At 39.0% G+C, this 144,179-nt stretch overlaps 11 protein-coding genes and 1 pseudogene across 12 annotated transcripts; 3 read left to right on the forward strand and 9 right to left on the reverse strand.

Moving 5' to 3' along the window:
• Positions 1–7,887: 7,887 nt before the first annotated feature.
• LOC106657603 lies at positions 7,888–8,504 on the forward strand. The gene is made up of 2 exons (XM_014379202.2): positions 7,888–8,087; positions 8,208–8,504. Exons 1-2 carry the CDS (start codon positions 8,037–8,039, stop codon positions 8,502–8,504), a joined length of 348 nt encoding a protein of 115 aa, XP_014234688.1. The 5' UTR covers positions 7,888–8,036.
• Positions 8,505–11,236: 2,732 nt separating this feature from the next.
• LOC106657604 (hairy/enhancer-of-split related with YRPW motif protein 1-like) lies at positions 11,237–15,311 on the reverse strand. Its single transcript, XM_023458052.1, has 5 exons — positions 15,225–15,311; positions 14,857–15,191; positions 14,547–14,767; positions 11,519–11,787; positions 11,237–11,467 (listed from the first exon to the last, which is right to left on the reverse strand). The coding sequence occupies exons 1-5, from the start codon at positions 15,309–15,311 to the stop codon at positions 11,237–11,239; spliced, it is 1,143 nt and encodes a 380-aa protein (XP_023313820.1).
• A 7,404-nt stretch (positions 15,312–22,715) lies between these two features.
• Positions 22,716–30,241, reverse strand: LOC106657639 (probable phospholipid-transporting ATPase IF). The gene is made up of 16 exons (XM_023458053.1): positions 30,217–30,241; positions 29,726–29,805; positions 29,277–29,390; positions 28,959–29,213; positions 27,630–28,135; positions 27,344–27,558; positions 25,825–26,291; positions 25,604–25,760; positions 25,377–25,522; positions 24,439–24,824; positions 24,211–24,370; positions 23,827–24,135; positions 23,573–23,759; positions 23,246–23,495; positions 22,929–23,166; positions 22,716–22,846 (listed from the first exon to the last, which is right to left on the reverse strand). Exons 1-16 carry the CDS (start codon positions 30,239–30,241, stop codon positions 22,775–22,777), a joined length of 3,567 nt encoding a protein of 1,188 aa, XP_023313821.1. The 3' UTR covers positions 22,716–22,774.
• A 1,070-nt stretch (positions 30,242–31,311) lies between these two features.
• On the reverse strand, positions 31,312–34,354 carry LOC106657642 (regulator of nonsense transcripts 3A). The gene is made up of 6 exons (XM_014379252.2): positions 33,942–34,354; positions 33,309–33,735; positions 33,003–33,223; positions 32,199–32,634; positions 31,817–32,118; positions 31,312–31,711 (listed from the first exon to the last, which is right to left on the reverse strand). Exons 1-6 carry the CDS (start codon positions 34,074–34,076, stop codon positions 31,505–31,507), a joined length of 1,728 nt encoding a protein of 575 aa, XP_014234738.1. The 5' UTR covers positions 34,077–34,354; the 3' UTR covers positions 31,312–31,504.
• A 186-nt stretch (positions 34,355–34,540) lies between these two features.
• On the forward strand, positions 34,541–58,632 carry LOC106657641 (RING-box protein 2). Its single transcript, XM_014379251.2, has 2 exons — positions 34,541–34,865; positions 58,206–58,632. Exons 1-2 carry the CDS (start codon positions 34,694–34,696, stop codon positions 58,385–58,387), a joined length of 354 nt encoding a protein of 117 aa, XP_014234737.1. The 5' UTR covers positions 34,541–34,693; the 3' UTR covers positions 58,388–58,632.
• On the reverse strand, positions 35,305–52,940 carry LOC106657640 (facilitated trehalose transporter Tret1-like). 2 transcript variants are annotated; one of them, XM_014379249.2, is made up of 6 exons: positions 52,022–52,940; positions 45,535–46,038; positions 41,290–41,415; positions 39,006–39,129; positions 37,353–37,912; positions 35,305–37,266 (listed from the first exon to the last, which is right to left on the reverse strand). In XM_014379249.2, the coding sequence occupies exons 1-6, from the start codon at positions 52,097–52,099 to the stop codon at positions 36,685–36,687; spliced, it is 1,974 nt and encodes a 657-aa protein (XP_014234735.1). In that variant the 5' UTR covers positions 52,100–52,940; the 3' UTR covers positions 35,305–36,684. The 2 variants fall into 2 exon arrangements, with proteins under 2 accessions (XP_014234735.1, XP_014234736.1); XM_014379250.2 differs by lacking the exons at positions 45,535–46,038; positions 52,022–52,940 and adding an exon at positions 41,576–44,597.
• An 11,214-nt stretch (positions 58,633–69,846) lies between the features above and the next one.
• LOC111693445 lies at positions 69,847–71,234 on the reverse strand. Its single transcript, XM_023458046.1, has 2 exons — positions 70,419–71,234; positions 69,847–70,343 (listed from the first exon to the last, which is right to left on the reverse strand). Exons 1-2 carry the CDS (start codon positions 71,197–71,199, stop codon positions 69,856–69,858), a joined length of 1,269 nt encoding a protein of 422 aa, XP_023313814.1. The 5' UTR covers positions 71,200–71,234; the 3' UTR covers positions 69,847–69,855.
• Positions 71,235–88,088: 16,854 nt separating this feature from the next.
• Positions 88,089–89,225, reverse strand: LOC111693444. Its single transcript, XM_023458045.1, has 4 exons — positions 89,009–89,225; positions 88,727–88,925; positions 88,534–88,643; positions 88,089–88,459 (listed from the first exon to the last, which is right to left on the reverse strand). Exons 1-4 carry the CDS (start codon positions 89,222–89,224, stop codon positions 88,109–88,111), a joined length of 876 nt encoding a protein of 291 aa, XP_023313813.1. The 5' UTR covers position 89,225; the 3' UTR covers positions 88,089–88,108.
• Positions 89,226–102,618: 13,393 nt separating this feature from the next.
• On the forward strand, positions 102,619–103,700 carry LOC111693446 (annotated as a pseudogene).
• A 7,445-nt stretch (positions 103,701–111,145) lies between these two features.
• On the reverse strand, positions 111,146–114,128 carry LOC111693447. Its single transcript, XM_023458054.1, has 4 exons — positions 114,069–114,128; positions 112,187–112,301; positions 111,558–112,116; positions 111,146–111,231 (listed from the first exon to the last, which is right to left on the reverse strand). Coding segments are annotated over exons 1-4 (762 nt in total). The 5' UTR covers positions 114,071–114,128.
• Positions 114,129–115,570: 1,442 nt separating this feature from the next.
• LOC106659237 (ankyrin-1-like) lies at positions 115,571–118,225 on the reverse strand. The gene has a single exon (XM_014381665.2). The coding sequence runs from the start codon at positions 118,223–118,225 to the stop codon at positions 115,571–115,573; it is 2,655 nt and encodes an 884-aa protein (XP_014237151.2).
• A 4,896-nt stretch (positions 118,226–123,121) lies between these two features.
• On the reverse strand, positions 123,122–126,975 carry LOC106659239 (MAP kinase phosphatase with leucine-rich repeats protein 3). The gene is made up of 5 exons (XM_014381668.2): positions 126,768–126,975; positions 125,677–125,837; positions 125,145–125,350; positions 124,778–125,056; positions 123,122–124,666 (listed from the first exon to the last, which is right to left on the reverse strand). The coding sequence occupies exons 1-5, from the start codon at positions 126,900–126,902 to the stop codon at positions 124,470–124,472; spliced, it is 978 nt and encodes a 325-aa protein (XP_014237154.1). The 5' UTR covers positions 126,903–126,975; the 3' UTR covers positions 123,122–124,469.
• Positions 126,976–144,179: the final 17,204 nt, after the last annotated feature.

The raw sequence follows: 144,179 nt of genomic DNA on the forward strand, positions 1-144,179 counted from the left end.
TTTGTTGTTTTATTTACACGGCAAACATTCGAATGCACACTGTAACACTTGAAAAATATCATTGAGTCGACGCGGCACACATACGAAGAGTCTCTTTTTCTTTCTATATTACTTACCTCGTCTACGCATTATATTATGTATAGCAAATACAAACAAACTTTTTATACGTGATGATTTTTGTTCGAACGTGTTTCGCTTCAATTTCCCACGCACGAGCGCGTAGTGCGTAATTTTCGTACGTTTTTTTGATTATTCACAACGAGTAGCCCATTCGTGACGATCGGATCTCGCGTAATCAAGTTGAAAAATCAACGATATCCGCGCGTACACGATCGAATTAAAAGTCTTAGCTTTAGCAGTTACTTTTCATGTAAATATATTCAAATCGGGTGCTCTTCGCAACGCGATTGCTAATTAATCGAGATTAATTTAGATCTAGCTGCGTAATGTCGAAATTTTCCATGGCAATAGCCCGCGAGATCCGAATTCTAATTAATAATTCGTTTACACGATTGATACACACTGATCGATGCATATACTCGGCTTGTTTACTAATAATCGAACATAATGCGCGCTTATTTTTACGATTAAGCGCGAAAATAGAAACGATAAATGGAAACGATAAGTACGTATTGATTTCGTGGATAATTCACTTGCGGCACACTCGAAGCTTTCGGAGAAGAAGGCGCTTAGCGAGAAAACTTGCGTGCACTTATCGAATAATAACTATACCCCATGGATACGGATTATGTGTGTTCTAGCTATAAATATAACACGTTAGCGCGACGTCGAGCGCGTGCCATTTCTCGGTTTTCGACGCCTACCCTTGCTCAAAGCTCTTGTCTATCGGTGACATATCTAAAAATACCACCCACCATTTAATTCATGCGATTATGAGTAATAATAATTAAAAAAAAAAAGGAGTCGCGACAGATGTCTTCTTTTTTTGTAAACGAAGAGATATCAGCAGGAGATCGAGGGTGTGATTCTCGTTAACGAGGAACATTGGAAAAATTATAAAATTACGCCGAATCGAAAAGCGACTAGACGAATAAAAAATAGCAACTTTGCTTGCGCCGTTGAAATGGTTACGATTGCGGAATAGACATTGCACGGCGGGCGATGATCAGTAATGAAAATGCGAACGAAATTGCAGGTTGATAAAACTAGATCAATTTTTATCAATCGAGTTTATGATAGTGCAGTTTATAAGATGCAAGGGGTCAAGTCGTGAATGTAAATAACACGAGTACAAGATGTAAGTAAGGTATAAGAAGAACAAGAAGAAGAAGAAGCGGAGCGACACGCGTGACGCGCGGCCACGTGTTGAGCGACGCATGCCGGCGCGGAGTTTTGGCGCGCGCAAAAAGTATACTACATGTATCACAACAAAGGCTGCTAAAATAGCATATATATATAAATATAGGTATAGCCGAAAGCGGAAGAATCGCGAGTAGTAGTAGTAATACGAAGGAGCTGCGCCAAGGTAAGCCCAGGTAGCACACACATTCATAATATCTCGAAGCAGCAAAAGATAAGCTATATGGGCATTGTGTGTTATATAGCTATATCGAGCGCAAGCCGTGTCGTGTGTTGTGTGCGTGCATCGCAGCGCTCGAGCTGGCTCGCAAGGTGGCAGGCCTCGACCATATAGCGTATATATACGCAGTGCGTGTTGGTCGCGTGTGAGAGGCGCAAGTTTCGGCGATTCCCACGCAAGGGAGCCCCGGCACAGCCGGCAGCCGGTGGCCCCAGCTGTCCCCCACCTCTCGTATATATACAGCACTGTAGTAGTATTTGTGTACTGACGCACTCTTTATATACGAGTCGTGGCGTACACACGCACACGTACACACACAAACACATGAGGCTCGTATTCTCTCGATTTCTACCACTGCTCCTTTCTTGCCGAGCACATATATACATATGCACACGACTCGTTTTGGTGTTGGTGTCGCGTATACACATGCGTATACAAACTCCGCAGACCATACAGAGATACAGTTACCGTATATACAGGCAAATGCGCGTAAAAGTGTGCACGAAATTCTAAGGAGACCTCTTCTACACGAGCCCTATAAGTATAAGCGAGACTCGAGCAAGAGCCAAGAGCTGCATGACAATTGATCGGCAGCAAAAACACGGGGATTAGTCCCATATTGAACTAAACATCTCGGCGCGCGAGGCCTCATTCGAGGGGGCTCGCCTATAACTATAATTCGCACATATCGCGCAGAAAGACCACAGCTCGCGACCTTTTAAAGCGAATATACACGCGTTCGTTAATTCGGCTCAAAGTCGCACGATCATTCTGGGTCATTTAAAAAAAAAGCTGCGTCCAATGTGCACGAGTAATAAAGTCGCGCAGCTGCTGCGAGGACTCGAGATAATTGCATTGGCTCGTCGGCGAGCGAATCATCGTTATACTGCGGTCATTCGTCGAGAGGAAAAATGGAGAAAATTACGAGTTCGAGACGACGACTCCAAAAACGACGATGATCCTGGCTCGCGTAATTGATAATTGGGCCTCGCTGTACACTTACTATACTTACGCCCATTACACGGAGCGATGCGTGATATTAATCGCGCTAATGGCTTTCGTTACGGGGGCCCTGGTTTAAATGATCATAAACGTAAATAAAGCGGCGCTCGCACGCGCGATCATCGGCCATTCGATATATATAATACGCACGAGTGAAAGACGATCCGCGGGACGCGCGCGACTTTTGTAAAACGAGGTATACATAATAAACGTCAAATCGAACGAAAAATAGCGCGAGTATAAATGTACATATGTAATGCAGCACGTACACAGCTCGAATATCGACGACTATCTTTAGCTGCTGCAGCCTCGATCGAACCTCATGAGAAAATTATCGTGTTTTTTAGGACTGCGCGGAGTGTGTGTGTGTGTGTGTATTACAAGTGGCGTAGCGGGGGACATATATGTATATGATGCGCTCGCATCGACATTTAACACGCGCTCGATCGTTTATACAACATGACGTTTTCATTAAACGAGTGTCGTCGAGCTGCGGTGTCGAGTATCCTTTTCTTGGGAAAATAAAAGAAGAAGAAGAGGTCGATAGGAGAGAATCGATAAAGATTCGATGATGCGCGTAAGTATACTTGTACTCGAGCACCCGCGCCTGTTTACATCGCAAAGCTTTTGGCGCTGCGCGAAACAAATTGCGCGTTTCTTACAATTTTCGTCTTGCGGACCAAAGTACCTTTAATATAGGATGATAGCCTCTCGACTCGTCGTCAACTTTGTTATATACAAACCGCGCGAGATGTATCAAACGCGTGCGAAAAAAGACAACAAAAAAAACAGACAGGGTATATATCGTGTGCTTGGATTAAAGCGCCACATATATATATATATATACCTACACGAGGCTCGTGGGGCGCATTGGACGCGACCGAAAATTCATACGTGCACGCGTGCAGGCGGCAGCATTATTATGGGCGCGTGCTAAACTTACTACTATATATGTAGCCAAAGTACGCGCGGCACACGCGTGAGAACGAGTTGTGCGAGCCCCGCGTGCAACTGCAGCGTATATAGTAGTAAACACGTGCTCGAGTTTGCATCGTTGCCCCCCGCTTCCTTCTCCATATCGTACTTATATATGTATCGAACGAACCTCGCGCACCATTCATGCTTCGCGCGTTGCAAAATTCACATGCGCGCTTTAACTCGATGCACTTCAACTTACTCCATAATATTCCACATAACGATTGAAAGGTTTATTGCATATTTTGCTTCTTGCGCTTATCGTAAAGCAGCTTTGAACGTGATCAATCAATGCTATCTTCGTTCACTATCTTATGAGATTCATTCATCGGCGCGTAATTCTCTACTTGACACTCGCGACTTTTTTCCAGAGAATCGGACAAACCAAAACTGTGACCACTGGGTCAAGATGTATGTACTCTCGTAAACTCTCTATACTCCTACGCAAAGCGATTCTTACCTGTCCTGTTCGAGCTTGTCCACGTACACATAGGCAGCGTCTATTTTATAAGCAGTCTATTTGTGCCACAACAATAACAACCGACCAAAACTCGAAAGCCAATTCAATTGCATCAATCCGTCAGTAATTTTTTTTTCTTTTCTTTTCTATTATACAACGACGAAAAAAAATGAAAAGATGAGCTTTGGTTGAGCCGCCGTTTTTCACGCTAAGCCTCCACTGTGTTTCCCCTTTTCTTCTTCTTCTTCATCTTCGCATTACGTATATATCACGGGTGCTATATGTATTGCTATATACTTGCCTATTTAGTCGCGTTTACGCTTTTTCCGGTACAGCACGGCACACAACTTCGGCGAAATATTGAATGGGCCACGGTTATACGGCATATACCTGTTAAAACGCGCTCGAATTTCTCTAAGTAGCGGCCCACCCTATTGTTGTTGCTTCTTTACACGGATTCGACCAAATCTCTTTCTCTCTCTGCGCGTCGATTATGTATCGCCTACCTTGCTTTGATACATTACTATTACAACAGAGGCTACAAGGGAAACCTTTGCTTACGCGTAACTGCATCTCGAGGCGATCACTCAATGACGAAATTTCGTTTCCAGGATTTTTTTTTCTCTCCTTGCTTTTTAGCACTTTCTCAAAAGCTCCTTATTAAAACGTAACAAGAAAGCATCCAAGAGATCGCTAAAGTTTTCTTTACAAGTGTATACATCCGATACTTTGTTTTTCTTTAAAAGAAATAGATGCTCCGAGGCGTTCTTGAACGAGGCGATGAGTATTCAAACGTGCTTCACTTGTAATCTCTCTTGAATAAACACGTGTATAACACTATATAAGCCGGTGATAAGAGTTACTTTGCTCTATTTTCTTTACGAAATATTAATTTCCAAAATATTGAAGAAAAAAAAACGTTTATTATCTCTGTGTCGATCGTACTCAAAGCTTAGGCCGCAATATTATAAATGCTAACGAGCAGATCAAACAGACTTGAAAAGTAAGTATACTATGGTCCATTTCGAGGTAAAGAGCTAAAGAAACGAGAAAAGTATATTTGAATGTTTGAACGCGCGGCTAATATTGTCTCGAGGTAAATTTATAACAAAGGCGTGTTCGTGAGGTATGTGTACTTGTAGCAATCATTAGTGCAACATCCAACCTGTTGTTTAGCCTATGATAAATTTTCTAGCACTACACATTTTCAAGTTATTTAAATTTTATTACTTCTTTTTGTGTGTTTTTCGTCTCAACATTTGGATTCTTACGCATCGATAAAGCATATAGGAAAAATCAAAAGGAATCGGTGTCGCGCCAAGCGAACAGGTATTAATATCGGTATTTATTAGTTGACCAATTTGAGACGAATAAATCCAGGTTAGCATCTGCCTGCAAAGAATTCGATTGGCGCCAGGTAGTCTGTCTGCGTCAACAAATCTTAACTTCGATCGTTCAAAAGTCAATTATTGCGCGGTGTCTTGGCGTCTTGACTCGAACGCTCGTTTCTTTCTTATTCAAATTTACGGAAAAATATGATCGCGCAATATCGGCTGTTAAAATTTATGCCTGCGCAATAAAATAAGCTCTTTGATCCTTCTGGACTCGATAAAAGGAAAAAAAAGCCAAGTGTAAAATCGTCGACGCTGGTGCGCGCCGCGCGTCTTGCAGAATTATGCAAATAATCGTTTTTTTTCACAATGTCGACGTGAATAGAAATTGATAATTAGACCGCGTGAAAGATGAATAAATCAATGGGTAATATAATTTTTGTAACGTGCACAGGTATAAATGCCCACATGTATATAAAGGTATATATACTTAAGACCGGAAAACGACTATGGGATTTCATTTGAAAATCAATCAATAGCAAGTCGCAAGAGTGAAATTCAACTAGTACACACAGACGAATGGGCCATTATGTATAGGTATATATAGGAGCGGCGTAAAATAGACCCGGCGATATATATTGTGTACACTTGCCGGTTCATACCTGCCTCGACAAGAGACGGTTTTAAGGTGCACACGTGCGCGTCACTTAAGGACGGCTTTCCATACTATAAATCCAAACTTACCAGCTATATATAGGCATACAATAATAATAACAACAGAAGGAAAAAAGCGGAGCGTGCGCGAAACAATGCAAATCATCTGTAATGCCTTGGCGGGCCTGTTTTACTCGTATATACATTGGCTTTCGTATACGTTGTTTTGACAGGCAGAACGTGATGACATGAAAAGGGGTTGACTTCTTTTCCTTCCGTTTTTCATGGAAGCGGCCACAAATTGTGATGAGCGCGTGGTTATCAGCGTCTTGCATTCCGGCCACGACATTGGTGAGCTGCCTGCGGTTTGTGCGCGATCACGTCCCAAAGCACAATGGAATGCGGCTTTTCCTTAATAATGTATATACCAAACGCACGCAGAGATCTAATTCGATCGAGAATTCATCCGAGCGTGTCCGAGCCGAGGAATTTGGCTTCGCTCATTTTTAAGACAAAAGAGAGAAAAAAAAGCCAGCGGCAGCGACGACGCGCCGAATATAAATTGGCCTTATATTACATGTATTATATAGGTAGTCGGAGTATAGTGGCCAGTGCCGCTGCTGAGCGAGGCAGCATGAGTCACGTAATCGCGCACACGTGTGCGGAGCTCGCAGCTATATAATATAACTCTCGGAGAGAAAGAGATTAAAGGAGCAAAAGATAATGAGAGAAGAAGAAAAAAAAGGTCTCGAGCCGGCCGGGAGTCGTAACAGGATCGAACGAGTCCGGCGAGCTCGAAGAATACTCGAAGAAAGTATATAGATATATAGGTACCGATGTGGTAAAGGAGCAAGAGCGAGCTCGAGATTCGAGAGGCGAGAGAGGAATATCTGTGCAGGTCCGAGCCTGTCTGCGCCGAAAAGTAAAATAAAAGTATAGTACGTCGAGAAAAGAAAAAAAAAATAAACGTTGGGCCGCTCGCTGTCGTTATAATAACAGCGAATAATAAAGGCAGCCTTTGGAAGGAGCATATAGGAAAGGTATTGCGAAGGAAGCATGCTCTTATTGGCATATATTCTATCGATGGCGTGTCGAGGTTCCTAGGCAAAAGCTCTCGCGTATACAAAGGAATCGCGAAGACACCCTCTCTTATATGTGCTGGTCTTCGGGCGATCGCGGCGGGGCCCGTACATAATACCCTCAGCTCCACGCGGTATATATATGCGATTATTATGTGTGAATAAGAGAAGCCCCTCGTATGTACCTATATACGCATACCATAGCATATATATATTGGCCAAGACGCGACGAAGAAGCAGAAGAAGAAGAAGAAGAATATGTGCAAGAAAAGGAGAGGAGGACCAAGACGCGCATTATGTATACACGAGACACGCCAACCCCAAGCTGCGCTCGAGAAAAAGTTCCCATGGCATCGCGGCATCTGCGGGCATCTTGCACGCACGTATTATATTATACACACTCTCGGCCAAAGCCAAGAAAAATGGGGGTGGCTCGTCCTCGCGTCTTCAAGAAGAAGAAGAAGAAGAAGAAGCAGAGAGCAAAGAGAGAGAGAGAGAGAGAGAGAGAGAAGCAGCTGCAGCTGCTCACTTGCGACCGTGGGAGAAAGAAAGCGGCAGGTAGTTGTTGCGTGCAGCGAGAGTAGTAGTAGAGAGCCCCTTTGGGAGAAGGGGGAACTACTATACGCGCTATACGCAGTCAGGCGCGCAGACGGATGCCTCGTATACAGTCTCTGCTGCTGCTGTGTATAGCGTATTTAATATACAGGAGCGACGGTGGCGGGGGTGATTCAATGGGTCCGCCACCGCCGCCGCCGCTTCTCGCTTCGATTATAAAAGCGGAGTAGACACCGAGTGGAGAATCATTGCGCTACCAAACGCCCTACACCAAGCATCCATACACTTTTCGTGTGCTTTGTGTCCATACACTACGTTCAGTAAAAATCGTGCAGTGTGTTGTGTTCACAAATTGTTGTTATCTGTGAATATATATTCAAGTGTGTTTGTGCGAGTTTCGTTCCAAAAACAACTACCAAACAACAAATCAATCATCGACAATGGTTACCATTAAGAAAATCTTGGCTAAATCCGGAAAGAGCATCCTCAAGGTAGGCATCGTTTTGACACTCGATTAAATTTTATATCGCACACATGGAGGCACGATGAATGCAAAGATAAATAGAAAAGTAACGATTGATCTAACGAACGGTTATCATTTCTAATTGCAGGCTTTGAGGAAGATGTCGAGAGCTCGCTTGGACAAAAAGTTGGCGGCAGCGGCGCAAGAGCAGCAAAAAGCCCAGCCACAACAACAGCAGGCCAATCTGAGCCTGCAGACGATGCTTTACGAGTTCGACTACGACACGCGATCGTTCCAGTTCGAGGACGAGGCGAAGAGCGTCGACACCTACGTGACTTACGTGCAGGCCGAGGCCGAGTACTCGAGCTGCTGCTGCTGCTACTGCTGCGACGAGCGCGACGAGAATCAGCTAAATGAGAATTTGGAGAACGAGATGATGCGCTGAGAGTGCAGCATTTGCGAATCCAGCCGATTGATCGTCGGCCCTTTGATTTTCGTGCCCAGTGATGATGACTGCAACCGAGTGGCAGGCCCAGTGATTTATCGTGCACAGTATGTGTGTCATTGTGTCCGTCCCGCAGCTATATACACGAAGCAGCAGCAGCACTATACAAGTTCCGATTGATCTCGAGTCTCGACGACGACTATTTTCGGATATTTGGGCCCCGAGGAGCGGCTCAACGACATCGACCACCAACGTCCACCAGGAGGGTCGGTGTGAAAAGCAAAAAAGGAGAAAAAACGTCGAGCGACCGACTACTACGATAATTATAATCTCGTCTCTGTGATAGTAGATACGTAACATTGCGCGCGTCGACTACAACAAGCCACCACCGCCAAACTATAACTACGGTTGTGTGTAGACTAGCCGAGTGTGTCTCGTTTTTGCACGAGCCACCCGGCGAAATACCACTACTACCCTACATGATGTTACGTCGTAGTGATTATATCGATATATGATTTGACCTCGCGTCGATTATTGTCTTCCATTAATTTTAGTTTGATTACTCTTAAGTTTTCCAATGTTTTTTTTTTTTTTATAAAAGTATTCGAGAAAAAATTTATTTTTTTCGTGTGCCACCGACTATGTATAAACCAAGCCATGTGATTTCAAACTTCGATGTTTAGCTTTAAGCACCTGTGCGTGCACGAACGAATGTTGTACATATTATATCGATGTAACAGTTTCGAATGCCTCTATAGCGAGAGAGACATTACTTACCAAGCTAATGTGCAAACTATCGCTTTGAGAGCCGAGTGTATTTCGTATAAACGAAATTGAGAAAAAAAATATCTGTGATATTATCATGAATAAGAATAAAAAACGATCTAATAATCAAACTTACTCACTGTCTACTTAATCATGACCACCTATACCCGTTCTTTGTGAAAAAATAAAACATGAATACATAACAAAAAATGCAGCACGCGTATGAAAGAAATGTATAATGCACGCGTAAAAGTACAGTAAAGGGGAGTTGCTTTGAGCGTTACAAAGACATCATTGCTATTAATGGCACAAACTGTCGCGTCTGTTTGGATTATAAAAAGAAACAATATTTTGCAAATGTACCGGTTCTTGTCCGATTTTATTTTTTTTTTTAATGGCACTCGATAATTAGGTAAAAAATGAATTATCGTTCGATAATATGCATAGAACAAAAGACCGTAGAATCGCTTATGTGTATATTTACGCGAGGGAAAAGAAACGAAGCGAGCAAAGATGAACATTATGGCAGAGTACTTAATGAGGCACACGTGCGCGCGACAACGAGACGGCCTATAGCTTTTACATTTATTTTTCAACAATTGCGGTGTCAAAGCACTCGATGTCCGTGGTGAAAGAGAGACGCGTGCGCGCCACCCAAGGCCCTTTGTCTTTCGCCTATTGTTTTTTTTTCTTTCTTTTTCATCTTTTTTTTTCGCAGATACTGACCAAAAGCTTCGAGAGAGGATCGTCACTGGACGGGGGGTGCGGTAAAACAATGAAGTAGCAAATACTTGGTTTATCGAAACGCGTAATCCCTCTTCATTCTTGTGTCTCTCGTTTTGTTTGGTTTTGTAGAATCCACGCGCGTTAGGAAAAAAAGGAAAAAATCATTGTAAGAAAAGATGAGATTATATATATTTGGAAGGGGGAAAAGGGGGGGAAAAGAATTTTCGTACTTTTTTGAAGTGGTTTTTTTATTAATTCTCGAAAACTCACGTTTTATCAAAAATACTCGAAAGAATCTCGTAATCAATCGTGTTGATGCTCCTTGTGTATAGATGCATTTTAATTAATAATATACGACTACTACGTGTTTTGGCATACATCTTTGCATCAGTCAAGCGTCGGCTTCTAATACAATCTTTCATCGATAAAAGCGCAAAAAAATTGGTAAATTATCATTGGTCATTCGCGCCTGTGGTCATTAGCATAATCTTGACTACAGACGAATCCTTCAAAATTGTCCCCGTTTTGTACAAAAATATGTCTTTGAGTTGTGGGTCTAAACGGCTTCTCAGTCTCGTTCGAGATTCCCTTGTAATATAACTTACAAAAAATATACGTAAAATATGTACAAAGATCGTCGTCGAGTGCTGTCGTTAATTTTTTGTCAAGCACATCTCGATCGATGCGTTCATTTCTTTTTCTTTTCTTTTCTTTTTTTTTCATTTGCACCCCGAAAAAACAAAAAGTATTATTTACACTATACAGATTAAAGCACTAAGGTAAAAATATAAATATATGCCGCACTAGTTTACAGTTTTAAAAATTACGGTAGATAATAATATCACACTCTGAAAAAAGTACAAGGTACACAAGTTAATGACTATCGATTGTGCGTCGAGCGTTCACAATCCAACGTTTCTCTTTACTTTCGTTCGCTCGACTTTTTTTCACTTACATAATGAAGATTAATTTTAACAATAATCGGTAATATCAGGCAAAGCTGATCTAATCTGGTCGAGCCATACATATAGACGGATTCGCGCGACCCTCGATCATGCTCGTTGAAAATTGTTTCGTTCTCTAAACTACTTGCGCGCGCAGACTTTGCGTTAAAATCTCGTTAATCGTGTGTTGCTCTTCGGCAATTTGGTTCGGTTGGACTGGGCCATTTGGTATAGAGTTTGTTTAACTTATTCGTGATATCGTGGCGAGGGAGAAGCTACTAGAGCAGCAAAGGGAGCTCAGTAAGCGAGCTCGGCACCCCAGGGCCGATAGGGCTTGCCGTGCTGCTGCTGACTGTACTGACTCGCGGCCGCCGCGGCTGCTGCTGCTGCGGCTGCGGCCGCCGCCGCCGAGGACTGGTACTGGCCCACCGGGCCGGAATACTGGGCCGCGAGCGGAGGTGGCCAGACGGCCGCGGCTTGAAGCTGCAAGCTCGACGCCGTCGTCGCCGCGCTCGGATGCTGATGATGCTGTTGCTCGTAGCTCGACTGATGTTGTTGTTGTTGTTGTTGCTGCTGCTGATGTTGTTGTTGCTGTTGTTGTTGTTGTTGTTGTTGTTGCTGCTGTTGCTGCTGTTGCTGCTGCTGCTGATGCGGAGTCGTCTGACCGTTGGGTTGGGGCTGCTCGCGATGGAAGCTCTGCAGATGCGACAGAAGCCGCAGCCTCAGTGGGTCCCTCTCGTCGAGGCCCTCCATGGTGACGAGGTAGCGGCCGACCTCGGCCACGCACTCCCCCCAGCCGACCGCGTGATAATCCATAGCGAGTTTCGTGCTGTCGTAACCATCACCGCCTGCAAAAATAATAATTTTTACAATTATTAACGCGTATTTTTTAATACAAGAAAAAGCGGTAGACTAACGAGGCATTCTGACATTTTCGATGCACGAGGTAAAAAAGAAGAAGAAGAAGAAGGAGGAGGAGGAGGAGTGATGGTGTTTTTTTTCGCTCTCTCGATCTCTCGCGCCGCGGCGAAGCCGAAATTCTCAGGCCGGCAGATGGTCGATCGGCGCTCACAGGTAATACACATATACACACACGCAGCATAGTGTATATAATAACAGCAGCAGCAACGGCCCGTGGGAAAGTGATTTAGCCCTTGCCTCGATTATTACACGTATAATACGATACTCTCCGCTATACACTCGACTATGTTTATTAAAAAAGTGTTGTGTGTGTACACATAATAAACGCGTCATTGAGAGATTTCGGCGACACATCTTCGATCGATTCGAATTAAATGAATATGCATATATAAGAGAGCCGGACTCTTCCGGTCGAGCTTTTATTATTTTATATATATGCGTGTCTCGCATCGCAAACCTGAACCGAATGAATTTTATTCCGTGGCTAAACGTAATTCGCACCCGATGACTCATCATTTTCAAATTATTTCGCTTAGAAAATACCGTAATATTCTTATCGCGATGAACACGAGTAGTGAAGATAGCGGCTCGCCGCATCATAGACACAAGTAAACATATAATAAGCCATTGAATCTCGAGAGGATTTATATTTTGGGATTTATAATCTCCTCAAAAAAATTTGAAAGCCCACATCAAAATATTTACATTTTGAGAAAAAAAATCGAGTTGGATTAACGCGAAGACATACATCGCGACGTCAATCACGATGATCGTACAATTTTTCTATGACGCGGTGAAACTCTTCAAGAAATATAATTAGCCGCGGCATTTTTATAGCGCGACAGGTCCCTCGGTGTATCGTTATATGCGTGATCTTTCGCGCTATATCGAGTGCAAAAATCATATATTAACACCACGAGGAAAGACAATCGCAAGGAAGGGAAGAGCAATTAGAGCTGGCTTTGGCCTTGCGATGTATATAAGACGCATGATGTAACTGCAGCCAAGCCGGAGCGCGTCGATATATGTATACACACAACGAACCGCTACTACGGATATTTGTACAAAAGTGAGTTTACAGCACGATACACACGTGCGGTTTTCGAAAAGTGGAGGTTTGCGCGCACGAGGAAGAGAGAAGGAGGAGGTTCGCAGTCCGCAATAAGTACATCGGTACTTTGGAAAATGTGTAACATTTGCGCGTCGTCGATATATATTGGTATGGGTCTGTGTGTGTGTGTGTGTGTGTGTATGTATATGTAGGTAAAGCGGTCGAGATAGATCGCGGGAGACGAAGCCGAGTCTGGGTTCCCACAGTGGTGGCACATCTGTCTGTCGAGACACCTTGCTCGCGTGTATAACATATATAGCAGCTCTTTCACTCGTCTCCTCTCCTCCTTTAAGGCTGCTGCTGCTGCTGCTGCTGCTCTTGAATCCGTATTATATACAGGCCCTATATTCTCTCCCCTCTCCGCAGCGAGCTGCTCTCGCAGGAAGCTCCAAGCGCCAAAAACGATCGAACGCGGAGGGGGTAGTATACACGCATGTGCGTAGTCGGATTTTACGCGGTAGCGAGTAGAGTAGGGGCAGCACACACACACACACATTATATTACGAGTAGTATCACGTGGCTATAGTAGTTTTACTTTTGCGCGTAAAAATCGTGGGAACGAACTCGGAACTCGTGAGTCTCGTCGTTGACTTCCTGCGTGCTTATAATATAGCCGGAGCCGCCCGCCCGCCGCCGCCGCCGTTGGGGATTATAATCGGCGATGAACGACGCGGCCAGCAGCTTGCACCTGCTCGACTCTCTCACGACCTCTCGTAGTACTACCCCCTTCTTCTCGTTGGCTCTCTTGGCAGCTCGCTTACCGATCGCTTCACCTTCATCCATAGATGATGTCTTGTCTTGCTTCTATCTGTGTGTGTATGTGTGTGCGAGTGTAAGAGATGGAAAAAGTGTCAGAATCGATTCGAGCCAATGACAATCGATCTGTCATCGGGTGCTCGATCATGACGTTTTACAATCGGTCCAGATGCCGATCGAGAAGCCGATAAGAATTGAATTCGACTCCCTCGGGGGGATGATTGCTCCGATTCTCTCTCTCTCTCTCTCTCTCTCTCTCTGTCTTTCTCTCTCTCCATTTTTAATCTTATCAATGGAAGAGACAAATTCGGCAAATGCCACGAGCTGGCGCGTTAATGTATACGACATAATAGATAAGAGCATCTATAGCCCTCGCGATCGAGACGTGTCTCACGCGTGTGCAGCAAGAAAGAGAGAGAGAGAGAGAGAGAGAGAGGCCGTGACCACCAACAGGTGTCTCGCATGCACGGTATACTGCAAGCAGTACGCTGGCTCCCTCCCTGATCGCTCCCTCCCTGCTGCGCTTCGAGTCGAGCTTTCGGTCATGCGCGCAACTACCTATACCTATACCTCTATATACACGCTTTCACACGATCCGCGCGCACATGTTGTGTTTGTAAACAGAGCTGTTTGTAAACGCTGCGCTTCGCGAGCTGCGCCTCCTCTCTGTGTGATATGTAACCGCGAACCCACAATACATAGAAAAAATGCATCGAAGCTATCGTTTATGTATACGTAATTATCGGTACGTGCCCTTCGAGAGGATGCCAAATGATAAAAAAAAAAAAAAATGACAAATCATTATTATTGTTGGCCTACCTTTGCTACGAAGCGTCCTCAGATGCTCGACCGTCAGCTGGAGAATCTCGGCCTTCTCGAGCTTTCCGCTGTGGGGATCGCGCGCCGCCGCAGGCACCAGTCGGCGAAGCTCGCCCAGCGACGCGTTGATGCGGTCACGGCGCTTCTTCTCGATCATGCCCCTGCGCCGCTTCCGCGACGTGTGATGACAGCCCGAAGAGTCGCCACCCGGTGAATTGCATCTTTTTTTTTTGCGTGCGTTGAAAAGAGATTGAAATTTTTCCAGCTCGACAGGCTGTTGTTCGGTATAATGAACGATTAGCGCACTTACGGTTCTTTGCCGCTCTCCTCGGAGAAGACGTCGTCGCAGTCCGAGTCGCTCAGGGCTCGCTTGAGATGATGATGACTCTGGCGGGCCTCGTGGGAGCCCGCCGTCTGAGCGACGATCGGCTGCTCGGCCGTCGACGGCTCCAAGTGCGCGGGATAGCTCGTGGGTGGGCTCCTCTGGTGCAGATGGGCCAGGCTCGACGGAGGAAGAGGAGGAGGCGGTGGTGGCGGTGGCGGAGGGGGTGGAGGGTAATGATGATGCGCGGCCCAATGGTGCTGCTGGTGATGCTGCTGGTGATGCGGTTGGATGTTGGATGGCGCGTGCGGATGTTGCTGCTGCTGTTGGTTGACGGGATGATGCACCGAGCCGACAGAGGCACTACCGGCTGGAAACTCGGAGGAGAGTAGGGTGGCCCCGGAGCTGCTCTCCTCGGGCCGAGCCACGACGACTCGCCACATGAGAGCGAGCTCGAGTAAGCTTTATTAACGCACAGGCACGTGGAGGCGCGCACGTGTGGCGCGCGACGTTATCGGTCAGTCAGCAGCGATGATGCACCGCGATCGCGCACTAACTGGTGTCGCAGTTATAAACACACAGAGAGACACAGTGACACAAGAGAGAGCGAGGCGAAAGCTCGACCTAAAGCCTAAAGCTCCGTAGAAGAAGAACGTGGTGGTCGTGTGCGCGCGCGTGTGGTGTGTGTGTGTGCTTTGAGCGCGACGTGCGCTCCGGTCGCGTGCCGGCCAACGTGTGGCGTGTGTGCACGCGCTCGGCCGCCGTTCGAGTCGCGCGATCGGCGCACACACGAGCCAGCGAGCGAGCGAGCGAGCCCCTTCCACCACCCCGGATACTCTCCTGTGCTTGCTGAGCTTGCTACACGTAGCTTTCGAGCCAAGGGGGTGCAGGATCATCGACTATACCAGCAGCAGCCCCCACCCCACACAGCCCCCCGACTCGAACTCGCGAGAGCACCCCCCGACTCCGTGTACAGCAGCAGCACACCGTGGGAACTATACATATGAACTCGCGCGAATATCGCCCGTTTCTTCTCTTTGCTAATTCCACCTCTGTGCACACACACGCACACATACATACATCCGACTCGAACCGATGATGATCTTTGCTGCGCAGCTATAGCTTGTTTGTCTCCGCGAGACTATATATATATACACAATTGGCGTTGGCGTAACGAGCTCCCCGAGCGAGCGTGAGAGCTGCAGTGCAGCTTCTGCGAGACGCCCACCCCCGATTTTTCGATGACTCGGCACGCGACCAGCCCGACCAGAGAGAGAGAGAGAGAACTACGAGCGCAATCAGCTATCAGCCTGTGTACTTTCGCACGCGTCACGCATCGGCTGGCCACGCGCCTTTCCCATGTATATATGTACATACAAAGCTCATCGATCACTCGTTTGCCGATCGACGCGCGCGGTTTACAATGAAAAACATTCGACGTCGCGAGCATATCTGTCTTTGCTCCCGAATGTCGCGCGAATTATTTTAAAAGCCATCCTCGCTGCGTCGACTTTATCAATCCATTGGACGGCTTTTTTCGAGCTCGCGAGCTTTCTTCGCGAGTGAAAAAAAAAAAAAATGATCGAGCGGTATATTGCCGTCGAGAAAAGACGAAAGAGCAATAACGCGCGCAGCACGTGTCGCGCGGAGCTTTCGGGAGCTTTGTTGGGTACATAATAAGCCACGCGAGCGACGAGAGATATCGATACCTATTACTGGGCCGCGATCGATTACTACCCGCAACTGGCCAGTAGTGCACGTAAGCGATATTATGCGCGTGCACTTTGGTATACGACAGTTGGGCCGCAAAAGTCACCGCTAGTATATATAGGCACACGCGCGCGCACGCACTTGTCGATAATTGCACGCACGTACATGATCATGTACCGCTTGTTCTTTCTGCCAGCAGCAGCAGCAGCAGCCTTTCTGTTATTCTCCGTACTTATTCGGACGCATCGGTTGTTATTGTGCCTCTGTACGTATCGCCACGCACCCCACGCAACCTATATGCCGTGTCGTTGTGTTTGTATACGCGTCCGCGAGACATCTTCCTCCGCAGTCGCATCTACGTGGACGATTCCACTCGAGTTCGCCTTATTTCTTCTTCGCTCCTCGTCCTGTCGTTGCAATATTATACCTGCGCGTTTTTGACACTATTTTCTTATTCCGCTTCCTATAGTCAAATGGCATATCGAAATTCATTTTTTTTTCTAACTGCAACGATAGCTCGAGTTGCCAGCAACAAGCAAATTCGCGGCGAAAGGAGACTTTCGAGATTTCGTCATCTTTTGCCACAAATTATCAAACTCGTTCGAGCGTAGAAACTTATTTCTTCGAGTTCATCCGAGTAAACTTACAAAGCCAACTCTAGGCAGATTCCGTCATATATATTTTCTATTCACGCCCCATGGAAGCTTGTACTATAACAATACCACCCCTGCTGCCGACTGGCCACTGTCCACTTTTTCGCGACATTACGTACATCGGTGTCGATTGTTTCTCTATGGTCATCTATATAGGCTCGTGCACCCTCGAGTCCACTACTCTCCTCGCGTCTCTCTCTATCTTTCTCTCGGGGGATCTGCGATCTGCTGTAAGCATGATATTTTCAAAAATTTATCACTGACCATTATTGCTTTTTCATATCCATAGATCGGTATCGAATCGGCCAATATGTATCTCATATGTATACCGTGAATGATTAATCGACCGGCGAAATGGACCATTCAAAAGTCATTTTTGATCAAAATCTAATATACGACCCATAGAAAAAGAGAGAAAGATTCTCGACAAATTTCATCGATACGTATTTCATCGTTCGTGGCATATGTGTTTAAAATCAACTATTCAACTTGTAATCTCGAGGAGTGAATTTCGTGTTCCGAATAGGGTCGAACGAGCTCTGCTACATAATAATCATCATTCATAACTCTTTGTCCTTGTTCAAGTTCTGTGATAGATTGATTGCATATTATAAAGATCTTCGTAATTTTTATTGTTTTTCAACTGATGCTTATGATGTCAAATACTATACCAAATTAAAAAGTTTACCATACAGTAATTTAAAATTGTGTTAATACTTTTTTCAAAAGATTAAATGAGTGCAAGTATGACACTCTTATCCCAATTCAAATCTAACTCACCAATCTTTTATTTTTCTAATTTTGGAATAGTTGAATATCAATCTACTATTGAACAATTATTTAATGAGCTATGATAGTAATGATATAAAACACATTCTGACAACTATTCACACGCAAAATGAAATTTTCTTTTTCAAACTCTAAATATACTAAAAGTCTGAAAAATAATTCAGTACGTGATTTTTAACACCTATTTTGTATAAAAAAAACCCTATTTATGATTCTACTTGCCCGGCCGTCTCAATCGAAATCAAGACGTTCGCCTTCGTCATGAATTTAATAAGAAAAGGCAATTTATACTGAAAATTTAATATCAGTTATTATTGCTATAAATGATTCTTTAACATCTAAAAAAATTTTTTATTCCAATATTTTTGGATAGCATGTGGAATATTTTTTCCTTTTGATAAGAAAAGCTTATTGGAGGACATGAGTTTATAAATTGATAAAGAGTTAGTGCATGATGTAATTAATGTAATGAATACACTGCATAAAAAATGAATCGTCTTCAAACATTATGTTATAAGAATAAAAAAAATTGAAAAAAAGACTGAAATATTTGGTTCTGTAATAAAATAAATTATTTTATACTTCAAACGATCGTGTACTTGTCAATAAAAAAATCGTAACTTATTCTTTCAAATTTATTTATTTGTATAACATGTAAACAAAGCAGCATTTAATTACAAACAATAAAAAAAATTCTGCAAAAAAGCTTATGTCGACATCACGAGCTTTGTACTTTAGCTGCCAAGCAAATATTGCATAAATCTTCGTTCGATAGGTGTTCGATGATCATCTTACAGCAGAGAATCGGTAGTCGATCGCGTATCAACTCCATGAAAATATGCAGTGCCCAGCTCTGGAAAAATCCTCTCGACAGTTTCTGGCACAGATGTAATACACTAAGTTTTTCATATTCTTTCTCGCATCTGTACCAATAGGGTATCGAATTAGACGAGCAAGCAAATTTCCAGTAATCCTCGTATGTGAGTAGTTTTGCCGCATCTTCAGGTCGCAATCGAACCACTTCATCGAGCGATAGATCCGGACTTATCCGTATCTCTTTTGCTTTAGTTATGAACTTCTCGTCGTCTTACCAACATTTTGTAAGATCAGCTGAATTCTCGAACAATTTGTACTCGGCGAAAAATGTCATGATCGTCAAAGCGTCACTTTGCTTCAGTTGATATCCTCTTTCCTCAATTTTTTCGACGACAGCCAAAGCACCGGACGCTAGTCTCAGTCTGCCCAAGAACTTAACTGAAAAGGGCCACGATTTATATCTTTCGGCGAAATAACTGTCAGTGGGAAAAATGAAATTTGACAGATCAGCGCCACGTTCGAAAAGAATATCAATGCAATCTGGCCAGAGATTCGCCACAGCCAACTGCAGTGGTGTCCGGCCCAATTTGTCCTTTGCATCTACCTGAATCGTATGATTTAATTCGTCGCATATCTTGAAAAATAGCTTCAATAAACCCATGCCTTCATAAATAATCTTTCTCATGTAAAATAGGTGCAAAGATGTGGATCCCTCGTCGTTGGCCGAGTTCGGATCCGCGCCTCTTCTCAGCAACATTTCAGTAACACGATTGTTGTTGTCGAGCATAGCCAAGTGCAATGGTGTGTTACCGAGCTTATCACGAGCATCGACCTGCAACGGTTGTTGTTTTTCCTCGGCGATCTCGAATAACGGCTTCAACATATTGTAATCATATTTCTTGCTTATCAACAAGTGCAAAAATGTCAATCCATCCTTGTTGACCATATTAAGATTGACACTTTTTCTCATCAGTGGTTTGGTCATTCTCCTATTGCAAAAGTGTTGGTACTTACCAATCAGATACAAGTGTAGTGGCGAATCTCCTGTTTCTGGCCAGAGGCAATTAGGATCATGCCCTGACTCGAGGAATTTCTCGATTTCGTCGTCCAAGCCATACATGCAGGCCACATGGAAATGCGACAGTCCAGATTCGTCGGTGTAATTGACGTCGTAACGGTTGTAAATCTCAAATAGTAGGAGGATCATATTTTTCATTATATTACAATTTTGTTTGGCCACACGATGCAATGGTGTTGTGCGACGCGACGATGGCCTACCGTCTGTATCGAGTTTGGGCTTGTCTTTGTAGCCGCTGCAAGTCACGAAGAAGATGAACACTTCAAGTTCAAGTCTATACTTTTTGTCTTCGGCCACAAAGTTGATGTAATCCATGGCAAGACGTTCGATGTCTTCGGTACGAAAAACGTCTTGGATGTTTGGAGGTGAGAATCGAGCGTAGTACGCCAGTTTAATTGAAGGATAAATCTTACGAATAAACCTGCGTCGCTCATCTACAATCTCCCAATTCATATTTTCTTGCAAGTTCTTCAGTAATGTTTCTAAGTTTTTTAGTCTACCAAAATCTTTCATTGACATATCCATCGTTGGACTCACTCAAACACAACTCACAATCGCTTAAAACTTGAGATATTTTTTATTCTTTTTTTTAAGACAATCACTAGCTGCAATTGCTGCTGCTTCGGTTTGATGTTCACGATGCGACGTCGTAACGTGTACTAACTATACAGCCAGTATATGACCTATAATTTCTCCAAAAAACTAAAATAGTAGCTATGCAATGTATCAGTACTTTTTGGAAACAATTAGAAAACTTGAATCCATCTTAGTGGGGGGCCACTTGTGCATAAGACATTAAGCTTTAAAAGAAGCCTAGGAGAAAGTAGAAATTATTCAGAGACACTGCAACTAGGCTGCTTCCATACATAACTCGGCGCATAGATCATCGAATGAGTTTTTGTTTTTTTTTCTTAATTGAGGAACTCGAAAAGAAACTTGATTCAGCCGTTTTTTTTTTGGGTAATGGCACACTCCTACTATGGATCATGGTCGGTCAATCTAGTTATTCTACACAGTTGTAGATCTTTAAATTGAAAAAGATTAAAGAAAGCGAGTGTTTGACTACCAGCTATCCGTAAAAAGAAATGAATTTCGTTCCAATTTAAATTATTCGAAAACGTAACCCGTGACATTATAACACAATTATTGACGCGATGATCGTGCGAGCGAGAAATTATAGAAGAGGGTATTAAAGGAAAAGTATATGATAATATGATATGAATGAAATCAACTATATTCTAACAATTATTCAGCATACCTGAAATTTTTATTTGGCAAATACTATACCAAATTAAAAAGTTTACCATGCAGTAATTTAAAATTGTGTTAATACTTTTTTCAAAAGATTAAATGAGTGCAAGTATGACACTCTTATCCCAATTCAAATCTAACTCACGAATCTTTTATTTTTCTAATTTTGGAATAGTTGAATATCAATCTACTATTGAACAATTGTTTAATGAGCTATGATAGGTTGGTTTTTTGTTTTGACTATTACTTGTTTGATAAAACATCGGTTCATTGAAATAAATCGAGAATAGCTTCTGGGACATGAGCCGTTGTGAAGTGTTTGAAAAAAAGAGGATACAAATTGAATCAACGTGATATCAAAACAATCAGGTAATTGATCGATTGTTCGCGAACAAGTCGAAGCATTTGATGATTACTTCGAGTCTGTCGCACTACGACCTGATCCGTTTACCACCCGAGAAGGCAGGAAAATTACTTGAAAGCAAAGACTATCACTATGAGCTTGTGCTCTCGGATAAATGGTTGGTGCTTCCCCCAAAAATTTCGCGACGCCAGTGTTAGGCAGCTGTGCGCAAGAAAGCAAGTGATCTCGTTAATTATATTCGCGAATTTTTTCTAATTTTTATCATTGTTTAATTTAATTTATCAAAGTCTTCTCAATTTTTTGTTGTTACCTACTTGATTGATTTGTCAATTGATTTGTAAGATGATTTAATTTTTGTATTTTTTTATTTATTCTAGATAAATTTTGAACCATAGTATTTTAAAGGGTTTTTAAAATTATTTATTGACGAATTAAAATATTAACATAATGCATCGAGCATTCACATAAAGTCGATTTCTTTAAGAAGACACACACTCATAGGCGCGTATACATACATGCATTGATCCACATCGGATTTTGGAAAAAATGTTTTAAAAAGCGAAGTCGTTGCAGAGACGTAAAATATAATATAACGCGCGAGTATGTGTGTATATAATTTTTGTCGGTGCGCGACACGGTCGTAAAACACAACGTCGAAAACAAACCGTATTATGTCGGCGGCGTGCGTGCGCGCGTGCCCAATATACACGAAGCTTTTTTCTCTAATACAATGCGACGGTCGCACTAACGGTAATTGTGCATCAATGCGAATTTCGTGTAGAGTAGCTCGCACGGCATACACAACACTCAAAAGCCGAACGAGAAAAGTACATGGGCGAGCTTACATGGACCAATTGTAAATGCGTATATACACGGCCGTGCATTCGTCGCCCCGCGTATAAAGCAAGACGAGACGGCCGAACGAGAAGAAAGAGGGGCTCGGCTCGCTCGCTCGCACCCCAAAGGTATACATACATACCGTATAGCATGCGGTCATTTACGCGAGGCGCGTGCAGCAAGTGACTATATGTATGTATATACAACGAGCGTAACGGCACCCACTCGGGCTTTCTAAATTTCAATCGTGTATGTGCCGTGTGAGAAACACAAAAAAAATAATCATCAAAATAATAAAGCTGGATATAATGCAGGAGCGAGATTAAATGACTGCAGTGCTACTACTCGGTCGAATTGAAATAATGATTGTTTTATTGAACGTTGGTATATCGATGTTGGTATGCTGTATCAAAAAGCCAAGTTGTCGTAGAAGGTGAAATCGCCTCTCCACGGGATCAAGCTGCTCCGCCTCTCGCGGTTCTGTCGCGGCAATGAAAAATTAAAACGATCGCGGTTAATAAAAAGCTCGCAAGAACGTCAGTATCGGGACTCGATGTCTTACAGGCAAATCGGGCGAGCTCGGATCGATCGGCGAGTAAGCCATCGCAGCAGCGTCGTCGGACGACGACGAGTACGACGATCGGCGGCTGCGCAACAATCTCGAGGCTCGGGCGGCTCGACAGATCCCGAGTATCGAGACGGGCGCCAAACAGGCGACGACGATCAGCAACGACAGCAGCCAGAAGCTCGGCGAGAGCAGCAGCTTCGGGTACACCCAGAACATGCTGCCGTCGTACTCTCTGCGAAACAGAAAAATCGACGAATTGAGATCATCTATATCTATATTGGCGTATCAAAGGCGGCGATATTTATATATACAAGTTCCAGAACGAGTAGACGAAGGTGCAGAAGAAAAAGAGGATCTCGGTGAGGGCGATGCTCGCGAGGAGCGGCACGGTCCAGTAGGAGCTCTGGATCAGCAGCTGCAGATTGATGACAAGCGTGACCAGATGAAATATGCAGGTGCTGAAGCACCAGTGGTCCGCGGCGGTGCCGTCGTACAGGTTCACCGGATTCGCCTGCCAGAACGCGTGGCTGGCAAAGTAGATGACGCTCGTTTGCCACAAGGCTGCCCCGCGCAGACAAAATCAACCATTTTTAACGACTACATCTCGTCTTTGGGCTTGTGCTAACAATATAATTTACCTACGAGCGTCCACTCGACGAACTGCCTCCAAGCGAGCAGGTAATTTTTCCGGTGCAATCGGTAGAGCTCGGGAGCGGCGAGCAGCCGTCGCTCCGAAAAGTCTTGCTCGGAACAGCCGAACACGAGAATCGGAGCCGACGAGAATACCATGTTGAAGCCCATGAGGAATATACTGTCGTACAATGCCTATGTACAATTACAATTACAATTGATATTACTGTATATAATCTTTACTCTCTTTCTCTCGACTCACTTGTCCGGAGAAGCCATTGTAAGCGGCGAAAAACAGCTGGGGCGTGATGAAGACCAAATTTTTGTAAAAGAAGTACTGAGCCAGCTGGGCTATTCGCAGGTAGTACCAGTGGCCGTGGACCAGCAGAGCCCGCTCGAGATGCTGAAATTTGTGGATGGCGAAGTCGGCGCTCATGGCGGCCTGGCGGCCCTCCCTGCCGATGATGCCGATGCCGACTTGGGCCTCCTTGATCATGGAGACGTCGTTGCCGCCGTCGCCCACCGCGGCCGTCAGTGGCGAGTCTCGGGCTCGTTTTACCAGCTGCACCATCTGTCGGGCACGGTTTAGGATCGAGCAAAATGACGCACTAGCAAAGCGACGAGAAAAAGACAAAAAAAGTCAAACCTGACTCTTTTGCAGGGGCGACATGCGACAGCCGACGACGGCATCGCAGGCCATCGAGACGCTCCGAAGTAGCCTCGGATGATTCTTCAGGGCTATACCGATGCTCGTACCGTCCATGAGCAAGCCGTAAGAGCCAACTGGATCGAGCTTCATTTTGCGTCTGCAAAATAAGTCGTTGAGTATTTTCAATAAAGATAAATTTAAAGCGTAATAAGCTGCCGCGTATACTCGAAGCTCGTGAGATAGTTGCGACACTGGCGCGAATCCGTGAGATTTATCAGCCTCAAGACGTCGATGCCGGGGCGAAAGTGTCCGCAGAACGAGGCGATGTTCTCGGCCGTCTCGGCCTGGTCGCCGGTCAGTACCCAGACCTTGAGGCCGGCCCTGCGCAACTTTTCCAGGGTCTCGGGCACGGCTTCCTGGAGACGATCCTCGACCGCGCTGACCCCCAGCAGCGTCAAGCCGCTCTCCAGCTGGCTCGCGGCCTCCTGGACGGAGCCGAGCCGATCGTCGTCGCCGAGCTTCTCTCGGGCCCGCTTCAGCTTCGCGCTCAGCTCCGCGTACTCGGATCGGCTGTACTTGCGGAATCCGAGCACGAGCGTCCTCAAGCCTCGCTGAAAACAGAACATAGTAAAAAAAAAATAATAATAATAATAGCAACTGTGCGCGTTACGACTGCCCCGACGAAAATTTTTCTTATGAGAAAGTGTTATAAAGTCTAGAAAAGACTTAAAAAGTCTTACGAATGTGCGGAGTTCGTACACCTGATTAATGATTTTAAAAAGCTAATAAGAGTTTTTAAAAATTCATAAAACCTTGTGGAGACTCGATTTTTTTTTCATGTTTTCTAAATTGTTCATATGGCCACTCGTAAAGTTTTTTCACCATGACTTTTGGCAAGCGTGGATACCGATCAAAAAAGTTTTTATAAATATTAAAAACTTTTATCAACACTTGGTAACTCATTTTTTAAATTAAATAAGCGATTGCCTTACCCGTCTGAATATTTCGGAAACCAAATTTTATATAAATTAAAACTCTCATAAAGTTTTGTTAACTCTGAAAAATCATGGTACGAAATCCGAACATTTATAAGAATTTCTTAAGACTTATTTAGAATTAGAGCGGTGATGAATTTCCGTCGGGGAGAAAAGCGTCGCACGAACCCTAGAAAAGTCAGCCACGCGATGCATCGCCTGCTGGCGCTCGTCGGCGCTGCTGAGGAGCGGCAGCAGGGCCGAGTCGGCGCCTTTGCAGTAGAGCCATATGTCGCCGGCGGCGTCCTCCACGAGCACCGACATGCGCTTTCTATCTGCAACTCGAATACGCTCGATTACAAACGGCTCTATAGCCTACCATATATATATACCCGACTTGACAACTATATATATACCCGAAGTGAATTCCAGAGTGTCGAGGCGTCGATATCGGAGATCGGTCCCCTGCGCGTCGATGTCAATGACGTCGTTGTCGACGTCGTTCTCGCCGAGGAACACGACGCCGCAACGAGCGGCCGCCTCGACCAGTGCCTTCTCGTCCGCCGAAGCTGCCTGCACCCCAGAATATTGCAATTGTCGTTTGGCTTTGTTTTACCTCTATTGAATTTTGTTCTACCTCGTACTCGGGCAGCTTGGGATCCATCATCAGCGAGCTGTTCAATCTGGTTATCCTCTTGGTGCGGAAGCTCTCGCGGTACTCGCTGCGCTTGAGCTGGGCTTTGGCCCTCTGGGGCGCCGAGGCCAGCTGCACCGTGTGGCAGATCGACACGCCGAGAAAGAAGTGCCAGACCGAGGCCGTCCACGGGCTCGTTCTCTCGGCTCGGCTCTCGTCGCCGTCCGCGGGCAACAGGTAGAGATAGCCGTCGCAGTCACGCTCCGAGTAGGTGGCGCCGTCGACGTAGCAGCGCCGAAATATCATGAGGTTGTCGGTCAGCGTGCCCGTCTTGTCGCTGAACAGATACTCGATCTGGCCCAGGTCCTCGTTGAGGTCCGACGTGTTGGCCAGGGCCGGCTGTTCCGTGGCCGCGTCGTACATCGCCGCATCCCATCCGAAGAACAGAGCACCTAAAAACTTTTGCATCTCTGCGGGAAAAAAATATTGTTATATTTGGTAGGACTACCGATGTATACCCGGGTGAAAATAGTATGCAAGATCTGACTCTGGTATAAGATCTGACAAATGTACGCCAGATATTGTAATCGATAATCGATATCAGCCCAGGTAAAAATAGTATATCAGATCTAACTCCAGATCTGATGTCAGATCTGGTATAAGTTCTGGTGAATGCACATCAGATCTTATGCCAAATCTTATATCAGAATTTGAATACGATAATCGACATCAGAACTCACATAAGATCTGATATCAAATCTAATGTCAGATCTGAAGTGACCATGACACCTTTAATTTAGTTTATTAATAATTAAAATTAAATAACAAATCTTAAATAATAAAAGTTACTAAATCAATTTAAATTCGCTTTATCAAAAACCCAAACATTGGAGGAATTATTCTTAAAGATATTATCAATAAGATTATTAAAATAAAACTTAATTTATTATTAAATTTTATTCATTAATAAATTTATTGTTTAAACAATTAGGGGCGATACAGTCGTTTCAGATCTGACATTAGATCTGATGTAAGTTCTGATGTCGATTATCGTATACAAATTCTGATATAAGATCTGGCATAAGATCTGATGTGTTTTCACCAAAACTTAGATCAGATCTGCGGTCAGACCTAACATACCATTTTCACCAGGGAGAACTTAATAATAAAACAAGAAGAAGAAAAAGAATAACAACAATAAATCTTAATAATAAAAGTTGTTGAATCAATTTAAATTCACATTATCAGAAACCTAAATATTGTAGGAATTTTTCTTAAAGTTATTATCGATGTGATTATAAATATAACTAAATTTGTTATAAAATTTTAATCATTAATAAACTTATTGTTTAATTAATTAGAGGCAATACAATCACTTCAGATCTGACATTAGATCTAAAGTCAGATCTTACATACTATTTTCACCTGGGTACATAAGCTAAGCTCAGAAGATTGAGCTGGTCTCGTGACTCCAATTTTTGTACTCGAGGCAACGAAACTTATATAATAGGTTGATTATTACCGATGGTCACGTAGAGAGAGATGGGCACGACGTAGTTGAAGAGGATGGCGAAGGACAGCACGTCGTTGGCCAGGCCCCCGATGTGGAACGAGCTCGAGCCGCCCAGATAAAAGTCCCACTTTTCTTTTTTCTCCTTGACGGCTTTCATGGCCGTGCAAGCGAGCACTTCCAGCAGCAAAAAGATCACAAACACCAAGAGGTACTTGTTGATCGATCTGAGAATAAGTCAATTATATCATCAATCAAATAATGCTAAACAATAGCTGCTTATTTGGCCGCATTTTACTTCTCGACGGTGGAGAATTTGTTGACGCTGAGCTTGGAGTTGAGCGAGAGTTTGGTGTCGTCGCCGGTGTAGACGGCGCATCCGATCACGAAATCCGTGTCCTTCAGCCTAGAGCCCCTGAGCAGAAGATTGTCGATGCCGAGGCTTTCGCTACTGCTGCTGCTGCTGCTGCTCGGCGAAATAATGCCGCCATCCTCCTCGTCGTCGTCTCGTTGGTCTTCAGCGCTGTCGATGAGCCTGATGCGACCCTCGAAGCTGTAGAGGCCGGCCACGGGCGCTTGGCACTCGATCGTGGCTCTCGCGGAGACGAGCCTCGGCAGGTCGAGCTCGCGCACGACTCGCGGCACCCGCAGGCACTTGAGATTGGACTCGCCGTCGAGGTTCGACGTGGTCACGTAGCATTTACCGGCCTCGCTGCTGTGCAGCAGCAGCAGGTCGCACGGCACGTCCTCGTCTCGATTCACCTTGACCAGATCGCCGACCATGATTTGCTGGCAGCTTATCTCCTAAAATATAAGGCCGCGTATTCCATGATTCGAAGTCGAGTTGGAATTGGCTAACGATAAATGAATTAACCCATTGTGTTCCAAGATGACATTTTTTCGACACTTCATTCGGCCGCTGTATTTTTGGTGAAAATGAGGTCGAAAAAAATATGCAAGTACCCAATTCTAATGTAAAATTTAATGCCCTTTCGGAATCTGATCTCGGATTTTCAAAAATATGATCAGGTCAAAAGTTAAACGTGATTTTATCCGAAAAAACGTGATTTTGAAAAAAAATTTTCTTATTTTTTTAATTTCCAAAATGGAAACCATTAGAAATCTTAGGGGTTTCGTGCAAATATCGCGTACTCGATACCTAAACTAAAAGTTAGTGGGGTTTAGATTGGAGAAAATAAAGTTAGAAAATACATTTTTTTCTGGGGCCCTTTAATGTCGGGTAAAAATTCTAGAATTTTTCGTTCATTTTTTCGCGTTTTTACCTCCATTTAGTGTGTTTGAACATTAATATTTCTACTCGAAAACCCGCTAACTTTTAGTTTAGACATTGAGGACGCGATATACAAAAACCCTGAGATTTCAAATAATTTCTTTTCTTTATTTTTCATTTTTCATTTGAAAAATCGGAAAATAAAAAATCACGTCTTTTTGGATCAAATTAAGTTTAACTTTTCACTCGAACATTTTTTCGAAACTCCGAGATCAGATTCTGAAAGGGTCATTAAATTTTACATTGGACTTCATGGTTACTCGCATATTATTTTCACCCCCATTTTCACCAAAAAAACGTCCTCTTGGGACTCAATGGTTCATAATACGAATCAACCTGGCAGCATTTGCGACGAATGACGGTGCAGGGCTTGTTGTTGACGCGACGATCGGCCCGATAGCGCAGCAGATCCTCGTAGCCCTGCTTGCAGGCCGTGACCAGGATGACGAAGACCAGGGGCAGCCAGGTGGTCAGTGGCGAGATCGGCGACTCGATGCTGACTGCAACCAGCGCCGAGACCAGGAAGTAAAAGTTGCCTAGTCGCCGGAACTGCTCGAACAGATTTTTCGGCGCAAAGTTCCACAGGGTGTACTGCAGCAATGATTATCAATTACGTCGCAGCTAATTCAGCTGCCAATTGCCGCATCGACTTACTTTGCTCGTGACGATGCGATTTCGGGCAAAAGAGGCTGAATTGATCGGCACCTCGGAGCTGGCATCGAGCTCGATTATCCTGTATCCTGTACTGGATCTCGAATTTCTCGCGCCCTACGCAACAAGTAGTAATAGGTACTCGCTAATAATAATCGTGGTCGAGCCTCTCGAGCACGCGAGCGAATAATTGATAAACGATCGAGGCCGCCGCTGCTGGCCTTGCGGGACGAATAATAATAAAAGGTCTCGCCGATAACAGGCGCTCGATTAGAACAATTGTCGGCTCCGAGCTCGACCACACGATTATCATTGACAAAAAAAAAGAGCCAAGTTAGAGCTTTCTTATCGCTGAATTACGCGCTCGATAGCGCATAAGCAAGCAAGCGCGTGTATTATGTCATCGATCCGCGCGGCTGGAAAATACATCGGTAATTTTGTAATTTACTCACCGAAAGGCACGAGTAGCGTTTTCGTCGACATCCGAGGCGTGACCAATTTTTCACTTTTAACGCGTCCACGTAGCCGATTTCTTTTTACTTTTTTTCTCTTTACTTCTGCTGTTGCAGTTATAAACAACACCGATGCAACCGATTCACCAAACGGATCGATTACGATCGGACGTGTATTCGTGCTGCGACTCGCGCCTCGCCCACTATACGATAATCCGTTCTCTCGCCAGTCGATTAGCGAGGATCGATCGACATGCATCTATATATAATATATATGTAACACAGTTTGCGCGTCTGTCTCGCGAGCACAGACGACTCGATTGTTGCGTACGCGCAGCTATTCTCTATTGACTATATAATATACGCATGCGGACTCGAGTTAGCGCTCGCTCGACTTCCGCCGAATGCCGATCTGACAAAAATCACGTGGGCAATTTACCATGTTTTCTGGCGCACGGCTCACAGTTGCCTTTGAACGAGTTTGCGAGTACGAGCTTCGACGGTCCGTCTTGGCATCTTGATTCTCGACGTTGAGGAGCTGCCGCCGAACGACGACTACTTCGCCGCATCGTCAAGGATCTACTGTGAAACAATCGCGCGGCTTAGAAGAACAAAAAAAAATCACAAAGCAGCGCGTGCAGTTGCCGCTATTGCGCCTTATTGTACTTATCTATTTAATGTCGTCCGATAAACGATGCTCGCGACTGCGGCTCAACTTTTGGTTTATTCCTGCTTCTTGCTCTATGTGGCGCTATTTTTTCCGTGTTTTGAAAAACTCGTCGAGCAATTAAGAAATAAAAATGAAAACATCGGCTTAAAGTGGAACTTTGATCAAATTCCACACAAATTAATAAATCTCATTTTAAAACCTTAAAATTTTGAAGTATTGAACCTTACGATTTCAATTCAATATCGGAAACAAATAAAATAGAGCTTGAAAAATTTCCCAATAGCTACCTCAGATTTTACATACTAAGGATTCTAGTTTTTTTACTTTTTATGGATATTCGTGAAATGATAATTTTATGAGTCTTTGTTCGTTTTTCGTGGTACATCCCAAAAAAATAATTATTGTTTTTTGTAAATGATTAAGGGATAATAATTAAGTCGAGTGACTTTATACGTGAAAGTGCTGGAAGAGTGACTTCGTTCATACGTAGAATCAATGTTAAACTTTTGAATCTTTCATTGGCTCGTCTGCTGAATGTTGATTTTCTTTAGCAACAGTTGAGCGTTAATGCCAAGAGCGGAAAGCAAATCCTGATCTTCGGTACAAAAAGCAATTGATTGGTCTTGTCACTTCACCCACTGCTCTATCTATAAAAATTTCGATGAAATAACAAACAAGTAACTTACCTCCGCAGGGTAATTTCTTTTTAAAGTATCGAACCTGCTCTTTTCATCGGCCAGGCAACGCATGCTCCACAAACCATTGATATACGCTTTGGAATGTGTAGTTTTAAATTATTCGGTTTATGGGTTTCCAAGGTTGATCTTAAAATTTAAAGTTATCCACCATACCTCTACTATACACTTTTGCTGCTGGTTTGTTTTTGTATCATGCGAAAGAATCATACATAGACAAATAGTCGTGCATTTTTAAATTTATTCATCACATTTACATCGTAACTTTTCCAATTATAATTATATCTAGGCGTTATTGACATCGTTTATGTACCGTATAAAATCGAATTACAGTTTGATAAAGCTTATAAAAACTTTCTTACTTTCTAACAACATTTTCTTAATGTCGATATTAATTAACTTTAACTTACTAATTCACTCTCGATGTACACTCCTTTTGAAAGTCATCGAGCGAACTTCGACGCTGTTAGATCTATTCGATTTGAAGCCGCTAGAGGAGCTCGACGACGTGGGAGTTGGACTCTGTGACGGCGTCACTCGTTCTTCACCTTTTTCCCGCTCTATGCGCTGTTTGCTAAATTTACCCATGCCGGGACGATATATTTCCATAGCTGGACGATCCTACAAAAAAAAGCCGAAAATAAGCTCCAAGTTTCAAAACTTAAAAGCAATTAAAGGCGAATGCTTATTCATAGCATGCCTCATATTCATTTTATTAAAACTAACTTTATTGCGAATTCGTCGTTCTAAACGCGGATCTTTCTTCTCTTTATCTCCATCCCCTTCGACTTCTGTTTTTTGTAAATTTCCTTTGTTAGAACCGTCCAGTGATTTGTGCCTTCTCAACCTATCTTCTGAGTTATTATCTTTTGCATTGCCACTACTACTAGATTTAAGGCTCGAACATGAATCTCCACCACTTTCCAGTGAACTACGCCTCTTAGATATTCTATGACTAGCATTTTCTATTGCTTTTTCGTCTTTATCACTATCGCTCATAGATTGTTTTATTTTATTGCAGGCAGAATCTGGAATAATTTCAAATTTATTACACATTCAATTATCAACATAAGCTTACTACACAAATTATTTTTATATAAATACAAACCATCTGTTGTTTCCAAATTTTTATCCTGAACATTTGGTCGCTTCAGAATTTTTTTTGTCTGCTCCTCACTTGAAATACTCGAGCTTTCCACATCAGTTGTTTTCTTTTCATCCGCCGTAATTTTTTCCGCAGCTTTTGAAGTAGATTCATTTGCGTTCTTTTTTTCAGCCAACTTCATTTTTTCTTGCCTCATTCTCAAGTAGCTTTTACCACGTTTTTCTTCTGTTTTCCGTTCAGTAGGTTCATTTTGTTCTTTGGGTACCTCAGTTTTTTTTGCTCTGTCCTCTCGAATTTTTTGTTGTTTTGACGTGTTTTTAACATCTTTGTCTTTGTTACTTTTATTTGGCCTATCTTCTTTTTTCGATTTACCTTTGGTGTCTTTTTGATAAGTTTTTTCCTTTTCATGTTTAGATTCTGTATTCTTTTTCGTTTCATCCTGTGAACAATACAATAAGAAATTCAACAAGGATGAATATTATAATACATTCATGAAAAATATTGTAGTCATTTTACAAATAAATTAGTTTTAAATTCACATTGAATTTAAATTGCATTTTTTCTAAATATTACAGTATCCAAGCTAATAAATGGATGGAAAACCAGTGGATAGACAATTAGTTATTCTAATTTTATTTAAATATACAGCTAGTATCATTGAAAATTATAAAATAATTTTATTAATCATTAATTAAATCAAGCAATTGTCTATCCATTGGTTGCCTATCCAGCTATTAGCTCACTCACCTTATTATCTTTCACAATACTGTTAATTAAAATATAGATACAATTATCATCAAAACTCACCTTTTGCAAAGAATTTTGGGCTAATGAATCTTGAACTAATATTGTACGATAATTATTTGTGTCTGTAGAGTGCATTTTTTCTGTTTCCTTTTTACGTTCTAGATCAACTTTTTTGCGTTCAATATCTCGTCTTTTTTTGTCTTCTTTTTTCATTTGTTTTTCAAGATTCATTTGCCTAACATATCCCACAAGAGGAGTGATGATTTTATTTTTGGACTCCACTGTAATAAAATTATTTAATTTAATTTATTGCGATGAATTTTATGAAGGATTATAGATGTATAGAATTAGAAATTTGATACTCACCACTAGGAACTTGATACGAGTATTCTGCTTTTTTTGCAGGTTTTTCATTTTGAATATTTTGACTTTGCAAGTTCTCCACATAATTTATATAATCCAGATCTAGCTCTATTGTACCTATCTGTGAAACAACATCTTTATTTTTTTGCAATACACGGTACTTTGGTATTTTTTGACTTGGAGCAAATTCTACAACTGCAGGATACTCGACGCCTCTTGAATCCACAAATACATAATCGTCAAACTTATCTTTGAAGTCAAAAACATCTTGTGGATTGATGAAATTGATGTACGCCCTACAAAACTGATATGTGTGACCCAAAGTTTTATCAGGTTTTTCGTAAGAGAAATAATCATTTTCTGCAATGGGTGATATCTGTTCTTTAAATTCTTCTTCTGTCATCGATGGTGGAAGTTTCCTTATAACAACCTAAACAGATTGTAATAAGTTTGTAATTATTAATAAAATTATATACTTTTTTACCTAAAAATACAACTATTAAATTTATAAAAATATATAATTGAAGCACTATAAAATGTTCTTTGTTCAGCGTACTGGATATTCATAATGTTATTCCAACAATCATATGTGTAAAGAAATCAGTTGAACAATGATGTATATATAAAAAGACTTACTTTTGTCATTGGCTTATTCTGTTTATCCTTTTTATCTCTATGTTTCACTGGTTCCGAACTAGCATCACTGACAGAACGCCTCTCATTTTCGACCTCGTGGGAGGCAAATTTTTCTTTCACCTCGTCCTTGGTCATTTTATTGAATTTTACTATTATTTAACACAAATGATATAGCCAACACTCGGTTTGTTTTGGAGGATGAATTGAGGTTAGGACACGCCGGTAGCACAGATTGAATAGTATCGACTTTATACACAGGCCGACAAAACGTCAGCAGTTCCAATGACACTCCGTTTTAACTTTTGATCTTATTAATCGAGTATTTCGCGTAGTTCAAAACCATTACCAGCTCGAGGTCGATAGTTTCTTCATTGATCATTGAACTTTGATAAATCTATCTATTTCGAATAGACGACTATTAATTGGAAGCTGGAGCTGGAGCACGCCCGGGAATTAAAATTCTTTTGAACGAGGCAGATGAGAGTAGTGACATCTGTATCTGTTAACAGCTCACTATGTATTTGAATGAACTCTTATTACCGAGTGTGTATACATGAGACTGTAAACATTGGCAAGTGTTATATGGGTTATGATTCGTCAGTCAGCTACTGTCAGTGGTCGTGTTTGATTGTTTGTGCATTATTGTTTTCTGTCAATTAGTTTGCTGTCAATCAGTTTTTCTGTCGCTTTTTCGTGTCAAGCAAGTGTGATTACAACTCGTTCCATTTTTTTCATTAAAAATAACAATCGACATGTCAGAAGTCGAGAAACAAAAGTCTCAAAGCCAAGAAGATGCCAGTAGTACAGATGTAGACGGAAACAAATCCGAAAAAATGTTTACATTAAAGAAATGGAACGCCGTGGCTATGTGGAGTTGGGACGTTGAATGCGATACGTGTGCGATCTGTAGGGTGCAAGTTATGGGTAGGTACAACAAAAAAATAGTAATCTTCATTTGGAACCTCGAGTTTCTTAATATTTCAAGCAATGATACTGACTTTAAACGATTATTATTTACAAATACGTTGTGTGCGAAATTTCTTTGATAGAACTCAATATCATATTTTGATACAACAAGTAGTAAACATTGGTAATGTTTATGTACAAACTGGTTGAAATTTTATGATGAGTAGTTTTCAATTGATTCTTTTCACTGGACTCATTATATTTTTGATGTTTTAGAAATTATAAATGTTAAGAAAAAATTTAATTTTTAACAATTTGCACATTTCAAGTGTGCACGTTATTTAGAGACACTATTTTAAAGATTGTATCAAGTTCAAAAGGGCATTTTATTGTTTCAATTAATTACTGTATAGACATGCAGCCCGTTTGGACGACAAGTAAGATAAGAAAAGCAATATATATTTAAAAAATGTTTCATTTTTTTATTCAAGGAATATTTTTGGTAGCATGAATACAAATTTATTGCAATTTATTAAAAGACGCATGAAGGTATCAAAATCATATTAATAATTGATGATTTTACATAACATTTGAGATAACACTATAAGTATAGCATTACTTTTTAATCAGCTACTACGTTTAAATCATACAGTCATAAATTAATCAAGTTCTTAACCTTTTTAGAGTTTTTCGTTGATGATTTCATCTTGCACATGTAAAAACATTTTTTATATGTTACACAGAGGTGAATCTTTTCTTTCTTTACAGTACTTTTCAAAATATTATTATTTATTATCCAAGTCTTTATGAGTATTAAAGTACAATTGTACTTTATGAAAAGACATGAAAATTGTTTTTATCAAATTGATTTCGTAATCTTGGATAGTATAAGTACTGTTGAAGAATCAATGAAAATGAATGGACACTTGTTTAATAATAGATGCATAAAATTGAACATTATTATATAAATACAATAAAATCTATCTAAACATAGGTATACTTATACACATATATATAAGATATACATGCATATAAACAAGAATCAATGGTTTTTGATAGAAAAATATAGGTGATTGCTTTTTCTTGCAAAGTTTCATTAAAAATATAGATTTTCAACATGTATAGTAATTCTATGCTATTCATATAATCAACTACATAAGGAATAGAAAACCTCTATTTTGGTTTTTTTCTTTAATGTACTAAAAATATTAATAAAAGTATTGTTTCAAATAAATGGATTTCGTTGAGTAAACAATACTTGTTGGAATCATTGAAATATATCACTTTGTTTAAATAGTTTAGGATGGATTTGGACTCGTGCAAAATTCATCCTTTGAGCTGTACAAGTCGAGCATTCCTCGATGCTAAAATTTCTATTCGCTAAGGAAAAATGTTAACTTTGATTTTCTCTATTTTAAAAAACTATACTAATCGCTTGCATGACAAATGCAAAGTTCTGCTAAGATGTATTTACATAAAAATCTATCTATCTACACTGAGAATATTCTAAAAGGATAAAAATAAACGCGTCAACGTGGTAGTCGTGCAGATTATCCGAACTATAGCGTAAGCTTAATATTGCTTGACTATATACAATTTGAAAGTAAGAAGAAAAGATGGATCAATTATTTTGATTATAATCCACAGCCCCGCAGATTCCAGATCAGCCATAGGCGTACATTTTTTTCGTTAATATACATAGTAGCGAACGTGATAATAGGTAGGTGACCTACGTCTATTACACATGTAGTCAACAATCAACAATCGTCGCGCGCGCAACGAACAAAAACGTAAACGTAAAATCGTGAAATTTGGGAATTTCGATCCGCACGCATTACTAACAAGCCATGGGCGTCGGCTTGATGTTGGCCACGGCGCTCATACGCCTGACGGGTCCGGTGAGTCCGCGCTCGATCTCCTCCAGCGATCTGCCGCTCGTCTCGGGCACGAAGCCGATCACGAAGATCAGGCCCAGCAGGCAGATGATCATGAACAGCCAGAAGGTGCCCTCCTGGCCGATCAGCGCCACGATGTTCATGAAGCACTTGGTCACGACGAACGTGCAGGTCCAGTTGAAGCTCGTCGCGACGCTCGCTGCGCTGCCGCGTATCTTGGCCGGCAGTATCTCGCCCATCATGAGCCAGGGTATCGGCCCGAAGCCCAGCGAGAAGCCGATCACGTAGACGACGAAGGAGGTCAGCGGCAGCCAGCCGATGGCCGACACGTCCATGTGGTGGTTCTTCATGAAGAAGAAGGCGCCGAGGCTCGCCAGCGAGACGATCATCGAGACGCTGCTCGTGTAGAGGAGGATCTTGCGGCCCAGCCGATCGATGAGGGTCGTCGCGACGAAGGTCGAGCCGAAGTTCACGATGCCGACGATGATGGTGCTGATGTTCGGGTCGAGCTTGCTGCCCGCGTCCTGCACAATTCACCCAATTTGCGTTTCAATCGCGGTCCGAACGAGATAACGAATATAATAGGAGATGTTATATGAGTTTTGTATACCTCAAAGATTTGCACGGTGTAAAAGATGACGGCGTTTATGCCGGACATCTGCTGGAAGAACATGAGGCCGAGCGAGATGAGCAGCGGCTTGAGATTCGTGTCCTTGAAGAGCTCGCCGAAGGGCCCCTGCTGCGAGCTCACCTGTCGCTCGGCCTCCACGTGCATCTTCTCCACGGTGGTCAGCTCCTCGCTCACGTCGGCCTGCTTGCCCCTGAGCCACTGCAGCGACTTGCGCGCGCGCTTCGTCTTGCCCTTGGATATGTACCAGCGCGGCGTCTCGGGGATGATGATCATGCAGAGGGCGAAGGGCACCGGCAGCAGAGCTCCCAGCAGCGCGAGCCGCCACCAGTCGAGATACATGCCAGCCGTGAAGCAGAGCAGTATGCCGATGTTGCCGAAGGCCGTGGGCAGCAGGCCGAGCGAGCCGCGCACCTCCGGCTGGATCGTCTCGCCGAGGTAGACGGGCAGCGAGAGCGAGATGACGCCCACGGCGAAGCCGCTGATCATGCGGCCGAGCAGGATCATCACGACGTTCACCGCCAGGCCGATCAGTAGCCAAGCTGTAGACGATAAAAAATGAATGATTAAATATATACAGATGCGTGCGGACTTGCGAAAGTCGGAAAAAAATCCCGAGTCACGAGTCGCGTGTATGGTGCATTATTTCAAAAGTGCGATATTTCTTACTTTTTATCGGCCATCGCTTAATGCGTTTATTTTCTTGTTGCGAACATGAAAATTTGTCACAGAGGGGACAAATCGCACTTTTATCAAGTTTTATGATGACAGCAAAGTTGAAAATTTTTTTCCGATCACGCACAAAAATTGTTTGTAAAGACGAACGTTTTTACGCCACCAGATTCAAAAATAAAAAGTGCTAGCTCAAAAACTCGTCGTTCACGGAGGGGACACTTTATTTTATTATTACAATTTTCGTGTGCAACTATTGTTATAGCGAAGATGCAATTAAGATTCGAATATTCTACGGGTAAAAATCGAGTACCTTAGTTCTGAATGATGACCCTCGTATAGTTAGAAAGGTCAAAATGACTGTCTAGCACGTTTATTACTGGTCCTTTATTTAAAATGATGTGAAATTTCACATAATTTAAGGACACATTTGTTATTTATGTACAATTGTTTTTAAACTATATAAGATGATGAGTGACGTAAAAAAACTTAAGAGCCTATGTACCACAATATTGCTGGATATTTGTAAAAATGTGTTTAATGAGTGAAAACAATCGATTCTGAATTCAGGACAGGTCACGGAGGGGACATTTTGCATGTTTATCCGGCTGGCAAATCAACGTGGTCGTGATTTATGCAAATTTTATAGTTCCGGAAGATAGAATTCTGTTAAATGAAACTTCTACCGACTTAGTTTTCATTTTTTCAAAGTTTTCTAATAGCTACGACAACAAGACATGTCATATCGCGCTTTTGAAATAATGCACCATATAATATACGAGTAACGAGTGCGAGCGTGTGCGATCGGCGAGCGTCTTGCTTACGTAAAAAAAAAAATACCTAAGAGACAATTGAGAAGAAGCGCGAGTTCTCACTCTCGTGATTTATGCGATGCGCCGCGCGGTTGCCTTCCGCAGTGGCCGAGCCGCCGTTAATTGAAAAAAGATCGAGTGATATACTTACAGAAAATGAAGGGAAAGGCCGTGAAGAGTATGGTGTTCCTTCGACCGATGTACTCGATGAGGGGTCCACCAGCGATGCCGCCGAATAGGGCGCTCAGTGGCATGAGCGAGCCGATCCATGAACCCTATAAGTTGTGTGTAACAATGCCAAAGGTCAATGTTGTTTTCCATTCGATAGATTCGATATAGTGCGCGAGGATGCACGTATTTTTTTTTTATTGCCAATGACAAGTACGCGACGATCGCAAAACCTTGGATGCGTCACCCACCGAGGCGACGTCGTCCCTGAAATTACGCGACTCGCGACCAAAACTCTCGTCCCTCGTATATAATATACGAAAACTTTCGCGGCTATCTCGCCGCTTCTTATTCGCGTTATCCTCTTCCGCTACGTATATCTGCGGATCCGCGGCGTTTAGAGTTTCTTTGGCACGCGTAGCGCGCGAAGACTTATGTACACACACAGTGGCACTATAGTAGTATAGTATCGCATGTTTACGACAATTGCGCAATAACTATTGACAGCTCGTCGATCTTTTGTCATATTTTATTCTATACGACTATAGTCTTTTTTCATAAATATCTATACAGACGATTTATCGATGATTTATGTTATTATTGCCCCGCGCGCCAAGTAAAAACACAACAACAAGCTCGGTACAAGCGCCGTGTATAATTGCATTATTGACTCGACATTCCACCGTCTCGGCCGCGCGTCTTTTAAGTTTTTTTTTTCGTAACCGTTTAATAATCCTCACGGGAGATCTCTAATCGCGTTGACCCGTATTATAACACACACGCGATCGCTATTTAATTAAAAACGCACACGGATAATTATGCCCGCGCGCGCGGCTGATAAGACGAGACGAGCCTCTCTCTCTACGCGAGACTAGCGTATATTACAATTATTTCGTTTATTAATGAAAATATGTCGTCTTGTACATGTCGTAAGCGTAAGCGTCGGAGATGGAGCCAGAGAGAGAGAGAGAGAGAAAAAAAAATCTCTCGCCAGCAACGATCGAGAGCAACAGTGTGTATTTTTCCAAACGAACTCGCGGCAGCAGTATTTTCCTGATTTTTTTTTTCTTTTATCCATCTCTGCCTCTATACGTAGCCGCGCGGTTCGGTAAATAAAGCAATAAATGAAAAAGAAAAAAAAATCAAAGATGCATATAACTAGCGCAGAAGTACACAGGCGCGGACGACGAGGCTGACGATGTTGCGCACGTACCACGTCGTGTGCGCGTACGTGCATATGTACGCGTGACATTCGATACGATTCAATATATAAAAGAGAGAGAGAGAGAGAGAGTGAGAAAAAAGACGCGTGTCGAATGTCAAAAAGTTGCTTCTCATATAGATTTTGTCGCGATCGGTCAAGAGACAAAGCCGGAAACGATGATTGCCTCGACAGGTACACGCGTTGTACTCGCGACTATATATTGTTTCGCTTACGCATGGATATACGATTTAATTCGAACGAACCCAATGAGCTCGAAAGCTGCCACAGTGGACAATTGAAACGCGTGACGCGTTTGTTACTCGCCGCAAGTTTTTTTTTTATACGTATATGTAGGGACACGCGGGGGGATCGGCTATTTTATTTATGCGCGCGAATCTCAGCGCCGAGCCTGCGCGGCTGGAGTGACGCGAATCGCTCTCTGCTCCATCTAATCAGCAGCAGCAGCAGCTTCTTCGTCTGCCTTCTCGTCTATATATACGTAATCTAAATCAATCGGCCGCGCGCGACATGTGCGCGTCCCATCGACAAACTATTGGCGTCGTCGACGTCGTCGTCGAAAAAGATCGATTCATCATTGCCAGCCAATTTTCTATGATTTAAATGGATATTTATCCTACGCGGACGCGAAAAGAGAAAGATACTACGCGCGTCTATTTCTGCAGATATATGCGGCAGCGAAAAAAAATACCAAACACGATCGCCGCGGTGCATAATTAATTATCGGTCAATGTGTATGTGCCCGCGCCGATCGTAAAGCTTCGGGACACGCAATTTTCCAACTTGTCACCGTAAATTCTTTCGCCTCTTTTTTCCTTCGTTCGCGGGCCGATTTATCGGCGCTCCACCGCGACTCGTAACGTTCGTCGCTGCTGCTGCTGCTGCTGCTGACTCAATCGAGCCGCGCTCGGCAATGAAAAAAATCCAGAAAAGATGCGTGCGTCGCATCGGTAATAATTTTTCGTCCACGTATAGTCGCGCGACTCGATTCGAAGCGATACAATTTAAAGCTAAATAAATATATGTAATAATGCGAGTTACTTACGGTTTCCTCGTCGACGCGGAAGCTGGTGATGTTTTCGTTCTTCATGGTCGTCAAAGCCGGCGACGTGTAGGACGAGGCGAAGCCAACCACCATGGAGCCCAGCGAGACCGAGAAAGCCGCTAGTACCTGTAAAAAGTAGAAACAAGCCAAAATTGAAATTCGCCCACTTTTTATTTCACGAGCCGCTAAGTATATCAAGAGCGTCGCAACGAGTCCAATCGAATTTTTATTACTATTAGCCTCGATACCGTGTGCTTTCGTGCGATTTTACGTGTTTGCGTAGTACCTGCGAAAAGGTGCACTTGGCTACCGGTGCATTTCCCGGCACTTCGATGTTCACGTGGGTATCGGCTCGCATCAAAATCTTCATGTTGGCTGATTTTTATTATCTTCTAACACTTGTGAAAAGACGACGCACTCGATAGGGGTGTTCGAGAAATCAAAAATAACAAAAGCGGATACGATATGCAGCGCAGGCTAGGTCGAGATGCGTGCTTGCGAGAGGTCGAGCGTGCACAGCATCGGTGACTCGTTGACGTCGCGCGCGCGCACACACACGCACTACTAACTGTGGCTCAGAGAGCACACGAGAGCTGACGCGCGAAACGGGGGGGTCGTGGGTTGGGAGCCGATCGATCGATCCTCGATATATACTCGACGATACGCGTGCGTGCGGGATGGAAAAGTTACGGATGCGCGCGTGTGTAAAGATGCACGCGAGCGGCACGTCGTTGCTTTGGCGCGAGCTCCTCGAGCGACGGTGTCTTTTATACACAGGATTCTCGAAAAATCCCACTCCACCACTGCTAGTGCCACTGCTTGCAAGTTGGCCTTTTCTCGCCCGTGTTGCTGGCTACTCCTACTCTGGGCCAAGATGGATGTACGCGTTAACTTGTGTTATTATATACGAGCAACGCGGAGAACGGTAGCTAAGTTCGACGGTTACGCGCAGACAACACACATATTATACGTGCGAGACGAGCAAACATCGGCGCGTAATATAATGTGCAGCACAATTGCACAGTGGCCCGATCCTCCTCCTCCTCCTGTTTTCTCCTTCCTATACTTGTGTGTCCAGAGAGCGCATGTCTAATTCGAGATTGTGTGCGTGTCCTGTATCGCACGCACATACACATACGCAAACGTATACGAGAGTTTGTTTTTCAGCCGGGCGATGTTGCGCTTTTCTTCTCGCGCCCACGCGCGGCAAACTATATAGCTATATACACACGCGGTTGGTATATAGACGGAAAAGCAACCCGCTCCTCCGTCGGGCGAGACTAGAGCCGATACGACGTGTCTCGAGGGCAAGCGCGATCCACGTGATGATGCTGCTGCTGCTGCTGCTTCTCGCGCCACTTCCGAACCCGCATCTTATATCGACTATTGCATGGATTGAAATATTGCTACTACCGAGAGCGAGAGAGAGAGAAAAGAAAAGAAAATTCGCCGATGCATGCATTGTGCAGCTCGACGATATAACTCACTTTCTCTCTCACTCTCGCTCTTTCTTTTCACGACCTTGAATCTTTCAGAAGCTCTTGCGGCCAATGCTATATAGCGTAGTAGTGGTTGCTGTTTTTGTCGTCGTCGTCGTCGCTCGTTGGGTGCTCGTCGGGGTCAACTTTGGAAATTCCGTGCAAGGTCGTCCGCCCGCCCACATGCCCGATCTCGCGCGCGCGGCGACAAATTCATAACGATACGCGCGCGCGCGCGATCATTATCAATGCTATTGATCGACGCAGATGATGTCTGAATGTGCCGCAATTGTATCGATAATTTTTTTTTTCTTTTTTTTTTCATTTCTATTGTCGCGCTCTCGGCACCTAATTTGCACTATCGATAGATATAACTCTCACAGAACACTAGTGGTACACGGAGCTCACCTGTGCTTTCAAGTTTAGCAGACGCCTTGGCCAAAACGATGACGATAGTCGCATTGTGGTGGTGGCCTGTATACATGTATACAATTGTGCCAGATCGGAAACTGGCTCCGAGCATAATTATATTCGCGCGTTTAGCCCGAGGCATCGATGTTACCGATATTGTGTAAGAGATCGGAGAAATTATATCAAACGACAACAACAAAAAAAACGAGGCAGCTAATTTTACAGCTGCCTTTGAATCAACACATGTGCCGACCAGACCGAATCGATGCGCTATCGATTGCGCGAGACCTCTATCGAGATCTCATCATTATCTCTGCAGTTTTTTTTTTCTATTGCGTAAACGAGAGTGCGACGCCTCGCGAACACGAAAATTTTTATCAATTCGCTCGATCGAGGTGAAAAGCGACGTTTCGCACACGTCTGGCTCTATCCCACTCTTCGATTCATATATCTCGTTTCTAAATTGCAACCTTGATACATTTTTCATTCGTTCGCGGATCATCGGTATATAATAATGTATACGATACGCGACGTATTACGACGAGAGCAGCCGCGCGCGAGTACTTTTCCGCCCGAGAATTCATTTTTCTTCTTTTTATTTATCAAATTTCATAACAATGCGGTTACGCATTGACTCGGTTCGCGCGCTATGCACAAACGAACGTATTTTATATATGTAACGTACGTGTGTGTATTGAGATAATAATTACGAATGTGACCGTTTCCGAGAGCTTCTTTGAGAACGAGAGACGCGTATCTCTTTTTGCAAATATCATTTGCACGCGGTGCATATGCATTTTTGCGCGGAACTCGCGTGACCGCCGTCGCACACGTATGTAACGAGATTCGAAAATTTGACAATGTATATTGTCAAAAACAATGTATATTGTACAAAAACCACTACTTATCATTGAAAAGAAACTACGCAAAATAATTGGCATTCAACAAGAAGACAGTGACAGCCCTTTGGGAATTAGAAAGTTGTTTATGTGGAAATCATTAATCAGGCAATATGGTCACCTACAATCTGAGTATAGTATGAGTTCTTCGAATACCAGAAATAGGAGTCTGCAGCTACCGCTGCATTCAACGGAGATGGGCCACAGAACGTACAAATACGTCGCTATCAAGTGCTTCAATGAGCTACCTGTGATGCTTAAGAATGAAGATTGTGTGAAATCGCTCAAAGTAAAGTTAAAAAGAGAAATACATAAACTTACTTCGTGGCTTTGAATTTGAATTGTAATATATCTATGATCTAGTCACATATTTGTTATTGTTCAATGTTGATATATTGATTGATTATTAGTTGTAAGTGCCGTCCTGCGCACGGGCGTTTGCCCCCTGCAGGCCTTTGTAAAAAAAAGGAAGGTAAATAAATAAATAAATAAATATTTTATAACGAATCTGATCGAAGAAAAAAAAATTGCACAGGTAGTAGCTTGCGCAATCGTTAACGTTATTAATACATATATACCATTTATAAAGAGAGGTAAACAAAAATCAATTAATGGCGATCCACGTACTGCAGGCATTCCAATTACGATACGATTTTATACGAAAATCCGGATCCGCGCGCTGCAGAGTCGAGGCATCGTGTCACGTCGCGCGGCGAGCCACAAAACGACGACGACGACGAGCATATTATAATTGAAAAGGAGCGCGAGACGAGGAGCGCGAGAAAGAAAAAAATAACACCGGAGTGCCATCTATCTTATCTGGCCTATTACACAAAAGAAGTGTGATATAAGCGTCATTGTCCGGTTAATATTCGTCGAAATTACGCAACGGCGACCGTCTTCTCTCAGCCTTTATGATAAGTTAATTTTGCGGATACGAGTATATGCATTCTTAAATTAGACATTGGCCTCTATGCATCTCATAATAATAGAAGTGGATCAGCTGTAAAGGAGGAATCGCGCGAGAAAGACACACAAGTGGCATAAAAGAGAAGAAGAAGAAGGGAGGGGAGTCGCGAGTGGAGCGAATCGAGTCCGATCGCACGTACGTCTGCTCTACTGCTGCTGCTGTGGTGGAGATGAGCAGCTGAGCCGAGCTCGCGGCAGCTACTCGTGTACTTATCGATGAATCGTTCGTCATTTTGAAAAATGGTATTGCACTATTTGCATCAGTTTCTTTCGCGTATACTTTGCCGTGCAATTTTCGCTACGCGATCGCGCCAAATCTCATCCTTGAACGCGATAAAATCAGCACAATTAGTTCAATGACGGTCGTAATGCATGGCTTAACTATGCTGGTAATTTAGAAATCTGCGTTGGGACTCGGCGACTGCGTATGCAACGCGCCCGATATACTTTTTTTTTTTTTTTTTGTACTCGGCACCGCGCGCGCTTACCTGCGTCCAAAAGTACGAGGTCCGTTTCTCCTTCTCGAACTGCGTTATGCCCTTGGTCAGCCTCATGGCCGCCTTCGGGTCCTTAAAGTCCTGCGACTCCATGAGTATTCTCGTGTCGGAGCTCGCGACCTCGTCTCGCCTCAGCAGCGGATCGACGACCTGCTTGTAATCGATCTCGCGATGATGATCCTTCCTCAGCGGATCGTAAATTTTCGAGCCATCGATCAGCACCGCCAGCTGCTGATGATTGTTTCGCAGATTTTCCGCGTAATAGTGTGGCTTATCGGCCGCGATCTCATCGGTTGTTCCTTCGACTGGTGCGATCGAGTTCAGGACGTCCAAGTCGTCGTCGACGTAACTCAAGCCCGCTTGGCTCGTGAAGGGGCTGACGTTCGTCAAAAGAGTCGAGTTCGAGGCGCAGTCTTGGACCAGGCTCGAGCTACCCCCTTGGCTCCTCGTGATCTGCGGTACCCTCGTGTAGTACTTCGGAAGTATGGATCGCTCCTGTAAAACATTGCAACATTTCACGTTTTATCAATTTCGTTTTCATCTTATAGACCGTATACGTAAAACATCGTTCAGTTTTGCTACGTATATAATACACATATAAAACACATCGAAATTCTAAATGAGAACCGAAATTCGGCAAAATCTCAAAGCTACGTAAATGAAAAACGATAAGCGACCTAATTTTTCAGTCTTGCGATTCGGATTATCTCGGGTAATACATCATCGTCGATGCGTCATTGAGAGATGCTGGATCGAGCTAGCGATTTCCGGACGAGACGCGATAACAATCCGATTGCTCGTCTCACATGTTTCTATTGTGAAAGCAACGAGTTCGGTCAATTTTTGTGCAATGCTATCGATTCTTTAGCGGAAAACCCGATTTGACTTTTCAGTTCAATAAAATTAAACTCTTTGAAGAAAAAAATATTACCTTCGAAGGTGCTTGAGATTTTGAATTAAACATGGCAATATTAAACGAAAATACAAAAGTTGAAGTTTAAAATGATTTATAACATTTTTTAATCAGCATAAAACATTTACATTTTCAAAGGCGATTGAATATTTATAGAAGTAAATTTTGATAAGCCGTCATTATACATTCAGAAAATTACATTTCATAAAATTGCACGATTTTCAAAACTTTACTTAAAATAACTGCTCGAAACTATGATTGAACCATTATTACACTGTGTTTGTACATTAAGGTGATGCTTTGACCACAATTTTTACCGACCAAGCACAGAAAATGTTTTTCCAGGCTGATTTTCGAAAAACGACTCTGTGTAGCCGTCCGTATTGTTGCTGAGAACAACTGCGACAAATTTTAGCCAATTTCATCGGATAGTTTTCCCGGAAAACAGGATCAAAATTTTTTATCCTGCAAACAGTAATCAAAAATTTCGATCCAGTTTTCCAGAAAAACTACCAGATAAAATTGGCTGAAATTTGGTGCAGTTATTCACAACTGGAGGGCTCCACAGAGCCGTTTTTCGAAAATCGGTCTAGTAAAAAAGTTATCTAAATGTACACTTTTAATGCTCGGTAGGTCAAAATCGAGGCTTGGGCATCAACTTAAGCTTAAGTGTAATTTTAAAAATAATTAATTTCATACCTTTGAAATCGAATAGGCCACAATATCACTATGTTAGAAAAAAACAATAACTTACACAAAAAAATCGAAATTCGCGCAAAAAAGCTCGAGCAATCTCAAGTTTTTTTCGTAAAACCAATCGAACGATCGACGGAGGTAAGGAAATTGCAAAACAAAACCAACGGGAAAGAAAAAAAAGGGTTAACGTCACTCACCCACACACATGTCCAGTAGAATCGAACGAGATTTTAGAGACTTGCAGGCGAAAGTTATACTATTTATACGAAACAATTTATCAGTTTTGTGTTTACCGAAAGGGGCAGAATATGCCAACCAATGAGCGATTGAGACTTTGTGGCGCGCAAAAGCACAGCATCTCATTAATTTAGTCTCTCAAGATTCTCAAGTCATCTCGCCTTTTTCTCGCGTATAATGCGCGATAACCCCTTGGCCCCTTTTTGCCAAGCGAGCGTTGTTATTTAATCGTTCGGCTTCTATCTCTATCTCTCTTCCTCTCTAGTAAAAACTATAATCTTAGAAAAATTGCGGAATATATTTTGATTCTCACGTAGAATAAAAGAAAAAGAAAGGGATTTTTAATATTCCGCAATATTCAATAATTTGAGAATGACTTTGTTTACATCGTGTATTTCGGGAAAAACCGTATCGATAGATGCGCGAAAAAAAAGCACCATCTTTTTTGCATGGATTTTGTACGTATCTTTGGCTGAGCGCAACAAAATTGATCATTCTAAACTCAGAGATAAAAACGCACCATTAAGTTTTTGCGCTGGGGCGACGATGCATTCAATGATTCAAGTTCCCTCCACGGACATGTATAAAGCACAACATTGTACATCATGCGTTGAAAGCATGCAAATTTAATGACGTATTTGTTTACATGCGAACATCCCTCTCATTAGCATTTATTTGTGCATAAAACAATATCATGCACAGTGCAATCAATGCAAGCACATATGTTCTATCTACGAGCGATATTCTAAGTTAAAAGTGACGGTGCTCTAAAAAAACAATTGTCAAATACGGACAATTTCGATAACATATTGTAGAAAATTTTCATGCTAATCGGTACACGAGAACTATCGGATAAATCTGAAAAGTTCAAGTTTGAATTTTGATATTGTTCGATCGTTACGCACATGCTCATCATAATAATAACAGTGCGGATACTGCCCGAGTAGGTATAGCAAACCGCTCGACACGCGAGTCAGTCGCGTTGCTCGTCCGCCAGGCACGATGCTCGTCGAATAGTGATATTATACTCGAGCGTCGCTCGCGATTGTTTTTTTATATACTCAACTGTGGCCGATTGTATTCAAACGAGACTGCACACACGTTTTTTCGCGCTTTTTAAACGCATTTTTGAGGCTCGTTTTATGACGTAGAAAAATTTGCAATCAAAGTAACGTGCATTATACGGTTCGATTGTGTCGTGAATTTGAAAGATTTTACTCATTGGCAATGACATCCTGGATAATTTTGACTATCTTATAGACACACACCCTTTCTAAGCATCGCGCCAGCATATTTAGGGTATACAAGTTCAACGGCGAAAAACAAAAGTAAAACAACAACAAAAAAGCTGTTAGGTGTACACAAGGTAGACAACGTCGATAGGATATAGATCCCTTCCACCCTCCTCTCTGTAGTACTCATCATACATGCCAGTAAACGAGCCTATATACAGGAGAGCTTTGGCGACGACGCGCGCGAGTTCTAAAATTAACTCCGCGCGGGCTGATGAAGTGCGTTCGTTCGTAGCACAGGCGCATTCTCAGTGGCGCTCGCACGCGACCGACTCGCTTTCGGTTATTTTCCATTGATACGTATATATATGCGGATTTTACGCTGGCTACATTACGTATACCTGCCTATATATTACAGCCAATCGATATATAGCATGCGTGTGCGTGCGCGCCTCTCGGAACGTTGAACTTAATCATTGTCTCAACGTGCATCGCTACTGCATGCTCATTTTCAGAACATTCAAAGTGTCTCGTGTGCTATACACCGAGTAAAGGAAAAATAAAATTCAACTGCATGCGCCTAATTGTACGTGCGATGTGGATCTTTTAGTCTATACCTATTATTGCGCGCGTCGATCGTGATAATTCTTCGAGAGATGTCCCGTTGTCGAATCCATGGTGCCCAGGTGGTGGTAGCGTTACTTTGCTCGAGAGCTGCGTACGCGCGCAACCGCGCCATCACCTATGTATCATCGTAAAACACGAGACAAAAAAGAAAGCATGATAAGCCAACGAGTCGTTTCCTCTGTAGGCCCGTAAAAGCTCCTGTTGTAGTTCATACTCGGTACACATACTACGATTCCGACCGATCGATCGATGCGTATCGAGCGATAAAGCTCCACTAATCTCTCTCGCGTAATCGCCGTGCGAACAGTAAAAAAAACCACAACAAACAAAAAATCACAGCGGAAATCTAATTGCGTTGTCACCGAGCGATAGAGAGACCTTTTAGCTCGCCTCACACGTGTTTATTTTTATATGCATTTTCGCTCGAAAAGTCAAGTTCCGGCTGTGCGTAGTAGTAGCTCCGACTCAGGTGATCCGGTACGATGATTTATACCTTCTGTCGCGTAATGGATCATAATAATAATTATAATAATAATAAGATAATACGCGCGCGTAGCTCTGGAGAGACTTGGTTCACGGCCATCGACTCGTCAGTGCAGCCACTATGTATACGTTGTTCATCGGGTTGGCGAACGATTTCGCAGTTTTTATTTTTAACCAGCTCGAGAGCTATCTGGTGCAGAGAGGAAAAGAAAAGAAAAAAAAGGAAAGACGGCGTAGAGGAAAGAATTTACACACGCTATATCGCACATTTTTCAAATTGTCTTCAGGAGGATACGCACCGACTTTTACCGACTCTGTCGGAGTATGGGAATTTTCCAACCGTTTACAGTTAATACACCGCATATATATGAGTTTCCACGTTGAGTTTGTAATTTTAAATCTTATTTTTTTTTCTTAAGCAGCAGCCGCCGCTAAAAACCTGTTCACGCTGTCTTTTCGATCGCGACTCGACGAGCCGGCTCGTGTATCGTACACGATCCCTTCGACCAATCCACGCGCCTTTTGTTTCTTCCTGGTTGGACTTGTAGCCTTTATTTTCCATGAGTTTTTTTTTGTTAGTACCTTATACACACAATTGCCAACGAGTGCTGTATATCGCACAAAGTCTCGGCTCGTCCAAAACCGCTGGAAAAATTTCAATTCGCGAACTTTGAAATTGACCTTCATCCAAGTCGGATAGAACAGCTGCCAAACGAATCCAGCCTGTATAGCCTATTCCTATCGATTGTATCTCTTTCGCGAGGCGCCAAAGTTCGGCTACTTTAACTTCCATTGAAACGAGAAGAAGACGTTACGGAAAAAGAAAGGAGGTCCGAGACTCGCTGATCGTGTTATATACAGAACTTTCCAGAAGTCGAATGTCAGACCCGCGTGTATTTATATTAACACGTATAGGCATCGTCGTTGCGAGCTGACGGTGCGAGAAAAAAATGTGCGCCATTCGCGTTCGTTGTTGACGCTTCCGAAATTTGGCCGCGCGCTTTAATAATAATAATAATAATAATAAATTCGATGCGGCTCGATCGAATGGAAACAACCGATTCAGCGGCTTTGCGCGCGCGAGGCAATTGGCCGGCTCGCGTTTCGATAATTGACAAACCGCATACGTACCGTGGCCCTTTTTATTGAAATTAAAAAAAAAAAAACATAAAGGAGCTGCGGATCGCAACGTAGCGAATGCAGAAAATATAAGCCGTGAAACGAGTTCGAGTCGGGATCGGTGCATCCGCAGTCGATCGATCGATAATGTTCTAGACCCATCTAGAAGCGTTCGCTCTTGTCCGTTCATCGAAATGGATGGTTAAGGAAGGTTTGATTTTGCTCCGCAAATCGTTTACCCGAACGGGATGAATCTTCGAATCGACAGTCGGTGGCGCTAACCAAATTATAAAGTAATAAACTCAACTGACGCAATCGATAATGGCTTCGTGAAAAAAAGCCAAAAGAGTATGATAGAAAGCGTTAGATGCACGTAGGAGGGCCATGTCCGATCGTTTCAAAGGCTGAGCGATCCAAAAAATCCGTTGAAACTACTTTTTAAATAATTTTTTAGTAAAAGAAACTTCTTGCGGGACTCTTATTTTTTTTTTATTGGACACAAATCAAAGATGCAATTTATAGGTGCAATTGTATCATGCCAATTTCTTATCAATTATCTCTCGCAACCGGTGGCAATGTATAAGCTCCGCTAATAGCTTGGCTCATAAGCTAATCACTCATATTATTTGCCGGCATTTGAATTTTCGATTAGACCGCAAGTTCTATGTTTTGAATTATGCAATGTAAATATACAAGCTCGAATCTCTTTGCCGCGTGCCAATCACAATTTAGTATTATTCGGGCGCTATTTCGATCAATCGCGTAATACACCATCGAACTCGAGCGTCATAGCCTACGGAGGAAAAAAAATATTCCTCTCGTCGATTTGAAGTTCAATGCGATACCTCTGCGTTTTGCTGTTGTTTATTGTACATCGTTCGAAAATATTGATTGCACTCGTTACACACATGAAATGTATAGTTCGATGACGGAGGCGTGATTTATCGTGAGCTTTTTATTGAAAATGAAAAATAAGAAGGAAACGAGAGAACTGGAAATTTTTTCGAAAAAATCGCACTCTGTAGTTATTGAATGACACTTATCCTATCGATCGTTAAAAACGAAACGAGACAACCTCGTGACATTGCGAACATTCATATCGATATGTCTCGTAATATTATCAAGCATAAAAAGAATAGAAAATTATACTTATATGTCGATTGATAATTACCTTTGATTTGCCCATCGAAGCAAGGCACAGAGGCCACGGCTGCATGATTTGCCGCCTGTTCTGGTTCGAGTTAGCCATGGCTTATATTATTTGTATAACGAATAAATGCGAGAGCGTGTGTAAATGTCAGTCGATCCGAGCGAACGGCGACGATCCCCCGGACAATAAAGGGCTGTCTCTGTTTTGGCCGATGATGACTCGAGGTATTTAAATGGATCGTGGCTCAACACGTGTGCTCTCTCTCAGCTGCTGCAAGGGCTGCCGTCTTTATCGGCCTGGAATTGCATATAACGTGCACACGGCTGTGTGCTGCTCGTGTCGTGCAGCGCGCAGCGACGTTGGTGTTGTTGCCTTCTGGAGGTTCGAGCGCCAACTGCCGGCGTCCGGCCTGCAACCGAGTCGTTCGTATACACTTTCTCACTCTCTCTCTCTTTCTGTTTCCGTCTTGTGCTTTTATTTGCGATTAGCGACGTCTGCTATATATATATATGTTGTATATACACAAGCGATGATGACCGCCGGTGCGAATATCGAGATAGCGCAGCAGCAGCAGCTTTATTTCTGGACTGTTTGCATCGGACACCTCGTGTACGTCGGAGGACGCGCACACGCGAGAGAGACACTCGCGATTGCGATAATAATCGTCGGCCTACGTTTGTGTATATCCCGATTACGTATATATTGTAATATGCCGGTAACTAGCGGATCGATTTGGCAGATTCTCGGACTGCTCTTGTGTGCAGTTGTCACTACGAAAAAACAGCAATAAAAACCGATCGCGCAGAAAAAATGTCGATAAATGTCAATCGATGTTGCACTGTCTTGTTTCGGAAATCGGAGGCGCGCGTGCGGGCGTGCTTTCGACGCTTCCAAGTCTCGATCGTTAATCGGTTCGTGCGCGGCCCGGCTCTTGACTTTTATAATATTGCAAGGCGCGTGGCTGCGTCGTCGCTTTATATATAAAGGAAAGAGAGAGAGAGAGAGAGAGACGTCGAGGGGAGGGTACACTGCCCACGGCGTGCACTGTGTTGGGGCGACGACGACGACGACGACAGCGACGGCGGAGACGTCTTTCTCTCTCTCTCTCAAGCTCATTCACTCACTCGATCAATGTCTCGCTGTCTGCGTCTGTTGATACTGCGACGATGTACCTATTAGTTATACGCGCGAATTTCTATATACGAAGGTAGTAGGGATCGATGCTACTGCTGCTGCTGCGGGATAAAATCTCGCCATCGCGACCCGTTTCCTCTTTTGCCGCAATCACTATATATTCCGTACTTCACTGTATACCATAGTCGAAGCTTTTCATCGGGGTCGCTGCATACTGCATCTAGGAAGTCGTGTCCTTCGAAGAAGCTGGAGCCTGCACCTGCACTTTCTGCACACTGCCTCCTCTAGCACGGAGATTCGCGCGAGCACTCGCGCGCATACGTGGGACACGAAATTAATCGATCCCGCAGGTCCTACCTGCGCGATATAGGCTGCAAATACTGCGCGCGTATACGTGCAATGTGGAAGAGGGGTAGAAGGGCAACAAGTGCTCTCGCGCCAACAGCTGGGCTGGATCGAGACTCGCATGCGCCGACTCGACAGCTCCTCTTTACTTCCCCTTTTTGCCTTTTTTCGGTTCAAGTTCAGACCATGGAAAGTTTCTGTTTATCTCTTTCTCTTTCGTTTCGCATAGGCGTACGAGTCTAAAGACGTATCGCAAACCAAATTGCGCGCGCGCGCGCTCAAGTAGATAATATACGACTCTCGTGCATTTCACCGGGCTGCTCTCTTATCCGCATCAATTGGCAATTGTCCCCCCGGACGCCGCGCCTGAAAAAAAAGTAAAGTCGTTCATGGTGTGAAACGATGACTTGATACAACGACACGTTTGAATCGGATCTAATGATGCAATTGCTAAATATAGAATTAATCGAGATCTTATACCGAGCTCTCGGTTTCCGCCGCTCCTTATGCACGCCAAGTGTAATCACGCCCGAGATGAATTGAAAAAGTATATCGGAATCACGTTGAATTCGTCCGTGTACCACTGCTCTGCGTCGCGCGCTCGACATCGATGCAAAACGTGAGAGCGGCGTGCTTTTTGTTGATCGGTTTGTGCATTCGATGCAACACTTTTACGATGCCTCTCTCTAATCGAGGGATTACGATTTTCTCGCTACTGCTCCAGAAAGATCATCGCGCGCGCACGCGACGAATCGCGTGAGCTTTATGGCAGGTGCGAATGTGACACTAGCGTTGTGCGCACTAAACTTAATCTTTCTTATCTGTATACGAGTATTACGCATTAGCGAGTCCTAGCCTTACTGCGACAATTCTGCGATTCTCCAAAACACTCGGGCGTGTCCGCAAAGGCCACGTGCATACAGAATCGTATTCCCATGATCTCGTGACCAGTTTTTTGCCTTTCAGTATTTATGTCATTTAAAAAAAAAAAAAAGATGAGAAAAATAACGATTCCATGACGACCCGATAAGGTGGCAGAGACCCACAATGTCTCAATTGTGGGCAAAAACTATAATCTCGAGCGCGCGCGCAAGTGCGTTAAACGTGTGCGCCAATGCTAGTGCTGCTATAGTATATAGTGGCCGATGAAAAACGGGCTTTCAGAGTCAAGGTCTCTCTCTGCATCGGAAAAGAAGGAGGGTGTATACGCGAGCACGTGAGTGTCGCGCTTACATTAATTAGCGCACTCGACGTTAACGAGCCAATGTACTTTGCTTTTTACGCATCCGAATGATTTTTTTTCGGAATAGATGCGCAATCCTACATACGTGACCAAGTTTCAATGCCCGCGGAGAAAACTTGTGTAGAGTTTCGATCGCACCAAGCCCATTTCTTATCGATATTTTACTCCTATAATATGTAAAATTGACTGGTTAAAGACAAAAATTCTTGTGAGAATTTTTTTTTATTTTGGATCGAACACAAATTGAAGAATAAAAACCAATCTAGATGCCACTTGTAAGTGCAATTGTATCATGTAAATTCTTATCAGTAGTTATCTTCTCGCAATCGATGTAATATAAGACTCACTGGTAGCTTGACTTACGAGCTATGTCTCATAATCGCAGATTTACTCGTTACATTATTTGCCGGCATTTAAATTTTACGATTAGAGAACAAGATTGATGCTACTCTGAATTACGCAATGCAAATACACACACTTGATCCTTTGCAGAGCAAGTTGCAAATCTGAATAATTGGTTCGTAACGCTAATGGCCTATATGGCTTAGTACACGGTTGAACTCAAATATAGCGGGAGAGAAAAAATTCCTTTCATTAACAAATTGGTTATAATGGGGAGTCGAAGTTGATGCAAATTTTTTTTAAAAAAATTTCATATATTTTCCTTACAAAATTCAATGAACAAAGTGGAGCCATTCAAAAATTACTATTACGTTAAACGTACGCACGCACGTTATACGTACGCGAGGTGCAAAGGCGCAGAATGTAGACGTAATAAAGTAAATGCGCCAATAACTGCCATCTTGGATTGTTTAAGCTGAAAAATGTTAATACTGAAATAGAACTTTTCGTGTATGAGTTTTTCTAATAAACGTAATAATAGTCAATATGAAATTTGACATTTTCCACTATTGCGATCTTGATGTCTCCATGAACTTGGCATACGTTTTCCTGTCTATAAGTTTCATCTTTGAAATGAGGGTCAATTAATTGAACAAAATACAAAAGTCAATGATTTTTTTCAGAATAATTTTATTTATAATTGTGCTTAGTTCAATTTAATTATAAACGTATAAAAAAAGTATAATTCAAACATGTACGAAGTAATGATTAACTTTCGAGGCATTTGTAATCGTAAAATTAATTTAAATGAACATTTTAACAACTACAACAATAATAGTAATAACAGTGATAATAATGATAATAATAAATAATAATTGCACGATTTTGCTGGTGCGAGGCACAATCGGAGCGAAACATGTACAGCTTAACTCTAGTATGCAGTAAACGTATCGAATTTTTGCCGAAGGTCCTATACCATGAGACACTTCATTGGCAACTTCATGACAATATTTATAATTTAATATTTGTACAAATTTTCATTGGTGCTAGTACTAGGCTCGTATATATGGAAGACCGAGAAATTTCTGAACCTTCGCTCGATCTACAGTTCAAAGGCGCGCGCGCGAGTCCATTGTCCACTGTGACAATCGCACACAATAATGTCGTACATGTGCACTTGTATACATATACACACTTTCCAACGAATCAAAATACATAACAATTAAGTTAGTTGAGGAATACGAGAAGAAAAGAAGCTTCTCGAGGGAAAGATTCGATGAGGCGCGTTACAACGCGTTTATGCGTACATAGTATTAATTAAGGCCATTAACATTTTTATTGCCTCGGTGCATTTCCATTCGTCTTATAGTGGGGTTTAATCGGATCGAATCGCGATTTTTCAATCGATCGCAAGCGCCGTGTGCGCCTTCTCTTTTGTATTATACGCATATATTCTATATCAAACTGCTGCGCTCGGGCGGAACAATTGAGAAGAATCTCGAAATGGAAAGATCCCATGTTACTTCGAGGCGCATTGATGGATCTCGAAGAGACAATAAATCATTCATCAGCGACAATTGACAATGACAGTCCTTAGGGGGGGCATATACAATAGAGCCGAGATATATATACACAAGACGATTGTCCGGGACACGCGCTAAGATCGGTTGAAAGGATCCTCGTGCGCAATAGATTAGTATACAAGCGCGATGTGTGTTGAGCGCCAAATTGGCGCTAATAGCGCGATTACTAATTTACAGGCCGTTTACGTACGCAAACCATTGATACCCATATACGCAGACGTATTTTGAGGAATAGGAGATAGCGGATAATGGAAATGTACCGGCTACAAACGCGAGTTTCGATACAATCATAATGTGCTACTTAGCCCTATCCTTCGACCGGTTGGTGTAATCGATCTTTTCGACACGAATTATATTGCTAATATATTTCAAAGCACAGTCCGGATAGTCTATGCATTTCGATGCTCTAAGATTCGACTATGAAAACAGGCAAAAATCCGTATTCGCGGTTTCCGTATTCGCGATTTTTCGTATTCGCGGTTCGCTCATTTGATACCCAATTTCAGTATTCGCGGTTTTAAAGGTTATTTATTTTCGCGTGTGTAATATTTTCGGAAAATTTTTTTAAATTTGTTTTAAAAAATGGCTCCACAATTGCGAAACGTGCCCGAGAAGAAACGTGGTAAAAAAGTATTAAATTTTGCCGAAAAAATCAAAATCCTACATGCATTGGCCACTGGCTAGAAAATTGCTTTTGTCGCAAGAAGAAAAAGAGCTGTTCGATTTAATAACGTCGAGTCAAGCTTTTAGGGTCGAAGAATTCGAGAGTATAGTGCAAAATTCAGCAGATGAGGAAATGGTTGAAGATGTAGATCCAGAACCCGTACTTACTTCCAAAATGATCAGGAATATTTTAGCAGACGCAGAATGTCTTATTGAAAAAGCATTAACTTATGATCCTACCATGTCTCGGAGTCTTCAGTTTAAACAAGATATTGAAAAATCATTACAGTGCTATAAGAATTTGTACAAAGATTTATTGCGCAGAGCAAAGCAACAAAGCTTAACTCAATATTATTCTAAATTACATCATAAATTTGATTTTCAAAGAAAAAATTTTTTTTCTAATATGCATACATGAAAATTTTAGTTGAGCAAGGAACCGAACCCCCCTTTTTCCATAAGAGCAATGTTTCCGTATTCGCGGTACTTTTTTGGAACAGAACCCCCGCGAATACGGAGGTTAGCCTGTATTAATGTCTCGTTCAACAAATTTTCTCTTTTTTTTCTTCTATCTTTCATATTAATTGACATTTTTCTATACGCTTTTAACTATTTTTAGACTCTTTCGTTGCCAATGCTCACGAGCAGCAACGCGGACGAGTCAATGTCAATCATGCACCGCTTCGATCCGAAGATATAACTATACTCTGCGGATTATTACATACGATTTTCTTCTCGTTTTTCCACCTAAGAAAAATAATTAGCCGATAATTCCTAGACATTAGAATAGCGCGTGATTGTTACACGCGCTAGCTGCTGCGATTAGAATACAATATATATGTTGGCGTGATTTAATTTTTCTCACACGTTTTTTCCTTATTTCTCTCTGTTTCAGACGCTTGCTTGAGATGTCAAGCTGACAGCAAAAAAGATTTTTACGGCAAGCAGGACTGCGTGGTCGTCTGGGGCGAGTGCAATCATTCGTTCCATTATTGCTGCATGTCGCTCTGGGTCAAGCAAAACAATAGGTGTCCACTCTGCCAGCAGGAGTGGTCCATTCAGAGAATGGGCAAGTGAATGGGCTACGACGACGACGACGATGCAGCACTCCCATCGTCGATCTTGACGTACCACGACTACTGTTACCACCGCGGGCCCAATATCGATTGCCTGAATTTGTGTAAACGATCTCCCGTAAATTTTAATAAGAACTGACAAAGTGTACGAATCCGCTATAGATTCAATTTTTAAGTAAAGATCTATGCCCTTGTGATCTACTATTTTCACCGATAAATTAATGAAATAAATTTTTTATAACGCTATCGTTAATCTATTTATTCCTTTCCCTTTCTTACTTGCTGGTATTCGCGAGGTTGCATCATGCTCCCCTTCGCGCCAAGATTTTTTCGTTTCTTAAAAAAAGACGCGCCGAGTCTCGATGCATATTACGCGTCTGGGTTAAACCGCATTGTCTTGCCATGTATATCGGCGCCAATATAGAAGGATTAAAAGCTTAATAATTGATTATACGAGTTAAATATTGCCCATACACCGTTGCAAAGCAGGTATATATAATATTGATTGCATACATGTATGATACTTGACGAGCAAGAAAAAAAAGGGGGAAGGAGAGAGAGAGAGAGAGAGAGAAGGCGGAACAGCGCCGTGTTAACGTCTTAAGCCCGATCGTGTACGTAGGCGATTTTATATATACGTATATATGTATAATACGATATATTTACGTCACTTGGAGGCTCGACTCGACGCTTAGCCAATCGTGTGGCGTCGTCGAAGGCACTTTTCCTCGTCGTCTCACTGTGACTTATTCTTTCACACACACACGCTCGCGCATACACACGCGTATACACACACTACATACGCGTAAGTCGATTTGTTTGCTTTTTTCTTGCTTTTTTTTTTTATTATCATCAGCCGCGTTCGAGTCGTCGAGCATTCGAAGAATGCTGAAAACGAATCGGCTCGTTGCGTCAGCCCAAAACTGTATACACGTTCACGCATGGGTATCCTGACTTTGCTTTTATTTTTACATTTTTTGACAAAATGGCTTTTTAGCCTTTTTTTCGTTGAAAAAAAAGCTGCGCTGTTTGCATCAACTGCTTACAGGTTTGTACTCGCTTTTGGACTGAATTACTTTTGGATGAAAAAAAAAAAAAACAAAACGAATTTACTTGAATTTTATGCAACGAATGATTATTAAAGCCCATTTTGATCCTATTAAGTTTAGCAAGTGTGTGTGTGTGTGTGTGTGTGTGTGTACTGCGTGCGAGAGACACGTCAACGTGTTGCAATTTGCACTTTCACCGTGTGGATCGTTGCCGCGCGCATTTACTAAAATGGTGCAACGAACTGTCCTCGCCCGATACGCGCGCGAGCCGCTTTTTTCGTAGCTATTTTTGGCGCAAAGGCATTATTTACAACAATGTTCATTGTGTGTTCATCGACGATGGCTCATTGCGTTGCATCATTTGATCCGAGTTGCGCGCGGGGGTGTATAACGCGCGTCTGCGAGCGCGGAATGAACGTGTGAACGAAAAAATCACGAGATCGGGAGGAAATATCTTGAGTCCTTTTTTTCTCTCTGCCTGCAGTAAGTGATAGTTACTTATATTATACTCCAATCCAGATGGAAATTTGGGTTCATTTTAATCTTCAATACTCCTTTCAAACTTATTGAATAACTTTTCATACTTTTATGTTTATTAGGGAGATACAGATGCTATTAGCCGATCTCTGATATCCCTTAACATTATTTCTCGGTTTTGCATGCTATATTTTTTACACGCTCTCTAATGTATCAGTTGTGTGAGCATTACTAGTTCTGGGGGCACGGCTTTGTGTATATATATTCGTTTCACGATGACGATGTCAATTATTCCACGCTCGAGTTGCATCACGTTAAAAAACGCAAAAAAAACGTGCACTGTCACGCGAGAAGCCGCGAACAACTCTTTCGACGAACTAAATTGAGCATTGCACCGACAGCAAATCTATCAATTCCTTAATGAACGAACGTATCGTGCGTGTTTGCGACCGATCGAATGAATTAGGAAGTGCGATGAAATGTGCATTCTAGCTGAAAATCCATGCACGCAAGTCTTAAAGATTAAATTGTCTTAGCTCGAGCTTCGATGGTAGAAAATAATCCAAGATAGGCGCCTTGGCGTCACTCGGATATAATAAACGATTTGTCATGTACCAATTGGCTCTCGTGACTTGTTTCTATCATGAGTTTACAATTTCGAACGTGTATTATGTGTATATATGGTGCATTATTTCAAAAGCGTGATATGACATGTCTTGTTATTGTAGCTATTAGAAAACTTTGAAAAAATGAAAACTAAGACGGTAGAACCTTTCATTTTACCGAATTTTACCTTCCGCAACTATAAAATTTCTATAAAAAAAGACCACATCGATTTGCCAGCCGGATAAACACACCAAATGTCCCCTCCGTGACCTGTCCTGAACTCAGAATCGATTGTTTTCACTCATTAAAAATATTTTTACAAGTATCCAGCAATATTGTGATACATGGGCCTTATTCTATACATCCTAAAGAAAGTTTTTTTGTATGACTCGTCATCTTAAATAGTCTCAAAACAATTGTACATAAGTTACAAATGTGTCCTTAAATTATGTGAAATTTTACATCATTACAAATATAGTGCCAGTAAACGTGCTAGACAATAATTTTGACCTCTCTAACTATACGAGGGTCATCTTTCAGAACTAAAGTACTCGATTTTTACCCGTAGAATATTCAAATCTTAGTTGCAGCTTCACTATAACAATACTTGCACACGAAAATCGTACTAGTAAAATAAAGTGTCCCCTCCGTGATCGACGAGTTTTTGAGCTAGCACTTTTTATTTTTGAATCTGCTGGCGTAAAAACGTTCGTCTTTACAAACAATTTTTGTGCGTGATCGGAAAAAAAATTTTCAACTTTGTTGTCGTCGTGAAATTTGATGAAAGTGCGATTTGTCCCCTCCGTGAGTGTCCCCTCCGTGACAAATTTTCATGTTTGCAATAAGAAAATAAACGGATTAGATGATGGCCGGTAAAAAGTGAATATTCCATGAATAAACAAAGAATCAAGTGTCAGAAACTACGGGGGTCCGGAAAAATTAAACTCAAAATAGAAGAAAATAAGTTTTTCAATTTTTCCAATATTGCCCATTTTACCCACTCCAAATATCACACTTTTGAAATAATGCACCATATACGCAAATTTCAACTACTATTACAGCGTCGTACATAGCATATTCTTTATGAAAAATGTATATCCGCACGAATCGACGAGATAATTTTGTGATAATGATGTATTTCGAAATATTTACGCCTATCAAAATTAATATATGAAAATGCTTTTAACCCGCGACGAACAAAACTTTTAATCTATAAATGTCTGACCACACGAAGAGAATGAGAAATACGAGAAGGTCAATGTAAGAGGCTCGACTTTCAACTGACCAATAGCAGAACTGGCTCAATGATGTATGAAAAAAAAGAATGAGTACGCTCTAGATCTCATCTATACTATACAATAATTGTACTCTCTAGGTAACTTTTTGATTACAAATAATTTTTATTATCTTGAAAGCAAATTAACCCATTCAAGCACACAGTGACGAAATTCGTACGTTATCGATCGATGCGATTTTTTCCGATTTTTTGGACCTAAAAACTTCACACATACATACTTTTATGTAAAATAATAAGATAAATAGTTAAATTTATTGATTCTTGCGCATAACATAAAATTTTCATCGATTTAAATCCAGTTTAATTCAAAAATTAACTTGAACACGATTTTTTCTTATCCCTTTCTGCTAGTACCATGTCTCAATCAATTTGAGATAAATTATGAAAACTACCGTCTTATGTTTTTAAAGATGCTCTTTTCAATTGCGACGTTTAAAATTGTCCAGATTAACAATTTACCATGAAAAATAAAAAATTCGCCAAATGATAATAGAGCGAGGGTGGATTCCATCAGCGACTATCAAGACAGGCACGCGTTGAAAAAGAAAAAACGTTGGTTGCCATAAATTCGTGAAGAGGCGGCGTAAACTATAGTTCAAGCAGCTCAATTGGCTCGGTGAACTCGCAAAACCCACGTAGAAATAGGACATGGTCGGGCAAAATTTCACGAGAAAAAAGCTCGAGATGCAACTCGTTCAAATACGAGAGCAGCTAGCGGCAACTTATCGGCAGGTAATAGAGAGCGCGACATTGCCGCTACTCCGAGGAGCAATCGTCCAAAAAGGACACGTTCGAGAATCCAAGTCGAGAGAAGCGCGTGTCGAATCAATTGCCTCAGACGAAGACGATCGTGCTGCTGCGGCTACGTGGGAAAATTGATGAAACTGTTGCGAGACTCCCGAGGAAATACATGTATTTTTATAGGAACTAAATGTCATTTATTGAAATAATCAACGTGCAATTAATTACATCAGCTGTTGGTAATTAGTTGTAAATAAACTGTTGGAAACGACTAGCAGCCTTACCAACCAAGTTGTAGTTGCTCTCGCCACCACCTAAATGCGCCCGTACTTGTCTCACTCGAAATGATCACGCGCTGCCGCGAGTATGAATGGATCATAGCTGAGAAAAGCTATAAAACTATATGGGGATCGCGACTTCACCGATTTCGGAAAATAGGGCGTGCAAGACACGTGCCTAATCCTTGATCCATACATCGACCTCTTTATGTACGCAGCAAACGCCTAGGCGGGGTCAAAGTTAGGGGCTTACAAAACCTCCGGTAAAAGAGGATCGTTCGCTCTGTGTGTTTCGTCAATTTTGTAAAGCACGTATCGATTCATTATTCTCAAGCTTTGTAATTTCATTAATGATTTGATTTATATAGTAAATATTTATATACAAATTTTATTATTTTTATCCGATTTTATTTTTATTTTTGCGAGGATTACATTTTTAATTGAATATCGAGCAGTATTGAAAGCAGTTGCAATTAACGAATCGATTTTCACGCGTTAAAAGTGAAACGAGTATGTTTTTCACCGATCACATCTTCCAGTACGGTGGACCTCACAGACCGATCGTATGCGCAAGAGTGACGAAGATACAGTAGATTAACTCCGTCTTCGTCACAAAGAAAAAGCTCTCTCATTGCATTGGTGTTATTTTTTCTTGTTTTAATTGTGCGTGCTTCTCATATCCGAGAAGCTGTCATTGCCACCGTTTGGCCGTTCATCCTCTTTCCTCTCGTATCTATCGGTTTAAGTGTTGTACGGTGGGTGTATGCGCTTATCCGATCGCCGTTTGGAAATACTAAAAACATAAGTAATTAATTTAGAGATTTTCAAGTTCATTATTATAATAATTTATCTTTATTAATTTTTCGTGGTGACCACTGACTATGTTTATATCGTGTCAAAAATTTCACGTTTGTTTTTAGTTCAAATAGCTATAATGTTGTGCGAAAAATCCAAATTTTGAGCTCAGATACTGAAAGGGCATTAAATGTTACATTGAAATAGGTGAATGCGAAATGTTTGAGGAGCCTAAAACTACGGAACAAATCTCTTCGAAAGCTCACGAAAAATCAAGCCTTTTCGTCGTTAAAAGGCAGTGTTGTCCTCATTTTTTAAAAATTCAAATGATTTCATTTTACACACTCTTCGGCTATTTTAGACCACCGTTTATTTTTATTTATGTTTTCACTATACACAAAAATCCGTTTGCTTATCTGAGGTAACAATGAAAATACGAACTGCATGAATAATTTTTTTTATTCTTAAAATACTTGCAATCAAACAAGTTTATTAACTTATATCATTTTCTTATCATGTTTTGTAAAAATATATTTTTGAGAAGTTCGTACCTGGGTAATTCTTGAACTACGTGAACACGAATAAAAAAATGTAAGCTTATAAATAAACATGTCTGGAATTATACTCAATAGTTGCGTAAGTAAATTAATATAAAATATTATTCGAATAAAGAATCGAAAAATTTAAATTTAAATTCTGCAATAATAATGCACTTAGCAAAAAAATAAAATAGACCTTTTATAAATTTCAAAAAAGCTACATGTTTTATAAGTTTCTTTATCTTATAGCTTTTTTTATTGCAAACTCGTGTATAATTGAAAAAACCGCAATTTTTTTCTTTTTTTAGAGTTATCAGAAAAGCAAATTTATCGATTTTCAAAGTTAAATGTACACTAAAAATATAATTCCAATATTTTCTTTTTTCATTTAAATGAATGGTCTATTAGAAAAAATGAATCATTTATCACTAGTTTGGCTTGGGGGAGCGGATATATTTTGTCCATTGCAACATGGATTTGTCGATATTGGGAAATAAACGATATCGCACCGCTTCTCGGTTTACCAGCACTAAATTTTTCTAGCAAATACACTCAATCAGCAGTACAAAAATACATAGCAAACGTTCTGTTGAGGCTGCAATTCGAACCGTTAGCCGCCGATCTGTTCATGATGGATCGTTGTAAACTGAATCTGTCGTGTACAGACTGCGGAATGATTGCTGGGCACATGAAAGACAAAGACCTGTTTCGCTTGTGCGAGTGGCAACAGCCCCTGCCAATGGAATAAACGATTTTTTTAGTCGAGGGTTCTGATAAATATGAACTTTTATGTAAATAAGTACACTTGTATCAACCGTGCCATTTCACGGCGCTGCCGCCAGAAACTTCTCTCGGTGTGCGTTTTTTCAATTAAATGTGAATCATAGAAAACTCCCTGTAAATTCGTTTTAATTATATTTCTTCAAGTCTAGCGAAGGGAGAAATTAAAACATGCAAAAATATGGCAATACGTTTTAAACGGTCAAATCTCATTTCGTCATATGCGAATCTTGTCTCAACTGGTCTCGAGTATCGAGCGGACGGCTTTAGGCAGTTACGCGCCGCACATCGAGTCGCTCGCAGTTCAGTACACGTTACGACGCCGCAGCGTCGACAACGATGGAAGATTGCGTTGACTACAACCAGTGCGATTCGTAGCTAAAAAAGTGAATATCTTTAATCGCTTACAGTTGTGTTGTTTGTGTGAAGTGTGAGTGCCCGAATAACTATGACCGACAACCAATTCGAGGTTAATTCCAGCGATGGCCCAGGCCCGGACGATTTAGGTTCGAAAGATGCGGATCGCCTTAACAAAGACGAATTGGAAAAATTGAAAAGTTTACCCAAAAAATTCAAGTGGGAGACCGTGAACGAGCGGCATGAATTTTTTCGTCAACTGGACCCTGTAATCAGTAATTGGAAGGGCCAACTTCCCAATCTACGAGACATTTTTGGGAAAGAAGAAATCGATTGTCTCCTAATGCAGTCGACGATCGACATAGATGAAGATGAAGATACTCCAGGACAACGATTCATTGAATTCGTTGTTCGTAGCGGCTACAAGGACGAGCCCGACCTCGACGAATACGGCAAGCCAATTTTGCGTCGCACCACTGCTGTGCATTGGGCAGCCAGAAATAATCATTACTTCGAAGTCATCGAGAATCTATTCAAAATTTACCACAGATTTGATACGAACTACGTCGACGAGCTCGGCTGCACGCATTTTCACGTAGCGTGCGCGTGCGGTTGTGACGACGTCGTGGAGAAATTTCTCGAGCTCGGCCAGGATCCCAATTTCATCTCTCAAGAATCCGACTGGTGCTCGATCGATTTGCTGGATTCGATGGGGAAATTGATAGAAGTGTTATGGAATTGTGCCGCAAAGAAAGTATACAGTGAATTAGATAGTATACTAATCAAATCGCAAGCGAGCTCAGATGATTCGTCGCTGTATTTAGCTGCAGAATTGCTGGCCCTGATATACTCAAAAAGCGACGACGATGAGTTAGCGAGGATGTTATTCAAATGCAGCGGTGGCGAATTAGACACGAACTCAGTCGACTGGATTTGTGAATTGGTGCGCATCTTACGCAAGAACAACGACGACGAAGACATCGCGAGGAAGATATTCAAAATCAGCGGCGGCATTCGGCAGCCGGTTTGGGTCCGGGAAAATTCACGTAGCACACCATTAAACCTCGCTTTAAAGATGGGCCACAAAGGGACTGTCGAATTACTGTTGAGAAGAAACGCCGGTCCGAATATAGCTGACAAGAACGGATTGACTCCTTTGCACACAATTTGCCAAAGAAACGACGACGAAGATGACGACTTGTTGAAGCTATTCCTCGAGATCAACGACGAATTAAATCAGCTGGTGGATGTCGACGTCAAGGACAAGAAGGGAAACACACCATTGCACTTGGCTCTAGCCAAAAGACGCAAATATAAAGACTTGATCGAAGTGCTGCTGAGAAGAGGCGCCGATCCCAATTGCGTCAACGAGGAAAGATTTTCAGCTCTGCACACAATTAGTCAAACAAGGTATATGAATGACAACTACGTGGAGGTATTCTTCAGAATCAACGACGAAATCCAGCAGACCGTGCAAGTCGATGTTAAAGACAAGTTGGGCCATACACCATTGCAATTAGCCGTGGCGAGTCTCTTGCCAGATACGGTCGATGTTCTCTTGGATCGTGGGGCGGATCTGTCCAGCTTCGTTTTTCTCACCGAGGAAGACTTCGACGGGTTAATGGGCTCGATAAAGGACGTGGATGAACATGAACGGTTTGAGGTCAAATTAAAATTCGCTTCGGACGCCGTTTCAATCGTCGAGAGACTCGAGCAAAAAGGATACGAGCTGGGCCGTAGCGACGCCCTGCTGATCATGAAGTGGTTCACTGCGTACGAATTATTCGCCAAGTCGACGGATCTTGACAAATGTTGGTGTGACGACGAGGAATTTGGGAGCAAGTCAAAAGAGATAATGATAAAACCAGATCTGTCTCTTCACGAGCTGGTTCAGTTACGAACTAAAGAGGCAGCAAAATTACTCAAACGCGAGAACTGGGACGAGTTAGCGCGTTCGGAGAAATTGTCGGATCTTCCCGTACGGCCTAGTGCGACTTGTGCAGTCTATCTGTGCGAAATAATGTCGAGAAGATTTTTCCGTCGATGGTCGCTGGATTCTCTGTTGGAGCTAATACGTTATGAACTGCCCATTCTCTGCTGTGAAAAGATCATCGAGCAGCTGATGAACGAAGACTTACATCGCATTTGCTTGGCTGCTGCACAACAAAGCCAGTGATGACTCGTTCATTTTTTCGTAAAATTACTTTGAATAATACAAAATTTTAATCGTTGGAAAAACTGCGGCAAGACACGCTCATTATACGTTACGTAAAATTAAATTTTTTTATTCACAACCTTATGTACTGACTCATGTGTTCAATATTATTATAATAAACAAATGAATAAAAATAAGTTTCAGTTCTATCATTAAAAATCCTACGGTCGACTAAGTAATAACATTAGCGTATTATGTCGATGAGAGAAATTGTTACTAAATACATCCTCTTCAAGAACCCATTGGAAATGAAAATTCTGAAAATTTCAGTTCATTAGATCCCTCCTTCGTGGACTTTACAAAGGCTCAAAATTTTATTCCATTTTATTTATATTCTGGGTTAAACACGGAAAAAATATAAGGAATAATAATTTTTCAAAATAAAATTTGAGGAGTAATCAAAATTATCATCAATCAAATCTCAAATATATAGCATAAGGGTTCAAAAAAGGATTTGTTCCACTTCGAATAGACCAAAATCGACTCATGTTCTATCGAACATGTTGAAGCAGAGACCGGGCCGAGACGTGCTCGACGCTAAGAACGAGAGCGGACAGACGCCCCTGGACCTGGCCCGGGAGAAGCCGGAGTTGGCGATCGTTTACCGCCCAATAATGAGTACGAGTCGAGTTGGGGATGTAGTTATGTGTTTTAGGTGTCGCAGTGATAGTCGGGTGTGTTTTTAAAAGAGATAATTGTACAGTTATTGAATGTATGTATACTACCTGTAGCATGTGTAAAAAGTAAAATATTTCATTATTTTCGACGATAAAATAGTGTCTGCTGATGTCTTATCGATGAATTCATGTAAAAAATGGAGGTTATGCCCTGCATCTCCGATTTCATAATAGGCACTCTCTTATAATAATATTAAAGATAAATTAGTGATCGACGACGCGTCAATTTTGAAATCGCTTTTCGAGCAGAATTGTGTGTGTCCGCGTAACAATAACAATAACATTAATCCGTTGATCGTTACGTGTATCTTTCATGTATTAAGAGGTTAAAATTTGGCGATCTCGAATATTTCATTTAAATTAATGTATTATGAATTATACTATAAATTAAAAAAAATCTTCTAAATTTGCTTAGAAAACCGCTGCTAATTTATTGGCAGCTCTTAGACAGCTCTTTCCCATAAAACTAGCATTGACTTTTTGGATAAATTTGAAAAAAAATTCTTAATGCATAATGAAAACCATAATACACTAATTTGAATTCAATTTTCGAAGACATACAACATTTCTTTCTTTTCTAGATAAGCTTAGCTCGTCCACGAGAATAGTTCGTAATAAAAATTGTACCATCCGAACATGAACGTTTGAAAAAGAAATAATTCGTTTGGACGGCAACTGTCGATTGTTGACAGCCGTTACTAAAGGCGTCTTGTTCTTCGCGATGTAGCATAAAATCTTTTTTTTCCAAATCAGCGAAAAAAATTTATTATCGACCAATTTTGCGATTTTTTATTGATTTCTATTATCAAAACACCGTCGAAAAAAAGTAACTTAATGTATGATTAATTTTGAACCTAAATTCGAAAAAAAAATTTAACTTCATATTCCTCACCTTTACGATTTCAAATTTTCATGTTTTATCGTTTTTAAGGTAAACAACACTGATTAAAATATGTTAACAAGAACTTTCTTTATAATGGTTTAAACGCTAGTGTTCCGCAAATTAGCACCATTGTAAAATTTATACATTTTTCTTTGATTTAGTGTATATTACATACATTTTATGTGCCGCTAAGTATTTTTAATTTGATTTGCGTAAATATCCACTTTATCGTGAACATACAACAAAACTAGTATTATTGAAGTAACGAAATTGCAATTAAAATTATGCATTTTCCTAAAGTAATATATTAGCATCCTTTATCTGAGCGCCTTCAGCAGGCAGCTATTGATAAATTTACCTTATATCGCTGTGCTGTTTCGACAGCTTGAATCGGCTTGACAGCGTGAATCGTAAATTTGTCTAAAATACTATTTAGAAAAATTTATTAAAAAAAATTTCTCGTTTTTGTTTACGAAAATTATATTTTTTCAGGGAAAACTAATCTTTTTTGGGGTTATTTTGAATTTCGTTTACCAATTTTAAAAATTCGTACGCAAAAGTACATTTGAAATTAAGTACATGATTATTGCCAGTTAATAAGATTTTTTGGAATTTATTCCAGGAGGTGATCAAGTAAATTTAGTAAAAGTAGAGAATTTTTTTAACTTATTTTTTTTATTTTTAATTCAACAATACAATAGTCAATAGAACAATCGAATTATATAAGAATTGCTAACAAATGAAAGGATTGTTTTCCAGCTTTTATCTCTCATTTCTAAATATCTGTGAAATCATTCGGTGCGAAGCACTTCGATTGGAACTTCGTAACAAATCGATCTTCAAATTCAACTTTCTGTTCGCATTCGAAGCTCACGCAATAATTGCCTTGACCATCTTTGAAAATTTTTTCATACATCTCCGATCGTCTTTCGCACCCCATATTAGTATTCACATACTGTTTAGCTTTCCCATCCAAACCGATTTTAACGAGTTTCTTGCCAGATGGGGTGACGTGTTTATCGTCGATATCGAACGGAGTGAAAATCAAAAATCCTTCGCCCCTCGGCAAATTGTACATGGAGTGTAGTGTGTACGGTTCGGCGATCAAACTGGTGGCAAACCAGTTGATCTCTTCGTCGTCGGGCTTGAACTGGGTGCATTTCAGGGTTGTGTAGTTTTTGGTGCATACTCCGATCAATCCATTGTCCAAGGACAATTTCGAGAAATTCGGAGTTATATAATGAGTTAAATTTCGTCTTTGACCTGGAAGAGTGTAAAATGTCTCATTAGTATTGATTTAAATCACTGAAAGTCACAACTAGTATCTTCGTTAATTACCATTTGGCTGAATAAGAGCCATTGTCACTCCTACATCGTTACTGATCTCGTGAGCAATTTCCATGAACAAATAGCCCTTGTCCTCTGACAATGGAAACATAAGCATCCCTGTCCCTTCTTTTACCGGAAAATCAAGTGGATAAGTGAGCCGCGAATTATCAACCTTCGAAACGATTCCTTCAGTATTGATCGAATATTTATCAATGCTCATTGAGTTGAAGAAAAAGACATCTAAATCATCTGTTTCTTCGAGGTATATGCCGTTGCTTAACTCATTATGACTGTATGAAGTAGCATAATATGGAATGATATTTTTCAAATCCAAACCCCTCGGAAGACTGGCAGTTTTCACATTACAATTGGAAAAATTGACGATACTGAATCTCAAGTCATACTCGTATTCCCAATGGTCGTTGTCAGTTAGTTCCATCCAAGAAAGGATCGCTCGATCCTCGCCCATTCGAGCGATATTAACGTAAAACGTATCGATCGAGCCACCGGACTGAGGGTGCAGCTTGACGTTGCACCTATCCTCCTTTGGACTGGTTCCCGAGAAATCATTCTGCAATCGATTCACAATACATTCCTTCGGTTCGGCGTCCCTTTGGAAGTTCCATTCGCACAAGCTGTAATAGACAAAAGTGGAATTTTCCGAGGACCACTCTGAAAACGTTGGATTGTAGGTTTCAGTGTCGACTTCGAACGATAAACTTCTGTAGGCGTTGGCAGTCGAAACTGAACCGAGTAAGGCGACCACCCAAAACATCGCGAATTTCGACATCGTAATTGTTAAATAATCTGTGCGCTGCTCTTGGCTTGTCGCTAGATAAAACGATACTGAGCTTCTAATCTTATTCGTCTTGTATTTATATTCGTAGCGACGTAAATAAAAACCGCGTGTTCGATTATACAAAAGTGATTCACTAACGGAATAATTATCGTACTTGATAGTTGATCTTTATTATCAAACCAATTTTTCCCATTCAACTTTTTTAAGTGACGACCCATTTTTATTGCAAATCGACTTTTATCAATTTTTGTGTCTGGTAAATTCTGATTACATATTTGTAAAGAAAACAGAATTAGTGACTGATGCCTGCATATGTGCGTGTGCGTGTGTGTGTATATGTGTATGAGATTGACAGTAAGAATGACAATTATTTTTTGGACGGAAAAGTGATTCTTACCCTGAAAAAATGAGCTGTGTAAAATTTGGGGGCTGACAAATCATTTTAACCCGTGCCTCCACGAGACTTTATGATCGCAATTTTAATCGATTTTTTTCAAATCCCTATAGATTTGAGGGGTTCTAAACTCTAAATAACCCACTATTTTAAAGGGAGGCTATCATGAGACTCGATCAAAAAATCGATTTTTTTTTGCTTGCTTAGTTAGCAAATGTCTCGTAGAATACACCCTCGAACCCCTCTTTACGAAAATCGATTTGGTAAAAAAGTTATAGGCAAAAAACCGAAGCTGTTTTTTATGAGGGAACGATGTATGTAGTTATGTACATTCACTTTCTAAGATATTTTTATAAATTGAATAAATTGTCTAGAGGTTAAACCTATAAAATTTTAAATATTTTCATTATTATTATTTTTTGGAGCCCTTAAAAGAGCCAAAAAAGACAAAAAAAATTTCTGAAGTCCGCCATTTTGTCATTTTTTAATTTGAATTGAGATTTTGAATGATAAGTAGACAAGCTTGAATTCCAGATAGAAAACTCCAGCATTCATCGATTATTTTATGAATTACATTGCGAGAAAGAAATTATAGTTTTTTCTCAGGTTTTGAGTTTGAATAATTGTTTTGTTAGCTCTTATCAATAAAATAGGAACAATAATTTTTTGTCAAAAACAAGACGTTTTCTTACGTATTTTTATGTGTAGAATCGAATTCCGCAGTCATTTTTAACGTAGGTGGACGATTTCATTTAAAAATGCACTTTTTTGATATCTTTATGCTGCGTATAGAACAATAAATCAGCTTGTAAATGTTTAAAAATGACCAGAAAAAATTTAAAAAATTTTTTTACACTGCTCAAATTAAGGATTTTTCGCGAAGATTCCAACAGTATATATTCTAACATTATGTGATTCTAATAGTATGTGATTTAAGATTATTTTCATACAAAAATTTTATCACGAAAAACGACATTATAAAAGATTAAAAAATCGAAAAGCATATTCGTTTCTTCAAAAAATAGCTGAGTATAATCACTATTTTTGTACTATTTTTTAGCTTAAAATTCAATAATTCTGTGCTAACTGCATTCATTGAAAAATAAGTTTTTCTGATTGTTGAATCTTTCGAACAAAATTTCGATGAAATTTTTTGTTGCGATAATTTTGTTGAGTAGTGTATGAAAGTTTTGTCTGTCTTGATGCATAAAGAAACATAACATTATATGCTTTTTAGTCTTTAAAGCAGATTTCACATCAATTACATATTATGCACATGGGTTTTCTCAAAATTTAAAAGCAGTGTTGCAATCATTAGAATCGGTAATTTTCATTGCTAACACATGTATACATGAAAAATGAAGAATTCCAGCTTATTCATTTGATTCTTTTCTATTCATTTGATCATCATCGAAATCGAAAGACCTATTTTTAGGTGGAAACATTTGATAAAGTGCAAATTTGACACTGAATTTTATTTTTTCCTGTAAAACCTATGACGACATTACAAACGTCTACTCATATTTTTTGTCGAGTTGACAGAGAATCGACCATATATACATTTCTTACTTTTATCTTTTGTTCTCTGTTTATCACAGACGTTCGTTACCGTTGTCTACGTCAATTGTATCATAAAGTAAGATTATGCCTGTAATTAAACAAATTCCAATTGGATTTGGTTATATAGTTAAATTTTACTTCCTCATGGAGAAATCTCTGACGTACTTTAAACCAGACGTCGTTGAAAAATTTGGGTTAAAGTTTTGTAAACTAGATCGAATTCCCAACAAATCTTTGTGTGTATGAGTGTGCGTGCATGTATGTACGCGACAAAATCTCGAGAACGGACGGTGAATCGTGTTGAATTAAATTGTATTTATTGTTGATTGTACCAACTATGCAGTTGGTAAAGCTAATGTAGTAATGTTCGTCGGAAAAAATTTTTTTTATGATTTTTATTTTTATATTTTTTATTAGAAATGTTGAAAAAAATTATTTTATCGATTTTCACTGTATAAATGAAATATTTTCAGATTTTTTCCGTAGTTATAAAAACAGAGCAATCAATCTGTAATTCGAGACAACAAACGTGAAGATTCGTCAAATATTATGAATGTTACAGACTCAAATTGAAAAGTTGTATTTTTGTTTTGTCATATAGAGTTACATAAGGATGAGAGAACATAAGGTATGTATTATCATCTTCAATTGAAGATTTATTATTTACTCATCAATAACAAAACTTTAGTTAGTTTATATCAGTGGTTATACCCAAGAAAATCATATTTCTATGATGAAGCTCTTTACCTATGAATTGGCAGCGTATTTTCAGATTATTAAAATAATCGGGCCATTACAAGTATAGCTATAAGTAAAAAGTGTGACAAATCTTCTTCGCACCGTCGCACACGCCCACTCACACTGGAAGACGAGATACATGTATAGAGAAAAAAAGAAAGAGAGTAGCGAAAGAGAGAGAGAGAGAGAGAGAGAGAGAGAGAGAGAGAGAGAGAGAGAGACATCACGCGATGGCAACGCTGACAAGTAGTGAAGTTTTCATAGTGGCAAAGAATTGCAGTCGAACACTTTGATCCCTCACACTATCCCTGGTTTCGAATGGTCAAATTGGGAAATAAGTTTACCGCTTGCAAATCTTTAAATAACCCGACGAAGTAATGCTATGTAAATGTGACGTATGAGTATACGAGTTTTTTCTTATCTTTTAACTTTTTTCCTTGTTTCCTGCAATTTTTGTTGTTCTCACCGATTTAAACACGGGTCAAACCCATAAATTTCGTGTGTCATTACCTTGATCATGGAGTCCACGGCTAGGCAACAGCACTAGGGAAGTGACGTAGAAATTGCTTAAGGGGACATTCCCATTGAAAATGAAAAAAAAATCGATACATTTTTTTTACGTTAAAACGTTCTTTGACATCATAAAAATATCCTGTTAAAATTTTAGAACGAAATTCATAAAGGAAAAAAAGTTATGCCCGATTTCACGAAGTGTCTAGCATGCTCGATATGTACAGAACAAAACTTCAGACGAGTTTGTTTTTCTTATAACTACATTTTTTCAGCTCTTAGCAGCGATTGAGAAAAAACTATTGGTCCGATCTTTACGTTTAACGTCTCGTTTTAATCGTTACAACTTTTTTTAGAAGACAAACCCCTAAAAAGTTGAAAAAACCATTCCCAATTCTTTTTATAGGGGTGAATTCACCCCCATAACCACCGAAAAGAGCATTTTTTAAGGAAAAATTCGTGCAAAAATCGTAAAAATTGAAAATATCAATTTTTTAGAGGTTTGTCTTCTAGAGAAAGTTGTAATGATTAAAACTAGACGTTAAACGTAAAGATCGGACCAGTAGTTTTTTCTCAATCGCTGCTAAGAGCCGAAACACGGATTTCAGCAAATTCCGTCTACAGCCAACAAAATGGGTCTTGAGTCCCATAAAAAAAATTTTTTTGTAGTTTAATATGTAAGAAACAATACCCAAAAAGTTCTAATGAATAAAAATGATAGTTCTCAAAAAAAAAAAATTTAAAAAGTGATTTTTTTTACAATTTGCAATAGAAATGTCCCCTTAAGTACGGCTTTGCTTTCCAAGCCATACTTCAAACTCACGTATACATGTGTGTGTGTGTGTGTGTGTGTGTGTGTGTGTGTGTGTGTGTGCGCGCGTGAGCGATCGTACGTTAAGAAAGAAGTATATATGAAGAGATAATTTCAAATTTAAGTATCTAAATTTAACGTGACCGATTAGATTACTGATTTGATGAATGTAATAAGAGTTCGTTCAACACACTCGGCGATTAATTGTGAATTCATTTATTCGAGAAACGTCAATTTTCACTCTGATAAATTTCGCTCGTTTATTTTCGCAAACGTGGTCCATTTTCAAATATGTAATAGTCGTAATTCTTTTTTCGATGAAACTCGCGAGAGTGAGACTATTCGAAGATCTTTTTTTGTTAATACCGGTAGTGTATTGCATCTATTTGAATTTCAGATCTAATTCCCTTGAAGTCGTGTTAAAATTTGTTGTTGATAGTTCTCACCCTTGTAAGCTCATAATTTGGCTTACAATGAAAGAAAATCACTGTTCGATCTCGATAAGTTCACTCTAGATTGCGACACTACGGATCAACGACTTTGTTTATTTACGGAACAGCGGATGCCCTACCACTGCCATCAGCTGATTGTATCCCTACTGTGACAGATCAGCTGATGGTTACCGGAGAAGGAAGATTTTTGCCCGAGTTTTGCGCTATAAAAGAGCCAGCACGGACGATCGGAGAATCGAAGATCGGCTCACTTGTGATATAATAGTGTTTCGTAATAGATTTTGTAAACAGTGTACATAGTTTTATTGTTAAATAAATTGTTATTGTTGAGTTAAACAAAACTCTTCGTGTTATAAATTACACCACTTTCTCCTCTTTTCAGGACGCGAAGTCGAGTCTGCATTGTAACGTAAATTTAGCTTGATCTAGTAAAAATAATCTTTTCTTATTTTTTTTGTTGAAATAACATGGGAAATTTAAAATAAAATGTAAATAAGAGTTTTAAGCTACTTAAAAGCGCCAAACCTTGGGTTTAGCCACAGTTTTCACTTTCTGGTAGACCTATTATGAGTAGACAATACTTATGAGAACCCTCCGAACGGAATTTTGATTTTGTACGCACGATATACTCAAAAAATCGAGAAAAACAGCATATTAGCGTTGTTTTTTGATATTTTACAACAAAAATAAGCGTAAACGATCATCTTAGATATGTTAACATCAAAGTTGAGATCAAAACCTTTGATTTGATAGTAATAAAATTCTAATAATAAAATTTCAAGTAAATTTTAAACATATAAAGTATTTTTTTCAAAAATAAGCTTTTTACTTTTATCATCTGTGCTATAACTTAATAATCTCAATTTCGCGCTCACCGTGGGTTTTTTCGAACATTCTCGGGAAAGTTTCATTTTCATGCGCGTTGGTGCTTACTTGGCGGTTTATGAGACGAGCATCGATCACGCCATGTGCTTGATGTCATACAGTTTCACGCCGGACGTTTAGAGTGAAAGGTCAAAAAAAGTAATATTTTAAAGTTCAAGCAGTTTTTGTGAGTAAAATGGCCATGTCCTTGAACCCATCCGGCAAAAGTTTCCATGAAGAAAACGACACACAATTAGAAAAACTACAAAGATTAAAGTGTATGTCCGGCAAAGTCAACAACTTTCATTGTCAACTTTATTCTTTAATAAAGAATTGGAAGGGCCAACTTCCATATATCCTAGTCATTTTCTCTAAAGAAGCAATTGATGGGCTTCTCTTGGATTCCATTCGTTATTCTGGAGTCGAAAATGATAAACAAGGAGATTTGCTTAGAAAATCGCTGCTAATTTATTGGCAGCTCTTAGACAGCTCTTTCCCATTAAACTAGCATTGACTTTTTAGATAAATTTAAAAAATTCTTAATGCATAATGAAAGCAATAGGGCACTAATTTGAATTCAATTTTCAAAGACAAACAACATTTATTTTTGTTTCTACATAAGCTCATGCTCGTCCACGAGTAGAGTTGTAACAGCGCTAACCATCATTACAGGCTCGAAATGGCTTATGCGCTTTTACTTTGACTCGTAGGGGACAGAAATTTTATTTATCTCGTCTATTCGACAGCAGATAAATTTAAGAGTTGGTGGATTTATGAATTATCTCCATCAACGGCGATTTAATTCATCTAGTCAGGTGAATCGCTCGAAACCATCATCGACGTTGGTAGATAAACTTAAGGATTTATTGTGGATTTAGCTTGTGGATTTATTCAAAAATTTAATCAACGGCAAATTGATCTACCGATTGTGCTGAATTTCGCGAATTCCTAATGAAAATTGTACTATCCGAACATAAACGGGTGAAAACAAAGTAATTCGTTCGGACGGCAAGTAGTCAACTGTTGGTAGCCGTTGCGAAGGACGTCTTGTTCTTCGCACTGTAGCATAAAATCTTTTTTTCTGCAATCCATATCAGTGCACCATTGTAAAGTTCATATTTTTTTCTTTGATTTAGTGTATTTTACATACATTTTATGTGCCACTAATTATTTTTAATTTGATTCGCAAAAGTGTCCGCTGTATCGTGAACATACAATACAACCAGTATAATTGATGTAAAGAAATTTCAATTACAATTTTGCATTTGACTAAAGTAATATATTAGCATCTTTTATCTAAGTACCTTCAGCAGTCAGCTATTGGTAAATTTATCTCATAATATATATAGCGCTGTGTTTTTTGTGTAAGCTTTCAGTTCATACTACTTTACAAAATTTAAAAAAAACCGCATGAATCGTAAATTTTTCTAAATTCCTATTTAGGAAAACTTGTTAGACAAAATTTCTTATTTTTGTATACAAAAATTAGATTTTTTTAGGGAAAACTAATATTATTTAGGGTTATTTTGAATTTCGTTTACCAATTTTAAAAATTTGCATGCAAAAGTGAATTTGAAATCAATTACATGATTATTGCCATTTACTTTGACATGCATTTTTTGGAATTTATTCCAGGAGACGATCAAGTAAATTTAGTAAAAGTAAAGGATTTTTTTTTATTTTTTTTTATTTTTAATTAAGCAATATAATAATCAATAACAATCGAATCATAAAAGAATTGCTAACAAATAAAAGGTTTGTTTTCCAGCTTTTATCTCTCATTTCTCAATATCTGTGAAATCATTCGGTCCGAAGCACTTCGATTGGAACTTCGTAATAGACCGATCTTCAAATGCAACTTTCTGTTCGCATTCGAAGCTCACGCAATAATTGCCTTGACCATCTTTGAAAATTTTTTCATACATCTCCGGTTGTCTTTGGCACCCCATACCAGTATTCACATACTGTTTAGCTTTCCCATCCAGACCGATTTTAACGAGTTTCTTGCCAGACGGGGTGACGTGTTTATCGTCGATATCGAACGGAGAGAAAATCAAAAATCCTTCGCCCCTCGGCAAATTGTACATGGAGTGTAGTGTGTACGGTTCGGCGATCAAATTGGTTGAAAACCAGTTGATCTCTATGTCGTCGGGCCCGAACTGGGTGCATTTCAGGGTTGTGTAGTTTTTGGTGCATACTCCGATCAATCCATTGTCCAAGGAGAACTTTGAGAAATCCGGATTTATATAATGAGTTAAATTTCGTCTTTGACCTGGAAGAGTGTAAAATGTCTCATTAGCATTGATTTAAATCACTGAAAATCACAACTAGTATCTTTATTAATTACCATTTGGCTGAATAAGAGCCATTGTCACTCCTACATCGTTACGAATCTCGTGAGCAATTTCCATAAACAAATAGCCCTTGTCCTCTGACAATGGAAACATAAGCCTCCCTGTTCCTCCTTCGCTCGGGAAATCAAGTGGATAAGTGAGCCGCGAATTATCAACCTTCGAAACGATTCCTTCAGTATTGATCGAATATTTATCAATGCTCATCGAGTTGAAGAAAAAGACATCTAAATCATCTGTTTCTTCGAGGTGTATGCCGTTGCTGAACACATTATTAATGAATGAAGTAGCATAATATGGATTAATCTTTTCCAAATCAATATCCCTCGGAAGACTGGCAGTTTTCACATTACAATTGGAAAAATTGACGATACTGAATCTCAAGTAATGCTCGTTTTCTCCATGGTTGTTAGTTACTTCCATCCAAGAAAAGATCGCTCGATCCTCGCCCATTCGAGCGATATCAGCGTAAAACGTATCGATCCAGCCACCGGACTGGGGGTGCAACTTGACGTTGCACCTATCCTCCTTTGGACTGGTTCCCGAGAAATCATCCTGCAATCGATTCACAATACATTCCTTCGGTTCGCCGTCCTTTTCGAAGTTTATTTCGCACGAGCTGTAATAGATAAAAGTGGAATTTTCCGAGGACCACTCTGCAAACGTTAGTTTGTGGGTGTAGCTATCAGCGTCGACTTCGAACGATAAACTCCTGTAGGCGTTGGCAGTCGAAACTGAACCGAGTAAGGCGACCGCCCAAAACGTCGCGAATGTCGATATCATTGTTAAATAATCTGTGCGCTGCTCTTGGCTCGTCGCTACACAAAACGATACTGAGCTTCTAATCTTATTCGTCTTGTATTTATATTCATAGCGGCGTACATAAAAACCGCGTGTTTGATTATATAAAAGTGATTTACGATTATCGTACTGGATAGTTGGAATTTTTTGTCAAACCAATTTTTTTCATTTATTTTAGGTGACGAAAAATTTTTTTTTCTTTCTCGAGTATTGACTTGCACCGGCCTGTATTTGTCGTGGCAGAGCGCAAATATCATCTTCGCTAAGAACCAGTCGTAGCTTGGATGAGCGTTGCCCTGCCACGTTTCTGGATTTATCTTGCAAACGAAGTGCAGCGGAGTCCTGCCCTCGGCATCGGCAAAATTTGGATCGGCCCCGCTCTTCAGCAGTAACCTAAACAATTCTCTGCGTTGTGGAAATTTATCATACCTTGCCTCCAACGCCAAGTGCAGCGTCGAGTAGCTCCAGACGCCATTGGGATCCGCGCCGTGATCCAAGAATTTCTTGGCGATCTCTACGTGGCCAAACTTGCAGGCCACGTGGAGATGCGTCAGTCCGTCTTCGCCGGTGTAATTTACATCGAAGCGATCGTAAATGGTAAAAAGATGATACTGCAGATACTGTTTATAGGCAAATTTTTTCTCACACCTGTCGCATACGAAGTCTGAAAGGGTCAATTTCAATGACAATTCTGTGTGGGCTCATTTTAGTTCTGTTTAGGCGCATATAAGATCTACATATTTTATAGTGGTCGATGCTCGGGACGGCAAGGGCAGCACACCGTTGCACTTATGGCTCTGCGACAAAGGACACAGAGACTTGATCGAAGTGCCTCTGAGAAACTGCGCCGACCTAGATTCGGCCAACAAGGATGAAAAGAATCCGTTGCACACTATTATTCGCAAGAGCGACGAACTTTATGACGAGGAATTTGTTGAAATATTCTTCAAAAGCATCGACGACGAACAGCAGACTGCGCAGATCGTACGCAAAGGATAATCTGGGCCGGACGCCGCTTCAATGTGCTGTGGCAAATCTGCTGTCGAATGTAGTGGATGTTCTCTTGGATCGTGGTGCTGATCTGTCCAGTTTCGCTTTTTGCCAGCGAGAGTTATTTCGGTCAGGAATTTAGAAAATGTCTAAAATTGAAATTGACACTGACCCTTGATGCTCTGGCTGTCGTCGAACAATTGTAAAAAGAGAATACGAACTATGTACCAAAGCGATGCCCTAACGATTATAACATTTTTCGCTGATTACGATTTATTTGGAAAATCGGTGGATCTTGAAAAAAGTTGTTACGATGACATGGATTTCGCAAGCAAAGCAAAGCTCATAACGATAAAGCCGAACCTGTAGCTTCACGATTTGATCCAGTTGCGACTTAAAACGGCGACTAAACTACTCTCATACGAAGACTATTTATATTTAACGGTCTCGGGAGAATTGCTGAAGCTCGCTACAGATCTAGCGAGACTCGCACTGTGCATCTTTGCGAGATAATATCGAGAAGATTTTTCCTGCGATGGTCCAGCTGGGTGAAATGATCATCGAGAATCTGAAAGACGAAAATTTATGGCGTATTTGTCTGTCTACTGGAGGCAAAAGTTCGTAATTGCTTGTTATTTTTGTTAAAGTTACTTTGAATGATAAAAAATTCTAAATGTCACAGAAAAACTGCAGCATGATACATTCACAAACGAATGTAACAATCTATCTACAAAAAATATTTCTTTTCTGTTATAATGAAAAACTTTTCAAAAAAACTTTGGAAAATAAATATGAACCTTTAAATATTGAACAAAAATTTTATTTATAAATAATGGAAACTTGGAACTCGTGGCAGTACTTACTTACATTATCTATTGATACTTGAGTTCTTTACTGATTTGTAAATCCAAGAGCGTCGATCAACACATTACAATCGGTCACATCTCTTTTTATTTTGTGCAACAGTCAACATATGATAAAAATCAATATACCACTCCTTCCACTACTATTGGATTAGAATAGTCAATGAATTATACAAACCTTGCCCATTAGAAATGTAAATCATAATTTTTTATTTTCTTAGTCAATTTTACAATTCATTTATTTTGCTAAATAAATTGAGAGAGATTATAATGAAGGATGATGAGAATAAACTTCATCCATCCAAGTACTCCTCAGTAGACCTGAAAAATCACTTGATGTTAATTTATTTTCAAAGGCCCTTGCAAGTAAAGGAAAAAAATATATTTTATTATATTAACCATAAATAAATGAAGAAAGCAAAAGGGTCAGATGGGGCTTGATTTTTTTTTAATTTTAATTTATATATTTATTTTCCTTTTTTTTTGTTAGGTCATATGAAATTGCCAAGTGCAGTTAGTTACACAAAAGCAGTAAAATACATAGTTCTAAGACTTGAGACCTTTGACGCTGAGTATTTGATACTTTTAAGCTAACTGTAGTCAGATTTTAAATGATTTTATTTGTCAACTTAATTTTATAAAGTTTAATTTTTTTGTTAGACCATTGGCTGCATTCATAATCTCAAGCTGAGTATCAGATCAACTTTAACTACTTGTACATACAATTAAATAGAATTTATTAACAATTTTTCATTATTTTTAATAAATCAATTGTACTTTTTGGTATATGTGAGTAGATATAATTGATCGAATGCTTGGTTTAAGGATGAGACTTTAGCTCATCATTAAATGAAGCAAATGGAACCTCAAAACTAAATTAACTGATGTTAACACTTGAAATTTGACGATAGCTAGTTTGAAAATGTTTGATGCTCAACACCAAAGATTTAAAATGTTATAAAAATGTGTTCAACCGTTTGTATGTAACTACCTGAGCCAAAACTTTTCAATGGCAAATTAAAAAAAACTCTTATTCATTTAAGTTTATTATTTATTATTTAATCCTTAGGAAAGCTAATGAAAATTGAAAAATTAGAAAAACAAGCTAAACACTCAACCAAAGCACTCAAGGGCACTTGTAATACTGCAAAAACTAATTAACAAAAACTTCACACTTCATGAAGTAAAACTGGTTGCTTGTTTTAACAATATAGCATACTTTCAAAACGCATATTCAATCTGGTGACAGCTATAATACAAAATTAACTCAAAAATGGATGCAGCACCTGAAACATGAATTAAACAACAAAGTATCACTTTCTAGCAAATATATATCCATATATTTGAGAATTTAATGTAATAGCATCAGTGGGAATGAATTTTTTTTATTTAGTAAGTAAATTACTTATCTGACAAAGTTTCTATAAAGTACTTCTGCTCTGCTGCTGTTCTGCTGCTACATATCTGTCACTTTCTGTTTGAGTGCGAGAGACAAGCTTAGACGAGTCTACACATGTACTTTTTCAACGACTATCACTCATAGATTAAAATTATTATTAAAATTATTCAAATGTTTGTACGTCAACAAATGTAGCCAAAAGTAATAAATTGAGCACATATTGGAATATATAAAAAGATGGATATTAAAATTCCAGAAAATTCAGCTCATTATATAAGGTATTTTATTAGAGATTTTTGTACATACCAAAGGTATGTCTACATACATATTTCAAAAACATTGGTGTAAACCTTGCGCACCATGAGTAAATGCTAGCACAACCAAAATAAGCTATTTTCAGAAACAGAGGCCTATTTGAAAATTTTTTATACATTTTTCAGCGCTATAAGATGTCAAATACATGCTGGAAATGTAGATCAATATTAAACTGTATCTTGTATTACAAAATAGCCAAAGGAGAGTGAATTGGTACATAACTCCCTTTAAATAGACTTATTGATAAATTTATCTCTTTATAGAAATTGTAGAAATTTAAGTATTTTCTCAAACATAAAGCGTTTTTACTTAATAATACATCTTTTATAGTCTTCATTATAACTTGAGAATACCAAACTGATATACATGCCATTCCCACGGATACCTAAAATCTACTAGATAATTTTCCAAGCATTACGGTTTAATCCAAGGCTTTACTATAAAAAAATTTTAATTATTTTTTTCGGATTTGCCGACACAATACTAGATTTTTCATAATATTTTTAAGTTAATAAATGCAGAAAAAAATTTTTAAAATAAATATTTTTGTTTACAACTTTACACAAATTTGAATTTAGTGCTCACTGTGGGTGCGACTTTTTAGAGCACTAGTGTTTGTAGACTTTCCAATGGTCATACATTTCATATACAGTTCATGCGCGTAGGTATACTCATAGCTTAATTCATTTGAAATGAGGCAAGCCATGATGTCGCCATGTGAAAAGTGAAATCAGTTCTTCGCTACTTGCCGAGTATAGTTCAATTCAGTTATGATACGCATATGTATTGCCACGCCCGCAATCTGAAAAGAGAAATCATCGCGACAACAACACGCGTTTTTAATGTGGAAAAAATCAATATTTTAAAGTTGAAGTGATTGTGTTTGTGAGTGCGCGGAAAAATGTCTATGTCCTCGAACCAATCTGGCGAAAATTTTCATGGAGAGGGCGACGTACGTGTGGAAGAATTGAAAAAATTAAAATTTGTGTATGGCAACGGAAACCGGGCAATCGAAGCACTGCGACATGGCTTTCTCCGTCAACTCGATAAGTTAATCCTTAATTGGAAAGGCCGACTTCCAAATCTCCGAAACATTTTCCGGAAAGACGAAATTAATTGTTTATTAGTGGATTCTCTTAGTTGTTGCGGAGTGGATAATAATTATCAAGGAGAACGATTCATTGACTTCGTGGCTCGCAGCGGCTATAAATACGAGCCCGACGTAGATAAAGACGGTAAGCCACTGTTGCGCCTCGACACAGCAGTTCATTGCGCGGCTAGACTAAATTGTAGTAAAGATCTCGTTGGCAAACTTTTTCAAATATACAATTATGGGATCGACTTCGACTACATCGACAAGTCGGGCCTTACCCACTTCGATGTAGCGTGTAAGTATGGCTTTATCGTGGAAAAATTGCACGAACTCCTGCAGGATCCCAATAACCTCGTGAAACAACGTAAGGTGGCCGATTTTCTTCTAAGATGCGACAGTTCAAATTTAGTCGATGCTAAGGGTTCGACACCTCTGCACAATATTTGTCAGAGACAAGATGACGACGTTGACTTGATGCAGGCATTTCTCGCCCTTACAGACGAAGCCAATCTGTCAGTTCACGTCGACGCCCAAAACAGTCAAGGAAATACACCGTTGCACTTGGCTTTGTATCGCGGTAACAAAAAATTGGCTGAATTGCTGCTAAAGCGAGGCGCGAATCCAAATCTAACCAACGAGGATGGAGAGACTCCTCTGCATAGTATTTGCAGCAGAGACGACGACGATATCTTTGATGCGGTAAAGATGTTATTCGATATCAGTGACGAAAAACAGAAAACGATATTTATCGATGCCCAAGGCAAACGGGGCTGGACACCACTGCACAACGCCGTGGACCGGGAAGACGTACGCTTGATCAAATTGCTGTTGGAAAGAGGCGCCAATCCGAACATAACCAATGCGAAAGGAGAGACTCCTCTGAATCGCGTTTGCAACAGAGACTGCGATCCAGTAGATGATTTCGCCTACGATTACCTCTTTGATTTGGCCGCATTACTGCTAAGACACGGCGCCAATCCGAACATAGCCAATGCGAGTGGAGAGACTCCTCTGCACACTGAAACGGCGAACGAGCACTAGTCACGCGACGATCAGCGCGCAGATACTCGAGCACTCTCGAGTTTCGGAACATCGATATCGAGTGTTGTCTCGTCATAATTCGAGTATAGGTCACTCGGACTGGTGGCGGGACTGTTCCCTCGTTGCGTCGTGTGCTGTACACACGATGAATCGAGTACCAAACGGTGTATACAAGGAGGATGCGATATTACCGGAGAGCCTTGAGTTTGCTCTTTTAAATACTTAAAATTTATTATGTTAGACGCATATTGTTTAAGTATTTATATGTAGTTCATCGGCTAATACATTATGAATATTAATATTACATAAATATGTATTTATGCATAAATTTTAGTTGTAAATAAACAAACCCCTTTTTTCAATCTTACTGTAGAATTTTAGATCTTTATTTCGAAATCTTACATTTAGTCATACATAGAAAAATTAATTTAAATAGCAGATGGGAAACATAGTAATTTTTCATACTTTTCACCGCAGTATTTTTTAAATAATATTCCGGTAGTTTCGGAACATATTTTCTTGGAAAAAATTGACAGATCTTCGTTCACTCTCCGCACCACGTACGCATAGTAGTGCGAATCAAAATCTTTTTCCTCGTAAGTTTCCATAGTAAAATAACATTTTTTATTGATTCTTACGATATTTATGATTTTACCAAATAATTTATTATGCTGTTGTATATTAATTGGTAAAAACATTCCTACTTCATAGTTAATGCCTTCTAACTCAATTTTTAGCATATTGAAGCAATCTTCTCTATCTGATTCATTTTCTATAAAAATCTGATTATTTATGATTTGGCACAGACGCAATTGCTCTTTTACTCCAATTGTGTACAACAGATTTTTTTTGCAGCTTGTAGAAGTTACTACGGATTTGATCGGTCGATGACGTGACTCGAAACGCATGGTCGAGTAATTGACACATGGTCCTAATAGTGTCAATAATCGAGGATAGTGTATTAAAAAATGATGTTTGGGCTTTAAAGGACCGAATAATTTAATGTAAAGCTCATGATGTTCTTCGATCAATGATTGCAAATAACTTTCATTATCTCGTCGAACAAAATGGCATGCTAAAATATCAAAAATTCGGCGAAGTAAAATAAATAATTGCCAATGCTCATCTTCCTCTTCCACGAAATGTCCAATAAATAAAGGTAAGTATCGTGTGAGGCATGAAATTTCGGAAGCGGACATTTTTAAATTGAACCGTTGTTTTAGATGATTCTCTTTTATTGGTGGTGGTTTGTTACAACCAGTGTGTTTATATTCAAAACATTCTATTTGTTCATTGAGGTCGTTCAATTTAAAAATTTTTTTATCGAAGATAAAAACTTTTAAAATTTGATGTATATCATAAGAGCACACGCCCTCCAAGAAATCGTGCAAAATGTCTATGCTTGTATTTTCCGTGATGTGAAAGTTTTGAATTTCGTGGAAAATACAAGCTTCTCTTATTCCGGATTCATTGACATTTTTTATTTTAGCGTCTAAATCATAATCATCACGTTTTCGAATTTTTGATTTTACTTCAATAGTTGCGAGGCTAGCTTCTTCATTAGTGAGTTTACAAATTCTGCAGTAAAAATCGGTTGTGAATGATTTCGTAAAACCAAAAATATCATTCAAGCCTAAATTATCACCTAACACCAATAGCAATTCAAATTTAACTACGAACGATTTAGAATCAACACAGATTTTCACTCCATTTTGCCTGAGGTCATTAGCCTCATCGACCAATTTATGGAAGGTCTCCCTGTTCGAAAGCTTTTTCTGCTGTTTAGAATGCATTAATAAGCTAAGAAAAATCGCACATAGACGAGAAGCAATACTAGGAGGTAGACACGCTATTTGAGAGTAGACCGCTGACATTTTATTTTTACCTGCACAGCTGCCCAGTGCATTTCCGCATTCACATTCATCAAAATAAATGAAATATGGAATCACAATATCTTGACAATGTTTTGGGATATATTTTTGCCTGAATAAATCAGCTTGAATAATATTTTTTATAATAAGGGGATTATTTTCCTCAAGTAATTTGGATCTATATTCCATTATGGAATTAAAAACATTTGGAATTTCCAGAAAATGTTTTAAAGTGATCTTTAAAGGCATCACAAGAGCAAATACTGGGTCGAAACTAACATAAGTGTGATTCCCTTCCGATTTTTTTTCTAATACATTTCCTATCTCAGGAACCTGCGGATTACGATAATTGATTTTACGTAATAAATTGAATCTATTATCCTCTGTATTAAGTGGAACAAACAACGTTTTATAATCGTCAAAAACGGAATTTAACTTCATTTTAGTTCTCTCTGACAATTGTTCATTTTCTAATGCTTCTAAAATATCTGCTCGAAGAGATGGTATGAAATGATTTTGATTAAATTTATCAAAAAAATCAATCACGGTATCAACAACCGATCTAGGCAAGTTAGAATCTGCATAAATATTTAAAATAAAAATTAAAAGTTCTTTGATTAAGAAAAAAAGATCCATGATAATAAAGATTCAAAGATAGGGCTATAAATAATAACAATAGAATACAAATTTGTATTATTTTTGTATTGTATTTAACAAATACGTGATTTTTACTTAAAAATGAAATTTACATCTGATAAAATACAAATCTGTATTATTATATCTGTACATATGTTTCAAAAGGATGTGATGTTTAATTTAAAAATTAATTAACATTTGAAAAAAAACCTTATTTCTTATTTATTTGCAATTTTTCAATTAAGTTTTTTGTCACAGCATGAGTCTTATAGACAAAAAATAAGCTCTTATTCATCGGTATCTTATAGATAATAAATTGAAAAAAAGCATGAATTGGCTCACAGGCAATGGGCCATGAACGCAGAGCTGCTTGACACTTAATGCAAGTTAAAATAGCTTTGAACGGATTAGAATAACTTATAATAGTTCCATTAAATACAAGATAAGATTTTGAAATTGATTCAATCGTTCCACATAAAATTACATACAAAGGTATCCTAATAGAAAGTTTTTCTAGAGTTTTTTCGTGATTCTCCCTATCTACAGCTAAATTTGAATCATCCTGTAAAAAAGTATTTGTGTAATTAAAAATAAGAATGAAGAAAATTAGAATAAAGTATGGGTAGAGAAGCTTACCTTAAGATGTAGAAAAAAAGCATCTGCAGCTTGCTTTCTAGTGATCCCTTCGTGAGTGTTGTTCAAGTACCATGGCAAAGCGAAAAGAGCCAATAGATTGTCATGTTTACCTGTACAAATGAAGCAAACAGATATAATTATAAAGATGCACTGACATCGATTATCAAATATTTACATGAAATAAATTAATTACCTGCATCTATTAAAGGTTGGTGCTTTTTCTTGAAATTTTTTATGTTTTGGCCAGAGGCAACTTTCACAATTGCCATAAATTTTTCAGCGATGATTGGCCATTGAGTTTCAAAAAAAGTTTCACTTCTTGCATAAAACTCGGTAGTTATTTTAGTAGAAATATAAAATTCGTTAATTATAGTCTCAAAATCAGATACCAACTGCAAGAGACCATGTAACATAATAATAATTATAATATTTGTAAACAATTCAAAGATCTATATTTTATAAAGTGGTAGATTACCAATGATATTGACGAGTGATCTAGAAGGCATTTAAACGAATGAACATAAAGTGTCGGTGTTAATAGGAAATTTTTTCCTTCTTTTTTACACAACAAATCGATCCTCTGCTTGAAAGTGTCTGTCCACCTTGCTGAAACTATAACGTCGTTATACTTTTCTCGATCGGCATCAATCAAGCAGTCGTAAAATGAAGCAAAAAGCTCTGTAAAATACATAATAAAATATTAATTNATCATTTTAACAAAATTTTGCGGTGAAAAGTTGTATTTTGATATTAACATTCATATTATAAAGTTTCAAAGCAATTAAACGTGTTTTAAAAATATGGCTGCATTTCGCTGAGACTCCCGAACCTCCTTAAAATATATGAATAATTAAGAAAAACAGTTTCGGTTTATTATTAAACGCACTTATTTGAAAACATAGATGATATTTTATTAATTTTTTTAAATCTCGTTAATTTACAAAAATCAATAATTAGGGCTCTTGAAAGTGATATGTTCATTTGAGAAAGTAGTTATAAATAATATTATTATTTGAAATTCATCAACATTTTTTTTACATTTCATGTATGTTTATATAATGGACAGTGTCAGTAAAATAAAATATATCCTTATTACTCATGTTCAATTCATTCAGTGTATAATATTAGAACCTGCAAACACTTTATTTTTTTATGTATTTTTCGGAGCCTCTACACTTTCCACAAGACCTTTCAATATACTATCAAAGTAAAAATGTGTACATTTAGGTATAAGTATAAGTAGGCATATTATTAGAATTGCCTTGGTCATTTCAATTAATCTTAAAATACGGCTATAAACTTAATCAGGATAGATATGTGAAAGTAAGCTAGTAGAAAACTATGTTTTCGGAAGAGGCAAGTTTATTAGGATCCGTAGAATCATATAATGATGATATTGCCTTGAATAAATCTAGCATTATCGGTATTAAGGAGAGTATTTTTTTTAATAATATCAATGCCTATCATGCCATTAAAAATAGTACTATCGAAATAATGAATGATATTTTGGAAGGCTGTGGTAAAATACTCAAGTTAAATCTTTGTCATAATTATACTATGAAAGAAAATATTTTTCTCTCGATTACCTAAATAATCAGTTTGAGATCGTACAATGCACATTGTAAAATATAAGCAACACAATTCCAAAAATAAAAGAAGATAATTTATAAAATAATAAATTGAAAATGTCTGCTGCTGAGACTTTAAAATTTATTCGCTTATTCGGAGTAACAGAGGGAAAAAAATCTCAGAAGAGAATGAAAGTTGGCATTTATTCATCCTTTTTTCGTAAAATAATAAATACAGTCATGGCACCTTCAATCAATAGAGGACAGTTACTATGAATTAACTATTATAAACTAACAGATTCTTTTACATATGATGAAGTATTTAATCGTGCCACAATAAAATTACAAAATTTGCTACATTTATTCAAAATTATTAATCAAAATGCTCCTAATATATTATTCGGCGTTTAAATTTGAATCTAAGCATTGCGAATTAAAAGCATACGCTTTAGCCAATAGTAATTATGTAAATGTTTCTTGTATCTTGTCAAAGCGTTACTTATTAAAACTGGCTCATACGAAAATCAATGAGAGTTTACTTTTAGATGATTTAGATGTTAATAAGTATACTCCAATCAATGTATATGATGGAGCAATTTTCCTTCGTCATATGATGTAAATTCAACGAAAATTATTATTCACGAAGAATTTGAGTATACAGTTGAAATGGTTATGCCGCTAGAAAATGAAGGTTTAGGATCGTTCGGTAAAATCGAAAAAAATTTTATATATAATAAAGATATATAATTTATTGTTGAAATCTTGCAAGTTATTAAATTTGATGATCTCTGTTATGCGTATAAAGTTCGCAAAAGTTCTGTGCGCATGAAAAAAAATCGATGAATTCTTATTTTGTGAATTTTTTTAAATGATTTAAACCTCAGTAAGTTCGAATTCATTGTACTGCATAATAACCTTTAAGTTTCAAACTTTTAGTAATAATAATAATCTTATCAATAATAGTTTAATATTTTAACTAATGAAACAGAATAAAAAAAACTTAGAATTATACGTAATCCGATTCATACACTTTGTATATCAGTATACCCATCCTGTTTGAACTAGTCACCGCTAGGTGACGTCGACGCAGATCGTCGCTCGCGCATTAGAATAAGACTAGTTCTAGGCATATAAGAGAGGCGATCTCTCGGCATAGAAAATTTTAGCGAAAGTGCACTGCTCGCTCAAGTTTCGCAGTTGAAGAAGACTTGTCTTTCTAACCCGCTGCGAAGCTCGAGAAGTTGTCGGTAGAAAAAGACTTGTCCTCCTTGTATAATTTTATTTTAACAATGAGTTACGATGAGTTACGATGAGTTACAAAACATTAAAACTTTACGGTGACGCTTACTATAATAAATTCAACGTTGTTTCACTTGTGCATATATTTTAAAGCAATTTGTGAGAGTAGAGGAAAAGCTTCTTTTTTGAGACCAGAATTTCACTGGATTCTCTGACCGATCAATTTTTGGCAAACTCAAGTACTGCCCAAGCTCAAGATAATTTTTGAAATAATCAGTGTTGTATCATTCGAATCTGTAATTTCCACTTCTTGATCGAAATCAGCCCACGAAACTGAGCTGGAATTTGTATTTGCTATTTTAGGAGTCCATCTTTTATTTTGTGACACTGATCTGTTTTGACTTGCCATTTTTATGAGCATTGAATTAACTTTTATTGGAGCTTCCAAGGCTGTCATACGATTCTTAAATCATTTTTTTAATATCTTGGATCTAACAGAGTCGCGATTGGAATTAAAAAAGATCGCTCCATGTACTCAAATCTATTTTATTTTTGAAAGTCTCTCACGCTTCTGTCTGATTTACAATTTTTCCAGAAGCATTTAAAGAGCTGATTTACCGACAGAATTATAGAGCTGTAAGTTTGATCTTTATTATCACTAATTTGATTGATAGCTTCTTCAATTGGCATTAATAATGTCAGTACATCTTTAAGATTTATTACTTCGTCTCGGCTCAAAATATCTATAGGCTTAGCACACTAACGCATAGAAAAACAAATATATTCTTCAACTTTGATGTATCGACGAATCATGGAAATAGTTGATGTCAACCTTGTAGTATTATCTAAAACTAGCGTCGATACTCTGTCTTCACTCCTGACTGCTCCAATTTGCTGATTTTTCAATTTTTCTAATACACGTGTACTTCTTTTAATTAATGAAGTAATATCACGTACCTTTGAAAAATTCTTATATTGATGTGTTCATCGTGTGAGGTTAGCAGAAACTTATTTGATTTTTGCCTTTTTTTTGTTCTCTTCGACCGATTTCAGAAGATTAAGAGCATCTCCAATAACACGCTTATGCATACCTATTTCTTTGCAAGCTTTTTAATTGCTGCCTCTCCATCTGATACAAGAGCTCCTAGATCATCTACCTTCAATTCAAAATCTTGAAATACATTCAATAATGCTGTTTTGTGAAATTCCGCCGTATGACGTTCGTAGATAGGTATGCAACCAAGTATTACAATTTGCCGTTCCTCGTCCAAAATATAATGGAATGTGCCACCAAAATAGCTTTGATCAGTATTATCAGTTGCAACGGCTTCAGCGTTGGCTTGAGGGCGACTACAAGTCGTGTGCTCGTCACTGTTTTATCGACATAGCGTGCGCTGCCAACGTAACTTATGAAAGTACAAAAAGTTACAAAAACTTTTCAAAATAACTAAGTAAAAAACACGTCAATTATAATTGGCTGGTATATTAATAATTTATTATACACGTTCATACACAAGACAATAAACATTTCTTTGAATTTCTTCCGAATTAAAGATATCTTCGTCACTGCAGACATTAAATGCTGTATCATTCACGTGATACCAAGTATTATTATTATTAATAAAGGAAGAATAATGTCCATGTTCGATGGATTCTCCGTGATGGCATATAAAACTTTTAATTTTGTACCTTGTTTCTATTCTAGGCAGCGGTGGTTCTATAACTCTAAATAGAGAAATAATTAATAATCTAATTTTTGATAGTTATAAATTAAAAACTTACCTAAAATCGTCCAGATCCATGTCATCAAAAATTTGTATGCGATCGCGAATTTTGTTGGTGTTGAAGTCAAATCTCATTAATGCCAGAACAATATATTTCGGAAATTTTGTTATACCAATTTCCACGTAGTGCTTCGAATTTATTCTGCAATTGGAACATTTTTGTTCTCTATCATAATTTTCTAATTTCATAACAAGATCTCGTAAACTTATCACGTTATGTTTTCTTATGTCCTCATCTATGGGTAAAAATATAATATTATGACTTTCATCATCCGAAATTTTTTCAAAACCACAATTACTGCACAAAGAATGTTCTTTAATCTTAGTTATAAATAAATGCATCATGAACTTATTTTTTTCTGTATAGAAAATTTTAGTAAAGTAATTTAAAATACTCTGTAGAAACTCTGTAGCATCTTGTTGACTATTTGACGCGTACGATCTATATCCTGCAGTGTCTATCTTTCTTAAGTTTTCTTTAAGAGAACTAAAATTAATAAAAAAAATATCATTTACAGAAAAATATTATAATCATAGAGTTTTAATTAAGAATAATACCTACGCTTTTACTGCATACATTTTTTGCGAATCAATAGATGCATCCACAGTTTGCATGAGTATTCTCAATTCAATGAAATATTTTAGAATGCAAGAACTCGGTGTAATCGTTTTAATGCACGAAAAATTATAGATAGGTAATGCATATAATATCTGTAAAGAAGCATTCAACCAGCAGTCATTTCCATTGTTATTAAGTCCAATTACTTGATAATTACTATCCTCAATACTTAAATGGATACATAATTTGCAAATTTTTTCGTTAAAAAAATAATCTGAACATTTTTCATGAGCTCGTCGCCCACAAACTTGACAAACGTAGCATAAAATTTGATCTTCATTTTTACAGCCTGCACAAACATTATCTGAAGACGAGGAATCTGTAATCATTAATTTCATCAATTTCATTCAAAAGTACTAAGGAGTTTCGTCTGAATAATTAAAATTATTTTTATAATTACCAATGACAGCGTCTACATCTGTTGTCAGCAGCGTTGGCGTTGTCAGGACTTCTTGACCGAAGAGTAAAAGAGGTGCAACTGTCAGATCTTTAAAAAAATATTAACAGATAATTATTTTACATACATTTTTATTACGTTTAAAATATATTTGCGACTGAGAAAAGAAAATCAGCAGGGTACCATTATGTTTTGCTCCAAAAGGTTTATTGATATAATTAATTTTAGGATTTCTTCTTTTCTGGTACATTATTTCTTCTTCATTAGAAATTTTCAGAAGATCTATAGCATATGAATGCTCGTCACGAATGTAAAAATACTCATCGTTCAGTACAGGCTTTTTTGCGGCTTTTTTTTCGGTTTTTCGGTAGTAGTGTTAATAATGTCGGTTATCATTTGATCACTTATTTCATAAGATCGACCAGTTTCGCGAATACGAGACGCTAGTTGACTTGCGAAGAGTATATCTCTTGTAGTCTCAAAATGAAGACGGTTTCTTAATTTTGTTTTTTCCAGATTGTATTTACTCCAGAGCCTTTCTGCACTTGCGTTAGAATTCGGAATTAGTAATATTTTCATAACAAAGGCACCTATATCTTGAAAACATCGTATATTTTGTTTGTTGCGGTATTGTTCAACCATGCTCCAGAAATTATCAATATTTGGTTCTTGTTTTATCGTATCATCTTCAAAATCCATTGAACACAATAATTCCCACTGGGAGTTTATATTTTTTTTTGCATCATCTGACTCGACAAATTGAGGATAAACGTCAAACAATTGATCGAGGTTTGGTGCATGATTTTCATGGTAATTCTTACTTAATGTATTTTTCGGATGAAGAATTGGTCGCAGCGTAAATTCATTATCTGAAAAATCATCGCATTTTTTCTTTAGTTCCACACAAACTGTTTTCAAAAATTCTTTCGCTTTTTCGAAAAACTCAATTTTCACTGGGTCACTAAATTTTACACTGTCTTTGTGCAACAATTTCAAACAATCTATTCCAACATTAATATGCAATAATTGTTTCATATTTTTTTCATCGAGTGGATCAACGTCACATAAAGGTGTATTTAATAAATAAGATTGATCCATGTACAATGAGAGTATATTGTAATATAGATCACTCATTAGATCTTTATCTTCATTAAATACAGTTGCGACCGATTGCAATTCTTCATTTACATTTGTAAGTTTTGATAGTACAAAGTACACGAATTTCACGTACAGCTCAGCCAAGGGATCACAAAGATCGTTATAAATATTTTTTGCAGTATCGTCTTTGCAATGGACGGGTTCTTTTTCAAAATACTTAATTAAAAGTGACCATTTACGAAGCATACTCCGTAAACATTCACAGTATGAAAGCCACCGTGTGAAGGCGGGCTTCAAAATCCGCGTTGCTTTTACTTCATGTTTTTCTTGAATTGATAACCATCGGGATAATCTAGCTGCACTGCTCGAATTAACATAGTTATAAATGTCTGTGACCAGCTGCTTATACTTTTTAGGAATGCAAAGCATAGCTCGTACAGCGCATAAATTTTCGATGTGGCAACTGCATTTTACCACTATTATTCCAGGAATTAATTGCTTTAATTTAGCCGCCACCGATTTGTTACCCCCCATCATAACGTTGCAGGTATCCGAGCAAAAGCAAACTATATTTTTTAATGGAATACCTGCAAATGACGTTATAATTCTATCGGTAGTTTGAGCGGCATCGCAACAAGAATCTTCATTTTCATAAACTTTAATGATATCCCACATAACTTCTACAAATCGTTTCAATTCTATATCATAATAACGCACAAGTATGCACATTGATTTTTCAACGGTAATGTCGGTGCTCTCATCAACAATTATGCTGAATTTTTGTGCCGATAATATTTCTCTTAATCGTGCTCTACATTCTGGCGCTATGACATCGCACACTATTCTTTTTGCTCGTTTCCTACATAACTGTAAATCTTTTAAAATTTCCGAATCGTCGATGCACCCTTTTAATGTTGCCATAAAATAATTGGTATAAAGAAATGATATGTTTCGTTCAACATTTAACATAACTAATTCAAATTGAGATATAGCCCTTTTTTTTCTAATGCAGTATAATTATTTGTTATCTTTTTAACATTTGCGATATGCTTCGGACCATTTAAATGTTTTGTAGCTCTGGCACACTCAATACTTTCTTCGCCAACGTGACATACTATACATCGCACTCTTGTTTGGGACTCATTAGCAGGGGTCAAAAAATTATCGAGTTCAATGTTCTTTTCTAATAAATTATCAAAAGTCTGCTTTTTTCTTTGTCCGTTAGGTGCAGGATTGAAATCAACGCGATAATCATTATTCAGATTTGCCATTTTATGAATAGCGTTAGACCTAGAGCAATAAAAAAATATACATAATCTCCAGTAACAGATAAATACTTTTTAATAACACGAATTTTACCCCATGCAAACAAACAAAATTCGATTTCAGAAAATATTTCGATAAATTTTGTATGAATTCCCTCAAAACAACATGAAACTTTTTTTCTTCACTATAATTAACTCCCAAAAAATAAATAAAAATATAAACAAAAACTATTCACCCTTGCATGAATTGCAAACAATTTATTTTATTGTCAATGTTTGTTATTTCCGATTAAACATCAAGAATTTCGCTTTATATGACTTCTATGTACATTTCTTTTACAAAGGATCAACGTTTCGTGTATATACTTACAAATTATAACAATCAGCAATGATAAAAACAGCAAACAGCACACAAATATTATAAGAATTTTGTAAACAAATATGCAGTATAATATGTTTCGATAAAAGACGTTTCGCTTATAACTTCTGTCTCTTTGTTATCTTTCTGTATTCTGCTAGTACGTCACGTTTTTCCTTTTAGGGAATCCCTATAAATTTTTGCAAAAAGTTGCTTTTCTTTATTTCTCTGAACAACTCACAATTTTTTAAATGCAAAGTAAATAATTTTACGTGTATCAATGAAAAGATAGAGAAGAGAGATAGCTATTGAATTATTTCAATCTTATTTTTCACTATAAAACATAAAAATGTTTCTTGGTTTGATTTATAACGAAGGGTTTGTTGAATAAAATGCATCACAATTTTGATTAAAATCGAATTTTTATTTTGTACAATTAAAGTATAAAGTTTACATATTTTATTTCATAGCTTGTAATATTCTTCGATTCTAAGTTGGCAGCGCACGCTATATCGATAAAACAGTGACGAGCAGACAACTTGTAGTCGCCCTCAAGCCAACGCTGAACGGCTTGCACCTCGAATAGGGTACGTCCATTGGGAACAATGTCCGTAGATACCTGTAAACGGATGAATCAAGGTAGAACTTTCCGAATATCAATGATTTTTATATGATCGTGTAAATAAAAATAATTAGGCTTTTATTGAAAAGGGCGCCAGTCACAGATGTGACGCATAAATCTTGAATAATTACAGAAAATACAAAGTTAAGTTAGCAGGATCCCGAATAACCGTTACGGTTAAATACCGAATAGGGTTACGGAGCGATGCAATCATCATTTAACGACGTTTGTAAACTCCACTACTTTCAAAGGAAAACTGCATCTCCTGTTGACGTAATCTAGAAAAACAAAACAGAATGAAACAGAGAAACTAGTATCGTAAAGTACTATAACAAAATTCTGCCCCGTGATTCGGATAGGTATTCAGCTACTAGCATTTATAATAAAAACATTGTGAAAATGTTCTAGTGAACGTATCGAAGGTTATTGTTAAATATGAGTAAATGTCACAGTTATCAGTCATATAAAATTATGAGTAAAATCTAAATTTCTAAAATACTCGAAAATATTCATTTTCAAACGATTCATGTAACTTTTATCAAATATTATCAAATATTATCCACATTTTAAATAAAAAAAGAATGTTTTATTTTATTTATGAAGTAGAAAAAAAAATTATTCATAATTCTATAGAAGAGCTAGATATGATATGATTATAGATATGATTTAAATAGATGTCTTGACAACACTTGGTAGCCAAAAAGCTCTGGGCACGCAAAGTGATATTTCGTACTGAAAGTCTGAATGCATATGTACTACGAAAGTATTATTGTAGTAACAGGTTAACCATTGACTAAGAATGGTTTCATGGTTAATTGGTAAACAATATGCACATAATGCATCTTTGACGATTATTTTGATATTTTAATATTTTTATGAATTATCTTCGTAATTGTTGTAAATGTAGCTAATAATTGTAAGTACATCTTTGACGATTGTTGTGATGTTTCAATACTAATTATAATTGAATCGTAAAACATTACAATGAATCCGTCAAGTTGATATTGAAGTTCTGTTGTTGCTAATAAAAATTTAAATATATAATCATCATGAAAACAATACAATACTTTGCCGGAATTCAAACTTATTTATAAGTTATTCAACGTGTGATATTAACTATGCCCGATCGCACATTGCGTTATAATGTTCTCATTAAAAAATTATTAATCATTATCATCAAATTTTTTTATTCAAATAATATTTACAAATCATGAAGTGAACGTTTGAACTAATGTAAACGAAGGAACATTGAGTTATTATTAATTTATTATTGGAGCTATTACATATTAATCATGTACTATACGAACGAATCATTTTGCTTCGTGAAAGAGGAAGTCATGCGATAGGCTTGAAAATGAATTTTTGAACCAGACGCGATAGGAAAATTTGACCGAAGCATGAGGGTATAAATCGTTTCATACATTGAGCCCATGTAATAAAGAAAGTTCACGTGCTCAACTGCGCATAGTCGGCTTTTAAATTTTCTAGTAATCATTAAAATTGCATGGGAGTTTGATGGAGTTGACATATTAGTATACAGTACGTGTACATTGGCCGTATTGTGCTAGTTTTATCCCACGTGTTAAAATATATCCAAGTTTTTCTTAACCCCGATGCAGCTAACTATATGTTTGTCAATTTACCCTTGCATGCCATTATTATCAAAAAAGCTTTATTAAAACTTTGTGACATTTATGTATAATTTGAATTCAACATAATTTTCAATAAATAGATACGCTAAAGGGTAGTAAAAGAAGATGATAATAAATACACTTGCATCGATTTTTATTTGATTTGATAAACATTAATTCCACTTAAATAAATAATTGCATTAAATAATAATGTGAGCTTTTGTTAATAAAGAGAACACCAAAGAAATATTTTTAAATTAAAGCGCAGTATATATTGATCTTAAAGCGGTTACAAATGACGCAGATTTTTTCAGAACCTAAAATGATAAAAAAATTTCATCAGAGGGAGTCGTACGATTTTTTAATACGCAAATAAACAATAAATATCTTACTGAGCTGAAGGTTTCAAAGCTCAAATCGGCTATGAATCCTGCTCTCAATACCAAAGGTTTTATCGTCCGTACTAGTATTAGTAACAACAAAATTCGAGCTTTCGGAGAGTAGCTGTGCCAATTAATGCAATAACTGTTTGGATGTTTATTCAATAGTTTAATTTATTGCAAGTTTTTTTTTTAATTCTCATTCATGAAGAAATATTACCATTCGATGAAAAATTCATCACCGGCATTACTTAAAAGTTGACCAGGAACACATATAAATAAGATTACAATCAAAGTAGCCCAGCACGAAACAAACATTTTTAAAGCCATTGGCATGTCTGAATCCATCAAAACTACCATCTAAGTCATTGATAAGTAAACAATTATTAATAATTTCAGGATAATTTTGATTATCGTGATTGATTGAAATAGTTATTTTTATTCTTCAATTTTAATGGTAAAAAATCACTTAATATATTGATTTTTTTAAAATATTCACCGTAGAACCTGCTACGATGAGAAGAGCAGATGTACCAAGCATTATTACGAACATCAACTTTTCGGTCAAGAAATGTAAAATTTCATAGAGCCTATGCAAGTTTTGTTTTATTGAGTCACATTGAATAGTGCACAGTTTTTAATATTTTTTAAAAGAATTTGTATAAATTGAAAATGGAAATAAAACTCTTATTTTGGTTATGGATTTTCATAATCAAGAATAGCTTACTTGATACATCTTTGATGTTGCTGAATAAAATATTTAAGACTTTTGGTAAGGAAGTTGTGAGCGTTTTCTTCACCTTTAGAAACCATGCATTTATAATCAAAGTCAGTTTTTTTCAAGTAGTATCTAAAATTCAGAATTGCAGTTTTAGATTCTTTATAAACCAAGTAGAAGTAGAACATTTTTTGTAGTTTTTAAACGCTTTTTTAACATCGAAGATCATTTAATGAAAAATGGTCATTAATCTCCATTAATTTTAGAAAATGTTAAAAAAATAGCGAGAAAATATTGCACTTCTAGCGGGACAATTCTCGAAAAAATTGTGTATCACAGTCGGAAATTGAATTTTTTCGATTGAATGCACACAATCTTATTTAATATTTCATGCAAACAAATGCCACATCAATAATCGTATTTTAATAGCAGTTGCTTTTTACTGACTGTAAGTACTGGAGTTCACCAATAATAAATCCTACAGATGAATATTGAAAAGTATTCAAGCCTCCTATTACGTTAGCATAAATCATTATAGTTAAAAATTGCCAAGTAAACATGTGATAAAAGTATTTTTCTTCATCAATGAAAAATTCTACATGAATCGGTAGCTGTTTTTTAAATGTCTGATTTCCTGGTAGATATCGTGTTAATAAAACTGGAATAACTACTGGACCAAATGCAAAAAATACACTTATTGGGATGAATAGCACTATAAACAATTATGTGTTATATTTTAAAATTATATTAATTTTTACGAATAAGAAAAAACACTGACAGATTAGAATAAATCCGAAATGATTCGACCTTTCATACGACCTTTTAACCATGCGTCGTCCAAATTCATCATTGTTTTCGAGAACTTTTTTCATCCAAATCAAATTCAGAATAATCTGAAAATTATTTGGCATTTAATACTAAAATTTTTATTAAAAAACAAATGTCAATATCTTTTATCAAAAATGTATTGATACTTTATCGTAATTCCAGATCATAAAGGAGTAAATATATATTATCATCATTGAAATTATTACTTGAGTTATATCCTCAATAAAGAGGCTACTGTTGGCACCATACATTTTGGTATTTTCAATTACTTTAATAGCCTAAACATTCAAGCAATTATTGAAATAGTGGTTTTTAGTTATGCCAAAAATACTTACCCCAGCAACAACAACAATAGTAAACAATGACAGGATGAATATCCTTCCCAAGAGTTGTACGTTTTTATATTGAAAGGGATATAGACAGCATACATACATTATTTTCTTTATTAATGGAGACTCAGGAGAACAAAATTTCACAAACCATTCAACAAAAATGTCTAAATCTTCATTTAACGACATGTTTGATTAACGAACCCAATAATGATATTTAAGTACGAGTTTACTGTGACAATAAACTTTACCGTAGTGAAACGCAGGTTTGAAAATTTTAATCTATTAGCAGTAAAAATAAAAATTAATAGAGTATATAAGTAAGTATTGTACATAATATATCACGCACCCAGAAAAGTTCGATTTTAATTTTTATTATGCATAAATTTCAAGAGTTGGTTTGACTTTGACATCTATGGATTTATCATGAACGAGTTTTGGTTATTTACAGAATATTAAATTAAAAAGAATATAAAATCATATTGGATGAAAATTTAAAATTTTCGCACTGAGACCACAAAAAATGATCTATACGCTCTAGATGAATGTTGAACTAATAAATGTTTAAGCTTTACTAAAAAAAAGTCAACAACATTACAATTGATGTTCTATTACAATAACAAGTAAAAAAAAAATTAAAAATGAGCTAGTAAATTCAAAATTTTCGCTGTTTGATTAGTAAAATTTGTTTAAAAAATTTCCAAACATTTTTCAGCTTGGCAACATGCATATGACGTATTCCACGCTCGACCAGACAGTGCGCTCGCGCGGGGCATTTTTTAATGTATCGCAACTTTTTTAACTCGCCGTGGCTGGCGCAATTATGTCTGGAAAAATATTACGCACATGCATTTCAATAGATTTTTGTCTGTTATTTCCAATGGTGTTATCAGTTTTTCAAAAAAATTTAATTTTCATGGAGAAAATTGACTTCAATGTTAACTCAATTTTTCGGTAAGTATGCCCCCTTCGATTTTATTTGTAGATATTTCGATCGATAGGTAATCTAATAACGAAGGTCTGTATAAAATTTCAAGTTGGAGACTCAAACGGTTCAAAAGTTATGAACAATTAAGTAGCAAAAAACGTGGTTTTCGGACGAATTCTGGCCGCGCGCGACTGTTCTCCGCTCAGCCGGTAGGAGAGGGGGTAACAGGAGTCGACGAGAATAGACGCATTTTCAATATTCCAATTTTCAAACATTCCGAATACTCATAATTCCTAATATTTATCATTCCGAAATGTGAACATGGCTCAAAGACTCGTACGATTATTACGAGGAAGTGAGTCGATCGAGGGATGCTTCGGAAATTGACGTTGCAGTCTCCGGATACATGTTTTCCAACGAGTCGTCGGGAGTCGTTATGGTACAAAATTCCTGATTTGAAAAATAAAGTATAATGGAATGAGATTTTAAAAATGCCGCATTTTTATGTGATAGAATGATTATATGGAGAAGCTCGTGCCGATTTATCGCAGAGCTACCGAGTCGGAGTTGTAATTGACAGGCAACGTGTGGAAGTATACCGCTCGTTCGTCTCGACTTTGGTGACGCAGCCCGACATTTACGTTCCTTGGGCGATAAGCAAGTGAGTTTCCATTGACAGAGACACATGTAATTTATTGTTATCACGATTGGCCGATCGAGATCAAACTCGACGAAATTGCCTAAGATTAAAGGTCAACGGCGCGCAGATTAAACGACAAAAAGTCCATTCGTTCAAGGAGATCGCCGCGGATTACGACGCGATCGCGAATTGCACCGCGGCCTCGGGGCTAAGCGGCTTTGCTCGGACCACGCCATGGTGCCGATCGAGGGCCAGGTGATCAAGGTGCGGGCTCCCTGGCTCAAGACCTTCTTCTACGGCGAGCTCGACACCGACGTATAGTGCGCGGCGTCAACGGCCTCGTCACTCTGGGCGGTCAGCGCGAGTTCGACTGCTCGGATCTGAGCATCTGTTCGTACCAGTCGGCGGCCATCGGGGATCGCTGCGACAGACTCGTGCCGGGCTTGAGCAAAGCCGTGCAAGTGTCCGAGAAAGCTGGCCTAAGGCCGCACCGAGAGACTGCGGGGTCCGAGTCGAGGCGGAAAGATTCAGCGATGGTCCAGGCAGCAGCACCTTGGTGAGAGAGATTTGACAAATAATTAAAGATCTATAAATCACAAGTTGTACTTTCAAAAATAATTTGTGTTTGGTTTTTTGTTTGTTTCTTAAAAAGATTGTTCGCAATTATGGTCATGGAGGCTGTGGGATATGCACAGCCCCAGGAACTTCGAAGTACGCGGTGACAAAGTTAAAGGAACTTCACAGTTCCACGGCGAAGCTTTGAGCATACTCAAAATTATTTAAGCTACTGGAACGCAGCTTGTAAGGCAAACATTTTTAACGATGCAAAAGAACATATTTTACTCGCTACTAAAAATATCGCACAATTAATACCGATCAGTGCTGAACATAGTTACGTATGAAGTTGGGCTTGAAACTATCGATAGGTAAATAACTATAGCGTAAATTAATCTCTTCGCAATTAATCAAGGTTACTTGAAAGTAAGCCGAATGCGCAAGCGACCTCTCCTATTCGAAGATTATTGCATGAAGTTGAAAAAACGCGCAAAAGGGATTTTTGGACAAAAATTTACGGAACTTGATGGAGAAAAAGGTCTCGATGGAGAAAAAGGTCTCGAAGGAGAAAACGGCTTGGAGGGAGAAAGAGGTTTTGAAACACAAGATTTTGAGATCTGCAAAAATGAAGTCCATGCATCCACAATCGATGGATACTCTTCGCCTCTTAATCCACTGACGTCAAAATCAAACCCGCTTCACGAGAAAGACAAGTTTCTTCCGCGTTACAGTTAAGTTTGGGTATTTTCATTTACTAGCTTCAGAACTTATTATAAACGGCCCGAGATACACTTCTTGGTATTTTGTGCAAATGCGGCTACCATGTATACTATCTCATAAATGAAATAAGTATATCACGAATACCTATAGTTGCACGGGATGCGCGCGCGTGTATTACAAGATTACTTTACTTACTTTTACTTTTATTTTTATGAAAAATTCTAAAAATCTTAAATCTACCATTACATAGGAGAATACAATCAAGAAGAGGAATTTTCCAACGCGATCGATGACGATGTTGATGACAATTTCACGAGCCCAGATCCTCCTTCTTCTTTGCAAGATGATCTTTACGACAGAGCTGGAGTTACTGTTCGCGAGTTTATATTAAGCATCGGTACATTAAAAACAAGCACACGTCAAACTGATACGCAAATTGCTGCTACGTTGAAATTGTTCAAATCAACTCTGCCAAAACCTAATAAGTGTCCGTCAAGCTTATATAAATTTAAAAAATCCTTTCGTGACATTGATAAACCAATTTCAAATTGTAATGTGTTAGTTTCGAGTTCAAATCGTACTTCAGGTAGTGATGAATAAGTTTCGGGTGATGAACATTCAACAGAACATCGGTGCGTGCGATTGTAATGAAGACCTGAATTATTATTTCCTTGAGATACCCTTGTTGAGACAATTAGAATCGTTATTTAATCGCCCTAATTTCTGCAATAAATTGATCGGAATTAATGCTAGATTGAACCGAGATTTGCTTTGTTTTTCTGATATATACGACGGATATATTTACAAAGAATTCGTCAGTAAATATTTTTGTAATGAATGCTTAACCTTCATGTGGTACACTTGACTCCGTTTTTGCTCTTTTGACATTTGAAACTACATAAGTACGTAAAAATATCATAGAATAAACAGTGTGTAAAACTTTTTTAAAAGTACAAGAATTTTTCTCAGAATTTTTTTAAATTTGATAATGGATTTAGTATTCGAACGATTTCAAAAAATGAATGGCTTTAAAACTACCGAAAATAATACTAATCAAATGATTTTTTTATTTAACTTAGTAGATTTTTCTTTAAAGATCTCAAAGCCGAACGGGTGTAAAAAAAGGGAAAGGGATTAATGGAACAGATCAGTATTAATAAAATAAACAAATTGAAATCGAGCGTATTTATTTTATAAATTAGTCTACGTGCCTTAATTACAAACAACTATTCATAGTCAAAACTAAATTACTGTTTGAAGCAATATACACTTTGTTACAAAGTTTAAGAGTAATTTTATAAACAGTTTTTAACCAATCTTTATAATAATGTATTATCATGATGCTCGTGCGAATTCAATTTTAAATTGCACTCACTCATGAATGAGAGATTTTCTAAAATGATAAAATGTACTCACGTGGACTTTTAAGAGGTGATTAGTCAAAAATTTGACATTCAGAGGAATTTTTTCGATCATGAACTGTAATTACATGTCTATCGAGGTCAGCTTTGCGCCCAAATGGTTTGTGACAGACATCGCATTTGAAGGGTTTGATTCCATTGTGTACTGCATTTGTGTGTATAGTAAGGGTACCTTTTTGTCCAAAAGATTTATGACAAACTTCACATTTGAAAGGTTTCATACGATCGTGCACTGCACTTACGTGAATTTGGAGTTGACTTTTACTTTCAAATGATTTGTGACAAATAACACATTCGAATAGTCTGATACGTTTATGTACTCTTTGTATATGTACATTGAGAGTACTTTTTTGACCATATGATTTATTACAAGTTTCACATTTGAAGGGTTTGATACGATCATGTACTGTCAATATGTGTTGCTTCAGAGTCTTCTGGGATCCAATTGATTTTTTGCAAATGTCACACTCGAAGGAGTTGCTCTTATTATGTACAGAATCGATGTGTGAATTAAGGGAATCCTTCCGGGCGTATGACTTGTGACAGATCTTACATTTGAAGGATTTAATATTATAATGTACTTCATTCGCATGACGATTGAGGAGGCTTTGGTATATAAAAGATCTATGACAAATTTCACATTCGAAGGGGTTGTTCGGATTATGTTCTTTATTTATGTGAATTTTGATGTCACCCTTGCGGCCGAATGATTTGTGGCAAACGTCGCATTCAAAAAGTTTTTTCTGTGCATGTACCTCATCAATGTGCCTTTGGAGATCGGCGGGGTTTCGAAATGATGAGTGACATTTCTCACATTCGACGGATTGGCTTTGATAGTGAACTCCAATTGTATGATATTCGAGGTGATGTTTGCGTCCAAATGACTTCCCTGGCAAAATATTTCTTTAATCGCCACAAATAATTGTAAATCTCAATAAATAAGAATTAAAACACTTCAATAAAATCTAGTAAAATCAAATATATGTGAAAACTTTCAAATAATTTTAAAGAAAATCAAATAATCATATAAATACTCACAAATACTCACTCTACGAATTGGGACTTTTATATTTGTGAGTATTTAAAAAAATTTTTTTTTTTTAGCATTGATTTATATTTAATAATTTATATTGTAATATATTTGAGAGTATTGGAGAGTTTTAACTTTTATTATAATATATTTGAGAATATTGGAGAAATATTTTTCTAAATTGTTCAAATGTAATCATACATCTAGTCATAATAATTGTAGTAATTAGTTAATAATTGATGGTCAATGTATATTTTTTTAAATTGTTTCTTTATTCCAAAAAAGAATTTTTTACATTGATTCAGTTTACATTTATAAAAAATGAGTTCTAAGCATATAGCTGTTGTAGCCAAACAAATGTTGCNCAATAGGATTTTGCTATCTCATAGAGGAAGCTCTGTGATAGGGTCGAAAACGAGATTTTGAACCAGACCTCGTAGGACAATTTGGTTTACATATTTGTAAACTAGATTGAATTCTCAAGAAATGTCCGCATGTATGTATGTGTGTGTGTGTGCGCGTATGTCCGAGGCAAAATCTTGAAAATGTTACGGTGGATTGTATTAATTTCAATGGTATTCATTGTCGTTTGTAGTATTAATTAGGCCAGAAAAGTTTTTTGGCAATACACGAGAAAAAAAAATTTTTTTTCGATTTTTCGAAATTTTTTTCGTAAATTTGAAAAAAAATTGTTCTTCTTTTTTCACGTAAAAATGCCGGAATTTTTATAAGGGAATTTTTTTGTTGTCACCATGAAAGCAGCCAAGCTTTAATTTAAGACCAAAAAGATAGGCATTCACCTAATATTATGAAAATTAACGACTCGAATTAAAATTTTTTTTATGTAAATTTGAAAAAAAAAATTTTTTTATTTCACGGATAAATGCCGGAATTTTCACTACTTTTGTTATCATCATGAAAGCAGAGCAGTCAAGCTTTAATTTAAGAACAAAAATTGAAGACCAAGTAAAATTCTATTTTTTCTTTTGAAAGTTTTGTATAGATTTTTAAATTTATTAGTATTAAGTTTTAGGTTAATATTTATTATAATATAATTAAAAGAGAATGAGGAAGCACTTTGCCAATGACTTGGCAGCGTTTTTTTTTTTATATTTACGTTATTTTAAAAAAAATCTACATTCAAATATTCATTTCTTCCAGGCTGTCTGTGGTGACACAAGTGACGATGAATTTGAAAATTCTGGGGATTCAAGTTTGAACAATTTGAATGCACTAGACAATGCACTTTTCGAAGAAAATGAACTTGAACAAGCCGACGAAGTGAAAGAAGTGGGAAACGCAGAGTTTCACAATAACTTGAATCAAGTTGATAACAATTTTTTTGCTCAAAATGATCAAATCGATAACAGTTTTTTTGCTCAAAATGATCAAATCGATGACAGTTTCTTTGCTCAAAATAATGATTGGGTGAATATTGATCAAGCAGACATCAGGAGTGAATACGATAGTGGAGAAGAAGTGGACGTTAGCGATTACGAAAATATACGGTCAGAAAAAAAAATGTTGAACAAAAAATTGTTTCTCAATGAACGAATACGTAAAAAAACAAATACTAGTAATGGAGAAATAATTTTGATGTGTATGTTATTAGCGATTCGTCACTCTTTCACTTGGGCAGCATTATTGGATGTCATGGATTTGATAAATAAACTTTTTGATGAAGATATAATTAAAATGAGTAAATTCAAGCTTATGCAATTTTTCCCTGGGCGCAAGGACTGGTATGTTTACCATGTGTACTGTCCTAATTGCAAGCAATATATAGGTAATCGTGACGAATTGTCAACAGTGGTTGCTTGTGTTTCTTGTAAAGTCACACAAATAGATCCAAAAAAGTGTCCATACTTTTTAACACTGAATATTAAAAGTCAGATACAAGAATTACTAAATAATCCTCTAATACAACCTCATTTAAGTTATCGTGAAACCCGATGTAAAAAGACCGAGGATAATATTGAAGATGTCTTAGATGGAGATCTATATAAAAGACTTTCTGCGCCAAACAATATATTACATGACAAATTAAATTTTTCGTACATTTTTAATACAGATGGTTGTAAAGCTAGCGATTCGAGCCCTGTAAGCGTGTGGCCAGTATTTTTAAAAATTAATGAATTACCACCTGCAATAAGAGATAATTTCATTATTTTAGTAGGGCTGTGGGTGAATGAAGTAAAACCCACTATGAATACATTTTTACCACCATTAATTAATGTAATGAATAGTTTATCATCTGAAGGAGTTGAATGGAACAGAAATGGCAAAATCGTTAAGTCCAAAATAATACCGTTTGGTTGCTGCGTTGACTCGCCATGTCGATGTAGTCTGTTAAACATGAAACAATTTAACGGAAATTATGGCTGTACATTCTGTTATCACCCAAGTGAACAAGTAGATGGTGTTCGAAAATATCCGCTGAATGGGAAGTTTTATCCGCTTCGCAGCCATGAAAATATCATCCAAGATATGCTTTCCACGCGTATACGCGATGAACGAACAGGAAAAGTAAAAATACAAGAAGTGACTGGAGTTAAAGGACCATCCGCTCTAATGAATTTGAAATACTTTGATCTTGCTGATGGCATGTCCCCTGATAGTATGCACGCAGTTTATCTTGGGGTATCGAAACAAATCACAGAAATAATTCTAAGCTCATCTAAGGAACCTTATTATGTGGGATCTCCAAATCAGTTAGCAGCAATTGATCACCGACTTCTTTCCATCAAAACACCAAAATGTATTACAAGAACAGTAAGATCTGTACAAAAACGAAGCTTGTGGAAAGCATCTGAGTGGCGATCATGGTTGCTTTATTATTGCTTACCTTGTTTGTCAGGAATTCTCTCTCCTAAATATTTCATTATAATATCAAAAGTGGTCAGCGGTATTGAAATTTTGCAAAGAGATTCTATTGGTTATGATGATGTTAAATTTGCAAATAAATTATTGGTAGAATTTATTATAGAATTTGAGAAAGAGTTTGGAAAACATAATATAACGTACAATGTACATCTTTTATTGCACATCGCAAGGAGTGTTCAAAATATGGGCCCATTGCAAGTACAAAATGCATTTTGCTTTGAAAATGAAAATCGATTACTACTACATTTAAAAAAAAGCCCAACAGAAATTGCAGTTCAAATTTCGAATCGTTATTTTGTTTACAGATCAATACCTTTTTTTTCTACATTATTTCCAATTGGCACAAGAGTAATAGAATTCACAGACAATTTTGAAACTCGAATAAAAAATTGTGCAAGGGTAGATTCTGCAGTAGTAATCGGTGTGGGAAAACCTTATACTCTCAATGAGTCTGAACAGAAACTTTTCTTCAATTTCAATAGTAGTTATTTGAGTTACCACAAATTAATTTATAAACATCGTAGGTATACTACAAAGGCTTATGCAGAAAAACTAAAAATAAATGACTCTTTTATTGAATTACAATCTGGTTGTAAGGGAGTAATTACAAATATAGTCGTCAGAGATGGATTTATGGAAAAAGATATTTACGTATTCTATCATCCAATTGTAATACTTAATAGTAACTCTTTTGATGTGTCACATATAAAACACATTCAAGAATGTACAATTGAATCTAATACTTTACTCGTTTGTAAGCCTACAAATATTAAAAATTCATGCATTTTCATAGAAATTAATAAAAAACAGTACATAAGTTCCATTATACAAGGAACTCTCGGAGACTAAAAATAACGTTAATGAGCCGTAGATTTTAAGACATTAATAAAGTATATCAAAACTTCTTCAAAAAATTGTTTTATTTGGCGAACCTAATTTTATATTTCTCACATTCACGCAATTCAATCGTAATTGTCCAATTAATCAGACAGTTTATTTTAAACGTCTGAAAATACTATTATTTGTAAATTGTAAATTGATCAATATGATCACTCAATAATCAATGAAAAAACATGCTCAATAATATCAAATTCGAATAAATCATAATGAATTTCTAATAAAAAAGAATTCAAAATAAAATTTAAGAATATTAAATAATTTTTAAGAATTTCTATAATTATTTATTACTTGTAAAGACAGAAAAATAATTTTAAATACTGGCAAATATCAAATTCCCAATTCCGGCAAAGATTCTTTGGTGGTATTTGACAGTATTTAAAATTATTTTTCTGTCTTTACTAGGATTATGAATATCTTTTGCCAGGGTTATGACAAATTTCACACTCATAGGGTTTTAAACGATCATGTACTGCGCTTATGTGTTTTCTGAGATCCCTGTCGTATCCGAATGATTTCAGACAAATGCCACATTGAAAGGGTTTCTTATGTTCGTGTACTACACTTACGTGAGATTCAAGGTGAGTTTTTCTTCCAAATGATTTAGGACAAATATTACATTGGTAAGGCTTGCTACGCATATGTACTGCATGTATGTGTTTGGCGAGATTACTTTTATATGAAAATGACTTGTGACAAATGTCACATTCGAAGAATTTGATACAATCGTGCACTATCTTTACGTGAGTTTTCAGTTGAGCCTTGCTGCCAAATGATTTCTGACAAATCTCACATTCGAAGGGTTTGATTTTATTATGTACTGCATTTATATGTTTATCGAGGCTACATTTGTATCCAAATAATTTCTGACAAATGTCGCATTTGAAGGGACTGCTACGATTATGTACTACACTTATGTGAGTTTTAAGATAACTTTTTCGTCCAAATGATTTATGACAAATTTCGCACTCGGTTGGTCCGAAGGTAATGCTGTTACGTTTGCCATTGGTTTGATTTTTAAGACTTGCAGATGCAGTATTATTTTTTCGACACACTCTTGACTTATAAGATGATTTTTTTTCAACAATTTCATCAACATTCCTCAGCTTCTCACATTCCACCAGTTTTAAACGAGAGTTGGCATTCAATCGACAATTATCATCATAATTAAATCCTTTTTTTATCAAAATTATAAGCTTTTTTTTATTCACGTAATCGTGCGGATTTTGGTTTTCTTTTTCGATAATAGGTTGACAACTTTGATACTCGGATTTGCAAATATTTGTTGACAAAGACGCCGGTTGAAGTTTAACATCTTTGCACTCAAAATCGACGAATATATTTTCATTTGTACTATCAGACTGATTTTCTTTTTCGATTTTTACAACAGATTGACAATTTTGATACTCGGATTTGCAAATATTTGTCGACAAAGACGTTGGTTGAAGTTTAACATCTTTGCACTCAAAATCGACGAATATATTTTCATTTGTACTATCAGACTGATTTTCTTTTTCGATTTTTTCAATAGGTTGACAACTTTGATACTCGGATTTGCAAATATTTGTCGACAAAGACGTTGGTTGAAGTTTAACATCTTTGCACTCAAAATCTATCAGTACATTTGCATCTAAACTTTCCTCTGATGGTATAGTTTCATTTTCTTGTTTTGGCTGAAATTAAAATGATGGTATAGTTTCTGATGGTGGATGAACAGAAAACAATTTATTTTATTGAACTCACCGATAATGCATGAAACGACAATATTTCAGATTTTTCTGCTTTGCAAGGGTCCACCGAATCGAGAACATAATCGTCAGCTGCAATCGTCAAAGTATCGCTCGGCTCTTCCTTCACCCTGTAAAAAAAAATCGAGTTTTATAAATGATCACTCAAATACTTATCATGGCAGTACAATGTGTATCACATCAAAAATGTTTATTTATTTGGCAGTTGCTTTTTGGTTAAATCTATAAAAACAGCTAAGTTTTTCAGTCAGTTACTCACGTAAGAACTTGTTCTATATTTCGCATAATTATCAGTTATTTTAAAAATGATAAATACTCAGCTTCTCACTTGAGATTTTAATTTAGGTGTTCGCATAACTTCTCACATAAGATCTCACGCGATGACTTTCAATAGGGCTAAGTCTAAATAAAAATGCTGATTTTAATGACCGCTTGGGAAATCTGTGGTAGAAATTTTTATGCCAAGATGACGGTAAGGGATCGGACACAGACTTTTGTGGGAGCCGAGTAATAAATAAATGTCAAAAAATGAATTAGCAACTTTTTCAGGTATCTGATGTGATCAAGATCGTCTACATTCAAATATGTTCTTGCAAACAAATTTTTGTCAAAAAACTTTTGTCCCTTCATCTGCAATTAGTTAATTAAGGCGTTTTGACCCTATATCTGAGATCTTGTTTTATGCCCGATCTCCTTCCATCATCTTGGAATAAAAATTTCGAAAATTTCTTAATATAACTGTGGGGTTTTCCGCAGACAATAGGAAGAAAAAGAAGAATCAATGAACTTGGTTCACATGGTCTAGTTAATTAATTTTTAACCTTTTCGGACATTGGTATTTAATTTTGAGCCTTTTCGCGAATCATCTTTTCTATCAGGCAATACTCGAGAGGTCAGTAAAGCTCGTTACTTGCAATTATTCAAGTGTGAAGGGAAAAATGGTCACTTGATAAAACGGTTAAAACCGTTTATTTCGAGTTTGACAGCGACTACCCTTGAGGTTAAGTAATAGTTATTTACACACCGCTACTCAGCCCTTGTTGTATAAAAAATTTTTCTGCATAAGAGCTCGTTTTGAGAACTATATCGTGCATAATTGTTATGTTCCATTTAATTTCTTTATAGCACTCTAAACTAAAAACTGTGACTTTGCCGCTAGTTTTAGGCTCTCGTGTACATACTGTATATGCAACTTGTGTGGATATGTTTTTTCTGAAAAACGAGGGGTTGCATAAAGCACTAGTTGTTCCAACTTGAATCTCATTACACTGATTTTCCTAGTGTCTTGATGAGTAGAGTCGGTAGAACATCGGTCACGCTGCATTTCTTTCCATTATTCAGTTTCTACTGCTTCATTTTTACAGTCATCGTGTTTAGTGCGAACACAAACATGAATTAAAAATGACATTTCTATCTCGTGTAGATATGTTTGTATTCAAGAAAGAGAGGTTAAAGGCAGCGCGAGTTGGCCTGCCACTTTGACATGTAGCAGACAGCACAGGCTACACGCACGCGATCTGCGCGAGTCGTCTCGGTTCGAGTCTGCGGGACTTCACACGTCTCCTCGACTGTATGCAGGGCTCCTCGACCTGTATTCAATTGATTTCAGTGCGAGAAGTATGAATTGTCGCCACATAGCGCGCTGCTCTCCTCGACTGTATGCGATCCCGCACGACTCGTTCGAGCTCGCGTGCGTGTAGCCTGTGCTGTCTGCTACATGGCAAAGTGGCGGACCGACTCACGCGGCCTTTAACCTCTCTTTCTTGACTATAAACATATCTACACGAGATAGAAATAACTAATATTTGTGGCAAAGGTGGTCAAGTAAAATTAGTGTCGAAATGAAAAAATAGTTAATTTATTTAAATTTAACTTACATTGTGAAATCGTTAGAGTACTGCTGTACGCAACGAGCAGTCAATCACCACAGAAAAAACACTCTTCGACACTTTTTAACGCAACTGGCCTGCCAGACTGCTGGAGCACGAGTGAGTCAAGAATTATGAGACTGTAGAGCAGACGCACACTGTGGCGCTGTGCACACGAGCTCAATGTAAACCTGTGCCGAATGCACAGGTTTTTCCTGTGCGTGCACGGGAGTTCACTCCAAAGTCAGCACGGAAAGAAATCGCGCTAAGATAATGTTTATTTGGCCGTTTCTCGTAAAAAAATTGGCCGATCTTTCTGAAATTTTTTTACAACATTCTTGAAAAAGTTCTGAAACTAATTGTATATTCATAAAAATTATTAACATTGTTTAGTCTACCAAAAGAAATTATTGAAAATAAGGCAGTTTAATGAATGTTTTTGTTTCATTCAATCGAGGAAAGTCTGTTATGAATTTTCGAAAATGAACATTCTTATACCATAACATTATTTAATATGGTTTAAGGAAGGCCCGTGAAAATTTTTAGCCTGACAGTTTTTTCACTTACTTCTGTTTAAATAAACAAATTGGGCTAAAAATTTACACAGGCCTTCCTTAAACTATATTGAATAATGTTATGGTATAAGAATGTTCATTTTCGAAAATTCATAACAGACTTTCCTCGATTGAATGAAACAAAAACATTCATTAAACTGCCTTATTTTCAATAATTTCTTTTGGTAGACTAAACAATGTTAATGATTTTTATGAATATACAATTAGTTTCAAAACCTTTTCAAGAATGTTGTAAAAAAATTTCAGAAAGATCAACCAATTTTTTTACAAGAAACGGCCAAATAAACATTATCTTAGCGCGATTTCTTTCCGTGCTGACTTTGGAGTGAACTCCAGTGCTCGCACAGGAAAAACCTGTGCATTCGGCACAGGTTTACATTGAGCTCGTGTGCACAGCGCCACAGTACATCTCGGTCTCTCCGTGTATGAGGAGTAACAGGCCGAGAACGAGGTCGACTGTTGCCTTTCTCAATCGGGTAAATTTTTATAAGTTAAATGATAAAAAAACAATCTTCTACAAATTCTTTAAGTTAATTCATATAAAAACTATAATTGAGTTTCAATTACAAAACATACAATTCAACTTACAATTACTTAAACTTTATTATATAATATTACAATTATTTTAATATGAATTATCGATATTTACATTAAATTTAATAAAGTTCTTGGAGAGAATTCTATTAAGTAATTATCACAAATAAAAAAAAATATTGAAAAAAATGAACAAAAATTAATTAAAATAATATTTGAAACGTAATCAAAGTTTTTTAAATTTTTTTTTTAATTTGAAAAGAATAATTTTCAAAATTTTTTGATAAAATGAAATGATTCAGGAATAAATTCGAGCACGGATTTCGAAAGATAAGGAGAAGAAAAAAAAGATATTTTAGAAATTGGTTTAAATTATTATTTTTTATTGGTAACCATAATCCGTTAATTACGGAATTGCAAGCAAACTTTATATAATTCTTTGTTCTTTAGAGGTTCGAGAATAATCACACAGACCTCCTCTGGCATACTCAGCGACGTCCGTATCGGCATCTCCTTTAATAATGTATGCATTGCCCAGCGCCAGAAAAATTTTCTAGACATATTCTCGCATACGCGTGCAGTGATCACATCATATCGGCTCTTCGACCCACGCCAAAACTTGAATAATTCCGTATATGAGGGTAGTTCTTTCGGTTCCCTTGATGGTTGTGCCTTGATTAGTTTGTCGAGCGACATTTCCGAATTTATCCTTAACTTTTCCGTTACGAACTTGAACTTTTTCTCTTTAAAACTTTCGTGCAAATCTCCTGGTTTCGCAAACAATTTGTACTTTTTGAATAATCCCATGATCGTCAAAGCGTCGCTTCTCCTAGTTTCGTAGCCCCTCTCCTCTAAGCGCTCGACGCAGGCTAGAGCCCCAGAAACAAGTTCCAATCCAAAATTGTGTTGACACTTTTTAAATCTCCCCGCGAAGTATTTCGCGGCCGGAAAAACGAATTTGGACAAATCGGCACCGTGGTCCAGGAGTATATCGACCATATCGGGTCTGACATTAGCCACAGCCAATTGAAGGGGTGTTAGGCCTTTATTGTCTCTGGCGTCGACCTCTACTTCTCCGTCGATCTCGAAGAATACCTCCATCAAATCATGAATATCACGAATCTCGTTATCCGTTCTCTTGCTAATGTAGTGAAGAGGCCTCTGTCCTTGGACATTAGCCGCATTCCGATTGGCGCCACTCCTTAGCAGCAATTCGATAAGTAGTTGGTTATATTTGCCAAACAGGGCCCAGTGCAATGGTGTGTTACCGTACTCGTCCTGGGCGTTGATATCAAGTAGTTGCTTGGGTAGTAGCTCGACCAACTGTTGATAACAACTGTTCTTGCAGTAAACGTGCAGAAGAGTCGTTCCATTGGCGTTGGCTAAATTCGGATCCAATCTCCTGAGTTTTCGCGCCGGAGCTAAATTATTCTGGTCGTCGTCGTCGTCGTCGTCTTCGGTGCTCTTGCGAATCCGAGACGAAACGGTAGTGGATTCATTCTCTTGAGCCGAACTAGCATCGGCGCTCTTTCTCGTCAGCAAATCGATCGCGTATCTGTTACCGTTCGTCATTGCCAGGTGCAACGGTGTTTTTCCCGCGAGGTCTCGACCATCGATGCGCACAGGCTGCTTCTTGGCTTCGTTGATTTCGAAAAATAACTTCAGCAATTCGTTGTCGCAATCTTGTCGATTCAAGAGCTTGTGCAGAGGCGTCCTCCTCATTTTGTTGGTTATATTGGGTCTGGCGCCGTGTCTCAGCAGAACCTCGACCAATTTTTTGTTGCCGAACTCCATGGCCAGATGCAGCGGTGTGTTGCCGAGTTTAGTCTGAGGATTGACCTGCAGCGGCTTAAATCGCTGCTGGCTGAGCTCCAATAAGATATTCGCCAGGCTAGGGTCGTCGCGATAATTGGCGCAAACGACGTGCAGAGGCGTCTTTGCATCTTCGCAGGCTAAACTGGGATCGGCTCCTGCCGTCAGTAAAAATTTGATGATATGTCGCATACCGCGGAACGCAGCCAGCCATAACGGTGTCCGGCCGTGATTGTCTTTAGCGTTGGTATGCAACGTTTGATGCAATTTTTCGTTGATATCGTAATACATCCTTAAAAAGTCGACATCTTCTGAGTAAGTGCAAATGCAGTGAAGAGGTGTCATTCCGTTTTGGTTGGACAAATTTGGATCGGCGCCTCTCCTCAGCAGAATCTCGGTCAATTTTTTGCGACCCCGCTTCAGAGAATACAGCAGCGGTACATCGCCGTGTTTGTTCCGGGCGTTCACCTGCACCGGCCGATACTTCTCGTGGCTGAGCTCGAACAACGCGTTCAGCCGGTCGTCGTCGTCCTCCTCGATGGCGCTGAGGCAGTGTAGAGGCGTCAGTCCCAGTTTATTCGCGAGATTGGGATCGGCGCCGCGTCGCAGCAGCAACTCGACGAGCGAGCGGTCGGTAATAACCAGGATCAGCGGTGTGTCGCCCGTGTCGTCCACGCGCACGTTGGGATCCTGGCCGAGCTCGAGAAATCTCTCGACGACGCGCTCGCACCTGGCCATGCAGGCCGCGTGAAAGTGCGTCAGTCCGTCCTCGTCGGTGTAGTTCACGTTGAAATCTTTGTAAATTTTGAAAAGTTTAATCACCGTCGTCCTGACGTTTGCGGGTAGCGGGAAGCCGGTATCGTAATCTTTTCTGGCCAAGTAAAGTATCGGCGTGACGCGTGGCGGAGGCTCGCCAGCCTCGACGACGTCGGCAGGCTTGTACTCGTATCCGCTGTCAGCCACAAAATCGATGAATCCATGTGCGCTTTCACTTTTGTCGTTGTTTTTCACTGCCACGTGTTTCACGGCCTCCAAGAGAAGCGAGTTCATTTCTTCCGGCTGTAACTGGACTTCCTCGAGTAGAAACGGTTCGCCGTTTAGTTCGCTGATTGTGGAGTTAATTTTTTCGACAAGAATGAATCGCTCTTTTTCGTTATCAAAATTAATCGTCTGTCGTAAGTCCCTCAATTTTTCTAATGGTGTTCGATTGTCTAAAATGACATCGGATTGCTCATCGAGACTCATGATTCACACTAAAATTGTCACCACGTGCTACACTATGAATTTCACTGAACACTCTGGCTGCTTGCTTGCTGGCGATGTGGCAGTCGTGGCTGCTATACACCTCTTTAACAACTAGCTCTTTAGCAGCGTGGCGTGTTGGAGGCGAGTGACTGATGACGATCAAAGTGAAAGCTATCCTATAGGAAGTGTAGCCGACGACTTGCGCACTTTGTAAAATAGTATAGTAGTATAGCGTCTACAATGAGCACCAAATTCAAATTCGTGTAAACATGTAAATTAAAAAATCTATTGTAATTTTTTTATTCATTTAGTAAGAATAAAATAAAAATATGATTGCTACTCTAATGCGTCGTCAAGCTCGAAAAAAAAATATTAGAGTAAGCCATGCTGCGGATAAAAAAATATATTTTTTAAATAAAAAAATTAAAATTTGGAAATTTACTTAATTATTCTTTCTTCTCATTTAACGTCTGCGTATTATAGAATTTTTTAAATTAAATTTCAATGACTGACAACAGACAAACTTCTTTATTTTTGGAGATTGCTCAACGTTTTGACTTACTTTCCGCAAGTCCTCCTCAAGAGCTGTCAAACAAATCATTTATTGAAGAATATTTTACACTCAAGAAATTTTACAAAATTAACAAATTCAAACACTATCATTCCAGTAATATCAATATTGAACTCTGCATCATTAGACTGATGATTGCAATTATGATACTGAATTATTGTTAAACACTGAAAATACCTTTATTTATTATGATTTATACATATTTTAATATTGCACCATTTGTTTTATGTTTGTGTTGATACAAAACCAGTGTTTATGTAACACTTTATTAATTACTAACGTTACTACTTTAATTTTTATTATAAAATATTAATATGTTACTATATCTTAAATTTGATGATTACTTTATAAATCATTATGTTAATATTAAAATTGTCATTATGATAATAAAATCATTTGAATTATAATTGTAATATCTACAAAAATAGATATTAGTTCAACTGATACTTTTATTTTAAGTTCATTATGAATACGATTTAAAAATATCAACAAAACTATTTATTTAAAAATCAAATTAAATAATTTAATGTTTTTTTTTAATTACAACATTAAAACAATATATAATGAACTAACAAGATAGATACATAATATGAACATTTTATAGTAAAACAATTAAGAATGAACTTATGACAATACAGGCATAATTATAATGTACATACATTCAGAGTATAAATGTTTTCAAACTATCAACATCACAACATGTGAAACTCATTAAAACTCAAAATATGACATTGTTAAAATCTCATTTTCCGATTTAACTATTTATAAATAAGTATAAATCCCGGCAAAGTATTTTTTTATCCTTTATAAAATACTTCACTCATTGACTTTTTCTCCCATCTCTTAATGGATAACCATTATCGATTTTTTTTATGATGACCATTATTTACCAAGAGAATTTAAGAAAGATTAGAAGTTTGAATGAATTACTGAAAGATTATATCGTCTCATAAAATATAATTCATTACAATGTTCAAATATCGAAATAATCGTCAAAGTTGTTATTTGTTACAATAAACATAACTTTTATTTTGTCTAATACAGCAACAGAGACAATTCTTTAAAATGTTTAAATATCGAAATAATCGTCAAAGATTTTTTTCTTTGGTTTGTTACAATACACATAACCTTTATTTTGGCTCAAACAATAACAGAGATTACATTGTATTATGTTTGTATTTCGTTGTAATAACTTTCTCGAAAGTTATTGTTGTCGAAAAAATTGTTAAAATAAAGTCACTCTTATGCGAATATAATACATTACATTGGTAGCAATACTTTCAGTCCTTCAGTACGAAATATCACTTTCCGTGCCCAGTAGCCAGTGCCAGAAGCGATTGCGGCGACGCGTGGCACTTACGGGCTTCCGTACTGTCCACATTCGGATCCGCTCTTCGTCTCAGCAGCATGGCGGCGACGTCTTTCTGCTCGCATCATCATCATCGTCACCGTCAAGTGTAGCGACGACATTCCCGTCTCCCATGCGAGGCATTTCGGATTCTGGGCGTGCTCGAGGAACTTCTCGACGACGTCCTTGCAGCCGAAGAGTTGGGCCACATGAAAATGCGAAAATCCATTACCGAGGCTGTAGTTGATGTCAAATCTGTTGTAGATCTTGAAGAGCTCGCGAACCATGAATATCGATTCGCTCTTCGTGTCGGCGGCAATGCGATGCAACGCCGTGACGCAACGCCAACGTGGCTGGCCCTGTTCGTCGAGGTCGGGCTCGTCTCGGTATCCTGTACTTATCACGAAATTGATTAACTCGGTATGACCGGATTCCACACACTTCACGAGTAGCCAATCGATTTCTTCCTTTCGAAAAATTAATCGGAGATTTGGAAGTCGGCCCTGCCAATTTTTAATCGAGCTGCAAAGTTGTCCGTAAAAATCGTGTCGTTCTGCTTCGATTTCCCAATTGACACGTGCTCGCATGCTCATTAATTTTTCTTCATCCGTCTCGGAAATGGAAAAATCCATTAGGGATTGGTTTAAATCGTCGAGGGCCATATTTTATACGCACTTGCACTAAAACACAGCACTGATAGATTAATAAAATTTATACAATTAACAATCTCAGCGGGAATCTTTACCTTGGGTCGAGAAAATTTTTCTCTATACGATGTTAACTCTGCGCCAACGTCACATGGAATGGACCGATTCATCGTGTAACTCGTACAGACACCAAAAAAAGTTCGAGGTTAGATAGCTGCAGCGCAGTCGCGTAAGACACGTCGTGAAAGTGAATGTTTTTTTTTATTAGTGGGGCGGTCGAAGTAGGATTCGAACTCGAGACTTTGAGGTGGAGAGTCTAGCACCGTACCGAGTGAGCTATACGATGATACGTTTATAATGATCAAAACGTAAATCCACTAGTTTCACATCAGTAAGTGCAGTAATCTTGCATTAATCCACTATATTGATAAAATATTGCATTCTTCAACGAACTTGTCGTGATTAATAAGATTATTAATTCTTAGCGCGTACTTCTTTCATTAATTTCAAGATTTTACTGTTTCTTAATTAATATAAAACATTAATCCGAGTGTCGATGAGATACACTGAATTGAAATAGAAAATTTTGACTTTTTTTTGTAAGTAACACTGGGCGATACATTTCAAAATATGCCTACACGACAGCTCGCGTTTGAAAAACAGCCAAGTCGCTTATGTTGCGCTTATGTTTAGTCAGACGCGCGCGTATCCAATAATCCCTACACCACTGTACCCGCGAAGTAGTAAGATGTGTCGCCGCTAGGTGGCACAAAGCAAGAAACATAATTCACGCAGATAACATTGTTAAGTACAATAGTCAAATCTAGCTATAATATAAGAAGCTATTATTCCAGAAAAAATTAATTTTTCCGAAGAATATTGACTTTGAAGGTGACTCAATTTTCGGTAAGTTAAAAATTACAAAATAAATTTTGGAAAAAAATACTTTAAAAATTAAAAAAAAATCATGTAAACAGTATTATATTCGTGAAATAATGCGAATTACAAACAATTTTTAATCATGCCTAAAGTTACATTTCTATATTTCGTATCTTCCGAAATTGGCCCATCATCTTAACTCATTTTGGGATTCAGATTTCTATGCAGGGTGATGTATTTATTTCACCTCTCCTCCTCTCATCCTGCTCCAAGCTAGCGACGATGGACGGAAGTCTAATAACGACCCCCGTGACAACATACATGATAGCTGATACGTTTTTTCGAATGGTTTTTTTCCATTTTTGTGAACTTATACATGATTTATATGACAACCAATTTTTTAGGGTTGAAGATGTAACTCTTGAAGTAAGAAAATTTTTTAATTAGTGTACAAGCATTTGTACCGGAAAATTATAGCAAAAAAAGTTCTTTCATTGGTCATTTTTTGCGTCAAACTGTTACAAAGTTCTTAAATAATATGCAAGCGCTGTGTTACATACGTACTTGCAAACTTTAATATGAATTCAAAGGTGGTGATTCTTGAAAGTAAAAGTAATTCAAAAAATATGTGAAAGATAAGACACGATGTTCGTTTTCCACCAATCACCGATGCAAAATCTGCGTATCATCTACACAGACGATTTTTTTCCTTGAAATCTTGAATAATTACGAAATGTACAATTTTTTCTTGAAACATTATTAAAAACGATTTACACGAGGATAAATTGATTATGGGAACGATGTTGTTTTGACCAGCAAAATCAGTATTCGGGTCGTGTAAAAACCCACGGACTGATTTTTTAAAAATTTATTTTCTCTCTTCCGAATTGAAATATAAACGTGTTATAATTTCGTTACTTACATAATATGATCAAAAAAAGAGCTAACGCCTGGCCGACAAAGTGATTGAGAATATTTTATACAGTGAAGAAGAGAACGAATGAAATGTTGAATATCAAATTTATCGATTTTTGCTTAATTTTGCCATTGAAAAACCATTAATACAATTCATGACTAATTTTTCTAAGTAACAATTTACTCGAACAATTCAAACAAGTTCAACGAACAATAATTTTAAATTAATTTTTAAGTGGAATAGTTAAGTATAAAAAATTCATATATTTGGGAGTTTTATTTTATTGTTCAGATGATGTGAGTGTACAAAAACGAGTCATACATTTTTCTGACTTCTAGTTAAATAATTTTTCAAATTGAATTTTTCTAACTCAACTCCTTATATCAAAAAATTTTGCGATTCAAAAGTACTCTATAATTTTGATTTTTCAGGTACTTATCTATGAGCTGCTTTAATTTTAATGAGCACCATCTTTTGTTGTACGGATAATCGAAAAATTAAATAGAAAATAAAAATTTAGTATTGAATTACATTTATTTCTTGCAAACTGTTTAAATGTGTTACAAATATAATATCTTATGCGCTATCTCTTTATAGGACAATTCGTACCTATATTTTAGCAAAATTATACCTATTTGTTAATCCAGATTTTATTTTATAAATACATTTTAGTTCAGCATTAAAATTCTATGGTATTTACACTAGTCATATCAATTTATATACAAACGCAAACTTGCTTAGTAGCACCATATAGGAATTTAGTTTTGTTGGGTTAAACATTTAAGCATGTTGTCAAGTATGCATTTTTTATGCAAGTAACGCCATATATTTTTATACGAACGTATTGAAATGGCCTTCGTAAATTATTTACGCAAGATATACATACTTTTACTCTTTTTTTTCAAGTTAACATTCTTATAACAATTTCAATCATTTTCATAATGACAACATGATTATAACTGTTTTTACACCACATGGGTGATAACAATTTTAATAAATAAGCAAGATAATGTAAAAAATATTTGCTATATTATTAGTACAATTATTTACAATAAAAAAAGTAGAACATAGCTTAATATTCTACCAAAAACGTTGATAGAGTTCATCAGTAACAGTAGAAAATGCGTTCTTGTCATGCATCTCTCACATTTTAAAAGGTCATTTAAAACTTTGAGTGTGTAATTTTGTATTTTGATAATTCAATGATTTTTCTTGGGTGAATTTTCAAAAATGGCACATTGATTCACGGTGAATCGATTAAAGTTTTTTTTAGATAGAAATATTAATTAATTTTGATCCAAAATCAACGTCCAAATACAAAACCCAAGCTATTAATACAATATCCATTTCATACTGAACGCATTCTCATCTATAGCCTAGAAATTTAAACAAGTAAATCTGGTAGAGAGAGTGGGTACAATAAATTTATAAATAAAATAATCGTAGTGACAGTTTTGTCGTGATTTTTTTCAATAAAAATAACGTAAAAATTTAAAAAATAAGTATTTCGAATGTGTTACGTCCGTATTGCATTTTTACTAACGCGTGAATTGTGCGATGTGACACTCTTTGTGAAGGATTGGAAGTATACGGATTCAAAGATAAACATTTGGAAAAAAAAGATCATGGTACAAATTACGCAAGTAACAGTGTTTTTTCAATTGTGCACGCATCAGAATAATCCCAAATGCAAGAGAGCGACGCTTATTAGCTGTTTACAAGTTAGAAAAAAAAACGCAAGAGTGTAAGTTTAAAGATGAGTTAACAGGGGCTTAAACGTTAAAAAAATTGATAACTTTGTTTTGTTTTTGTTTTTGTTTTTTTTTTCGAATAAAAAGTCAAGACTAGCATTGCGGTCTGTATGGCCTGCGGGAATTCTTCGTTCAGGCCCGGGACTTTTTGCTCTTCAGTTTGAACCAGCCCGCGCTCTTGTTGGGGTCGCGCGGCACGGACGTGGACCTGCTGAGTTCCGGCCGCGAGCTCACGACGTTCCGGGACTTGCTGGCCAACGACTCGGTGGACACGGTTCTGCTAACCTTCTGCTTGTCCTTCGACTTGAGGGTGCTGCGATTGATGGTGCCTGGATGAAAATGCGAGAAAAAAAATGTCATTATTTCATGGTACACTGCGTCAAATTTCACGACTATACGGTTCGATCGCGCGAAGCGCAATAACCACTACTACGACTCACTGGATTTGGAAGTGGCGTTGGCGTCTTTGGAGCCGCGCCTCGTCTCCTTGGCGCGGCGGCTGAGGGTCTCGCGGCTGCGCTGCCTGCGCCTCAGCGGCTTGGCGTACTGCTGCTGCTGGTCGTAATTGATCTCGTAGGGCTCGCGATAGTGCCGCGGCCGCCAGGGCGCCAGCACGCTCACGCTGCGCGACACGGTGCGCGTGTGCGCGGCCAGCGGCCGGTTCAGCTCCTCGCGGCTGGCCGCGCGCCTTCTCTCGTTCGGCCCGGGTATCTCGCCAACTGTGTAAGCACGCGAAAAGCCATCGTACAGTCGATTGTTTTACTTTATTCGTTTTTTTAGATTTTAGATTATATACGATATACGCACCTGTAGCTGCGTGCAGATAGACGACCGATCTCTGGGATCGCTGGGAGTTTTGGCTCTGCTGGCTGCTGTCGCCGGTGGTGCTCTCGCCGGACGACAGGGCGCTCTCGGCCAGCCTCGAGGTCTTGCGCGGCGGCAGCGACATTCCCATCGGATGGCGCGAGTTTCCCAGCGTCTTGCTGTGATGGTGATTATCTCCTCGTTTGTTTCTGCGCGAGCGAATCAGGCGATTTAATTTTATAACGTCAAATTCGTGTGAAAAAAATCATGTTGATTTCAGCAAATTTGAACAAGGCCATATAGATGAATATTTGTAAGGAGTGAAAGTAACTTTAAATTATTGAGCTTTGACTGCAAAAGTAAAAGGATTAACTGAGATTACGAAAAAAAAAAAAAAAAAATTGGAAATGCGTTGTAAGGTGTAAAAATTATGAAGGAAAATTCTGAACGACGCGAGAGCTTATTTCGGGCCACAAATAACAGAATTATAAATCCAACGCGAATAATAATCATCGAAATTTATACAAGCAATTACCTGCGATCGCGACTGGACGAGATCGACTCCTGATCCGTGTCCCCGAAGAAACGCAGATTCTTCTGTACAGAGGCTCGTTCCGGGGCCGACGAGGCTTCCTCGTCCTCCGTGCCCGTTGTCAAAATTTCGCTCTCCGGTATTCTTGACTTCTTATCGATGGTCTGCAACATTCATGCGTGTTTTTGTTAATCGATCGACTTTCACCGTCTCATTTATAACTATAAATCACGGTGTAAAGAAAAATGACGATAAAAAAAAGGCGAGGATTATCGACGCGTACCACGAGAGTATCGACGTTACATAATTTCACGAGCAGCAGCATCTGCACCACAGAGCACGGGGCATTATAGTATAATACATCGAATACAGCTGGAGCTCGAGCCGATATAAGATACAGGCGCACGAGACGTTAATAGAAAGTTGCACGGATAAGACCGCGCGCGCGCGCGCCACAGGTCGAACAGAAAAACAATACCTGCAACGTATATATACATACACGAACGCACGCATGGACAACGGTACGACGAGCCACGCGAAGTACAGCCAGTGCACTCACACACACACGAAGGCGAATTTTACGAGATATGCGTGCACACGTGTGTACTGTATGAAATATCTGCATACATATACTGTGCACACCAACCATACGTGTGTGCGAGTCACAACCACAACAACAACAACAACAATAACAGCGACCCAAGAGCGCTGAAAAACACAAGCGTGCGGACTTTCGTGTTTCGCGAGCGGCGAACAAGCTCGCGGCGCACCGACGTGCTGCTGCTGCTGCGGCCGCGTCGAGGCCTCGAAGAACAGGCGCGCTTGCAACCTGCTGCTTGTTACATTATTATATAGCTGTACATAGCTTTTCGAGAAAACGTGTATCTGGCCGAAAAAAAGTAAGTGGAAAATGAGAAATTTACCCGCGATACCGAGAGAATTATACGTAGCGCGCGCGCGCGCAAGTCGAAAGCTTTCGCGCAGTTGCGAACACTGTCTCTTAAATTAAATATACGTACAAGTGCGATTTTTTAATAGTTTTTTCTCGTAGGTAAAAGTTTATGGAAAAGTTGGGGAATCGCATCACTACTCACCTTGGCGCTGGTCTTGTTCTTGCGAGTGAGCGACTTGAACCATCCTCGGCCGGAGGACTCCTGAGCGGCGGGCTCGGCGCGACCGTTGACCTTCATCTCGCGGAACTGGTGCTCCGGTCTCGCGAGCGTCCCCATCGATCGGGACAGCCGCGACGGCCTCACGGGACTCGGGCTGCCGTTCGGCGTCGACAAGCGCCTGCGCTGTCTGTATTCGTCCTGTTGAGAAGATGATTAAAATTAAAAATTGATCGTGAACTTCATCGTACATCAATAACAAGTTTCGTTTCATTTCGACGTCGAGTCGAAAAATACGCATCCAATGAATAAGTTGGTGTACGAGGGTCGTGCGTACATATCGGGTGAACGACACAATAATAGAGAAATGATGAATTATAGCAATTCTACGGTGAGCATTTAAAGCTGCTGTATTTATACCTATAGATGCGCTTCTGCAACTGCATAATCGATATATAACGTATATACGCGAGAGTACACGTATTATATATTACGGTACGTAACGGCCGTTATAGCCGTGTGCTTACTATTTTTTCACTTGAAAGAGCTATATCAAAAAAGCTCATCTATCAAGTTTGAATGACGAAGTAATAGTCATAATTTACAAGTGATTCATTACGAATTGAAATACTGATAATATTTTCGACACATTTTTCTCTTAAATTAAATTTGAAATCCGTCAGAGCTGGGAACAGTTTGCCTTATTTTCCATCACGACTTTTACTCGGTTTTTTTCGGTACTTGGTTCCTTAGCATTATGCATGCCATGCAGCTCATAGGCGAAAATTTTGATGCTCTCTCTCGTGCGAGATCACAAACAGGTAAAAAGATTTGCGATTTAATAATAATAATAAAAAAAAAAAAATTATATAAATAAACTATTTCATTTGGTAGTAAAAAAAAAGTATAAGCGCGAACAACTTGCACACGTTGCGCTCGATATCGACTTTGCGTTGGGCGAGTGCACAGCAGAGTGTGTACAAGCACGCAGGGAGTGCCTCGGTCACATTATACATGGGCTATATCACGTCAACTCTTCCCCCCTCTTGGATCAGAGTTGGAATTTGATTTTTCATTTTTTATTCTGCTTCCCTGGGGTGAATATAAAAAAATTGTTAAAGCATGATTTTTTTTGTAAAGTTTGATGAGGAATTTAAATTTGTCATCCAATAGAGAAGAGAAAAACCATGTTTTATTGACACATATGATGCTTAACAATGAAGTCGACTGATTTTTGATAATTTAGGGACTTTGAGGTTACGCTTGGGAAGCAGAATAAAATATGAAAAATCAAATTCTAACTCTTATACAAGAGGGGGGGAGGGGGGGGGGACAGTTGACGTGATATAGCCCATATATATATAGAGCTTATACTAGCGAGAGTGAAAAACCGGCTGCAGGAGCTAACTCTTCTCGCACGCGCACGCTACATTAATAACGTTGCGTACCCTGCGCGCAGCAGCTCGCGAATCGACTTTTCTCTCTTTTTCTCTCTCTCTCTCTCTCTCTCTCTCGCTCTCTCTCTCTCTCGACACTCGACTTAGTCCCTTTGGAATAACTGCCGCCGCCACCGTCGCTGCCACGCGAGGAGACGCGTTCGATTGCGTTCCGAGAGCCCGCGAGAAAGTATACCTGCGCGCACGATATCTCATGACAAACTGGCGCAAATCTCTTGGACTATATATCATCAGAAATTGTACAAATAATCGGCTTAATTCGAATCGAAAATCGCAATTGAAATTTTTGTAGTTGGAGGAGCTTAATGAACGTTGATAATTGTTCATCGAGGTCTGGGAAACAATTGATAAATATGCGCTTCCGCCGCAAGTACAACTGACCCGTGCACAGGCCAGAGTTGAAAAGTGATGGAACGACGCGAGGTGTAAAAATAACAACGGATTGTGTAACTCGATTAAAAGGATTTTCTACCGGCACCACGACAAGGAGTTCTTGGTGAAAACAAGCAGCTAAAGAAACAAGATTTGTGTCATATTAGCTTGGCTCTTAAAAGCCCGTGATGCCGATAAACCTATTTCTTGTAATTTTTTCATGTCATTTGTTAAAGGCTGTTAAAATAAAAGAAATTGAACAGAAATAAATAAATTTCTTCTGTGTTTTAATTTTATTACAGTTTTAACCATTAAGAAGTTTTTTTTATCATTTTTGAACTCAATCAAGTACGATAAAGCAATTAAAATAAAAAATGCGCGGAATGATTACTCGAAATACGCTTCCTTCAACGAGTCTCATTTTCATCTCTATGCGATCGCGGTTGAAGTCTCACGTACCTAGTACGTAACGTAGCGGTTCTCCGGAAAGGGTAGTATAGTAGTGGCATTGCAGCGCGTTCATAACTCGGATGTTGATTAAACAAGCTGTTTCATTGGCTCAGCCTTGCTTGCGGGCAACGAAAACATAAAGAGAGAGAGAGAGAGAGAGAGAAATCGTATTTTACAGTTACAGGTGCGCGCGGCTCACGTGGGGGCCCTAATCAGCGCTGTTACACACGTTCGTATACATACGTGTATCGTGCGCACATTTGTACATGCGGCAGCATACGTACTTACACACGTATATATGTATTGGCGATCTCATCGGCTCGTGCGCGCCGCCGCCGCCGCCGCGCTGCGCTCGCATTCCAAGATACGACCGATTAGAAGATGAAAATTTTCAAATAGCCGAGCGCGCGCGCGCGCGGTTAAATACTCTGCCTAACGCTCGCGCGCGATCTTCCCTCGAGATGACCGCGTCAATGCGCTCCGTATATATATGCACTCGCTACACGCGAGTGCTTAGCTACTTCGTATATTAAACGTGAAAAAAAAAAGAAGAAGAAGAAAGGGGGGAAGTGAGCGCTGGCGGGTGGCGCGGGCGCTGAAAAATGAAATACCGCAGATAGTGGCGAGATTAGCGGAAGAAGGTAACACTCGACTGGTACGTAGAAAGAATGTGCGCGGCGAGGAAACTTCGTGAGATCGTAAAATTTTCTTCGCTACAGGCTCGACTGACGCCGAGTTAACAGCTATTTAGAAATATCACGATACGCAACGAGTAGAAGATATGTATTATACTTTGAATCATCTTGAGTTGGGGCTAATTTTACAATAATTTAAAAAAAAAGCCATAGTTCACGAGTGAAAAAAGTTCAATTTTACGCAACAAGAAGAAAAACGAGAGGATGTGCGAGTGTGCATCTTTGCGAGGCACACCCATGTACCAACGAAATCGAGCTTGCACCTCGAAAGAAGACGTGCGACTTTTTCCACCAGTGCGCTCCCATTGAGTGTCAGGAGTGCTTGACAAATATGAAGCTCCGCGACTTCCTATTGCGGAAAATCCTGTCGATCTTTATCAGGATATAGATTTACCAGTAATCATCAAAGGGTCAGGAATGCTACACGAGATATCTTCAAAAATGCCACATAACGAGAGCTTTGATAAATATTCAGGCGCTTACACGTGTAAATTATGCGCAGCATTTTCAACGCCGCTGCTGCTGTGGGAAAGATGCGCGAATCAAAGTCTTTGATTTTCATCGTTTTACGGTGTATGCATATAAGCGCGCGAGAGAAGCAGACGCCGGTAAATTCAGAGGAGATCGATGCACGCGCCGATCTCCGCGCACTCATGCGCTTGCCGCAGTTGAGATATATACTACTTAAGCTTTTTTTTCCAACTGTGCATAATGCACACGAATATGGCGGCGATACTAGTGCTTTCACACGACCGGAATGGGTATTTAAGAAACTCGAATTCAGAGTTACTTCGAAGTCGGGTTGTTTCATATCGGAATTAGAAAATCTAATTATACGATAAAAAAACAGGTCTCGAAGGCAATAACAGCAACGAGGCTCATGGTTATCTTCGAATCCAGAGTTTGCAATCTGACAAATACGTCGAAACGTAATTGAATTACGATACACGAATTAATTGTATATTGCAATAGTATATTGCAAGCCGCAAGCACGAAGATCAGTTAAGATTACGTTTGTCTTTTTTCTTCTTGAAACGTGTGTCAAGGTTTCGAAACACGAAACAAAACGAAGAAAACTCGTCAAAAAAACCTTTGAAGCTTAGAGATCGAATAAATAATAAAAAATATACGCAGCAGATACATAGAAGTGAAAATCAAACGCGAGCAATATATCCGCCAAGCCTGTTTTCCAACCGGATTTCACGCTCGGAATATGAAGCACCTCAGCGTATATACGACGACTCATCATAAATAGGACACCCTTCAATGCCGCTATCCGCAATACATATGAGCGCTCCTATGAGTCTCGCGCGTGTGTGTGCTTTTGCGGCTCGGAAGAAAAAGAGAGAAAGAGAAAACAAGAGATACGAAATAAGGATTTTTTCTTTCTTCTCGTTTTCTTGTTGGTGCGCTCGTATTCGACTAACGCACCTACGACAGCCGCCAGAGAGCGAACGAGGCGAGAACAGACTCTCACCCAGAAACCTATACCTGCCATTCATATAAGTAGTAATTCTCAGCTCGCATGATCGCAATTTTGCGTTCGACGCGGCTCTATACGTTTGCATAGTTCATCAACATCCATCCCAAGAGCTAAGGCACATATGGACACACAGACACATATGGATTTACAAAGGGCGTTACCGCGTCGGCCTGGTAGAGTTGACGCTTGCGCGCCCGACCAGCTCCGCATAGGGGGCTCGTCTACTGCCAAGCTCTATGCCTCTCGGGCGACTTAATGGCATTTCGCGTTCCTCGCGCGCAAGCGCACCGAGTGTATTTTAATACGCCAACAATGCAGCCTCTAGCTATACTACTGCCCCTTTTTTCCAATATTAAGGCCGACGTGTGGTATGCTATCTATCGCACGAGCAAAAGCTTGACTTTGGATTTTTTAATTAGTTACATCATTATAGTTTCTGTGACAGGTTCAAAGTCCAAAGCTTTAATATAATCAAATAAAGTTAATTTATTCCACTTAAATTGCACAAATGTATTGCGTAAATGTATCTGGCGTATTCATTGGATAGAATGTTTTTTGATAAAAAAAAAGATTTAAAATTTAGTCATCTAACGCACATCTGCACTTTTATAAATAGACAGAGAGAAAGAGAGCTTACGATTAGAGTTCGGAGCGAAAAAAAGAGGTAGAAAAAAAAGCGATGTGTACGAGAGTGAGGCCATCAAGGTACGTGTGTGTATACGATGAAACGAAATAAAGCGTAAAAGTTATACGTCAGCGAGGGCAGAAGCGCAGCACGAGGGAGAGTCTCGCGCGTATATATACCACCCGTGCGAGAGCGAAAGAGTAAATATAGACGAAAGCCCGCCCTCGCGTGCCTTCGACTCCAGCGCACACAGTCGCGCATGGAGTACACGAGCTCGCGTTATACGTTTGTGTGTGTGTATATATAGATACGAGATATCTCTTTGTCCAGGGCAGGGAATATTGCGCTCTTACATTTTCCTTTTTTTCCGGCCGCTAATAATAAAGCCGGAGGAGTGCGGAGCTCGTATATATATATATAGGCACGTATATACGAATCGAGAGCCACGTATATGAAAAGCGAAAGGGCGTTGCCTCGGCCGCGCGCGATTGAAGCGTCGCGATCGTCCGCCGTATGCACACACTGCAGCTGGGAGCACTGCACACGCTCCAACTCGGCTTTCGCGCGCTCATATCACGGGCCGATGATCGATCGTATCCATGTGTGCGCTTGTACTACGCAGCAGGACGACACTCGGTATGATTTTCGAGTATTGTATATCTGTGTCATTTCATAGAGACTGCCCGGGGAAGTCGGAGTATACAGTATCGAATGTGAAAGGGATGAAAACCCGTACACGCGCGTATAATATAGAAACGTTCGCTGCACGTGTGCGGTCTCTCGCCGTATTTTCTCGTATACGAGTTACTCTCTTTGCTCGCCGCGGCTCGAGCGCGCGGCTTATATGTATAGGGATCGACCGGTATAATCCCCACTCGCTGCAGCGGCGATGCATCGATGACCGCGCTACGTAAATTCCCAAGGATGTAATAAATTTTACACTGTGTGATATAAAAAAATACGCTCGTTCAACAAATGCCACGTGGATGGTGCCTTTTTCAAGCTTCAGTTGTAAAATTTGTCTGTCTCCAAGAGATACTTATTATAATGCTGGTATTTTACGACCATTAATTATGACTCAAACTCACTCATACGATGCAATGTTACCTCAAGATTTGAAAGAAATGAACGTACCTGAAACAAAAAATTTTTCAAATTATTATTGTTATTATTGTGATCTTGTTAAACGTTTAGACAGAAATAAACATTATTTCGCGTGATTTCCCTGGTAGAAATACTCAACATTAATAATGACTAATAACGAATATAATAAATAATAATAACTAATAACTCTTAATAATTTAAAAACTTTGACTGATATTGCTCAGAAAAGTCAAAGCAATGTAATCGTCATTGTTAAAGGCAGCCTCCACCAGTAGATGGAGAATATTTTTATCCGTAAATCTGCAAGTGGCAAAGTCACAATAATTGCATAAGTCAAAGCAGGTCGAACTGTCTTGTGCTCTAATGTGTTCGAAATATTTATTCAATATATATACAATAACGCCTCGTCGATATCGCGCAATCGCCAAAGTTTATTTTCAATAAATATACATCGACAAAGAAATATGCGAAAGTAATAAGATGCGATGGGGGCACGAGAGAGAACACGAACGCGCGCGTGCGGAGAAAAATGAAGAACGCGCAAAGCGCGAGGAATATATTATAAAAGTACATATACGCGCAAAAAGAAAAGCCGAACAACGAAACGAAAAGTAAAAAAGAAAGAGGAGTAAGCAGGAGGAGGATCGCGCGCACGTGCCGAGGCGTCATAATTTTTCCGTCGCGCTTCCTCGAGTGCGACGGCGCCGTGTATTCACGTATATATATACGCTATATTAAACATACACATGGTGCGCGCCCTTGCACACACATACACACACACACACACACACCACACATGTATACCAGAACGAGCGCGACTGCATGCGTATGTGTGTGTGTGTGTGTGTGTGTGTGCATCGTATAATAATATGCACGTGCACACCATGACGGCATAATCGCGTCTATACGCATGCACGCGTAAACGTGAATTTCTCTCGCTGCGGACGCGCGAGCTTTTCCCTTTCAATCGGCGCGTCGAGTCTCGAGCTTACACACATATCATATATATATATAGGCTCGTCGAAGCGACGAACCCAATGACCGCAATCTCGCTCGTGCAGTGCAGCAGTGTTTCTTCTCTTCGTCGTCTTCGCCGCCGCCGCCGTCGCATATAATATTGTGTACACAGTCGCGCCTATATATGTAGTGCACAAAGTCTGCGAGAGGCAATGTGCATATGGACAACTAAGTGCTCTCTTATCGCCTGTCTTTTCTCCGCGCGCCGCACTCGGGCACACGTATATATATAGCACATATATAGAGGCACATCGAGAGAGAGAGAGAGAACTGACGTGAGAAGTTTAATGAGGGCCCCTCCTCGCGCCGCGCATACTATGCACGACTTATTATTATCCCTCGCAATCGCCTTCCTCTCGTTTCTTTTCGCCGCGCGGCATTTATGTATCGAATATGAAACTCTTATATAGTATAGGTATATATACGTGTATATGGGAGTCGATCGGGCCTCTATACGTGTGTTATGTGGCTTCGACGTATAACGTACATATCATACACGCATGTATATACACAGTATGCTGCACATATACACGCATAAATAGATACGCGCGGGTACTCGCTTTTATTTCACCTTGTATTATTATCTTATAAAAGCATGAGAGAGAGAGAGAGAGAGAGAGAGAGAGAGAGAGACAGACGGAGAGCTATATGGTATATTTAAAGTCAATGCATAAAAGCAATTTGCGATTAATACGATCGGCAGTTCGTCGGCCGCGCGCTCGTGTATATGCAGCAATGCCGTGCGATGCATACAGCAGTGCTCGTATATACGATACACACCTCGTGCGCGCTCAAGCTCAAGCTCATTGTGTACTACGTATATACAAGATGAATCCAAGCGGCATATAATGCAGAATTATAATGCGCCTTTTCGATGAATTTTACACGTAAGGTGCGAGAATATATAACATTATTTTTATGTATCTTTATATGCATGCGCGCGGAGGCTTGAGAAAACATACTTTGCGTTTCTTTTTTTTTTTTTTTTGGCTTGTCATGTGCACTACGTGTGCCAAGCGATCTGGAAACGACTCGCGAGACGCGCGGAGATTTCGATGCATGTGTAGGACAGAAAGAGAAAGAGAGAAAGAGAGAGAGAAACAGTAAGCAAAATGTGTTACAAGCTGCTGCACGACATCGCGCTTCAACTGTGTTTGTAAGTGAGTGTGTGTGTGTGTGTGTCTGTGGGTATGTAGGTGCCAAGTTTGAAAGCAACCAGTCACTCGTTGCAGTGTATGTGTGTGTTACAACGTATTCGCTATACTATACGAGAAACACGAGATAAGGATGTTCGGCAGCTAATGCAGCTCTGTCTCTCTCTCTCTCGCGTCTACCTATACGGTCCATATTACATACACACACACACACACACACACACACACACACACACACACACACACACACACACACACACACATAACCGAAAGCCATTACCGAGTTTATAACTACTCTCTCTCTTTTTTCTCCGGTCCGCAGACGAGTCTCAATACGGCAAATACCGAGGATCGTTTTCCTGCGTATAAGTAGCAGCACACCTACATATATACCTACAACTTTGCAGTACGTACGTAAGTGCGTGTGTATTGTATACGCGTTATGAGAAGTGCGCTTTGATGTGCGTTAATGCACGCGGATATTCTCGTATGTACACGTATACTCTTCCGATATGTACGCGGAGAAGAAGAAGCTCGATCCCGACGGTAAACAGCTGCCATTATATCATGCGTATGGTATATACGCGGACGGACCTGGTGCACTGGGCGCGCGACGCGCTACAGCATTTTATATATTATTGTACAAATGATAAGATCGTAAACGAGACGAGACATGCACTTGGCCTATTTATAGTTGCGCGTCATTAGATCCATTAGCTTTTTGCTCTGCTCGGCCGCGCGGATATGCTTTTTGTTCGTTTTAAATGTAGTTTTCTCGCATCCTTTTTTTTTGGATTCGGCGTCGTTCGCGGCCTTCGATTTTTTTTATTTGATTTTTTATTGTTATTTTTACTTTATATGTGTTTCTGGGTTCCCGAAGTAGGCGCGAGCGTAGACTTCAAAAAACAGTACCAAGTTTCGAGTCTGAATTTCTCAGACTTCGAAGGACACTGGGTTTTTACAATTTTCAGTATTGTATAGACGATTCGTTGTTCCAGATGACGCGAAACTATAATCTTTACGCCTTTTTTTTCTCCAGCCAAGATCGAACCCATTAGCGGGTAACGTAATCGACCATAAAAAGCGTTTAAAGTTTTTTTTTTACCTAAGCTAAAAATGCGTCGATGCAAAAGAGCATAAGACGCAGTTATGTACCGCGAGGCGAATAGATTTTCAAAGATGGACTGCCATAAACACATACGTATACGGCACGGCTCGAGAGTGAAAATATTATACATGAATGAAGTCATGATATTAGCATAAATTGAAAGAGCCTACATAAGTAAGAGCCGAGAACGTCCTTGGTCGCTCCTTCTTCTTCCGTTTGCTCATTCATATACAGTCATGCATGCGAGCATGTATATACAGAGACGGCCTGGCACAAGTGCTTTGACACAATTATTGTATGCTTCTTTTTTTCCTTTTTTTTTTTTTTAATACAACGTGAATGGCGTCAGTGCGCAAATATTACTCTCACCGCCTGTCTCCCTCCTTCTCTCTCGAGGAGGCATGAGAGCTGAATGCGAAGGCGGATGAGACGTTGCGAAATTTCGCTCTTGCTTTCAATCTCGCGCGTGTATGACGCCCATCTCTCTTTCTATATGTGTTTAATGTAAATAACTGCGCGCGGCGCTTCATCGCCGTTAAATCGCTCTATTCGCGTGTAATTTAACGTGCCTGATGAAATACATCGTGTCGTAAGGGTACGAGCAAATTTAGAATTATGCTACGGTCCCTTCGTAGAAATTCTCAATTTGCCCAATGAACGAAGATATGACCATTATTTATGTTTTAACAATATGAGCTGCAATTGGCTTTTGCAGATGTTTTTGTTACAATCATGTAACAAGATGTTTAATGATCTAAAAATTGTTTTCGTAATTCTAGATCCGTTTTCAACCTCAGATCTTCACCACTAGATGTCGAGTACCTTTATCTCTAAATCTGCAAGTGGTTTAGTAAAAATATTTCTATAAAGCAAAGCAGCTATGGTTAACTAATTATAACGTGTTATGCTGCATTTGATGAAAGATTGAGTTATTTCGTCAGCCGGACACGATCGCGGTTCAAATGACTCAAAATATCGTCAAACAAAAAACGTAATCTCATTGATTTTTGTTCGACCCTATTATAAATGCTTATTATATCGGTCTTATTCTCGTGGACACCTCGCATACCGCCGCCAGGCTCTTCTCCTGCATCGCGGAGTCGCAAGAGACATCGAGGGCGAGTCTCGATGTATACTGCACATATATACACATGACGAAAAAGACGTGTTTGTGTGTATGTGTGTATGTGCGCGCGCTGTACGGCATGGAGTTCGAGTTCAAGAATCGTACAATAAATAAAGAATAAATAAAAGAGACTCAAGAGTCAAGTCTCTCTCTCTCTCTCTCTTACCAGAGAGCTCCAATATTAATGTGCACGTATGGGGCAAAAACGCAGTGATTATCCTCTATCGTATTCGAAGATCACGAGGCAGCGGGCACAGAGCTCAGAGCGTATACATATGTGTGTGTGTGTGTGTGTGTGTGTGCGTGTATCGGCTCTCTTGCGCCCGGCTCGCTGCTGCGCTAATGCCATCATCATCATTGCAAAGAGCCATGTGTATGTATAGGATGTAGCGCACGCGGCAGCTTTTATAACAGTGTGTCCTTGCACTCGCACACTAGCGCACATGCACGTAGTTAATAAAATTTTTAAAAATCATGTTTTGACTTATCGAACTATTTCAACAAAGCCACTTGCAGTTGAGTTGAAAGTGTATTTATTGGCGTTCATTTTATAGCCACTTGCAGATTTACAGACATGGACACTCGCCATCTAGTGGCGTAGGCTAAAACTATTTGAAAGCTGATCTAAATTTTTTGAAACAGTTTGCGGTCATTCAAAATGCACACAGTAATTTAAAAAATATTATTTGTAACAGAAAAATGGTCAATTAACAAGTCAATCAACGTTGATTGTATTTTAAAACCGTCCTAAATGCGATTATTTCTCGATCATTAGGTCATTATTAATGTCGAGCATTTTCCCACCAGGGATATCTTTGACGAATTTACAGCGGGATGCGCGCATCGATAAATAAGACTTAAAAACTTGCTACGTATACGCTCGCGCAGTTTAGCATGTTATATGTAAAACTGCGTGCGACGCGTATTATTTATGCAGCCCAAGCGTATAATACGCGAAATAACGAATCCGGCATGCGTGTGGCCAATCTGTGAGCGCGCGTACGTATATATACACACAGCGCTGCGCTCTCGTTCGCATCGCTATAATTATAAGGCTGTGAAAAGCTATGAGATGCACTTTCACAGATAAGATCGGAGCAGCAGCAGCAGCAGCAGCGCCCAGCCACGAAACCAGTTCGCGCGCGCGCGCGGCCCCGCGAGATCTTCAACTGTGTATATATGTGGTATTATATACATACTATGTATGCTATAAGCTGAATGGCAGCACGTCCTTAAAATTCTTCTCGCCTAGATAAGGTAATATGTAACATGAAAAAGAGGTCACGAAGTCCAAAAGTTCGAAATACATTTATGCACTGACGAGTGCGCACGCGACAGTGCTCGTTATTATATTTCAATTTTTCATAATAACGAAGTAAGTGCGCACAACTGGCGGAGAATCGAAGATCTCGATACATTCCATGCTTTATCGTTTCCTTTTTTGTGCGGTTACGCGATGCGCGTGCAGTATTCGCGAATATATAGCGCGGTTTTGTACTGCTAGCTCACGCGACTCCGGGTCACTTTTATAAACACGTACACGCGGTGGACTTTCATTACACGAGCCGTATGCATAAATAATCTATTGTTTCGCGCGTTATATAGGTGGTCCTTTATCGCCGCCCGAAGGAACACGCGAGAAAGTAGCCGCAGCGCGGCGAGATCGTACCCGCGAGAGAAGTAATAAAAGTGCGCTTCGAGGAGCTTTTCGCGCGCTTTTGGAATGTTTAAAAAAGCGTGCAAAGGAGCTAGCTCGTACTATCGATAAGAGGGTACAAATACAGTGTTTCGTCGGAGAGGGAGATTACGAAGCAGAAAAGAAAAGGTGAGCGTGCGGCGAGAGGACTATATTGCGAAACACCTGTAGAGCTTTAAACTAGATCGACAATTCTTAACACAGCGGCCCCGACCGAAACAACATCTCACACATCTGTAAAATGTATTATATTGCAGCTGCAGGCACCACGTGTACTTGCATACATATACACACACACACACATACATTGGGAGAGCTATTGAACTCTGGAACGCGTATAAGGTAAACCCAATATAAGATATGAATGCGCGGCCCAAGAGATAGAGGCAATACTAGTGTGTGTGCGTGCGTGCGAGTTTTCGCATGTTTACACGTATTCTCTAAATGCTGCAAGCGTTTGGCTTATATTATCGCTCGCCCCTGCGGAATATCGCGAAATATGTAAATGAAATGGGTCCCCCCAACGCTCTGTAAGCTCGCGATCGCGCTGCGTGTTTTCCGCGTCGCTACAATATGCAACTATGCTGTATAGTTGCATACGTATACATAAGTACGTTGGGCTGCGCGCGATCTCCTAATCGGCTCTCTTTTTTTTCATTTCGTTCTTTTCTTTCATTTTACACCGTAAAGAAAAGTGAACGCGCGGCGAGCTCCGTGCCGTGCAGTGCAGAGCCTTATCGATTTTGCATGCGCCCATAGCGCACGCGCGTCGACCGTGTGCATGCGCTCGTGGTTTGCGGTGTGTAACAAATTTTTCCGCGCCGTGCTGTTTTTTTTTATTTTCATCCGTGGCGTATGATATGTCTCGCTCGCACGATTGCCTGGTGTATTGTTTCATTGCCTTCCAATACATCTTGAAAGCTAGAAATAATTAATTAAAAATAGATTCTTATTTGGAGTTGGTGCACCGATCGCGCAAACTGATATGCATATTAGTATAATGGTTTGCGTTTTATGTGTCAAAATATCGTCGGTCGATTCTATTAGTAGAGCTTTGAATTTAACCGCTAGATGTCATGATCCATTTCGAACGCGAAAAAATGAAGTTTTGTATTTATATTATGATAAATATTTTTAATTATATTTTTAATTTCTTTAGAGAATGATATTCGTATTTTATATTAATATAACACGAATCTTGTAACAAAATCATTCGCTGATCGCCTACGATTATTTTTCAAAATGGCATGTATTAGAAATCTGTGTCACGAACCTCGCTCCTACACATAGAAGCCGTAAAACGCGACACTTGAGAAACGCGTTCATATAATATAATGTACACACTCGCAGACAGAGAGAAAAGTCAGAGATAAGAGAAAATTTGAAATTTAGGGCTCGCTGCGTAGCTGCTGTTGCCAGCGCTGCGTGCGATGCTGCTGTTCTATCAACTTTCAAAGGGGGGCTACATCGTATCAGTGCGAGCAGTGCGCTGCAACTGAATAGTACAACACACGAAGCCGCACTTTAACTCTGCGAGATCGCTGCTGACGCGCGCAGCTTTTCCGCAAGTAAACAATGCTATATAGTAGTACTGCACACGTCACGCGCGCGCGTGGCACGCTGTATATAACTGTGAATGCGCTTACTATATCCCACTTGACACGCATTCGCACCTACCGCACGCGTTTGTATGCACTTGTATCATTATACATACACACTTACACGCAAGATGTGGGCCTGTTTCAGCCTTCAGGGGGCTGCTGCTGCTGCTGCTTATGCTGCCTGCCACCACGAGCGTGCTCGCAAATAAATCTTCCGGCACTTAATACCGCTGTAGTGTACGCGCGTGGAAACAACAACGATAACAATAACAACAACGATGACGACGACGACGCGTGTGTAGTTATACACGGCTCATCTGCCTACGGCGTCAGCCACGATCTATTCTTTATAGCATACACACTGAGAGTGCGGGTATTATTACGCGCGGCACGCGCTTTCCGCTGTGCAGTGTGTGTGTGTTAGTTCCGCCATGTATATACACCAATCGTCGCTGCACGTGTACTGCACCGCTTAATAAGCTCGTCGACGCGACTCGCGAGAGAGCTCTGTATATATGCGTCGAGGCTTTGAGAGAGAGAGCGCCCGCGCGGTATTACGGTTTTCCCGAGTTTTTCGCCCGATATACGTACGTAAGTACGCGTTACTCGTGGTACCAGGCAGATGAGGCCCCCCGGGTTTGGGCACACCGCAGCACATACCGAACGAGGCATTACATTACACACACGCGCATTAATGATATATAGTACAGCACCAACAGCAACGTGATTTTCGCTGCTCCGTTTCCAGACCAATAACTACTTAACGCATATATGAGGGAGAATCGTATACATACACGATACCTCATTGTGGGGCACGATCAAGTTCATGGACTGTAGCTTGGGGTGATCCTAATTTTATTAGTATTTTATTAGAATTTTGAAGTAGAACAAAGTATTTCCCATTAGTCAATTCAGATATTTTTATTTAGGCTGCAAGGTTTTCGGTTTCTGAGTTTTTCTCTCCAACGGATTCGAATTTGTCTTTCATAATTTTGGATAAATCTTTTTCTGCTGTCGTTAATTAATCATTATTGAACATTCGTATTTTTAACATTCTCATTGATAACAGCAGCCACTTCGTAATTCGGATTATAGATTTGATGAAATTTCATTTAATTTTAGGGCGTTTGAACATTCGGGTGAAACCGTTTTCGAGTAATCGAAGGCCTCCCATCTCTGGGAAGTTGTTGTTTCAAATAACCTTTTATGGATTTGCTCATGTATGGAATTTTTCCTCGAAGCTCTATTTCCAAGCCATCTAATCCATTGGAGAATATATTTCCATTTATTTCACATCATTCATCTTGCAATTTTGTAAAAATTTGCACGTTTGGGCCTTTTGTGCCACAAAATTTTTTCTCAAATGCACCACCTAGAACAATCTCAAATATATGATGTCGACATGCGGAATAAATCAAATCTTTTTCCATATATTATTCTAATATCGTTGCTGCCCCATTTTTATAATCAAAATCAAAAGTGAGATCCAACAGTCCCCAGTCTTTCAAAGCTTTATAAACTTCAAAAGCTTTAATTACTCGTTTTCCATTTTGCAGAGCTGGAATATTAATAATTTTAGTGAACGATTCATTAGTTACTAAAATGGAAAGCCGGTCAATTCTTTAGCTAAGAAAATGATCAAGAATCAGTTATCCATCCCATTGCACGGTGACATTAGATGCGGTAGTATTCTTAGATAAATATTTCTGTTGCGTCGAGATCGTCAATAGGTTGATAGATCCCGAAATGTTCCAATAAGAGACACAATTTATTTTCGTGAAAAAAATCGTATCCAAAAAACTCACGTTTATTTTTGGGAAAATACAACTTTGCTCAATTGAGAGCACTCTTTAAATCAGATTTATAATTTAATATAATCAATAAAGATTATGACAAAGAAAGAGAGAGTAATCAGCGTAGCTCCTCTTCTTTACCTGGAGAATGAATTTGTTGATCATTACTCCGATCGACACGACAGCGGTTGCTATGCAGCCTTCGTTTTTTTTTATAAATATATATGTTCGAAGTATATGGAACAATTTCATTTTTTCACACTCAGTTTTTCTCACATTTTCTGGTGCTAGTCTTATAGCAGATCTACTGATTATGAGTGTGTTCAATTCAAACCCCAAAGCGTATATCATCTAAATCAACGTCATCGACAGTCATCTTTAGGAACAAAAAATGAAATTCTTAAAGTTTAATTTGATGTAATATAGTTTGGTTAAGACAGCGAAATTCGATATTTGCTGGAATACCGAAAAAACTCAAGAAAATGCTCATTTTTCACCTTTTTTCCTAAATTTGAACGTTGTATTTGTATAAACGAATTTTTTTAGCATTTTAAATAGTAGAAGGGTGACGTTTCTTCAATATAAAATGAATATAATTATCCAAAAAAAATTAGAATAGTTTAATAACGTTCCCTAATAGTAAAATATTGAGTATAACACGGTTATATGGAGAAAAACGGTTTTTTGAAAACGGGGAGGGTTTAGCGACTACTATTGAGAGTTATAACGACGGGTTTCCTCATTTGTAGTCCTAAACTAACTTTTTGAGGGGTGGGAGCGAGGATCCGAGCACTTTGGGAAATAAGGACCACCCTAACTGTGCCTGACGTTTATCCTTCTCACGCGCGCGAAAATGATCCATGACAATGGGGTTGCGCAGCATATGCATTGCTGTATACTCCTAGCATAAGTATACACCTTACCTTATCCTACATGGCTCAAGTACGCGCATTGCGCACGTCACGAGTGTGTGTGTGTGTGTGCGCTATATAACACGCGGCTATATAATATTGCCGTTAGCTTAGCGGTCGTTCGTTCGTCGAGTCGTCGCGAAATAGACTCGCGGGCTCGAAAGTGTAGGCGAGCAATGCGCAAACATTACACACGTATTACACTCGAGAAAGAGAGTAGTGCAGAGTTACAATCACACACAGACACAGACACATACGTATGCACGAACGTATATTATATACCAACACCTGCGCGAGAAAGATAAGCCGCGATAAAGCGAATATTTGCATGGACTAGGCGCAGTATCCATATATAGCTATTCAGCGGCGGAGAGCGATGCATATTACATGTAACTATGTATGTATGCACGCGCGGCGATATCTACGGAAACTGCTACGTACCGCACTTGATAAGCGGGGCTAGGTTTTACACGACGCTATTATGGTGTAAATGGTCACCACCTTCCACCCGTAGGCCAACTCGACGAGCGATTTATGAATAGCTATTGCGCGTGAGAGAAACGCTGAATCGCCGACTTCTCGGAAGCCATCGAGATTCGCGATGCAATTGGATAGCTATAGAAGTGTATGTACGTAACGAGTCTTTATAATATGTTAATTCGTGTGCGAGCGCTGTTATAGACAGAGGTATGGTTTAAGAGAAAAAAACCATCGTGGCTGGCATAGCTCTTTTTTAAGACATTTTACATATCGTAGTAATAAAATCATCAAAAGCAACGCAAATGCCGTCCCGCACGAACTTGTA

The sequence above is a fragment of the Trichogramma pretiosum genome, unplaced genomic scaffold (genome assembly GCF_000599845.2).
Source record: "Trichogramma pretiosum strain Unisexual culture from Peru unplaced genomic scaffold, Tpre_2.0 scaffold90, whole genome shotgun sequence".
Taxonomy (NCBI): Eukaryota; Metazoa; Arthropoda; class Insecta; order Hymenoptera; family Trichogrammatidae; genus Trichogramma; species Trichogramma pretiosum.

Bases quoted from the DNA above. Each gene is read 5' to 3' on its own strand.
- LOC106657603 (XM_014379202.2), top strand. From the start codon at position 8,037: ATGGTTACCATTAAGAAAATCTTGGCTAAATCCGGAAAGAGCATCCTC. The intron at 8,088-8,207 runs GTAGGCATCGTT...TTCTAATTGCAG, and splicing joins CCGGAAAGAGCATCCTCAAG to GCTTTGAGGAAGATGTCGAG.
- LOC106657604 (XM_023458052.1), bottom strand. From the start codon at position 15,311: ATGTGGCGAGTCGTCGTGGCTCGGCCCGAGGAGAGCAGCTCCGGGGCC. The intron at 15,192-15,224 runs GTCGGCTCGGTG...GTCAACCAACAG, and splicing joins TTCCAGCCGGTAGTGCCTCT to CAGCAGCAACATCCGCACGC. The intron at 11,468-11,518 runs CAGCAGCAGCAA...TACGAGCAACAG, and splicing joins AACAACAGCAACAACAACAT to CATCATCAGCATCCGAGCGC.
- LOC106657639 (XM_023458053.1), bottom strand. From the start codon at position 30,241: ATGCCAAGACGGACCGTCGAAGCTC. The intron at 27,559-27,629 runs GTAAAATGCGGC...ACTTATTCTCAG, and splicing joins AAATTCTCCACCGTCGAGAA to ATCGATCAACAAGTACCTCT. The intron at 25,523-25,603 runs GTATATATATAG...TTCGAGTTGCAG, and splicing joins CACTCTGGAATTCACTTCGG to ATAGAAAGCGCATGTCGGTG.
- LOC106657642 (XM_014379252.2), bottom strand. From the start codon at position 34,076: ATGACCAAGGACGAGGTGAAAGAAAAATTTGCCTCCCACGAGGTCGAA. The intron at 33,736-33,941 runs GTAAGTCTTTTT...CAATCTGTTTAG, and splicing joins AGAATAAGCCAATGACAAAA to GTTGTTATAAGGAAACTTCC. The intron at 32,119-32,198 runs GTTTGTATTTAT...AAATTATTCCAG, and splicing joins AAATTTGGAAACAACAGATG to ATTCTGCCTGCAATAAAATA.
- LOC106657641 (XM_014379251.2), top strand. From the start codon at position 34,694: ATGTCAGAAGTCGAGAAACAAAAGTCTCAAAGCCAAGAAGATGCCAGT. The intron at 34,866-58,205 runs GTAGGTACAACA...TCTCTGTTTCAG, and splicing joins CTGTAGGGTGCAAGTTATGG to ACGCTTGCTTGAGATGTCAA.
- LOC106657640 (XM_014379249.2), bottom strand. From the start codon at position 52,099: ATGGCTAACTCGAACCAGAACAGGCGGCAAATCATGCAGCCGTGGCCT. The intron at 46,039-52,021 runs GTAATTATCAAT...AATGTTTTACAG, and splicing joins CTTCGATGGGCAAATCAAAG to GAGCGATCCATACTTCCGAA. The intron at 37,913-39,005 runs GTAAGTATATCA...TATCGTCTACAG, and splicing joins GGCCTTTCCCTTCATTTTCT to CTTGGCTACTGATCGGCCTG.
- LOC111693445 (XM_023458046.1), bottom strand. From the start codon at position 71,199: ATGTCGAAATTCGCGATGTTTTGGGTGGTCGCCTTACTCGGTTCAGTT. The intron at 70,344-70,418 runs GTAATTAACGAA...ACACTCTTCCAG, and splicing joins GGCTCTTATTCAGCCAAATG to GTCAAAGACGAAATTTAACT.
- LOC111693444 (XM_023458045.1), bottom strand. From the start codon at position 89,224: ATGTATTTTACAGAGCTTTTTGCTTCATTTTACGACTGCTTGATTGAT. The intron at 88,644-88,726 runs GTAATTAATTTA...TCATTTGTACAG, and splicing joins CCAACCTTTAATAGATGCAG to GTAAACATGACAATCTATTG. The intron at 88,460-88,533 runs GTAAGCTTCTCT...ACTTTTTTACAG, and splicing joins CTTTTTTTCTACATCTTAAG to GATGATTCAAATTTAGCTGT.
- LOC111693447 (XM_023458054.1), bottom strand. The intron at 112,117-112,186 runs GTGAGTTCAATA...TTTTAATTTCAG, and splicing joins TGTCGTTTCATGCATTATCG to CCAAAACAAGAAAATGAAAC. The intron at 111,232-111,557 runs GTGAGAAGCTGA...TTCGAATGTGAG, and splicing joins TCGTTTAAAACTGGTGGAAT to ATTTGTCAGAAATCATTTGG.
- LOC106659237 (XM_014381665.2), bottom strand. From the start codon at position 118,225: ATGAGTCTCGATGAGCAATCCGATGTCATTTTAGACAATCGAACACCA.
- LOC106659239 (XM_014381668.2), bottom strand. From the start codon at position 126,902: ATGGGGACGCTCGCGAGACCGGAGCACCAGTTCCGCGAGATGAAGGTC. The intron at 125,057-125,144 runs GTGCGTATATCG...GTGCTTACACAG, and splicing joins CTATCTGCACGCAGCTACAG to TTGGCGAGATACCCGGGCCG. The intron at 124,667-124,777 runs GTGAGTCGTAGT...ATTTTCATCCAG, and splicing joins CAACGCCACTTCCAAATCCA to GCACCATCAATCGCAGCACC.